The sequence below is a fragment of the Danio aesculapii genome, chromosome 6 (assembly GCF_903798145.1).
Source record: "Danio aesculapii chromosome 6, fDanAes4.1, whole genome shotgun sequence".
In the NCBI taxonomy this organism is placed as follows: domain Eukaryota; kingdom Metazoa; phylum Chordata; class Actinopteri; order Cypriniformes; family Danionidae; genus Danio; species Danio aesculapii.
In genome coordinates this window covers 24,700,205-24,833,867 of record NC_079440.1, presented here as the reverse complement: position 1 = coordinate 24,833,867, position 133,663 = coordinate 24,700,205, and the positions used below count along the sequence as shown (strand labels likewise).

The 133,663-nt window shown below is 36.0% G+C and overlaps 4 protein-coding genes across 6 annotated transcripts; 1 reads left to right on the top strand and 3 right to left on the bottom strand.

The window, feature by feature from the left end:
* Positions 1-22,341: 22,341 nt before the first annotated feature.
* si:ch73-389b16.1 (uncharacterized) lies at positions 22,342-26,845 on the bottom strand. Its single transcript, XM_056459036.1, has 2 exons — positions 26,442-26,845; positions 22,342-24,020 (listed from the first exon to the last, which is right to left on the bottom strand). Exons 1-2 carry the CDS (start codon positions 26,626-26,628, stop codon positions 23,803-23,805), a joined length of 405 nt encoding a protein of 134 aa, XP_056315011.1. The 5' UTR covers positions 26,629-26,845; the 3' UTR covers positions 22,342-23,802.
* Positions 26,846-35,011: 8,166 nt separating this feature from the next.
* btbd8 (BTB domain containing 8) lies at positions 35,012-84,931 on the bottom strand. Its single transcript, XM_056459813.1, has 19 exons — positions 84,790-84,931; positions 83,077-83,235; positions 80,197-80,376; positions 77,555-77,688; positions 72,804-72,921; positions 61,644-61,733; positions 55,763-55,843; positions 55,541-55,637; positions 53,278-53,366; positions 47,898-48,000; positions 47,234-47,416; positions 46,983-47,156; positions 43,848-43,977; positions 42,820-42,881; positions 40,763-41,330; positions 39,874-39,964; positions 39,658-39,779; positions 37,697-39,562; positions 35,012-35,899 (listed from the first exon to the last, which is right to left on the bottom strand). The coding sequence occupies exons 2-19, from the start codon at positions 83,178-83,180 to the stop codon at positions 35,376-35,378; spliced, it is 4,716 nt and encodes a 1,571-aa protein (XP_056315788.1). The 5' UTR covers positions 83,181-83,235; positions 84,790-84,931; the 3' UTR covers positions 35,012-35,375.
* Positions 84,932-94,853: 9,922 nt separating this feature from the next.
* Positions 94,854-99,772, top strand: LOC130230677 (uncharacterized). 3 transcript variants are annotated; one of them, XM_056459810.1, is made up of 2 exons: positions 94,854-96,041; positions 99,234-99,772. In XM_056459810.1, exon 1 carries the CDS (start codon positions 95,142-95,144, stop codon positions 96,036-96,038), a length of 897 nt encoding a protein of 298 aa, XP_056315785.1. In that variant the 5' UTR covers positions 94,854-95,141; the 3' UTR covers positions 96,039-96,041; positions 99,234-99,772. The 3 variants fall into 3 exon arrangements, with proteins under 3 accessions (XP_056315785.1, XP_056315784.1, XP_056315786.1); XM_056459809.1 differs by having other exon boundaries at positions 99,226-99,772; XM_056459811.1 differs by lacking the exon at positions 99,234-99,772 and having other exon boundaries at positions 94,854-95,848; positions 95,951-96,611.
* Positions 99,773-103,847: 4,075 nt separating this feature from the next.
* ephx4 (epoxide hydrolase 4) lies at positions 103,848-133,402 on the bottom strand. The gene is made up of 7 exons (XM_056459035.1): positions 132,758-133,402; positions 128,936-129,021; positions 122,107-122,264; positions 118,976-119,104; positions 115,140-115,243; positions 112,573-112,721; positions 103,848-104,741 (listed from the first exon to the last, which is right to left on the bottom strand). The coding sequence occupies exons 1-7, from the start codon at positions 132,998-133,000 to the stop codon at positions 104,498-104,500; spliced, it is 1,113 nt and encodes a 370-aa protein (XP_056315010.1). The 5' UTR covers positions 133,001-133,402; the 3' UTR covers positions 103,848-104,497.
* Between the last annotated feature and the right edge of the window lie 261 nt (positions 133,403-133,663).

Sequence of the window (133,663 nt, the reverse complement as noted above, 5' to 3'; positions counted from 1 at the left end):
CTGAGCATTTAGCATTCTCCAGAAATTTATATAGGGGTACGTTGAATCTGCAACTTGGTCAACTAGTCATTCTTATTCCATAACTAAACTGCATGTCAATTGTTGGCTTCTTTAGACTATATTATAACAGCCACATTGTCTGAATAATAAAGTTAAAGTTATAGTTATAGTGTTGTGTTGAGAAACATATCAGACTGACAATACATGCTTCATAATCAATCATTGCGTGCTGCCTTTAATGTGAGTAACAAAGAGTTTAAACCAACAGTGAATCAAGCATAATACAGGATTATTGTCACTGTTGCTCCACTTTTGTTGAATGGCATAATTCAACCTATGGCAGCAACAATTCTTTTCTTACAGCATGTTTGGAAGCTGTGTACGGAAAGTGACAAAACCAGTCATGGATGACTGGAAAAACTGGTCATTCTGTTTGAATGTCATAAAGCACCCCTGATGTATTATTGGTTGTACTTCAGCTTAATTCTTTCTTTATCTGAGCTCACAACAGTGGATTGATCCACCAATTACCGGCTTGATGCCCTTCCTGCTGCAACTGAGTGCACTAACTTGTGAACCTGCAGTGCTACACACTCTCCTACTCACACAATTTATATCCACGAATGAATACACAATTTAATATATTCAATTCACATATATTGCATGACTTTGAGGGAAGCCAGAGCACATGGTGGAACCCTTCATGGGGAGAACATTATTTATATGCTAATTATATTTCATAGGATTTGTTTCTGTAATTGCACTGTACCAATTTCACCAGCAAATACACTGGTTTGTCTTTTATTTCTTAATATATATTTATAATGAATAATGTCCCTGACAAGTTAGATTATGCAGAAGCAAAAACTTTGAAGTAATCAATGTGTATCAAAACCGTTTTTTTTTAGTCTCTTTGCAACTTATCGTTGCAACTTCCTGTTTAAGGAAGCTGTTAAAAGTGTCTCTTGTTTCTGGCACTGCAATGAAGCAAACCATTTACTCAGCCACAGACACCACAGGCACAAATGTTTCCAGTGACTACAATAGAGGGTGTAAACACAGAGCTGATGCTGCTAAAATAAAAGCACACCTACAGGTATAACTGACCTCCTTAGTGTTTGTGTGTGTGTGTGTATGTATGTATGTGTGTGTGTGTGTGTGTGTGTGTGTGCGTGTGCGTGTGTGTGTGTGTGTGTGTGTGTGTGTGTGTACACTGAACATCTGCACAAACAAATCATCATTCATTATTTATTATTATGCTGTTTTTTTATATACCTTTAAAGCAGTAAAATATCTCTTAATAGGATCATTTTTTAATGTGTTAGTGTTTTCAAAAAGATCTCGTCTCGTCTTCAACAGCAAGTTGATAAGACACAGTATACAAATAACTATATACTTTCTTTTTTTACTTTATCTTTTTTTCTATGTAGCGTTTTTACAATGTAGATTGTCAAAGCAGCTTAAAATAGAAGTTCTAGTAAATTTTCCGAAAATTTTCTGAAAAAGTTCAATTCAATTCACCTTTATTTGTATTGCGCTTTTACAATGTAGATTGTGTCAAAGCAGCTTCACATAAAAGTCTGAACACTGAAGAGCAAATCCATCGATGTGCAGCTCCACAAGTACCAAACCAAGCAAGCCAGTGGCGACAGTGGCAAGGAACAACTATTTAAGTATATATTATATATAACTATATTAAAGTCCATTAAGCTGGATATTTTAGAATGATGAGTCACTGTTTTCTGTTTACACACAACCAACTGAAGCAAATCTGCCAAAATGCAATCTTGCCTCCTATTATGCCTATACCAATAAAAAAGTAGGTAACACACCTTGATGACATCTTGATCAGATTGTACTACCAACATAAATTTTGATGTGGAGTGGTGTGAAACCCCAACCTAACCCCAACCTTAGAACCGCAGAGGCATTTTGAGCGGTAGGGTGGATTTTTACTCTTTTTTTTATTAAAATCTTTTTTTATAAATAAGATATTTAAAGTGATAGTTCACCCAAAAATGTAAACTTACTCAACATATCACTCTTACTCTTACCATATAATCACCAATATAAATATAGCCTATATAGAAAGTTACAATGGAAATCAATTCTAATCTTTTCAGGCTGTTTTGTGTAGATTCAGTAATTGTACTTGTATGGCAAAAATCGATTCTTTAAAGTGAAAATAATTTAAATTTAACGTGAAATAACTAAACATAATCATAAAGGAGGCTGATAAAAATGCTAATTTTAGACGAAATTTTCAGACAGGGGCTGCACGGTGGCGCAGTGGGTAGCACTTTCCCCTCACAGCAAGAAGGCCGCTGGTTCGAGCCTCAGCTGGGTCACTTGGCGTTTCTGTGTGGAGTTTGCATGTTCTCCCCATGTTCGTGTGGGTTTCCTCTGGGGGCTCTGGTTTCCCCCACAAGTCCAAAGACAAAGTCCGTAGTCTATGTGCGTGAATTAGTGTGTATGAATGTTTCCAAGTGATGGGTTGCAGCTGGAGGGGCATCCGCTGCGTAAAACATATGCTGGATAAGTTGGCAGTTTATTCCGCTGTGGTGACCCCGGATTAATAAAGGGACTAAGCCGAAAAGAAAATGAATGAATAAACTTTCAGGCAGTACTTTGCATCTATATATTCCCTCACACTCACCCAATTGTTATATTTTATTTCATTTTTCAACAGATGTCTATAAAATAATCTGTCGACAAAACTATATAGAGACTACTTGATCTTCTTCAGAATTCACAATGTTTATCACAAGAACAGACTAAGACATGTGCATTGTTTGTGCATTTTTCTTACTACTATTTTCTAGAATCGTTAAGAATAAATGACAGCACAAAAGAGAGGGACATATATTTTCACCTGATGTTTCTCCATCAAGTAAGCCTGTATGCCTTTGATATATTGCCTTGGCTAAACTTAAGCTAATGTGTGGTTGCTTATGAGTCACTAAAATTAGCAAGCCAAATTGACAAATATTTGCCTTCAGTTTTTTGTATAATTAGCTGTAGAACTGATCACTACTCACCTCCACACTATACACACACATGATGAAGGAATTTAATACAGTGCAATCTTTTTTAATTTATTTGGAAAGCTGTCCGCAAACACACACATATATGCATAAACAATGAAATGTGAGCCACTTATGTTTTTTCCTTATTTGCTTGATTTTCCTGATTTTTAGAACATTTGTAAACGTAAAGCTCATCCTGCAGTGTTTGTTAGCAATTTACATTTCTCAATAAGTGTATTTTCTTGTTTTAAAATGTAGTTATTTCAATCAAATATAAAACATGGAAAACATAACCAAAAGTGTTAAAGTGCACCAATTGTACCCCTTTTTCAAGATTTCAGATAAGTTTTTTGAGTCTCCAGAATGTGTCTGTGAAATTTCAGCTCAAAATACCCATCAGATTTTTTATTATATCTTTCTGAATCTGGAAGATTTGAGCTGTAAGGTCATTGCATCTGTTTTTGTTGCCTGTGTCTTTAATGCAAGTGAGCTGGTTCTCCCTGCCCACCATTCCCACATGCGTGTCAGAGCCAAGCAGAGGCTTCCAGAGCCTTCATCTGGTGCATCCCACATAGATAAACAGCACAGTGACAGACAAGAACATTCATCGCTGTCAGCTAAAGGTGCATATAGCTTTTACGCTTTTGCGTAGATAATGTTTGCATCTAGCATATTGTTCTTTTTCTCTGCATTCACTGATCCACAAAGCTAAAGCAGACTCAATCATTATGGATGCATCGAGCACATGACAGTTGGAAATAACACACACCAAATGGTCACATTCGCATGATTTTTAAAATTAAATTATTTAGATAGCGCTCTGTGGCAAATTGCACTAAAAACATCAGTGAAACTGCGAGACCATGAAAGGTGAACTGCATTATAGCGAGGGACCACTGTCACTATGCGACTGTGGTGTTGAATTACATAGCGATATTACTGACTTTATTACAAACATAATATTAACAAACATAATGTTAACTCATGCACTGTCATTCTTGAGGTACAGATGATTACAGAGAGCTGAACAGATCTTTTAATCCCAGTTGCTTTGTGCATGTCCTGTCTTGTGGATATGATTATACACGTTACTGCAAAGACATGTTAATACATGTTTGTCAATCAATTTGCTGGGCGGAAAAACAGTACTCTTACGTCACATTGTGGTGAGCCTCAGAATTGCAGGAATTTGAATCCTATTTTTACGTCAGGAAATTAAAAAAAATAGACTTATTGTGTTTATATCACTCCAATATGACTGTGGACACACTAAACCTACACACAGTTGTCCAAACAACTTACAAAAGTTGATTTTCATCATAGGTGCCCTTTAGGATTAATTTAACTAATTGTTTCGATTTTTAAGGTGTATTTGTTAAAAGTGTAAATACTGAGTAAATGTTAATTAAGTTATTGTTAGAATGGGAGTTAGGTTTAAGGTAAGAAACATGTAATTATGCATAATTATTCATTCATTTTCTTTTCGGCTGAGTCCATTTATTAATCTGTGGTCGCCACAGCGAAATGAACCGCCAACTTATCCAGCACGTTTTACGCAGCGGATGCCCTTACAGCTGCAACCCATCACTGGGAAACACCCACACACTCTCATTCACACACATACACTATGGACAATTTTAGCTTACCCAATTCACCTGTCAAGCATGTCTTTGGACCTATGGGGGAAACCGGAGCACCCTGTGGAAACCCACGTGAACGCGGGCAGAACATGCAAACTCCACACAGAAATGCCAACTGACCCAGCCAAGGCTCAAAACAGCGACCTTCTTGCTGTGAGGTGACAGCACTACCTACTGCGCCACCGTGTTGCCGAAATTATGCATAATTAATTGTAATTACTAATTACATTTAACATGTGTTACAAGGACATCTTAAAATAAACTGTTACAAAAAAATTAAAAACAACAGTTGGGATTGTCCATATTATAGTTTACACAATTACTTACACCATATTTCACTGTTATCACTGCATTGACCTTATTCTTCAATGCAGAAGTGCACTAATTATTGCAAATGTTTTAGAACTTCGATTCAACTGCCTATGAGAGAAATGACTAGGAATAATAAACAGAAAATGTCAAACTACTTGCTCTACAAACAAGTGTTTGCATGATTATACAGACCAAGCAGAACCATATAATAAGAAAATATCAGTTTGCAACGTCAAGCAGCATAACGAGCTGTTTTTAACATCTAAAAATGAATAGAAGTGAATGAGAAGGGAAATCTCAAGCCAAAAAGATTCAAATGGCTGTGCCCGCTCATACGAGATCATCAAAGAATAAGGTGAATACTGTATGGTAATAAATAATATGATGGTTCTGATTTGTCTGTATATCCTCTTTTTTCTCTCTCTCATTGTACTTGTCACATGGGTGTTTGGCAGAGGAACGAGTGCACCTGCTTGGACCCTTTCATGACTATACATTGGGGAGGGCAGCAGAATCCCTAAACCCCACACCGCAAAGTCAGCACTTTCTACTATTGTCCATCTTTTAAACACACACACTTCATACATAATCTCACACGCACACAGCAATACATACCTGTACACATGCTTGCACATGTGTATGCATATACTCTCTCACACAGACAAACACACGCACACACACCTGCTGAAGTGATCAGTAGCACACTCCAGTTTTTAAAACTTATACAAACCCCTTTCACGGGCATATTCACAAATACAAAACGGTGCTCTGGTGTTCATACGCAACAAAAGACTGGGATATAAAGCTATTGTCTTCAGGCCGGAGGAGTGTGAGTAGAGTGTGCCGTCAGGAATGTGGATAAATCTGCCACTATAGACTTTATACCATTATTCCAAACGAAGTCTGATGAATGCAGTTTTAAAATAATTGTAAAACCACTCGTTTGGAATCATTATATATCATAAACTGACCTGTGAAGTGATTTCAGTTTCTTCAAAGCTTTCAGAAGAATTAGATGTGAATCTCTGAAGAGAAGGTTTATTCTTTCTGCAGCTCCAGATTTGTTCCTGGGCCAATGGAAATTTACCCTGGCTTCCTTTCTCAAACCTTGCTTCTCAAACCAAAAGAAAAACAAGAAGAAGAAAGCAGAAGGAGAAGAAACATTCTCTCACACATACAAAATTACAGGTTTGATAGTCACATTGTTTGGCTTTTATAGGAAAAAAAAGACTTTTAAAGAAAAGGACCAAAAAAAAAAAAAAAAAAAAAAAAACAGTGAGAGTGATATACATCGGTCCAATTAAATAACAGTTAACCTATACAATTCTGAAGGTCCCCATGTTCTTGTGAAAATGGATCACGGAGAGATTTGGAAATAACACATGTGTGGAATAAGCAACAGATGCTCCAGCACTTTCATTTCCTGTTGCTGACTTCTCGGATCTTACAGCACAGCCATACTAATGCCACCAGACTTCACAGCAGGACAGTAGTGCTGCGCCACGTTTCACTCATGACTGCCAATCAAACATGTGCAAACTGATAATGTGCTTCAGTTGGCTCTGATTAGAAAAGAACAACTTGTGAGATTTCTGTGACTGTGAGATTGATTTTTCATAGATATTGTTATAATGCTGGTTATTTATTCATTCATTCAATTTCCTTCCGCTTTAATCATCAACACAGCAAAAAATGAACCGCCAACTTTTCTAGCATTTGTTGTACAAAGCGAATGTGCAGCTGCAGCCCAACACTGGGAAACATCCATACACACTCATTCACACACATACACTATGCCAATTTATTTTATTCAATTTACCTTTACCACATGTCTTTGGACTGTGGGGGAAACCAGAGCACCCGGAGGAAACCCCCACAAACATGGGGAGAACATGCACACTCCACAAAGAAATGCCAACTAACCCAACCAAGACTCAACCCAGCAACCTTCTTGTTGTGAAGCAACAGTGCTAACCACCGTTTTCAAAAGGAAAACAGAATATTTCATTAATCACACATTAGACAGTTTTAAAATATTTTAATGGAGTGGCTATTTGCACTTAATATAAATAGCCTGCCTTGTTGGCAGAAGCTATTTACATTAACTCTGCCCAAGTTCCTTCTAACCAAGCTCAAAAAAGTGAAGTGCCCTCAGTCGGGGTCAAATGCTGGTCAAATTAAGGCGCAAATATTTGAATTTTGCGAGCGGAATCCGGAAAGCAGGTAAGACAAAAACAACAAGCCAAAAAATAACATAAACAAGTAAAATACAGGATGAGAATTTGATAAAACTGACTTTTTTTTTTTGCTGGATTGCTTTTCAAAACAATGGGTGGGTCAGAATATGCTTTTTAAAATACTATTGGTTGGGTTTATGGAAGTGGGAGGGTGGGGAGATTGGTCGGTTGGTCAGTCAGTCAACAACGGCCTCTGGTGGATTTACGTAAGAACAGCAGGCGTGAATGGCATTCGCGAGAGAAATTTGAGATCTGAACAACTCTACACAGCAGCCTCTGGCGGGTTTGCATAAACAAAAACTGTAAAAAAGCTCCTGGGATGTATTTTGCTGTCTCCCGAAATGTATGTAGCGGTAAGTAATCAGAATAAACCTGGGTTGGTTATATCACACACCATATTTGGTGTCGGGTGTCACTATGGTTCAGTGGTTAGTGGTCACAGAAAGAAAGTTACTGGTTCGAACCTCAGCGGGGTCAGCTGGCATTTCTGTGTGGAGTTTGCATGTTCACTTGGGTTTCCTTCAGGTGCTTCGGTTTCCCCCACAGTCCAAATACATGCAGTACAGGTGAATTGAATTAACTAAATTGGCCGTAGTGTATTTCTGAGAATGTGAGAGTGTATGGGTGTTTCCTAGTAATGGGTTGCATCTGGAGGGCATCTGCTGCATAAAACATATGCTGGATAAGCTGGTGGTTCATTTCGCTGTGACAACCCTTGATAAATAAAGGGAATAAGCCAAAGAAGGAGAATGAATGAATGAAATTTAGAGTCTAAACATTAAAACTTTTTGGGGATATAGACTCATGTTTATTTTCCATCTGACCCTTATGGTTTAAAAATAATTAGCTTAACAAAAGTGATATATTAGACAGTTGGTGGCACTAGAGTGATTGAGTTAAAGTCTCTCGATGTGCTTAATTATACAACTTTCAAACCAGAATGGAAGAAGAACGACTATTCATGTGAGTGCATGTAATTAATTAATATTATTCAGTAGTTAAATAAACATTTAACTACTGTTTCTGTCAGCTAAAACAAAAAAAATAAATAAAGTGTAGACTTTTTATTTCATGGCATAAAAAAGCAACTACTAGCATACTCGCTTTTTGAATAAGATGCTATTTTAAAAGTGTGCTATTATAATATGTTGCCATTTGTTTACAGTGAAGCAAACCATCCTAACTTAACATAAACAGTTATCAAAAGGGGTGGGAAAAGGCTGCTCATATAACAAATTGTGTGGTTGTTTTGATGCTAATGTGAGGAAAGCACTGCATGTCTTTTCTTGGAGTGTTATAGAACTTAATTTGAAGAAAACATATAACAATAACCTAATTGTGATCATATGAAGTCACAAAACCAAAATCCCTTGGGTCTAAAATTTAGAGTTGTCTTGGGCATTTGAAAATGACCACATAATAGTCATTCTGTGTCCTGACTATAAGTAGACATTATGAAGTCAAACAACAAACATGCTCGTACACTGGCATCAAAAACATTTAAATGCTTGAGCATTTACTTTAATTCACAAAAGTCATAGCAATCAATCCATCCATCCATCCATCCATCCATCCATCTATCCATCCATCCATCTATGTATCAAATTTTTAATTTGATAACTTTTTTAATTGCATGCATGGGATTCTGGACTAAAGTCATTTTATGTGGTATAGTTCCCTAGCAAATACTCCAGGAGGTTGTTATTGCAGACAGTCAAGATAATTCAAAGTTCCCAGATGAGCCTGTGTTATTTAGTAGTTGTTATCTTGGGAAAACATACCTTAGAATATTGAAGCTGACCAATCAGAATTGTGTATTCCAGCCTTGTAATAATCCCAGATAACAACTGCTGAACCTAATAACATAGGCTTATCTGGGAACTTAGAATCTTCTTGACCATCACATACATATTTTTACATAGAAAAATATGCTTGTCTGTCGAGCAGCTATTTTAGACTGTTTGACACCATCTTGCGACTGAATAATAAGTAGGTTAGTAGGTAGGTATGCTTGATTCAGCTGGTTTTGTTTCTGTCAGCAGCTCGAAGTGGAGCAGAGATCTATAAAGACTGGTTCATCCGCGTTTGCTAGTTTGCTTAAATATGCGCGATAAATGTGACATCAAGGATGTTTGTGGAGGCTCGCTTTGGGTGCGCGTGATTAAAAATTTTTGAGACTCGAGCGAACAGTTCACGTGGCGCCACATTTCATTTGAGAAAAAGGTCTAACAGTGTATATACTGCTGAAAGTCCAAACACTAAAAAAAGCAAACCATTCGATGCGCTGCTCTACAGGTCCCGAACCATGCAAGCCAGTGGCGACAGTGGCGATGAAAACACTTCACCAATTGGAGAAGGTGAAGAAATAAAAAACCTAGAGAGAAACCAGGCTCAGTTGGGCACGACCATTTCTCCTATGGCCAAACGTCTTGTGCAGAGCTGCAGTCTAGGCACCGGAGGCTGGATAAGCTGGACGTCAGCGAGGCTCATCTGCCTCCTCTATGACCACCACAGCAGCTGCTCGGGATACGACCTGGTCCAGGATTATGGAAACCTTGGGATCATCTCGTTGCGGGTCTTGGATCGAATCAGTGGTGCTGCATAAACTCTGGGGGCCTCAGGATGAGTATCCCTAGGTGGAAATAGAGAATAAAGAGAATAATTAGTGTAGCTGCTGTTCATAGTGTATATAAACAAGATGCAGAAACCTGCGTGGAGTACATTCATGCATCATACTGTTATGTAATGCATTGAGTGTTTGCTTTGCTAAAAAGATAGGTCTTTAATCTAGTTTTAAACTGCGAGAGTGTGTCTGAGCCTCGGACAGTACCAGGAAGGCTATTCCAGAGTTTAGGAGCCATAAATGAGCCATGCAAACTCCACACAGAAACACCAACTGACCCAGCCGAGGCTCAAACCAGCAACCTTCGTGCTGTGAGGCGACAGCACTACCTACTGCGCCACTGCGTTTCCCTTGATCTGACCAATAATAGTTTATTAATGTATTATGCCAAACAGTCAAAAACAGTGGCATAACAAACAAGCATATATATGAATGTAAACATGGTTGTTCACATCCATTGTTGTTATCTGGGAATAACATACCTTGGAATGTAATGACTGACCAATCAGAATCAAGTATTCCAGAGAGGCATGAAATATTAATAATTATAAAGTAGTAGGTTCTCCTAATAATAAGCAGGTAATAAGATAATAATGAGAACTGGTTCTTAAACTTAAGTGTTAAATTTTTTTGGTTTGAGTTCTGATTTGCTTGAATCAGGGTCCTGCTAATGTACTCCTTGCCTGTATATTGCAGTGTCAATAAGCATTCTACTGAAGTTTTTGAGGTTTATTATGGACAAAATGTATCCGTGATCATTCCCATCAGTCTGAAGATTTCAGATGGTGCATATACTAGAAATTGTTGATTTGATTTGTGTTACCTTTTTTTCCAATATGCTGTTAGTCCCCCACATGCTGTCAAAATGAACCACTGAGACATGGAGTCTACAAGATCCCTGAAGGCGTTCTGTGGTATCTGCCATCGAGAGTTTAGCAGCAGATCCTTCAAATGCTATAGATGTTGCTCCAGCACATCCCACAGAAGCTCAGTTGGATTGAGATCTGGGAAATTTAAAGCCAAAGCAAAGCCTTGACCTCTTCAGCATGCTCTTCCAGCCATTTCTGAACAATGCTGCACTGTGGCTAAAGTGCATTATCTGTATTATTATCTGTAATGAAGAGGTGTATCTCATCTGCAACATTGTTATGATTGGTAGCATGTGTCTAATCGATGTCCACATGAATAACTGGACTCAAGGTTTCCCAGCAGGACAGTGTGCCATTGAACATGTGATGTCAAGATTTAAGACTCATCAGACCTGGTAGTCCACCAAGTGATTTTGTGTTTAAAAGATCTCATCAAATAGACAAATTGTATACAGATTTTACATTTGTAGACATCAATTCTTGTCTTTTTGATGATAGGTCTAGTTTTGGACTATTGTTAGACATCTATTAGACATCTTTTAAACATTAACAATGCTTGGGTAATCTTCTTCCACTTCTTTCAGGGTCCAGTTCTGACATTTACGTGGACATTGTAGGCTCTTTTGACAGTAGACAAGGTCCTTTCGGGACATACTGAATGGTCTACAAACTGAATAATCCTATATCCAGCAGAATTTGATGTACTGTGACACATTTCTCCCTTAACCATCCATCATTAACATTTTTGTATGACTTCTGCACGGTCACTGTGGATTTTAATAATCATGCTTAGGTGTTTCTAGTAAACTTTCATGTTATTCCATACTTGCTTTGTTCTTACTCACTCACTCACTCACTCACTCACTCACTCACTCACTCACTATCGTTCGGCTTAGTCCCTAATTTAACAGTGGTCCCCACAGCAGAATAAACTGCATATTATTCTGGCATATGTTTTATAGAATGGATGCCCTTCCAGTCGCAAACCAAAACTGAGAGTACACTAATTCATGAACCCCAAGTGCTGGGAAACAATCATACATTTTCATTACAACACACACACACACACACACACACACACACACTTTGGCCAATTAATTTTTTTCCAGTTCACCTATACCGCATGTCTTTGAACTGTGGGGGAAACCGGAATGCCCAGAAGAAAGCCACACAAACAAGGGGAGAACTTTCCACAGAAGTGCAACCTTGCCCAGCTGGGACTTGAATCATTGACCTTCTTGCTGTGAGGCGGCAGTACTAACCACTAAGCCACCACAATCAAACATTTTATTTGACAAAATTATTTAATAAATTAAAAACATCAACAACAACAATAATAATAATAATGGATTTGCATACAACAGCATTTCAGTTGCCATCATGACATAAAATATGCAGAACTTATTATTCATACTAGATGTTTCATCTTTAAAAGATTTATAGATATTCTACTCAACTGACACTAATATACACACAAAACCAATGTCTAAAATGAACTAATTTGTGAAAAATAAAATAACTTTATTGTAGTGTGCTCATTCATTTATTTATAATGTAGTCTGCCACAATGGCAAAAATTCCTGCAGGATTCCTGTTTGGAATTCAACATGTATCAGCATGAACAGTGGGATCTTTTGCTGCTGACATTGTGTGGAGGTTTTGGGTGAGTGAAACTGGGATTCTAAATAGTCTAAATAGTTTTATCTCTCATTCTTACAATGTTTGCAATTCCTATTCCAAATGTTTCATCTCACTTTAAATCTACACTATTATACAAGGAGTTGTGTGTTTTTTTCTCTCTCTGTGTTATCATTAGTACATCAAACTCCTGGGCACTTTTTCACAAAACACCTTAAGGATAAATATATAGCTCCTAGCTTGCAGATTTATAAAAAAAATCTAAAAATACTGGGCGGGATTTGTAAGTGCCTGGTTGCCGGGCTCAGCCTGAAAGAGCAACATGGGACCATCCAAAAGTCATAAGGGGCTGGTGATTTGTGGAATGGGTAATGGTTAAGGTCAGGACCACAACGATTGGACAACAGGCCCTACCCTTAGACACAGAAACTGGATCTTGGAACATGGAAGGTTACTTCAATGGGATGGAAGGAGCCTGAGCTTGTGTGAGAGGTTGAATGGTACCAACTAAAAATAGTTGGACTCTGGAACTCTTGAGAAGTGCTGCACTTTCTTTTACTCTGAAGTTACTATGCTGGTCTGGGCTTGCTTATAGCTCCTCCACTTGCTGCCATGTGTTGGAGTTTCCCCCGGTGAACAAGAGGGTCACTTCATTGCGCTTTTGGGTCAAGATAGGTCTCTCACTGTTGTGCTTACGAGGAAACACCAGTGCAGAGTACCCAGCCTTTTTGGAGTCCTTGGGAGGAGGGTTGTTGTTGAACATCTCTGCTAGTCACAGTTTGTCAATAACAAACACGATGTTCCAGCGTAAGGGTGTCCATCAGTGCACATGACACCAGGACACTCTAGGCCAGAAGCTGATGATTGACTTTGTAGACATTTCATCTGATCTCTAACCATATGCCATGAACACTTAGGTGAAGAGAAGGGCAGAGCTGGCAACTTATCACACCTGGTGGTGATTGGATCCACTGGCAGAGGAGGAGTTTGGACAGACATGGCTGGCCCAAATGTATTTTAAGTTTTTTCTCTGAACATCTGGCTGAACCACATGTCAGAGGTATTTTCAACTCTCATCTCAGGAAGAACTTTGGCCAGATCCCAAGGGAGGTTGTAGCCATTGAAACCAAGTGGTCTATACTCTCTAACTTCATTATTGACATGGCTGTGAGGAGCTGTGGCTACAAGGCCTGTAGTGCCTGTCATGGTGGCAATTCATGAACCCAGTGGTGGACACCAAAAGTAGGCTTGGTTGGCTTGTGGGGCTTCTGATGGAGCTGATGAGTACCGACAGGTCAAGTGTGCTTCAACATGGGCAGTTGTCAAAGCAAAAACTCTGGAAGAGTCCAGGGAGACCATGGGAGAGGACTGCTGGTCAGGCTCGAAGAGATTCTGCCAAAAATTAAGCACCTAAGGAACATTTTAAGGTCTAGAGGTGGAGGGGGGTTGGTTTGGGGACCACGAGACTTCATCTTATTTGCACATGATGTTGTCCTGTTGTCCTTCAATGGACATGGACCTTCAGCTTGCACTGGAATGTTTTTTTTTTCCATGTGTGATATGGCAGGGAAGAGAATCAGCAGCTCCAAGTTCAAGGCCATGGTGCTCAGCTGGAAAAAGGTGGCTTCCCATCTCCAGGTTAGAGGAGAGTCCTTGCCCCAATAGGAGGAGATCAAGTAAGGCCTCAGAAAAGAACCAGGACTTGCTGGAGGGACTATGCTTCTTGGATTGCCTGGGAATGGGAATCCCACCAAAGGAGCTGGAGAAATGTTTTATAAATACAAATTAGGAAATCTAAGCAAATACATTAACATAAAAAACAAGCAACATACTTTTTAGAATGCAGTTGTTCACTTAGCCTTCACCTTAAAATCTTCTTTGAATGTTGCAGCATTTTAATTTTGTAACCATTATTTGCATGTGTTAACTTAATTTCGTGCTCTACATTTTTCTATGAATAAATCTCTGACAATAACCCCCTCCCCCCTTAACCACCAGCCAATTGTTGTGCGCATAGTTAGTAATAATTCTGACATTATCCAAAGCAACAAGGTCAAACTTGCTCTCTGTCACAGTCTAGAGTCTTTGTTGTGTTTTTGTCATGTGATTCCCAGGGCTTAATTTGTGCCTGAACAAGCAGGATCTGGATCCGGCACCTCTGAAATGTGATCTGGCACCCCATTTTACTGATCCCCCTCCTCACATGCACCCCCGCTCTTCACTTTCTTCCATGACACGCCACCTATATTTTTTATAATATAGTCTTTTAGCCCCTCAGTGTTTTGTTTCCTTCCCTTTATGTTTTTCTTCTGGAGCAAAGTCAACCCTTCCCCACTGTTCTTAGTCAGCAAAATCATCTTCCGAGTCGACTGTTCCCAGATAGTCTCCCAGCCCCGTTGATCCCTGATGACCTTAGCTCCAGAGTCATGAGTATCATCCCACCCAACCTGCCCTCTCCACCAGAGCCAGTGTCTGCAGCCAGTTCAAGTGTCACTGCAGTCAGCAAGCCTCCCAGCTCACCCTCAAGCTCCAGGAGGGGAGGTCTTTCTGTAGGTCTGCCAGGCTGAATCGCCATCTAGACGGTGTCGCCCGTCGTGATCACCTCTGGCCTACGAGCTGCAGATTCCGTCTCGGCCCTCCAACCCTAAGGTTCCATGTTGGCTCACTCTTCACTTGTCTACTCCATGGCCCGTCAGCCCACCAACTCTGCCAGGCTCCCTCATCCCTCCAGCTTCACCTTGGTCAGTCATTGCTCTGCGTTCATCTCTGGACTCCACTTCTCTGGCGGATCATCCCTACTACGTTGAACTCCTCCCTCCCTCCAGCTACATCATGGTCCTCTGTCGCTCTGGCTCTGCCGCAGGCTTCCAGACCCACATCAGTGCCTCGTTCAGGTGTCACCCTTGCCCTGCAGCTCTCGTCTCTTCCTTGGGCTCCACCTCCATCAGCGGCGTCACCCTTGGTCGGCCCCCTGGGATTGGTGGCTACTCCTCCTCCATGGTTTCCCCCTTCCTTGACTCCGCCCTGGGCCGTCCTCCTGGCTGTGTCCTGGGTCATATGGCTCCTGCTTCAGTCCCCTTCCTGGCTCCTCCTTCCGGTGTCTCTTCCCTGGCCATCCCCTTCCACCCTCGTGTGTCTTGTTTTTAGTTGTGGATTTAAAAGGGAGGGGGTAATGTCACAGTCTGGTGTCTTAGTTGTGTTATGTCATGTAATTCTCCATGTGCTGTGGTCCATGTGCCTTCTGTTTTTGTCATTTGATTCCCCATGTGCCATGCTACATGTGCTTTTGGTTTGTCATGTGTGTCCTTTGTTCTTTTTTCCCGCCGTGTGTTAGTGTTCAGCATTTCCACCTGTGTCTCACCACTGTATTTATTCAGTTTATTCAAGTCTTGTCTATTTATACCCTAGTGTGTTTGTTGTCTCTCTTCAGGTATTGTATTGCCACACTATATACATTTTATGTTCCAGTTCCTGTTTGTCAGTGATTTTTGTTAATAAAATATGTGTTTTTAATAATTTCCAAGTCTCGAGCGTCTGTGAGTGAGCAAGCTTGTGATACTCTTATTGTTTGCTTCACAATTCTCTCTATTCCTTGATAAAATTTTGTCTCAGCAGCTTTGTGAACAGATACTGTTTATAATATAATATAATATTATAGTATATATTAATAGAAATTTTTAACTAGATAACTTTAATAAAACTTTAATGAGTCTATAACTGCTATTTAGGAGAAATCTTAATGGTTCAATAAAATGCTTTATGAATATGGGCTCTGATATTTATCCACATGTGTTATACTCATTACATCATGAAGGCCGCATTTACACTGCACTATTCAAGTGACTCAATTCCGATTTTTTTCTCCCATGTGGCACAGATCGGATATGGCCTATGTACGTGTAAGCAGGAACAAATCACATTCCGATTCCGATTTACTCAAATCAGATTCAGGCCTTGTTCATATGTGGAAATTTATCCGATATGAATCGGATCTGTGCCCTCGTGTCTGCAGTGTAAGCAGGTAGATCATATTTTCACCGGTCAATGCTAGTCACGCATCATTAAAAACCATAGCGAATGATGTCAAGTCTGACGCTTTCATTTCAGAATAGACTTCAGCCGAGTCCCAAACGTTAAATCTCACACACGAGGACTTATACAGCTTTTATATTGTCATATAGCACAGGTATTTAAGCATGTTAACAAGAGCGAGAGAGCGCAATGTCCGCCACATAAACAATATAAACTAATATAAAACTAGCGCATACATCACGTGCATAAATCACGCCATGGACATCCCTACTGAAAAAAACAGCTTAAACCAGCCTAGCCTGGTTGGCTGGTTTTAGCTGGTCGACCAGCCTGGTTTTAGAGGGGTTTTGGCCATTTCCAGGCTGGTGTCCAGCCATTTCCAGCCTGGTCTTAGCTGGTCAGGCTGAAAAATGACCAGCTAAAACTAGCTTGACCAGCCTTGCTGGCTGGGAGCCCAGCCAAAACCAGCTATGCCCAGCTTAAACCAGGCTGGTCAGGCTGGTTTTAGCTGGATTTAGCTGGTCATTTTCCAGCCTGACCAGCTAAGACAAGAAATGGCTGGAAACCAGCCTGGAAATGGCCAAAACCCCTCTAAAGCTAGACTGGTTGACCAGCTAAAACCAGCCAACCAGCCTAGGCTGGTTTAAGCTGGATTTTTCAGCAGGGATGCCATTAAGATGCCTACTGGTTAAAAAAAGCCTATATATCAAAAAAAGATGGACAAATGAGAACCTTTCTGTCATAAGCTATAGTAAAAGAGCTTGACAAAAGCTGGAACAGATTACATACAGGAATAGAGAAAAGAGCAGTCTCTAATTCAGAGTTTCCCAACCCTCTTCCTGAAGGCACACTAACAGTACACATTTTCATTCTCTCCCTAATCAAACACACCTGAAACAACTCATCAGAACATCAGAAGAGACTCCAAAACCTGAAGTTAATGGGTCAGACGAGGGAAACATCCAAAACATGAACTGTTGGTGTGCCTCCAGGAACAGGGTTGGGAAACACTGCTCTAATTAACAGCTGTTAGTCAGCGCCCACTCTTTTTTTCCTGCTCCTTGCACCTTTGTTGTGTGCTGTGTAAATGCAGACGATCGGATACGAGTCACTTTTAAAAGATGATGTAAGCAGGTCATAAAAAAAATCGGATACAGTCACAAAATCGGAATTGACCATCAAGATCTGCAGTGTAAATGCAGACAAAGATTCTTTAAACATTTTATGGAGACCATAGTATGTGCAGAACATTTAAAAAAAGAAAAGTGTCTTTGTTTCTTTGTTTGTTTTAAAGTTGGTCAATTTGCAATTGAAACAAACATCTTTAATCATGAGCAGATTTCTAAAATGATAACCAAATGTTTTATTTATATTTAGTTCTTATCACTATAATAGTCTGAGACAATATGCCAGATTGCAAGTCCGACAGAGGCGTTGTTTCAGAAGAAAATCCTCAGTGCGAGTTAAACTATTACAGGAAGGGTTCAAATTAAAGTAATTCCTAGGAAACTAGGATGAGAGTGATAATGGAGGATAAATCTCTGTCACTGCATTCCAAATGGGATGGAAATCCACCTCTAAAGGACACTTCAGAGAGAGAACAATTATGGCTGCTGTATACTGAAGCTTTGTTACAGCAGAACATCTCAAAACAGGCCACTTTACAAGGCTTTTTGGAAACAAGGATTTCAAAGAACACACATGATGGACTCACTGTAAATCTAAATATTTAACTTAAATAGAAAATTGTGAGAAAACCATTGAATTAAACTAACTAAAGTTTGTGAATGAGGTGAAACTAAACATCCATATAAGAATTAACATAGAATTTAAGATGCTGTCCATTGCTTTAAACCATTTCAAGTTTTACACCAGGTGAAACTAAACAGCCCTAGCTTTTTTAAATATTTTCGGATAAAAAAAGATCTATTATAGTCTAATTTGGACAAATTGGCTGAAATAAAATACACAGAAAATCTCAGAAGCTTGTCATGAAACAACTTCACAAACAGCATCAGTAGCATCACATATTAATAACCTGATTGACTTCATTTCTGTCAGATATCTACAAAAGTCCTCAGTCACAGTTATTGAGAAATATACGTTTTAATTTTAAGTTTTGTTGAAAATACAAGTGCCGGCACGGTGGCTAGGTGGTTAGCACTGTTGCCTCACAGCAAGAATGTTGCTGGTTCAACTTCTGGCTGGGTCAGTTGGCATTTCTGTGCGGAGTTTGCATGTTCTCCCCGTGTTGGAGTGGGTTTACTCCATCTGCTCCGGTTTCCCCCACAGTATAAAGACATGCAAACTGATTAAACTAAATTGTCCATCGTGTATGAGTTTGTGTGTGTGTGTGTGTGTGTGTGAATGAGTTTGTATGGGTGTTTCCCAGTACTGTGTTGCAGCTGGAAGGGTATGCGCTGCATAAAACATATGCCGGAATAATTGGGGGTTCATTCCACTGTGGCGACCCCAGATTAAAAAAGGGACTAAGCTGAAAAGAAAATGAATGAATGTACACGTGTACAATGTACATTATAAACATGTGCTATGTGATTAAGTATGTCACTATTCAGTGCAAACATGTAAATATATTCTTTTGATACAAATCACACTAAACAACACGTTACTGTAAAAAATAACTAGACGAAAAACAGTAGTGCAAAACAGAGGATGAGATGGGGGTATATGGTAAGGTGGAGTAAACAGTTCTAAGGCTGAACGAGAGATACATACAAGATGTATATAATTAGATGTGTCATGCACTGTGACAAAAAAAGTGTCACTGTTGAGATTCATACGCTGATTCGTTACTCCTGCCTCTCATTCTGTGAGAGCAGCACCACAGCATAATTATTATACAGCATTAAAAATCACTGACTAAAACAAATTGCTTCTTGTTTTTCTTGCCATAACACATAATCTAACATGAATTATTCTAACAGCTACTACTAAAGTACAGGGGCCCCAAGTAAAGCAATCCCTTTTCACAGCAGGGGTGGCTTCTGAAAACTAGTATTTTCAATAAAACAATGAAAATGTCAATTCCTAATACCGATGTTACCGATGACTTTTCTTGATCCATGTCAGAAATCAAGTAAATCAAATAAGTGAAGCTGCTGATGCTCTCTGTAGAGTTGTTTAATGATCCTCTGCTGAGATTTTGACAGATTTAATGTTGGCATTTCAGTTGATTTCTTCTAAGGCTGTGACTGAACTCAGGTGTAGTTTTGAACCAATAGTAAAGCTTGTTTTCAAAAAATCTCTTTATGCCATCTGAAATTTTTCTCTAAAATGTATGTTTTTCTCAGCCTCTTATGTTTATTTTCAGTTATTTCACTTTAAAGCCGATGAAAATAAACTTTTTTTGCACTAAGAGTAAAATTACTAAAACTACATACAACAGCCTGAGAAAAATGCTAATTTTGAATGAAAATTTCACATGTGACCTAGAGGTTTTTGCATCTAAACTCTTCATATTTATACAGTTTAAAGCTCAGATTCAATCATGGGGGCAGCAGTCTTAGGAGAGAACCCCAGACTTCCATCTCCCCAGACACTTCCTCCAGCTCTTCCGGGGGGATCCCGAGGCGTTCCCAGGCCAGCAGAGAGACATAGTCCCTCCAGCGTGTCCTGGGTCCTCCCAGAGGCCTCCTCCTGGTGGGAAATGCCTGGAACACCTCCCTCCAGGAGGCATCCGAAACAGATGCCCGAGCCACCTCAGCTGACTTCTCTCGATGTGAAGCAGCAGCTGCTCTACTCCGAGCTCCTCTCGGGTGACAGAGCTCCTCACCCTATCTATAAGGGTGCACCCTGCAACCCTGCAAAAGAAACTCATTGTATTCGAGATCTTGTCCTTTCGGTCATGACCTCATGACAATAGGTGAGAGTAGGAACGTAGATTAACCAGTAAATCGAGAGCTTTGTCTTTCGGCTTAGCTCCTTCTTCACCACAACCCACCGGTTCATCGACTGCATTACTGCTGCCCTGCACTGATCCACCTGTCAATCTCACGCTCCATCCTCCCCTCACTCGTAAACTCCTCCACCTGGGGTAAGGACTTTCCTCCAACCTGGAGATGGCAAACCACCTTTTTCCAATGAAGCACAATGGCCTCTGACTTCAAAAACAAATGAATGTTTAATAAAATAATTCCACTTAAAGAAATTAAATATATGCAATTAATTGACATAATGGACAGTAACTCCAGGTAAATTAACCTGTTGTGTTTTTCGAGTTTCTTTCTTTCCAAATGTAGTGAAGCTATTGGTTTCAAAAGCACTCTTTTGGACATGGCCAAAAAGACCACAGCTTTCCAACATGAATATATGCAAGGAACATAACAATGCCTTGCTTTCCAAAATGAGGATTGTGTACTAATATTAATAACTGTTTTGTTTTGCTTGTTTGATTCTCTTTTTAATATTTGCTTTCATCACACTTATAAAAAAGTTCACTGTTACCTGCGAATGACCTATGTACTAAACCTACTTGGGTCTTAGTATTGTAATTTTCCATTCTCTGAGCAATGACCTGAGAGGTTTTATAATGTATTTAGAAAGCATGGTTTGGGTAAAGCACCTGAGATTTTAGTCCATATTAAGAATATATTGATGAGAGTCACTCACAGGCCATCCTGTGTTCTGCATCAGAGTTCTTTAATGTCGATGCTTATCAGCTAACAGATAAGTTGAGATTCATAATAACCTGCCAGAGGGAAGAAACCTTAAATAAGCATAATGCAATGTTGCAGTTTTGTTTACTGAAGATTCAATGTACAGTATGTAATTCAGGAGATTATAGTTGTTTGGATTTACCAGTTCACCAGTTCAAAGTTCTTAATGCCCTGCAGATAACCTAGAAAGATGGACCACATCAGAGCACAACTGATAAGCAAATGTTCAGCAATATTACAGCAAAATAAAGAAGTACTGTGGACCTTATACATGTTCAATGCTGAAGCGCATACTTTGAATTCACTTTTTTTTCTTACCTATTTGCAGTTTCAATCTTTTACCCATTTACAGTTTGATGTTTCTTTTCAACTACACTAATGTGTGCAGGCCAGTATGCATTACAATCTTTTGTTGTTGTTTTGACTGTCCAGTTCTCACAATATGAATTGTTTCATTTTCAAAACAGAACTTCAAAACCAGTTTTCAAAACTTGGCATTTTAAAGCCCCAAAAAGGTCATGTGCTGTAAATGAATCGGGAAGATACTGTAGATTATCATGGCCACAAACTCATAGGGGAAAATACTTTTTATACTTTAAGTTTATTTTATGATACTCAAATGATGTTGAAGTACGTACATATTTAAGTATACTTCATGTAATAAAACGCTGTGTTCCACACAATCAGACAACATTAAGAAATTAAGTTAACTTGTAGGTTTTTGCAAATTTAAGTGGATTGAACGTAAAACAATTAAGTTGTTCCCCCCAAAAAATTCCATCATTTTAAACAAGTAGTTTGCACAAACAGCTAAAGTCATTTTTTAATGCCTCAATATGCTAGTAGTATACTTGGACAGTAAGTGTACTACTTGACTATGCTGAATAACACTTCTTCGTTGAGTGATTAACATAACCCACAATGCATGCCTTGCACATAGTTGTACATTTATACTTCTGCGTTCTGCTTGTGTTGCTCTGGCAAAAACACTTCCCAAAATGCTAGCTGGCAGTGGGGTTTCTACGTTTCTGTGTTCCTCTAAGTATACTTTTAAGTGTACCATACGTGTAACAGTAGTAAACACAAAGTCCACAAGTATAAAGTTTTCATTTCTACCAAAAGTGAACTTATAAATACAATACAGGTTTACAGTGGGTATGGAGAGTATTCAGACCCCCTTAAATCTTTCACTTTTTGTTATATTGCGCCATTTGCTAAAATCATTTATGTTCTTTGTTTTCCTCATGAATGTACACACAGCACCCCACATTGACAGAAAAAAACTGAATTGTTGACATTTCTGCAGATTTATTAAAAAAGAAAAACAGAAACATCACATGGTCCTACACATTCAGACCCTTTGCTGTATCACTCATATATTTACCTGCTAGCTTATTTCATATATTTAAGGCTAGCTTTCTAGTTTGGTGAAGTATTTGTTTTTCCCTCCATGGGGTTGTTTGAGTTGCCTTTGTTAATGTAATAAAGGTCGCCTTGGTTCCTCCATTTGGTTCCTTAAATATCTAAAACACTGACAGTGAATATCCATGTATTAATTTATTACCAATTGTTAAAATATTAGTGTCTTAGGTGCAGAATGTAGTTCTGATAAAAAACAAATGCTTTAATGTGTGACATGACTAAACATTGCTATAAACATCTCAGTTCAAACAAGTAGAGGCTTGGACCTGAAAAGTGTTTTGTTTTTTGACTCCAATTCATGAAAGCAACAAAACCTGACAGATACTGCACTCTACTTTAATGTATACTGACACCTACTGGTGTGGATGTATCATCCAAAACAACAGTTTTCAGTTACAAGCGCTGTCTTTCATCTCAAGGTGAAGTAAGGTCACTGCTATTAAAGGGTTGAATGAGGACGCAAAGTATGAAAGAACTTTCAGACAAAGCAGAGGATCTGAATAGTAGATTTAGATCCTATGCAAGAGCTCCTGAAAGCATCATGAAAAAGTGAGCTTTGAGATATGGGAAGGAAATCCACAACTGAAATGGATAAGATTGATGTTTTCTTTTCATAAAGTCTATAACCTGAAAGACATATCAATATTTTAATGAAGAAATTTATACACAGTATGACACACACAACCTGTAAAGTTCAAATACATTACTGAAGTGCTAATTAATATTCACAATGAAACTACATGTGATAGTTCAAAAAGTCACAGGAGAAAACAACACAACTGGAACTATGAATATGGCTGACTAAAACATCTATATTAAGAAATACTGGACTCAGTTCCCACTTAGCATGTAGATACAACTTATAAAACTATTTGTACACAGTCTAACAAAAAAAAAACAACAACTTGCCTTAAGCAATCAAACATAAATTAGCACAATAAAATGTCAAATATGACAGGCTGTTAAATTTATTTCACAAGTTAACAGGGCATTCAGTAGATGCCTATATACTTAAACTGTAAATTAAGGTTTAAAGGCGGCATTTTGGTGACAACAGAACATAAAAATAGAATGCTAGCATAGGCCAACAGTAACATCAGAACACCAAAATGGATCTTTGTAGAGTAATCCGATCATGCCATCTGTTTGAGTAACTGTGGCATGTTTAAAGAAGAGATAATTGGTTCATTGCTTTACGACAGCTTGTGGAATGTGTGGGCCAGAGTCATTAGATGTGCGGTCAAGCAGATATGTGAGATGAACAGCATATAGTAAAGTCTTCATCCGATGAGAGGACTGGATGTGGTGAAGGAAAGCTGGTGGAGTCTCACCTCAGACCCGCTGCCAGTCTCTGCATGGCGGCCTCGCGCTCCTCTGATCTCTGCTGTGAGCGCCTCAGGATGTTGCGCAGCTCCTGCAGGTGGTCGAGCGTCCCTACCAGCTCCCCGCGCACCGTCTTCATCTGACTCTCCAGCAGCTGTGTGCGGTGCAGAGAGTTACGACGGTCTCGCTTGCTGCGCTGGACCTTCTGCTCTAGATCTGACACTGAAGAAAACACACTAAACAGTCAGACTGAATTGATTTGTTAGCATGAAAATCATGAAATACAAAATACTATACAGTTGTAGTCAAAATGATTAGCCCTCCTGTGAATCTTATTCTTTTTCAAATATTTTACAAATGATGTTTAACAAAGCAAGGATTTTTTTTTTCACAGTATTTCCTATAATATTTATTTTCGCCTGCAGAAAGTCTTATTTGTTTTATTTTAGCTAGAATAAAAGCTTTTTTTATTTTTTCAAAACTATTTTAAGGTCAAAATTATTAGCCCCCTTAAGCAATATTTTTTTGATTGTCTAGAGAACAAACCATCATTAAATTATTTGCTCAATTACCCTAACTTGCCAAATTAATCTAATTAAGCCTTCAAATTATACTTTAAATTTTAATACTAGTATCTTTATAAGATATTTGTTAAAATATTATGTACTATCATCATGGCAAAGATAAAATAAATCAGTTATTAGAGATGAGTTATTAAAAATATTATGTTTAGAAATGTGTTGAAAAAAATCTTCTCATCGTTAAACAAAAATTGGGGAAATAAATATACAGGGGGGCTAATAATTCAACAATTTTATGTTTTTTGAATAAAAAGGGCATGGAGGGATATGCAATATTCAATAAAGTCCCATATATTTTTCAACAAAAAAAAGTGAATTATTATGCATATTAGATGTATTAATGATGTAGATATATACACTGAAAATAAAATATCTTAAATAAGTTTTAATAAATCTTTGGTTGCATTTGTACAAATTTGGCTATAACCAAAATTACATTGGGTGGGTCAAAATGGGTTTCTTTTTTATTAAATGAATCAATCATTAAAATATTAAGTAAAGATTTTATTGTATTTTATTTCCTACAGTAATTATAACATAACTATTTTTAATTAGTAATATGCTACAGTAAGTACTTCATTTATACAATTTTTCAGGTCATTTTCTCAGTTTATTTTATTTATTTATTGTTTTGTTTTTAACCCTCATGTTTTAGATTTTTTATTTTTTGGCTAAATACTGCCATCTTCTAACAAAGTATACATCCATCGGTAGCTTATTGTTTACTAGTTTATATCTTTCAGGAAATGTATAAATCTCAATTTTAAAGAAATTACAAGTATGACATATCGCTGTGTGGTCCTGGATCACATGCACAGTGCTCAGCATATATAAGTGTACCACTAATCAAATCTATATATTAAATTAATATTTTTTGTAGGAAGCTATACAATATTATTCATTCATTCATTTTCTTTTTCGGCTTAGTCCCTTTATTAATCAGGGGTCACCAAAGTGCAATGAACTGCCAGTTTATCCAGCGGATGTTTTAAGCATTGGATGCCCTTCCAGCTGCAACCCAACACTGGGAAATATACAAGATTATATTTGTGCACATCCATTAGATTAGTTAGTTCTGAAGCCAAATCTTATCGAACAAATTGACTTACGATAATGGTCCAAAAACTAGTACAGCCAAATTTATATGTGATAGAAAAATATTAAATACAAATTTTAAAAAGAGGAAAAATCAAGAGAAGCAAAAAAAATGAAAAATTTGTTGAAATTTTGTAGAGTGCAATTTATTTTTGCAATATGTTGCTTGAATTTATTTGTTTTATCTTTTAATTTCTAAATATGTTTGGTGACTAAAATATTATTTTAATAATTATATCTGTTTAATAAATCTGTTTTGTTTAAATGCACCAAAATACATTGCCTATATTCACTATATTCAGGGATGGATCAAAATATTCATTTTCAAAATGGGGTGTACTCAATTATGCTGAGCACTGTATAAATATAATACATTTACAAATCATTTACAATAAAGTTAAGGAAAAAAGAAAAGAAAAACATTGAATAAGAACTTAGATATGTCTGTCTATTTAATGAACACACACAATAAAACCAATAGGAAAGGTTTTACATTTCTTTCCTTTTAGGTTAATAAATTGTATATAGTTTTTCAGATGCCTATACAGCCAAGCCCAAAATCTTTCATACCCTGCAATGTTAAGCAATTTAACTTAACTTTGTTAGTTGAATTAAATGAACTTTTTTTAGTCATCTCAACTTAGTCAAACTGGCAAAACTTTGTATAACTTAAAGAAATTTAGTTGAAACCTGATTAACTAAAACAAGTTAAAGAAACATAAAAAAATATATATTTGTTGTCTTGACTTTTTGTCATTACATTTTTTACAATGGCTTATAAGTAAACTTGTATATTTCCACAGTATATTTCCAGAGTTTTTACAGTGCAAATTATTTTATCTTATTTAAAGCAAAGTGGATTTTCCACTGTAATATAAGATTAAAATCTGAGAATTAAATCTAAACAATTTTTTTCATTGCAGATAGATTTTAGGAACATTTACACATTCACGGTTGAGATACAGACCCATAGTGTCCCCACAGCTTTGACTTTCCGTCTCCGCTTCTGTCTCCGTCTTCTTTTCCAGCAGGCCTTTGGTTTCTTGCAGCATCTTCTCCATATGAGCCAGCTGAGAGGCTTTGGCTCCACTGGCCCTGCGGATCAGAAGCCGCTCTTTCTCTTTCTCACTCAGATCATTCTTACACTTACTCATCTTCTCTGCTTTGTGGTCCAGATACAAAACCTAAGCACTTCACGAAGCTGGCAGCAAGGAAAAAGAAGACTTCCGATGCCTAATATTGACCTTCAAACCTGATTTTTAAAGAAAGACACCATCAAGTCTCCCATTGCATTTTTTTTTTCACCTAACGCTAAATGATTTCCCCATCTTTCAGTTCATCGTATCATCCGCAGCAGTCTGTAACTGTTTGCTAAATGTCAGAAGATGGTCATCTTTTATACTTGTTGTTGAGAGCAAATTCAGCCTGCAGGCCAACAAACAAAGAGGGAGCTGTGGCAGTCATGAGATCAGCCTGATTCACAGCCTTCAGCAACACGGCCTTTTACACTTCACCACATACTAACTGATAATACATCCAGGGATTCTGGGTAACCAAATGTTATAAACACTTTAAGTCAATGCTAAAATGCGCCTGTTTAAATCAGATTTTTACACAGCTACAGGAGGCATTGGCTGACGTAAGGGAAAGTTCAGGTCTCCATCTGCTTCACATTCTCATTTCTTCCATTTATTGATTATCATGCTGTGTTTGACCTGTTCAGAAGCAACATCAGGCCATTTAACTAAATCTGTCTCTGCTCAGCATATATACACCCCTTACAAATCTATCTTTTAAATGTATATTTTTAATAGGAAGCTATACAATGTTATTTTGTGCAATATACATTAGATTAGTCAGTACTTGAAGCCAAATCTGGAGCTCATCTAACAAAATAATTTATGATAACGGTTCAACAACTAGCACACGCAAATTTATATGTTAAAGAAAAGCCTTAATTGTGTTAATGCATAATTGTGTTTAATTTCCAGCAATATTATCTTGATCGAACAAAAAAGTATGCCAAGAGCCAACGTTTATTCAATCGTGTTTTCAACAATAAAATTGATGACTTTTTTCCAGAAAACGTAAGTATTTTACGTTTTGACAGTTTAGTGGCTAATTCGTACGAATTCGTACGAGTTCAATCGTACGAAATGGTACGATTTTAAAAAGGAGGCGTGGCACCTAACCCCGCCCCTAAACCCAACCATTGGAGTCATTGGAGGATGAGCAAATCGTACTAAATTGTACGAATTAGATCGTACGAATTCGTACGAATTAGCCACTAAAAAAAGTTACGAATTGCCGTGAGATTGTGTTGCTTTTTTCTATTGTGGCCTAAAAATGCATACTTTGACAAATGAAAACATTACATGCAAACTACAAAAATTATACCAAGAGACAATTTTGTGAAAACTGTGACATCATGCACATAACATGTCCAGTCTATGGCCGTGACAACAGTGTAAACGTGGAATATTTATTTATTTAAATAATGACGTGGCCAGACACACACAAAACCTTTTCAGCGTTTTTGGTGGTTTTCTTGGATCCATTTTATGGGTCTCTGTGTCTTGTAAACACACCCTTCAAATTTCCAAACTTTACATGTATGTTCATGTCTCTAAATAGGAAAATTTCACAAGATTTTAACTAGGTTAACTAGTATTACTTTAAAGGTTAAAACAGATGTGTGTGTGTGTCTCACATAGTTTATGAATTGAAACAAAGTATCTCTCATCTGCCAGAAGGCACAGTAGCTCTTCATGGCAATAAGACTCAAAAAAACACTCTTAACCATAGGCTATTTATCCCTCCCCAAAGAAAGAAATGAAAAAATGGCACTGGTTCTGTCAGCAGTGTTTTCTTCCCCGTTCAATCTCATGCTGAAGACAGTTTAGTCAGTTATAATGGCACAGTCTTGTGATGAGTCACGATCACTTTGTTAAAGCATGTTTGGTTAGTAGGGGACACAGGATGGGTGTCTTCCCACATGCTGGGAAAAGAGTTTTATTGTCTAGGACAACATGGTGACTTAAAGCCAGTGTTGTCTAGAGAATTAATACTGTATATTACAATTTTAAGCCTATTTTACTCTTTAAAAAATCCATAAATAACATAACATATACTTTTGCATTACTTTCCTTAAAAAGTAACACAATTGGTTACCATTTTAAGTGACTTAACTTGTAATACTGTATATTACTTTTTTCCAACACTGCTTATAGGATTATCTTAGTATCTGCAGAGTAATTAAATCTGATAGAATTTAGATTATAAATCTATAATTTTGTCTATGCCTTTGGTTCTCGGAATGTTAAGGCGTGTTTACGTTGCTCTTACTGTGGGTTCAAGTAGGTGGTGTTCCCACATTGTAGTTTCCAACATATTTGAAAATGAAATATTTTTATAATAATAATAATTCCTTACATTTATAGAGCACTTTTCTCAAATCGTTTTAAACATTTTTGGGAGAATCTCTTCATCCACCACGAGTGTGCAGCATCCACCTGGAAGACACAATGGCAGCCATACTGCGCACCACACACCAGCTGATTGGTGGAGAGGAGAGAGAGCGACGGAAGAGACTGGGGACGGTTAGGAGGCCAAGATGGACAGAGGCCAGTGGGCAAATTTGGCCAGGATGCCAGGGTTAAACCTCAACTCTTTTTCAATGGACATCCTGGGATTTTTATTGACCAAAGAGAGCCAAGACCTCAGTTTACATCTACATACATCTCATCCGAAAGACGGCACTTATTGAGTATAGTATAGAGTATACAATATACTGGGGCATTAGGACCCACACAGACCACAAGTTGAGCACCCCCTGCTGGTCTCACTAACATCACCTCCAGCAGCAACCTAGCTTTCCAATTTGGTCTCCCATCCAGGCACTGACCAGACGCAGCTCTGCTTAGCTTCTAGTGGTCGATTATGTGAGATTTGCAGAAAGCTATAGCTGCCAGCTGTTATCTGTTTCTTAATGCATTTTTTAAAAGCTTTTATTGAAAAGTTAAGCTCATAACAGAGTGTGGTCATCAAACATTTTTAGGATAAGAAAAATATTTTTAATAATGCAAATTAATATGAGGCTTTCCCAGAGATGGGTGGAAGGGCATCCTCTGCCTAAAACATGTGATGGATAAGTTGGCAGTTCATTATGCTGTGGCGACGCCTGATTAATAACCGCCGGTAAATTACAGACATTTATTGTAAAATAACAGACGGTAAGTTTAAATTTAAAGAAATTTCTGCAATTTAATGTCTGTTATTTGAAGGTAAATGTCTGTAATTTAATGTCCATTATTTTACAGTAAATGTCTGTAATTTAATGCTGATTATTTTACGGTAAATGTCTAATTTAACAACCATTATCTTACAGTAAATGTCTGTAATTTAACGTCCATTATTTTACAATAAATATCTATTTTAACGCCCATTATTTTACTGTAAATGTCTGTAATTTAACGCCCCTTATTTTACGGTAAATGTCTGTAATTTAACGCCCATTATTTTACAGTAAATGACTGTAATTTAACATCCATTATTTTACAGTAAATGTCTGTAATTTAATGCTTATTATTTTATGGTATGTTTGTAATTTAACGCTCATTATTTTACAGTAAACGTCAGTAATTTAATGCTTATTATTTTATGGTATGTTTGTAATTTAACGCTCATTATTTTACAGTAAACGTCAGTAATTTAACGTCTGTAATTTTACTGTAAAAATGGGCGTTAAAGCAACCCAGCTGCTGGGAAAAAAAGTTAAATAAAGATTTTTTTACAGTGCAGATTAACTTTACAAGTTAAAATTTATGAGTCCATTGCAACCTTTAATGATAATACTTTTAAAAAGTACACAATATATTATATTTGAATATTAAAATGTAATTATTTTAGTTTAATTAATTAGTTCATATGAACACTGCCATTACTTTACTGTTTAGTTGTCGGTTTTACACAAACAAAGAAGCTAATTTAAATTAATGTAAAACAAATACATTTAGCTTAAATTCACTCATATACGTCCTTTACTGGATTTCAAATTGCAGCAATCTTTCCAGCTGCATTCCAGTGATAACTATAGGTTATTTGAGAGAGAATGAACAAAACATTTTTTCTGGTTTCTTTACACCCACTGCACTCTTCATCTCAACACTGAAACCATTGTAGCATCCCAAAACAGATTTACCGATTAAAGGCAAATAGACCAATTTAGACTCAGGACCTCAGGCGTGTGCCTTCTTTTAAAAGCTCCCTTTATTGACTTTGATCATCTAGAAATATCAAGTTCTAACCAGACCTAGACAAACAAGGCTAAATGTTTTGTGATGTGTGATGTGATGTAACAATAGTTTACATTTCTAATAACTGTCGACCGTACACTGAGATGTGATTCTATGAAAATAAATGTCATGGGCTTGTTTGTTTTATCATTTTGGCATTTTTTCAAGTTTGTGAGCAACGTTGTGTGCATCTTCCACTCACAGGAAATGAGGAATAAATAAGGATGTTTGCTTTATAGTTTTGGGCTCTGGACAGCAGCTGCTCCAGACTCAAACTTCACCACATGTTCTTTCCATCTGCAGAAAACCCCATTCCTCCTGACAGAAACACAACGTGGACTCCAGAAACTTCACTTGCCACTAAAAAGACAAATGAATTTAGGCAAGTGGGTTTCACAGTCTTAAAGAGGATTACCAAGTCTACAAGAGAACAGATGAGCTGGAGATTATGTAACTTGTACTACCACACTCCACAGATGCCCATGGTACCCATTGTAAATAAATAGATAAATAAATAAATAAATAAATAAATAAATAAATAAATAAATAAATAAATAAATAATCTGCTGTGTAAAACATTCCAGAGTAGTTGGCAATCCCTTCCACTGTGGGGACCCCTGATAAATCAGGGACTAAGCCGAAAGAAAATCATTGAATGAATGAATGAATGAATGAATGAATAATAAAATAAATAAATTGTAAATAAAAAATACAACTTATAGACTTGTCATAGCATAAATTTATATACTGCAACTCTAAAGATTTGAAGTGCTTTATTCTAACAATGAAAGTGTCTGAGTATGCCTAGGCTTAAATGCAAAATATATTTTAGTTAATGGACTCTGTTTGACTGCATTATATAACAGAAAGCTGTCATTGTATTATAACTAAGTATTTTTAAAAGAAAAGTGAATATAAAGTATAAGAATGACACATCATTGTATAAAGTATGATATTAACATCGTTTTCTTCTTCGAATTCACTCAAATTGAAGGTTTTGAGTAATATTCTCTGCTTTCTCATCAAGAGTATTTTTAAGTTTCTAGATTAAGATCTTCCGAGATAAAAGGAAGGAAGAAAGAAAGGAAAAAAGAAAGAAATAAAGTTTTCAAGTTTTTGATCCATTAATCTATATTTTAGCTATATTTTACCTTAACATATCAGTTTTCTCTCAAACTGTTCTTTTGGCCTTCCTTTTTCATTGTCAATAGCAAAATATGTCCACTAGATGGAGACAAAGATAATAAAAAAACCGCCACAATCAAGTCACAAGGTGATTTTAATGTTAATAGCAATTTATTTTTTTAATCATTTTGTAATATAATATAATATAATATAATATAATATAATATAATATAATATAATATAATATAATATAATATAATATAATATAATATAATACCTTCTTGAAGAGCAGTGCACTTTTACAAAGGACATGAATAAGAATGCTAACGAATCAATTTTAAACTGAAATCATGATATGGCAAGCGATTTTACCATTAAATTCTGAAATAAATAAATATGGGTTTTCATAGGGGCGTTTTAGTAGGATATTTGAGAGCAGCAGATTTTTTTTAAACGTTATGTAATAAAAAAAAATTCTAATTTGTCTTTAAAATTAATTTAAGTCAGACTCAAAGGACTCTAAAATAATTTAATTTTAGTATAGATTGGGAAGCATAATAGATATTTCTCTAAAAAAAAGTCAAATTCCTACACAAAGTTCATACAGTTAAACACAAAAATTACCACTAAATTAAACCACGTTTTCAAAAATATATATATAAATCAATATAAAATAACACAGATTAATATGTCAGAGTATCACATAAATAAGTACTAATATCTTATAACAGGCATTAGTATAGAAATATAAGTGTACCTTATGAGTAGCTACTGCTATATATATTCAGATTCAAAAACCTCTAATGCCGTCTGAAATTTGTATAGAAAATTAACATTTTCTCAGCCTCCTTTGTTTGGGTTGAGTTATTTCACTTTAAAGACCATGAAAAGGACCTATACTTTGCCGAAATTTCTGAACCTACCCAAAGGAGCCTGATAAAAACGCTCATTACAGAAGAAAATTTCAGGTGGCATTTGCAGGTTTCTGCATCTAAACTCTAGTAAATTTTTATAAGGTCTTGGCACCTATACATTAAGATTAGGTAGTCCACTTACATAATAAACATTGTAGTTCCTAAAGTATGCCTATGGCCTATGCTCCAGATAGATTCACGTTAATATAATTTCGAAAGCAGACATTCCAACAAGTCTCACCACCTTGTCAGACTGACCTGATAGTGTTGTGAGCAATTAATGTATCCGTGTAATGGCACATCTGTTATAGGTTTTTAGCTGACTTGGTTTGGCACAGTGACTCATTTCAACGATGTGACAAAAATAAGGCCATAGATTTAAAAAAGGTTTGGAGCTGAGGTCATGGAAAAAGGTCATGGGGAAAAAAACCTACAATACAGTTTTCTTGCTGAATTAGGGGCGTTTTGAGGACAGTCTCCTTGCCCTATATTTTATTTTTCTCGAGACACTTAAATTTCTTTTTCAAGGACATGGATGAATGATTTTCTCTTCAGTCCTTTCTACCACACTCAGCTCTGAACGCTAGAGAACAGACTCGTTTGGCATGGGCTACTTTCCTTGTCCAAAAGATAAACACAGGCCTCTGTATGAGCTACATCTCTGAGTAAAGTGAATGTAATTCTAAATCCAGTCATTAAGGTCACATATTCTCCATAAAATAAGGTTGTACAATATATAGTTGAAGTCAGAATTATTAGCCCCCTTGTTTTTTTTCCTCCAATTTCTGTTTAACAGAGATTTTTTTTTCAACACATTTCTAAACATTTGAGTTTTAATAACTCATTTCTGATAACTTTTCCATTTGATCTTTTCCATGGTGACAATAAATAATATTTGACTAGATATTTTTCAAGACACTTCTCTACAGCTTAAAGTGACATTTAAAGGCTTAACTAGGTTAATTAGGTTAACTAGGCAGGTTAGGGTAATTAGGCAAGTTCGAAAAAAAAAATACATATATAGCTTAAAGGGGCTAATAATTTTGACCTTAAAATGTTTTTTAAAAAATTAAAAACTTTTTTTCTATCCAAAATAAAACAAGTAAGATTTTCTTGAGAAGAAAAAATATTATCAGACACACTGTGAAAATTTCCTTGCTCTGTTAAACATTATTTGGGAAATATTTAAAAAAAGAAAAAAAAAATCAAAAGGAGGCTAATAATTCTGACTTCAACTGTATGCATTTAAAAAAAAAGGTAAATTCATACACTGTAAAACCCAAAAAGGCAACTCAAACCGTTTGAGGAAACCGATTGCAACAAACCATTTAAGTTCAAAAACGAATCCTAATGAGTACTGTGAACTTAATCCATTTGAATAAATGAAGCAATTTGAGCACAGTAAAACCCAATAAATGAAGAGAACCCAAACCAACTGAGTACTGTAAAACCCAATACAGTAAGTTAAGGCAACTCAAACTGTTTGAGGAAACCGATTGCAACAAACTATTTGAGTTAAAAAAACAACTATATGAGTAATCTATGAGTACTGTGAACTTACTCAATTTAAGCTGAAGTAATGAGGTATTTAATTAACTCATTACCTTCAACACTAAGTTCAAAACGTTTTTCAGTAAATTTTGAGTTAACTACACCCATTTCATTTGATAAAGTTGACTGTTGGGTTTTACAGTGTAAAGAATAGATCCAGATCTACTAATCTCATCTATTAATCACATAGAAATCACATTGACCTTCAGATGATCAGAATTGTTTGGTTTTTCAGTATTGATGAGAAATTTTAATTGGATATATCACGGAATTATTCTAACCTAACCTCAATTGATTAGAACATTGCAATACACTGAATTTAATAGAATTATTTGTATCCTATACCTCATTATTGCTATAAATGATTACACTTTTATGAAAGCTACATTTATTATGCCAGGACAATTTTAGCATACCCTAAATATTAAACAAAGTTTATAAAAAAAAAGAAAGATTTTACTTTTCATTTCACAAAAAAAAAAAAAGCTTTTCAACCAAGTTTTCAACGTGTAGAAGCGTGTTTGTCAAAAATGACTCATTTTTTAAATAGTTAATTTATTTTATATCTTGAAAAGAGATGGCCTATATCATTATATAAAATGAGTAGAATAATGTTAATAATTGTAAAAAAAAAATCTGAAAACAAAAAAAGATAAACAATTAAAACACTCAGTTTTTATTTATTCTTTATTAAATACAACAATGAATGTAAACCAGATCCACTTATATACTTTCTATACTTTTTTTCTGAAAACATTTGAGAAGCATCGTCATTCAAAGACAAAAAAGAGCAACAAGAAAAATGCCTTTTTGGTTTTATACAAAGATTCAAGCGATACCCATCAAGTAAACAATAGAAAACTGCCCACATGCAAAAAGACTGAGGTCATTACCCCAGTCCCTCATATATCCAATGACACATAAAATGACATGTAATCCAGATAACTTAAGCTGCTACTGATCTGAATTTCTCCCCAAAACAAAGGAAGAAAGTGATAACCCTGTCCAGTTCTACCATCAGTGATGCGTCTCCAGCTCCACAATGGTCCACTCGCCCTGCGGAGAAGCAGCGTCTTCAGGAGAGAAGCTGGTCACAGTGATGCTGGTGGTGGAGTCCTCCAGTGGAGAAATAAGCTCAGCCCAGCGCTTAAATGTCTCTTTTTCATGATACAAGTAGTCCTGTTCATTCAAGCAGTCTCGAGACAAGGACAGCGTCTGCTTGATCAGATACTGTGCCAGGTTTAAATCTTCTGGGACTGAGTTTATGATGCCCAGATTGGACTCCTGGTCCGACATTAGCTGTCTAAGCAGACTCCAGTCTCTCTCTGCAAACTTACTGCCTTTATTGTCCATGTCTTCCGTCTCTACTCCTCTATCATCCCGATGAGAAAGGTCCTGTTGGTGATCAGTGCTCTTGTCTGCATCCAAACTTTGTTCGAGGGCTTCTCCAACGTCCATCTCATAAATGGGGGACAGGGCTTTAGACGACCGCCGCTCATGTGTGCAGGTTTGATCCAATGTGTCACAAGCATCAAAATCCCCTAAAAATAATTGACAATACTGCACAATGACCAAGTGTTTATCCTTATGTGGGCTTAAAACAAAAAACACACAGGAATTTTCTTGAAGACATGCGTTGTTTTGAACTCCACACAATGTACAGAATCACCCCTAGTGCAACTGTGCCCTCCACAAGCTTGAGTTAGAGACTGAGGAGATGAAATAAATTACATAATTTGCCTCTATAACTTTATTGTCGTTCATTAATATTTGATTCGATGATGCATGCATTACTATTAAGCAGATGTGCAGATCCAAAGTTATCCATCACTTAAGTTTCCATGTTATCCATGGATCAACTTGGGAATTTAGGATAAGGATGGACAGCTGCCATAAAGGTGATGCACAGAGGAAAGCCTACACTGAATGTGTCTCTTTTGTTCACAAGTGCTAACAGTAAAAAAGGCATGTTTTAGCCAGCTGCTCTACCTCCAGATTAACTTGTTTTGTTTACACACAAATGATATGAATTCTCTGGTTTAGATTAAACCAAGTGCTTTTTTTCCCCTTAAACATACACACTGAAATATTATCAAGCACTAGAGCTGTTTTTGAGTTCATCTTTTACTTAAAGCTACACTAAAAATATGAGGAACATGCTGGCAAAAGAGTGCTTATTGCTTTACTTGGCAAACTCGAGATATGCTTCTTGTAGGTAGATAAAAAAAAACTGAAGCAAAACCATTAACAGTGATTGGAATCATGATACAACTGTGAAAAAAGAGAGACATAATGACCTTTGAGATTTTATTTTCTAGATAACATATCGAAATAAAAGTACTAACTCTACAAAAATACACTGAATATAAAAAAACTACAACAAAATCTAGAACTCACAAAATGGTTTCCTACTACAGAACTACAAATGATGTGATATACTGTGAATGATAAATAAATAATAATAAAAAAGTGACACAAGAATGGTACAAACATAGATGTGATTGCATAAATGTGGAGAAAAAATAATTCAATAAATGGATAATGAAGCCTAACAACAGCATGCAAGGTTCCCTGGTTTGATGACTAAACAGACAGTCTTGAAAAATAAGACAGCAACAAACTCAACATTGATATTGAGTATTAAAAAAACATTCAAAGCATAATGGCCTCTGTGAAAGATGTGGTCTGTTATGTGCAGAATAAAAATGATGTTTAGCTCATTGTATAGTTGTGCATATACATATATATAAATTGATTTTTCATGGCCAAGTCACACTGTGTTTGTCTTTTGCATAAAGATCTCTTATGGCAAAGTCAACACTACTTGACTTGGCCTATGAGGAAGAAGCTTACCATTCAGAACGGATAATAACAAACAAACAAAAATGACTGAGGATTTGGTTCCTATATATTAAGTGCTCTAATACAACTGTGACTGCCCAACCATGCCACATAACAGATGGTCTGACTCAGCATACTACACCACACACGGATAGATATCTGACTGTAAAAATTGAGCTTGTAAACTTGTTTGTTGAGTTATTGATGGCATAGCGCCTTATCGAAGGCAGTTTAGTTGTGTGTATAGCTTATATAAGTATAAGATAGCAAACAACAGACATTTAAGGAAGAGAATTAAAAGAAGCGGGGAAAGAAGCAGTAGTGTGCTACTAGCTAAATCAATGAGCTATCAAGATTTATCCAAGTGAAGATGAGTGGAGGTCAAAGGAGTTATCTGAATATTGGATTTGAATGGGTCAGGATGGGAGACTGTGAGTGGATGTTTCTGAGGCTGCAGTCGGAGGGGTGGTGGGGTGGGCTCTAATGTTATACATTACCTGCTGGAGAATGTGCAGGCGAGCTCACAGTCAGCTGTGGCTCAGATAAGTCTAGTCGTAATTCAGCTTTTCTGCTGTCTTTATGTTTGGCCTGGAGATTGCCATATTGTTCTGCCAGTCGGAGGTCCAGGTGACTAGGCCGCTCCTGTGCTGGAGCGTCACTTGTATCTTTGTCAGATATGTTAGACTGATTAAACACACAATCCTCTTGTGGAGACCCTTGGACCTCTGTCAGGAATACCACAGGTTTAGGTTCCTGTTGGACTTCCTGGTGGTTAGAGATATGGTTTCCCTTTACTGTGCTTGTGGATTGCTGGGAAAAGTTGTCTGTCTTTGAATTGTGAGGTTCGTTGTCGAAAACATCACCATTTGTGATAGAATCACCTGACTCTTGTGTTGGAGTCTGGGCACCTCCTTCCTCGCATCCAAGCTCCTCACACTCATCCACAGAAAGTAAAACAGAGCGCCGAAAGTTGGAAGCTGACTGGTACTCTGGTTGCTCATTCTCTTGGTCTGCTGGATCTTCAAATGCAAGGTTGACAATACCCTGGAACTGTTGAGGTGGCTCTGCAATTGGAGGAGCTATTCCTCTTGGTAGCACCTCAACTTCCGATCTTTCATCTTCAGTCTCCTCTTCTTCTTCCTCCTCTTCGTCTTCTTCCTCAGAGGAGAAAAGTTGGTGGTCAGGTACACCCTTTAAGTTTTTTAATGTGGCATCCATTTCACAAGGTTCATCCTCCATTGGCACTTCATCTTTTCTGATCCACGATCGTGGTCTTTGACGCCCTACCTCTTCTTCACTTGTAGTCTCTGCCTCCCGTCCTCTGAGCCGTACCTCAACACGTAGTCCAGCACCACTCTCATAAATCTTGAGCTCCTCAGGTGTGCTGGTGTCACTGCTGCTCCGGCCCAGGAAGTCAGGGCAGCGCATAGTCCCGCATTTTGAAGCACCTCGCTCATTGGAGCAACAGTCATCATCCTGTGAGCCACCAGCATCATAATCCTCTGATCGTGGCTTTATATCATCAGAAGATGTTGTGGCACTGCCAGTCTCTGACTCCGGGCTAACTTGAGGATGAAGTCCATTCCATGAGTCTTCTAATGGTGTTTCAATGCTTCCTAGACTGCAAGGTGTATCAGGAGGGAGGTCTGAGTCCTTTGACTTCATAGAGTTGAGGCCCTGAAATGGCCCAGAAGAACTGGATGGAATTGCATGGCCTTTGGCCAATTTACTGCTTACCTCACTCTGTCCAGCAGCACATGATGGCATGTGCGGAATAACTGATTGAGTTTTCATCTCTGTGCTACTACGTTTACTCACAGGATCACTATTTTGGTCCATATTATTAACCTGTGTGGAAGTTGCTGGTATACTCTTGGAGACCACTTCTGGCTGGTCTGGTACTGCCGGGTTGACTAGTGAATGTTGCTCTAGGGCTGAAGGAACTACAGAACCACCCATACAAGATGCATTATCTTTGCTTTCTGTCTTACCTTCAGTAGAAGTTGTATGTAACTGCTGTGTGGCCTTTTTTAAGTCTGAGTGTTTGAGGTTAGATACTGAATCTTTCACAGCAGTGCCTGTTTTTTTAGAGCCAGCAGGTGTTGGGTTTTTGACTACCCCTGAGGGTTTTACAGATGACTTTGCCGGAAGGATTTCTGGAGCCTTGTGTTTAGGTCCTGTTTTGATTGGAGCAGCAGGTGTCTGCTTGGAGGAAGACGTGGAAGCTTTGACGCTTGACCTTGACTCAGAGATAGCTTTTGTTGTCTTCTTAATAGTTGAAGGTTTAGATATATCTTTCTCTACCTCTTTTCTTGTCAAGGCAGGCTTGCTAGAAATAAGAGTTGAGCCAAGTCTGGATGAGGCTGTTTAAAAGACGAACAAAGAGGACAATGTTAAAGACATTTCTATTAATATCAAATTACTATTAAATAAATTCTGAAACCTACACGTTTCTTACCTTGGTTGTCTGAAAGGCCTGATAAAGCGCCTTTGCTCTTTGGATCTGAACGAGATGCAAGAGTTCCAGATACTGCACGGCTGGTTGTGGTAGGCTTAGCCTTGCTTGATTTATTCGTGGGGCTGAAGCAACACAATGAAGGGGCAAAGGTTAGCAAACTTGGAAAAAACGTAGATAGTAGTCCAATTGGCTGATTGTATTCACATCACAACTCACCTGCTAGTCTTTTCTGTATCGGGTTTTTGAGCAGGTTTAGACAGAGGAGATTTTGTTGTTGCTACCTTAGTTTGAAGTTTTGACCTGAGACCTACAACATAAAACATTGAGTCTTCATTACAATGCATTTTGAAAATACAAAATATTTACTTTTTAAAGCAAAATTATGAATGTATATTTTTAATGTATACTGCTTTAATCTAGTTAAATCAAGCATTATTCATCAAAATCATGCTCCCAGCACATTCAATACAAGAGGTATTAAAGCAAGTTGTGATATTTGTTGTACCTCGTAGTAACCTCTGTGCTATCTAAACCTAGACTCCTTAAGAACTGTGAGCAAGGTAACAAGCAAGTACATTTTTAGTACGGCTAAGCAGCTTAATGATGAGCTAACTCTGTCACACCCTGCTAAAACCCACTCTGCTGAGTGCAGACTCTGACTCACAGAGGAGTCAGTACCAGATAAACACTAAAAGGAAAATGGAAGCAATATCTTTATTTTACATACTATATTCAGAATCGTATTACATTCCCTATTTTTCTATTCATCTTTCCCATATAAATTTTCTAACTTTTATATACACATTCTTTTTGATTGACTTTCACATTCAGGGAGAGAAAATGAAACTTGAGGGCTTGATATCTAATCTTGAGGATTTGAGGATTTTTAGGTTGAGGATAGCAACCTGACTTTAGATAAACCTAAAGCTAAATCTTGCATTCACCAATTTTAAAGCCTTTTTACAGATCTGGTTGTCTGCTCATATGGTTATACTTGCCCTGAATTTGTGGAAAACCTTCCCAGTAAACAAGTACTTGCTCAATATGTAGTTTCATTAAGTGTTGTTTGAAATCTGAAGATAACGTTGAAGCAAAATAAACTCACCTGTTGGTGTACAGTGGCCATTGTTGCGTGGGCTACCAGTGCTGTTGTCTGGTGATGTGCTTCCAGAGTTAGAAAGAGCATTGCTGGCTGTTTCCTGAGTCAGATCTTTCCCTGACATTGTGTTTTTCTGCACCTTTCCTCCTTTAGCATGGGCAGCTGAGAGATCAGATCCAGCAGCAGAAGACTTTGGCCTTGCTCCTGGATTTGGCTTCCTGTCCAGTGCTGTCTTCCCTGTTGGTGAGCCACGAGCACCTGAAGCAGTGGAATTCTCTCGTGCAGTGACACCAGTAGCGCCATTCAGTACCGGTTTAACAGTAGACGTAGTCTTGGCTTTAGCTGGCGTGTGAGTTGGTTTAACCTTATCATTCTTGCTTTTAAGCGAGGTGTTGTTACTAGCTTTTGTTTTCCCAGAGTGAGCTGTTGGCCCAAGAGCATCAGACTTCATGGTGCCTGATGCTGCTGCTACAGATCTTGTAGGGGAAGCACGTGGACCTTGTGATACCTTAACAGGACGACGAGTAGGACTATCACATGGGGATGAAGTGCCCGAGAGGCATTTTGTAGGCTTCTGTTATGACAGAGGAAGAGAGAATGTAAGGCTATGATGGCTTTGCGCAATATTAATCAGATCAGCAACCCATTTGACACACTAATCTCAGACATATAAGAACATAAAGCACAATACCATGATCTTTGGATTAAAGGATAAAAAGCACATTCCTGCAAGTCACAAAATCATAACCAAAGCACAGCTGTTTTTTAACCCAAGGTCTTTGTATCCACCACTTATGTCATGGTTTCCGCTAAATTTATGCTTCCATGGCAGGGCACCACACCAAAATTCATCCCGCTATGGCTACATTACAGCTTCTCATTTAAAACATTCAGTCATTTTTTTTTTAAATAGCGGGTTACAATCAAAACATATTAAAAGGTAAGTTAATTATAATAGAGCAAACTTTTCTGTAATCTTATTATTGATGTGCGTTATTTGTTTAACCCTTTAAGGTGACTGACTGACTACGTGCGTGTCAGGTGCGTCATGCGTGAGGCTAGCAAACATGACGTTGCTTTCAGTTAAGATCAACAAAGTTTCCATAATTATACTTTATAGATAAATGTCTATGGCTCTGCATACAATGAATTTATCTTGCTGGAGTTTATGGCCATTTCACTTTACTTCAGGATGTATTAATGCCGCTCTGTAGGTCTATTAGAGACATTCATAAATAGGAAGACATACTTGTTACATAAACGCACTAAATCGCACTCCAGCAGCGTTTATTTGAGAGCGCACAAGAAAATCTGCACTTGAGCAGCGTATATTTGAGGACGTGCAAGAAGTTTTGTGCACAAACAGAGGAAATCAGCAAAGAGATTCGCATGCTCGTATTACATAAATGCGATTTCGACTTGCAAATACTGTGCTCACGCCATTTGTCATTGAAATAACGCCATAGGATGGTAGATCTGTGTAAAAGACCTGCCACCACAGCTGGAAAAAATCCTAGAGGAAACACTGTAGGTCATATATACATACTGTTTTATTATTATTATTATTATTATTATTATTATTATTATTATTATTATTATTATTATTAAACCTGGCCTAGTCAGACTAGTATTTTCTGTATTGTTTTTTAAAACCTTTTTAAAGTTGTATATTGTTGACTGCAACAGCTGCGAGGCCTACAGTGACAACTGCTACAGTATACAGCTGACAATAACTCTCATTGAGAATCCAACCTGTTTTCAGTATGAGTAATTCTGCACCACACATCCCTGAATCAACCTTAGACTGCTGTAATGAGACAGCACCCATACAATAGCAGCTTTTCACATCAGTTCCATCAGCTTCTCTTTCAGTAAAAGAAAACGTTAAAAATCAAAACTCTGCAAATGTTTCTGCAAATGACATTATTTCTAGTTGTCAGCCAGTATTGTTTATTTTTAATGGCTGATGTACAGTATAAGAACACTTATGTTCTACAATATGTACCCCTGCCACTCCCCCACAAAAAATATTTATCTATTAATACAAATCTTAAAATGATTACCTGAGAGCTGGTGAGCACAGGTTTTTTTCCAAGCCGTCTGCAGTCTCCTTTATCAAGAGCAGCTAGGTTGGTGGAGGGAGGAAGAAAATAAAGACTAATTTTAGACTACAGAGAGCTTTGAACAGCAATTAGAACATCCACTCCAGCATAATCAACGTTTGCCAAATATTTCCTCAATCATACACGGACACTTGCAATCAGTCACAACGCCAATCAGTAAAAGTGGCAGTTCAGCTCTGATTCCAATCTCAGATAGACATCTAGCCTTTGATCATCTCACAGCTTATCCAGTCCATCCTTAACATCATCACAACAAAACGAAAGATCTAGGCTTCCTTCCCAGTAATGCAACTGAGCTGATTTCACTGCTGTCACCCCAGAAAACAATCCAAATCATGGATCAAATAGCTCCTGTGAAGGAATGCAGCAAAAATGTTTGTGTTGGCTTACAGATGCTTTGCATATGAGGCTTCAGATTTGCCTTTACATATATGGGAAGATTTTCAGAAAGAAGAAAGTAACCACAATAATGACAATGATAGCAGTGCATAATTAATGCAAGTATGTTTCTACCTGCAGAACAGAACAACACAAAACCTATTGTATTTAACTGTGGACCCCATTCCAAAACCCCCTATGGAAATGATCAATGTTTTGATATAACTACAGTATTCTAAACCTCGATGTTTAAAGCAGCATAGAGTCATATTAAAGAGATCCATTTTTACAGACAAAACCTGCAGGCCATTTACTAGCCATCTTGTATAAATGCAAAGAAGGACTCTCCATCACTGCACTGGGCAACTGGAGAAATAATAATAATAATAAAGCACCCCCTCCTCTCACCCATGAACACAAGCACATTCTGACTGCTGCCTGTTTATGAAACCTGAGCATGGACAGAAAGCATTCTGTATTCTATTCTTCTGATATATATTTTACCCTCTTAACAGATTATTTACATTAAATTTCCATTTTGGTTTCTATGATTCAGCTAAATTCTTACCTCATGTCTTTCCTTTCCTTACCTGCAAGTATTTTTTCTCGATATCTTGGTTGCAGAGACTCCCATCCTTGTGTGTGTTTAACCGCAAAGAAGGACTGAAGCAGGAAGGTCCAGAGCCTCGTGCGCAGCAAACACAGCTCACGGCTGAATGGCTACCGAAGGGACAGAATGAGTGAGAGAGGGTGAGCGAGTCAGAGAAGAAAAAAACGAGGGAAGGAGGGAGGGTGGAAACAACAGCAGGAGAACAAGAGCCAATCAGCAGCTGCTTGAAGACTGGTTGTCTTGGCAACCGATCGCCGTTGCCTCCCTCTAACCCTTAACAGGATCCTCTCTAGCTAAATGGATGATGTCAGAAGCAGAGGCTTGTGTTCCCGCCTTCTGCACCGAATGATCATTAAAAAAAAACCCAGATTTTTCCTCAGCTTTTCCATCCGGAATTCATTTCTCACCCTGTCCTGCCCAGTTTCCTCTGTAATGGACATAGAACCAGATTAGACATGGCCACACCCATGACTCTTGCTTATTCTCGGCTTAATCCATTCTGCCATTTCCCCTGGGATATCTGAATTAACTCACAAATAGATAGGAAGTGACAGAGAAATAAATAAAAGCATTAAATGACAGAGAGAGAGAGAGAGAGAGAGAGAGGCTATGAGCAGGAGAGGTGAGGTCCTTTAGAATGACCTCTTGTATTCGCAGTGTCACTTTACTGTAATCTGGCCCGGGCCTGGTCATATACATTAAGTCTAAATCCTGGGATCAAATGAAGTTCCTTGTATACGTGTAAACAAACACACTGTACTCAGCCATTGCACTAGGCACATAGAATGCATTCAAATGTACTGTAAAAACTACAGCATTTAAAATGAGCATGAATTAAAAATGTCGTTTTTATATTTGTGTATTTAAACTGTTGGTGCTATTAATTTAAATAAAAATCTTAAGAAATTTATTTATGGGAGCTGTGTAAAGTGCTAAACGTGTGTATGGGATTTCTAGAACAAAATTTGGGAGTCCTGAAATATTTTAATATAAAAAATACTTGGCTATATTATACATTTAAAATTCCATCAGTGAGTGAAGCGAAATGTTCTGTATGTGTTAAGCATGGGCCGGTATAAGATTCTGACGGCATGATAACCTTGGATAAAAATATCACGGTATTTCGATATTGTGATTACTTCTCTAAAATATATTCTCTTTAAACATCTGGGTAATAAACAAAGAACTTTTTTCCCCTTTGAACACAATATATTGTATTTTGAGAAACATTTAAAATATTTTGTAAAAGTGAAAATGTCAGGGTAAATAATTCAAACTAATCAGTGACTTCTTCAGTCTTCGTTTGTTTCAAAAACAGATATACTGTTGTGCTAAAAAAAATAAATAAATAAATAAAAAATTCTTACACATACCTTAGGATCGGTATAGCAGAAAATTTGGCGATTTTAAAACATTGACTTTTCCAAACTACGATATACCTTGAAAACGATTATCGTCCCATGTCTAGTATGTATAACCAACATGATCTCATTGCAATTTGGAACTTTTTGATTTAGGGGCTAATTCGGATGAATTTGTACAATCCCATTCGTACAATTTAGTGCGATTTGTTTATCACCCAATGTTAGGATTAGGGGCGTGGTTGGGTGCTTCTTAAAATCGTACATTTTCGTAAGACTGAACTCGTACAAATTTGTAAGAAATAGCCACTAAACTGACAAAACATAAAATAGTTACGTTTCCTCGTGAGATCAGGTTGGTATAACTGTATGTAAAAACATACAGCGCTCAGCATTATTGAGTACACCCCATTTTGAAAATGAATATTTTTATCCATTTCTCAGTGAATATAGGCAATGTTTTTGGTGCATTTAAACAAGATATAATTTAAACAGATATAATTAGTCACTAAACATATTTAGAAATTAAATAATAATACAATTAAATTCAAGCAAAATATTGCAAAACTAAGTTACAACCTACAAAATTTCAACAAAATTTTCAATTTGTTTTGCTTCTCTTGATATTTCCTCTTTTTTCTATTAAATAAAATTTGGATGTACTAGTTTTTGGACTATTATCGTAAGTTATTTTGTTAGATAAGCTCCAGATTTGGCTTCAGTACTGACTAATCTAATGTACAGTATATGCACAAATATAATACTGTAAAGCTTCCTATTAAAAATATGAATTAAAAAATAGATTTGTGAGGGGTGTACTTATATATGCTGAGCACTGTATATTATGTTTTGTTTTACTCTAGAGCAGGGGTGTCCAAACTCGATCCTGGAGGGCTGGTGTCCTGAAGAGTTTATCTGCAACTTGTTTCAACACACCTGCCAGGAAGTTTGTAGTACATCTAGTAAGAGCTTGATTAGCTGGTTCAGGTGTGTTTGATTAGGGTTGGAGCGAACTCTCAAGGACATCAGCCCTACAGGACTAAGTTTGGACACCCTGCTGTAGAGACTGTAGTTTCCTATTTTCCTGTTGTTACCAATATTTTCTGGTGTAACTAAACTATTGTAACTATAGACACAGATGAACTCAATCAATAACCTGTACTGATAGAGTTCACCTGTGTCTTGTTTAGCTCCTTGAATGTACTTGTCTTGTTTAAAGCAAAGGTCACACTAGAGTTTGGGCATGTAAAATTTGGTCGGACAGTGCCGCAAACTGGTGCAGGAAAAAACAAGGTGATGTAACTGATAAAACAAGTGATTTTTGGACCGAGAGGTCATGTTCAAATGCAAATTCATAGGGCAGTTTACCAAGATTGAACATGCAAAAATTGTTGCACAAGCTGTTGATTCCACCAGTCTCTCAAGTTGTCAATCACTGTCTTTCCATAATGTGTGTGTAAAGCTGTTTTTGTTTCTCCCGCTGAATTATCTTCTTTTGTTTTTTAATAAAACAACAAAGTTACATTTAGACCCCATTTACATCTCTTCATGCCTATGACATCATGAAAAAATATATGAATACTTTACCATTAAATACATTAAATCACTCTTATAAATTAATAAATTATTGTGTCTGACCAACTGACCTGACGGTTTATGGCATGGACTGATTAAAAGGCTCTGTTCAGATCAGTTTGAATAAATAATTCATTTACTAAATGAGTCGTAATGAAATGCGAGCATGTTCTATTTACCTTCAGCTCCTCCTGACTTGCTTGGTCATTTGTGATAACGTCCACCTCAGTAGGGTCACCGCTCAGCCGATTCACAGCAGTAAAGAGGTCACAGCAGTTCTCCACAGTAACGCCCTCTCGAACAGCTATGCACACCTTCCTCATTAGCGTAGGGTCACGTGTGAACTCTTCTCTCTGAAACAGTACAGATCTAACTGTCACAGCGGAACAGACATCTTATATCTTGTCTAAACCTCATCGATTGGTCGTACCCTCCGGAGATCGTGAAAGGCAGCGGTGTGCGTGACCCGGGGCAGGTGTTTGACAACCATCCGTAGACACTCTTCCTGCAGTTCGCTGGCCAAACTCAGCACCTGCTTGGCCCATTTTACCTCCGGCAGGCTGCCAATCAGCTGCTCGCTGCCACACAGTACAGACACTACACTCTGGATTGTCTGGAAAACACCATAAACACACAGTCTCATTGATGGGTCTATCTTCCCTCCTTCCTCTGACACACACTGGCTGCACTGTTAATTTGCTAGTGTAATCCAATATGCTTCATTACTGGTTTACATTAAGCCTGGAAATCAAGAGGGGGAAAACCAAGTGTTATACAACTACACTTAACTGACTGCAGCTGCTGAGGGTCTAGTCTTTGTGTTTGTATGCGTAAGAGAAATTTAGAGAACTGCCAGACTGTGGTTAAAGTAAAATAGCTGTTTGTGGCTTAAACACAGACACACACACAAACAAAGCCAGTCAATCAAGACCTCGAATTACTCTGTAGAAAATAACCACCCTTAAAACAGAGGCCACAACTCATCCCATTAATGCATTGTTGTTTGTGTTATGACCAATGAAGGAAACATTCAAGGAAGCATATATAAATGTCTTAATTTGGAAAAAATAAATAAAATACTATAAATTACATACCATGTTTTTGGTGACAGTATCAAGGCAATCTCTCTGCAGTTCGGGAGGAAGAAGGGCAAAATTTCTTTCAGACCAGCACTTCACAAAGTGCTCAGCTACCCATCTGTGATTTTAAACACACATCCATGAGAGTATGCTTTAGTCCTTTTTATTATTAAGTACAAATGCTGTAAGTGAAATTCAAAAATAATAGCCTCTGCAATTTAATTCCTGCTAGCCTACATGATCTCTGCAAATTAAAGTCATGCAAATGCTAAAAAAAAGAAGCAATTTCTGTCACAATTGACCTATTTGTGTGTCATTCCAAAACATTATTTTTCCTTTGTGAAACAGGGAAAGAATGTTTTGAAGTATGTACAGTAAGAATGTCCGCTCATTTCCATACAATTAAAATACAGTAATGATATAATGTCCAGTTCAGATAAATGATGTTAATAAATGCTGCTGATGATGATAATACACATATGATGATACTGAAAAAAGTCATTTGAATATTTTAATATCTTGTTAAAATCTGTGAGAAAAGGCTTTAAATAAATAAATAAATAAACATTATAAAAAAAAAATAATAAAAAAATAAATAAATAAATAAAAAAAATCACACTGTTCTAAAAGGGTTGACCAGTACATTTACATTTAGTCATTTAGCAGACGCTTTTATCCAAAGTGACTTACAAATGAGGACAAGGAAGCAATTTACACAACTATAAGAGCAGCAGTGAACAAGTGCTATAGACAAGTTTCAGGTGTCAGGTTTCAGTAGTGTACTAATACACTTGCTAAGTTAGCAGATAGGTTGCTATTAAGTTAGCAGATTAAGCAGACAGTCTAATCTACACCCACGGTACTAGTAAGGTACACCTTACTAGTACCGAGTTGGACCCCCTTTTGCCTTCAAAACTGCCTTAATCCTTCGTGGCATAGATTCAACAAGGTACTGGAAATATTCCCTACAGATTTTGGTCCATATCAACATGATAGCATCCCACAGTTGCAGCAGATTTGTCGGCTGCACATCCATGATGCCAATCTCCCGCTCCACCACATCCCAAAGGTGCCCTATTGGATTGAGTTCTGGTGACTGTGGAGGCCATTTGAGTACAGTGAACTCATTGTCATGTTCAAGAAACCAATCTGAGATGATTTGCGCTTTATGACATGGTGCGCTATCCTGCTGGAAGCAGCCATCAGAAGATGGGTACACTGTGGTCATAAAGGGATGGACAGCAACAATACTCAGGTAGGCTGTGGCATTGACACGATGCTCAATTGGTACTAATGGGCCCAAAGTGTGCCAAGAAAATATCTCTATTCCACCACCATCAGCCTGAACCATTGATACAAGGCAGGATGGATCCATGCTTTCATGTTGTTGATGCCAAATTCTGACCATACTATCTGAATGCTGCAGCAAAAATTGAGACTCATCAGACCAGGCAACATTTTTCCAGTCTTCTATTGTTGAATTTTGGTGAGCCTGTGCTAATTGTAGTCTCAGTTTCTTGTTCTTAGCTTACAGGAGCGGCACCTGGTGTGGTCTTCTGCTGCTGTAACCCATCTGCTTCAAGTTTCGATGTGTTGCGCATTCAGAGATGCTCTTCTGCATACCTTGATTGTAACAAGTGGTTATTTGAGTTATTGTTGCCTTTCGATTAGCTCAAGCCAGTCTGGCCATTCTCCTCTGACCTCTGGCATCAACAAGGCATTTGTGCCCACAGAACTGCCACTCACTGGATATGTTCTTATTTTTTTGACCATTCTCTGTAAACCCTAGAGATGGTTGTGTGTGAAAATACCAGTAGATTATCAGTTTCTGAAATACTCAGACCAGCCCATCTGGCACCAACAACCATACAACGCTCAAATTTACTTAAATCATCTTTCTTCCCAATTCTGATGCTCAGTTTGAACTGCAGCAGATCATATTGACCATGTCTATATGCCTAAATGCATTGAGTTGTTGCCATGTGATTGGATGATTAGAAAATTTGCGTTAATGAGCAGTTGACTTGAGCAGTTGAGCAGTTAATGAAAAGTACTTATTTGTCAACAGAATGTCTAAAAGAGACCATTAAAAGTCCAGTAAAACTGCTCTAAACTTTTACAATGCGGCAACAGAAACATTGTTATGAGTTACAGTAAAGCACAACTGAAACAATGTGCATTGTGAAACGCACTATACAAATGATTTTAAAAAACGTATATATTTTTGGTTGAGCTATCATAATAATCCAGGTAAGTAACACAAGGGCAGTATATTCAGGATTGGGACTGATGTGAAAGCAGCATCCCTGCACTGATCTCATGACATCAGATCACTGATGCTGTACTGCGAGCCTCTCCTTCTGATGCGTGACTCCTCAACCTCCTACCCGCAGCGGAGGAAGCAGCAGAACATCTGAGAAACAACACACATGCACCGTCTCACTCTCTCTCTCTTTCTGAGGCACTGGAAAAATCCCGACCTACATTCACATGCCTCTCTGAGCTGGTTTACCGCACTGCGCTGAGTATAGAGCACAGAGAATTAAATGACAGAGTTAAGTAATTAAGTAATGGTGACGGTATGAAATGATTAAAGGTCACAGACTTCATTTTTCTGATGCTCATGGTGTTAATCAAAGATTGATGGAAGCTACATGTTATTTTTTTCCCATCTATTTATGTTACCAGCACAGAATTATAGTTTTAGAATTAAAGATAGAATTAAATAAGTAAATTCTTCTTTAAATTAATGTTTTGCACATCCAAGCGGACTTTTCACACTCATTGTTAAAAAGGTTAACAAACAGTCTAATCATATCAAGAGTAAAGACAATATTTGTCCTCATCATCGAATGACAAAAAAGCAGCAGAACTTTTATTACGCCTCTTTTAACAACATCCTATAATCATATTAAACACATTTTAAGGTTTTGTTACAATGCTTCTCTCTGCAATCTAATAGAATGCGCAACATATTAAAGCACCCTTGGTGTTTTATTGTTTTCTATCAAACTAAACCAGAAACTGTGGGTGTATGACGTAAATAGCATGGCGATCTTAATTGCGATCTTAATTGTGAAGATTTTTCATAACATTTGGTATGATACAAGTATACAGCAAAATAAATAATGTTAGCGATTTTTGGATATTTTAATGTAAAATCTTACATATTGTTCTTTTAAAGAGATTGTTCACCAAAAACACCCTTCACATCACAAAACTGTTTGAGTTTCCTTTTTCTGTTGAACACAAAAGAAGTTATTTTAAAAAATGTTGAAAACCTGTAACCATTTAATGCGGTACAATGCAAGTCAATAGTTATAGGTTTCTAACATTTTTCTAATTTTCTTTATTTTCCTGTTCAGCAGAAAAACTAAACTCATATAAGTATAAAACCACTTGTGGGTGAGTAAACGGTGAGTAAATTTTCATTTTTGGATGAACTATGCATTTTAGATGAACAATTACTTTGTGCAAATTAATCATTCATTCGTTTTCCTTTGGCTTTGTCCCTTATTTATCAGGGGTCACTAGAGTGGAATGAACCACCAACTATTCATATGTTTTACGCAGTGTATGCCCTTCCAGCAAGTTCCTAAAAGTCTGTAGGAACTTTAGATTCACATGGAACTTATATTGCATTAAAAATATTCTGCATGATCAAAGAAGGACTTCTAGAAATGAAGTACATTTTAGGAACTTGATTACAGATTAGCAAGGCAATTGTGACTATTTTACTACACGTGTATTTCAAATGCTTAACAGTTCTACGTTTAAACTCACTCACTTTCCTTCAGGGTCACCATAGCGGAATGAACCTACTCTGGCACAGTTTTTATGGGGCAGATGCCCTTCCAATGGCAAGCCAGCAGAGTACACCAACTCGTGAACGCCCAGAGCTGGGAAACACCCATACACTCTCTCATTCACACACACACACAGTCATTAACTACGTATGTACTTCAGTTTATCCAATAGACCAATATTGCACTGAGAAAACACAGACATACAGTATAGGGGAAAATATGCAAAATCCACAAAGAATTGCCACCTGGCCCAGCCACGACTTGAACCAGCCCCCAACTTTTTCCACCCCCTAACATCATGTGCTAATTATACACGATACTGACAAAATAATATAAAATAATACAAAATAACATTAGATGTGGAAAAATCTGGAAAATTTTGACCCAGACATAGACCACAAAATGGGTTAATTAGGGCCCAATTTTTGGAAATTGATATAAATGGATAAATCGCCTGGATAAATAAGCTTTCCACTGAAGCATTTCCTATTTGAATTTGACAATATTTGTCCGACATCTTGAATATATGGACCCGGAACGGACGCGATGGTGGTGGGAAAAAAATTGAAAAAATGGATAGTGATAGAAAATATGATATAGTTTTTCGCCTTGCAAAACTGTTGCTGATCTGATCTGTTGCAGAAGCTGATCTGGGATCAGTTTATCATATGGAGCGCGTCCGTCAGTCAGTGCTTATACATGCATTCACTGATTCAGAGGCTGCATATGAAGGGCTATGATCAACACAGCTTCAATGAAAAGAAAGTGAATGCAGACATTTTTATATTAATTTCAACGTGCTTTCAAGAATAAAAATATGGGAGAAATATGGGAAAATACTTAATGATAGGATGATAGCAGGATAGAATGGTAAAATACGGGAGAATCCCTAAAAAACGGGAGGGTTGACATGTATGAAGTGAACAGGAAGTGTTTGTGGAACAACAGTTTTGTGAGGGAACGCAAAACCTCTTTGCGATTTTCCTATCACTCAGTTTTTTTCTTCCACCCATTTTTTTACCCCACCATCATGTCCCTTCCAGGTCTCCGTATGAATATGATGGTTAAAAAATAAATAAATTTTAAATCACAATACTGAGAAAATTGCCTTTAAAAGTTGTCCAAATGAATGTATATCACTAATCAAAAATAAGTTTACAAAATAAGAAAAAAAGAAATGTACTAAGTATCTTCATAGATTATGATCTTCACTTAATTTTCAAATAAATGTGGTATAAAATAAAAACAGTATTTCAGACTCAATACAAATTATTTTTGACAAAAATACCCCTGGTTTAGTGGTCCAAGGTAAAACTAGTTTACAATGTTTGACAAATAGGTGTTAACTGATTGCATCCATGGCAGAAGCATAACCTCAATATCTGTAAAGCATTTTGGAACATGTATTATTTATTGCTTCATTTCATCATTTATTATTTAGTGATTCGTTGGCACTGTACAGTATTCGCATATGGCAGTAAATTGTGGCAGTAAACTCTGAAAGCAGTACAATCAGAAAAGAAGGATGAGTCATTTTAAAAGCCATTAACAAAAGCTGTATCATCTGGAGAAGAGCAGAAGTGTCTCACCTAACACAGGAGCTGTAGAGATCGTGCAGGCCTATCGAGTGTGTAATGGCGAGGCACTCCAGAATGGATTTCTGAACTCCATCAACAGGCTGCAGAAAAAAACATATGAATATGACTATATAAAATCACTCTAGATATCCACACATCATCTCACACACTTCAGCAAATCATAACCTGGATTTTGGTTGTCTGAGCTTTTAAATTCCATTTTATATGATAACACTAAGAAAAACTCTCTGAAAGCTATAACAAATCTAATATTTGTTCAAATGTTACTATTGCAAAACGATCTTATTAAGTGTAAATGATTGAGAAATCATTAGGATTTTTTTATCAATCGATCTTATTGAATATCTCATACATCATAAGAGGAATTTAAAGCCACTGGTAATATTTGTACAGTAAAACTGTAAGGCCATAAAAGCTCACAAAATAAACAATTATTAATTTCAAGAAAATCTGCTTCTTGAAATGCATGCAGAAGTATACAAACAGGATCAAAAGCATTAAAGCTTAAATTATTATTGATTTATTTAAATTATTAATATTATTAAATATTATTGGGTGCTCCAGTTTCCCCCACAGTCCAAAGACATGAGCTATAGGTGAATTGGGTGAACTAAACTGGCTATAGTTTATGATTGCATGTGTAAAAGCGAGAGTGTATGGGTGTTTCCCAGTATAGGGTTGCAGTTGGAAGGGCATATGCTGTGTAAAACATATGCCGGAATTGTTGGTGGTTCTTCCGCCAAGGAAAATGATATAATGTAATACAATGTAATATAATATAATATAATATAATATAATATAATATAATATAATATAATATAATATAATATAATATAATATAATATAATATAATATAATATAATATAATATAATATAATATAATATTATGGTGGCGCAGTGGGTAGCACGATCGCCTCACAGCAAGAAGATCATTGTCTTGAGCCTCGGCTGAGTCAGTTGGCATTTCTGTTTGGAGTTTGCATGTTCTTCCAGTGTTCGCGTGGGTTTCCTCCAGGTGCTCCGGTTTCCCCCACAAGTCCAAAGACATGTGGTATAGGTGAACTGGGTATGCTAAAATTGACCGTAGTGTATGAATGAATGAGTGTGTATAATGTTTCCCAGGGACGGGTTGCAGCTGGAAGGGTATCTGCTGCGTAAAACATAATATTAATAGATTAATAAAGAAACTGAATAATATAATATAATATAATATAATATAATATAATATAATATGTATGTATGTATATGTATGTATATGTATATATATATATATATATATATATTTAATCACAAAATTGTCCACCTATTTCTGGGAATTACCACCACAAAATCAGTAATTTGTATCGTACAAAATCATTTAAAAAATTGTGAAAGACTAGGGGGTCTAATTAATGGTGTCATCACAGAAGTGCAAGTTACTTTTGGAACTGGGGCAATGACACAAACCAATACCATCACAGACCCTGGCTTTTGGACTTGTTGCTGATAACGGCAAAAGTAGTCAAAGTATATATGGAAATCCTTTTTTAATTTGCTTTTTCTATATTGTCCAAACTTTTTCTGAATTGGAGTTGTATTTTGTTTTGAGGGAAATGTAATTCTAAAGTCTTTCCTACACTAAAAGTTTTTTTGAAATAAGTGAGGGAGTAAATGCTTTCCTTTTTCATCTCTGCGTAGGATGAAATTACAAGTTAAAAGGACACACAGTGGACTGGTCTCAAAGCAGTCTAAGATGGTGGGAGTAAGAATGAGGGACTTGAAGCACAAACAAAACAGCTCTTCATGAATTATGAGATGGCTGTCAAATGCAACGCTTGCTGACTTATTCCACCTCCCACTACTTCTATTGTGTCCGAGAGCACATGTTCATGATAATGCGCATTCGCTTAGTAAACATGGACAGAGTCTGCTGAGAAGGAAAAAACATGTCACAATTACAGCTGAAAAAAAGAGGTGTTACACTCACATCTGAGAAACTTAAATTGGATGAATAGTACTCTGGAGGCACACCAGAAGGATAGGGCCAGGGACTTTTGGCTGACAAATTAAATGCTCTACAAAAGCTGAACCAATGCCCAGACTACTTGATCACAAATACAAATCACTTAATGTGTCCCTAAAGGGTAATAAACGACAGGATGATAGTACTATTGGCACTATGTGATAACAGATTAACTGCTTAACAAGACTATTTACACTCCTCACTTCTTATAAACTGAATGTGTGTGTGCCATGACCCCATCTTCTGTCTTACCTTTGGAAAAAAACGACAGTAGTCCCGAGTCAGGACCATCTCAGCCACGTCTTTCAGACCCTCCAGGCCCAACATGTCTGCTGCTAACACAACCTGACTGAGATCAAATACAAGCATACACACATATCTTGACATTTGTCAGAAACATCTGACTGAAGCCATTGCATTCTTGTTTTTTTATCACATTAGAAGAACGGAAATGTCACCACGGAGCGTGTTTACCTGACATTTGTTCCTGGTGGGAAATCTAGGATGGCGCCGTACATGAAATGAAGCAGAATCTCCATATCTTCTGGACCCAGGCTGAGTGATGGACAAAAGAAAAACCCAATTGTATACACCATTTTACTACACAGCTAAGACTCTTTTGTTAAAATTACTTAAAGGGATGGTTCACCCAAAACTAAAAATATGCTCTCTGTTTATTTAAGTGTCATCAGATTTTGTTATTTTGGGTGAACTACTCCTTTAATGCAGGGGTGTCCAAACTCAATCCTGGAGGGCCGGTGTCGTAGAGAACTTGGAGTAGAGAGAACTCCAACCCTAATCAAACACATCTAAACCAGCTAATCAAGCTTACTAGACATACTAGAAACTTCCTGGCAGGTGTGTTGAAGCAACTTGGAGCTAAACTCAGCAGAAAACTGGCCCTCCAGGACCGAGTTTGGACACCCCTGCTTTAATGCATTGATTAGACACTATGGATGAAATATTGTATTTAAATGTCCCCAAGTTGAACTAAATATAAAAGTAACATTAAATATACTGGAAAGAGAAAAATTTTATATTAAGGATGTAAGTAATTCCATGCAAATGTCAACCTTGCAATGAAAAAAAATTAAGTTTTCACCAAAATAAGGAAACTGTTTCGAAGATTTTTGTCTAAGCAAGTATTTTAAAGTACTTTAGAAATACTCTAAAATGTCTCTGTCAATGTTTTCAAACAATTATCTTTGATTTACCAAAGTCACTCAAGTGGCAATTTCACATCGGTCACATCCATAACGGAGAGATGTCATATCCATAACGACACTTTTTTTCTCATAAATGCAAAAATATTAAATAAAATAAAATCAATCATTTTTGTTATATAGAGATCCATCTTTAAGCCTTTTGATTGCCATTATTTCTTATGGGTTGTGTTTATTTTACATAATTTCTACAAAGTTGCATACTTTTTTGCTCACGTCCATAACACATCTTTATTTTCCGCATTTAAATACAGAGCATGTTTACAGATTAATGTTTTCCTGGTCCCCTAACTCTGTGTCCAGTTGTTCGGGAAAAAATAAACAGATATTTCAATATAATGTTAACATATACTTTCTATGTGAAAATATGTTTTGAGTTTTATCTGCAAATGTCACATCCATAACGCTGGAATTGCTCATGTATAAAAACCAAGTATTGTGTTCTTCTGATTGCTGGCCATATAAAATCTACATGTGGTTTCAGAGTAAATTGGAAAAGCCTGGCATGTAACATTACACACAATATCCTGGTTTTCCCAGACACAGAGCTATGAATAATTGATTGTTGGGGGACTGGAATATCCTCCTCTTAGAAGGTCTGCCTGAGACCTCACGCTGAACTCTGGGACATGAAAGATCAAATACAAATGACCTCTCCACTACACACATAGTGTCTGGATTTTACAAGGACAACTGCAGGCACAAGATTGAAGCACAAAAGCACAAAAATGATAATGTAGCAAGCTGGAGATCTTCTGATCAAGCACTCTCCAGCACATCTCAGCAATATCAATGAGGTTCAGGTCAATTGGTGGTCAATTTATGTGTGCAAAACCCACTAGTTCAGATGTGATGTGTGGAAAAAACCTTCCAGGTCCAAGTCTCCACTCATTTGAATTGAGATCTCAGTTCACGGTTTGCTCATATCACACATTCAAGTAACTATTTTACAAAATCATGGTTTTCACTATACAGTCTCTAACTTGCTGCTTCCCAAAAACCATTATGTTGATGATTTATAATTATGAATCACTCTTGCTATTTCAGTTAATTTTGCCAAACAACAACCGAGCTCGTTAACCAAATATTAATGGTTAACTGGTCAGATTAATATTAAATTATTATTTAATAAATAATATTGACTTGTTTATTTTGTGTCTGACACATTAAATATTGCATTTTAAAATACTGATTTATTTTAACATGTGAACAACAGCATACAGAATATCAGAACAACAGCACATCTTCAAGCACCTGCAGCGTTTTCAAACAGCATAGAAAAACAGAATAAACTAAATAAAAAGAATAAAATAAATAGTCCTGCCCTAGATATTTTTCACTTAAATGACAAGTTTAGATTACAAAATGAAAACACTGACTGAATCCTTTTTAAATACCAGCATATGCTGTTTGTCCAATCATATGTTTTTTTTTTCTTCTACAAATAAAAATGCATTTAATCAACGGAAAGCTCGCCTTTGCTTTTATTTGATTAAAGAATGAAAAAGATGCGACTGACGTAATGCGATTTTTCCACTTATAGTTTACTTTTTTCAACTGAAAGCACACAGCGTGCAACGGCAAAAATGCAAGGTGCGCAGGGCGCTGCAAAATGCTCACGGCCGTTAGTAAACCAATCAAAAGATGCCCCTTTCAACGCAAAAAGTACATTAGCTGTGATTGGACGCTTATGCAGCCAAACTAAAATATATATAATATATATAATATTTTTTAATCATTTAACTGATACCACTAATCTGTTAAAAATGTACCCTTAACAGTTTATCAGTTATTATGAGCATCCCTAACTCTTTCCATTTGTTATTTAGCATGAATTCATCACAATCATGATTTGGAATATTATTGCAGCACACTGTGAGTACACATTTTTTATGCGTTTTTGTCATCAAATGGAGGATTTGGATGGGAAACTCCGACATCAAACTTAACATGATTAAGCGTTCTCGTACAGTATGAGTCTTCTGAATCTTTGCACTGTAATCATGAAATGTGTAGGAAATATAAAGCTAAACATCCCAGATCTTGATCTTGCAATCTTGCTACACACTCACACAATTACAATCCTGGCTCTTCCATGTTGTATAATGGTGTTAATTTATGGCTCTTTTTTAAAGCTTCCAGAAGTGCATAAATCTGTTGTAAAATAAACCCATACACTGCTAAGTGGTTGACACATGTCTTATGAAGCAGGTCGATGTGTTTTTGTAACAAAAATATTTTTAATTTTTAAAATTCATTCATTTATTCATTTTCTTTTCGGCTTAGTCCCTATTATTAATTAAATAAATATTATTAATCTGGGGTCGCCACAGCGGAATGAACTGTCAACTTATCCAGCATGTTTTACGCAGCGCATGCCCTTCCAGCTGCAACCCAACACAGGGAAACATTCATACACACTCATTCACACACATACACTATGGCCAATTTAACTTGCAATTGACCTATACCACATGTCTTTGGACTTGTGGGGGAAACTCACGCGAACACGTAGAGAACATGCAAACTCCACACAAGACAGCCAACTGACCCAGCCGAGGCTCAAACCAGCGACCTTCTTGCTGTGAGGTGATCGTGCTACCCACTGCGTCACCGTGACGCCCCATTTTTATAATATAAACTTAAATCTTAAGACTTTTGGTGACTGCTCAATTCGCAATCTCGACAACTTCATGGCTGTTCTCTGACTTGACATATGGCACATGACAATGATGAACAAATGTAGCTGTGCAAAAAAACTCAAGCTCTTTATCTCTTACAGTGAAATCTTCTGATATTATAACATCTCATTTTCCACTTTCAATAAATTAGCAGTGTTTAAATTATCACATACACGTGTCTTATGCCATGTACAATATGTCTATTCAGAGGTCAGCCAAGAATTAATCGAAAATGTGCATTTAGCAGTCAGCAGTAGTGATTTGAGTTTATTATATATATATATATATATATATATATATATATATATATATATATATATATATACATTTTTGTACAATCATATAATCATGCAATACAATTTTGTACTATTATATACAATCCAATGCATAAGACATGCATTAACCCCCCTGGCAGCATATGGGTCAGCTTTATGACAGATTTATGCACATTTAGAAATTTTAAAAATGGGCCACTATGAGCCCTGATAAAATTGAAAGCTGTAGACTGAATTCAGAAAATCATAAAAAATGGTAAATTCATTCATTCATTCATTCATTCATTTTCTTTTCAGCGTAGTCTCTTTACTATTCAGGGGTCACCACAGCGGAACGAACCACCAACCTATCGAGCATATGTTTTACGCATCGAATGCCCTTCCAGCCACAACCAATCACTGGGAAACACCCATACACTCTCATTCACACACATTCATTATGGACAATTTAGCCTACCTAATGTCTTTGGACTGTGGGGGAAACCGGAGCACCCGGAGGAAACCCACGCCAACATGGGGAGAACATGCATACTACACACAAAAATGCCAACTGACTCAGCCGAGGCTCAAACCAGCAACCTTCTTGCTGTGAGGCAGCAACACTACCCACTGCGCCACCACGCCATCCAAAATGGTAAATTATGGGGCCATTTTTATTTTTGGGCGAACTATTCCTTCAAATAAAATTCCATAATCAAAAAATAAATATATAAACTGAAGCAAATAGGGATGTAACAATTCACCGTGAGCCGGTTGTAAATCAATTAAATATGTGACGATTCAAACCGGTTGAAATTAATCACGGTACTTGTTTTACACTACTTACACTAACAGAACAACAAATATGATGCACCGTAAGCACAGAGAAAAACTACTGTCACAGACGTCTATATGCCAAAAAAATTGTTAATAAGCCAAACCACGCGGACCGAATGATTTTCAGCACTGCTTGTTCGAAGAGAGCTATAGTTACGGAGATCACACTGTGCATCAGTGTTTTCAGAGCAAAAGTGTGAAGATGTTTTTCAGACTGAAAGAGCAAGTTGTTCTCTTACAGAACCAGATATTATTTTTACCCTCTCCTTTTCAAATTAGTTTATGCATATTTTAATTATTTGCTTATTATTATTGAATATTTAAAAATGTTCAAGATTATCTCTTCTTAGGTGCATCAAACTGATACTAATTAAGTATACAAGTAATATTAATTATTCACCTTCATAATCATGTTTAACTCCTGTCTCTATCCTACTACATAATTAGTAATTTTATAATCAGTATTTTATGCCAGTGGCCAGTCCCCTGAAGCAGAGAGCCTGTTGACCACCTCTGTACACACTGCTCTCTGGTTTAGGAAAGGCTTACCTCTCCACACCAGCCATCTCGGTCCCTAGTGAAAAAGTTTTTTCATCAGCAGGGGACATTGTAAATGTGCAAAAATCTCAGCTTATGCCAAAAATATAGATATGCTGATATTTCTTTTAAAAAACATAAAATCCCAGCACAGTCACAGTTTTAGTTTGTTTATATTAATTAGTAGCAATTTAGCTACGGCAGAAAATTATATTTTGCAAAAAAATTTGTAGCATTTAAGAAAAAAATGAAAGGGCTCGTAAATCGTGAGATTAGTATCGTGAATCGTATCGAATCGTGAGTCAGGTGAATTGTTACATCCCTAGCAGCAAATAAAATGTATATTCTGTATATTTTATTTAGAATAAGTATACTCTGAATTGTGTGAGAATCATATTGTCTATTTTAAACAAAACAGTTGCATTTTCATTTATCCAAAATTGTGCAGTTCTAACACACTGGATCAGTTAGGGTTAAAAAAAACTTACATTAATCATGCTAGAATCATATTAATCACTGCAACAGATGTAACAGCAATACAAGATTTAACCACAGACATATGCATTTGCTTAAATTCAAACTACATCCAAAAATACATAAAGACAGAGAACACCCCCTTTATACATACTTAAAGCTAAAATTAAGCTGAAAGTCATATTCAAGGGCGTGAGGGTGAGTAAATGAACTGTAAATGTTCATTTGTGGATGAACTATCCCTTTAACCTTCAACAAAATTATGACAAAACCTAACCATGACAGAGCACTTGATATTTGTCATAGGTTAGAAGATGAGTTTCAGTGATGGTTGTCCTTCATAACCTACCCCTGCAGAGTGATACACTGACGCAAACTCTCCATCCAACTGCCACATAACATCGCTCGGAAATACTGTGAGCGCGCACATAGAATGGCCCTGTGGGAAAGGAGAAACACACACACATACAGACGTTAGCTTCCCTTATCATTCACACACGCTTCACACCACATTACCCAGGCTCGATATTTGCAAAGCAGCCCTGGGAGATGTCTATGTGTGTGTGCTTGTTTGTGTGTGTTATTCACTGACTGATATGTTTGAGCATGCAGTAAAAAAAAAAAAATAGAAGACCTCATGAAATAAGGGAAATGTAATGGTTTATTGTAGCAATCATTCAGAACATAATTACCTAAACAGTACTTTTGGGCATAACACACACATCACTGACTAGGTTCTTGCAAAGAAAAAAAAAACTAATTTGAAATCAGTTACTCTACATCATTTTCACACATTAATAAACAGTTATGTTAAAACATAACTCTAGTGTGAGAACATTTGGGATATTTTAGCATGGTATGACCACCGTAATGTTTTCTGTCTTGTTGGAAAGATCTGCAACACGTGCTGCTGCTGCAGAGGAATACCAACAGTACATCGACAGACACTCTGCTGTGAACATATGAGACATATTGAGAGCATACATGAAATTGCTCAAAGCAGTGGGGGATTCTGATTCACTCTTGCTTATAGCAAACACTAACCAAACTATTTAAATGCCGTTTTGGAAGCTCACTGGCAGCAAATAATAAAAGATTATGTACATATTTATACATTTATTTAATATATTAAACAATAGTGTGCAAATGAATCTAAACTGAAAATGAAATTGTCAAAATTAAATGTCAAAATACAGGAGAAATTAAGCTCTATCATCAAGCATAACAGATTACAATTTAAACTGAAGAAACCCACTTATTCCTGTACATATTTAAATACAGTAGTATGAGATCATACAATACATCAACACACACACAGTCAAGTTTACCACACAAATTTGATAACCATTTATTTAAACTTCCAGGGTAATATAGATATTTGCTATTCAACTGTAATCCTGTAAATATATACAAAATTGAAAAATATGCCATATGTTTAGGAGGTCTATTAATATTAGTTTAGTATAAATTATGTTTTTTTAGATATCATTATTAAATAGAAAGGTTTCAGCTCTACACAAATAAAGTTAATGGGCTCTATTTTAATGATCTAAGCACAAAGTCTAAAGCACATGGCGCAAAAGCATTAAGGGCATGTCCGAATGCAGTTTTGCTATTTTAAGGACGTAAAAATACAGTTTGTGTCGCGGTGCATATTACTCTGATTTTTTTCATTAGGGTTGTGCTTATTATCTTAATGAGTTCTGGGTGTGTTTTGAGAATAAACCAATCAGAGTGTCTTCTCCAAATCCCCTTAAGAGTCAGTTGCATTGCGCCATGGCACATTTGCTATTTACATGGTGGACTATGTAAGTGGAACAACTGACCGCTTCACTAGTGAGTTAAACAGACCATCTGCAGCGCAAGGATAAAGAATGAGCCTTCTCTAATCAGCCTTTACTTTCACTTTCTTTCTTTCCTGGATAACGAAACAGTGTTGTACGCACTCCATTAAAGACATCCATTAGCCTACATAATTACCTTTGTTTGTTAAGCACAAAGATTTGTTTCAAAACTATTTCTAAATTCAGTTCTAATTTTCAGTAAACGAATAAATGAGCAATGATAACGAAGTGTGGTCAAAAATCTGAGTTATATCCAAACACATGTCCTATTCTTAATAATTTTTGTCACATTTTTATCCTTTATTTCTTTTTCATTTGTAAAGATATACCTGTATGCATATTGCTATACATACTGGGCGGATTAAGCAATGTGTTTGCATTGAGCGCGCACAACTAACGTGCTCTGCGCTGGTCTATTGCACAGAGTATTTTAGTTCCTCAAAATAGCTTAACACACCTCTTTTCTACACTGGAACACCCATAAGTCCACAAAGTGGTGCAAATGGATTTGCCATTTAAACAACGTGGCGCAAAATGGGAAAAATAATGTGCCGCTGGTCTGAAAATAGCAACACATCGCGGCAAACACGTCTTGCGCCTTATTGCATCGGGTGTATGATAGGGCCCAATGTCTTTGAACTAATTACTTACTGTATAATATTTTATTTTAGGCTAAATTTAGCTTCTTTTTAAATAGAAAACTGTTCTAATCATACCAGTTGGTATGACAACAAGTTTGTACAATCAAGCTATATTTCCTATTACTCTCAAAGACAGCCAAATAATGATTAAAGAAATAGTTAACATAAATTACACACTTAATGCACATCCTTTGCTCTTCATTTGTTGCACCAAATCATAATTACTATTTCTGAAGCCATAAGTGCAAACTTCCCTGAAGGCAGCATTAGACACAGCTGGTGACACTTCATATGCTCTCTTATGTCCTTCATCTTCTTCCTTCCAGTCCTCCTTTATCTCTCTCTCTCTTTCTCAACCAACAACCCGCTTATTCTCTATGTGCATTAAACACTGCTATAAATAGACAAGTTTTTTATGTGTCACTTTCTCCTGGTCTCCTCTCAGAATAAACTACAGTGTTGAGTGAGGTTGACCAAGAATATCTCTGAACAGAACAAAAATATCTGACATTTTGGATTCTTCTTTTGTTTTCCAGCTCTAAATGCAGCTATTCATAGCCATCTTATTCAATAAATACACTTTATATTATTATTATTATTATTACAGCCAGTTTTGTCCTCACTTTATGAAAGAGCTTATTGAAGTTATGGATATATTTCAGAGAAAGTACAATCTCCAAATGTCAAGTATTTCTGTTCATGAGCTATATAGCACACACTCCATTCCTATTGTTTTCTGTTTGTTTGTTTGTTTGTTATTTTCTCCCTGCAGCTCAACATCCATCCCAGTGAAATTACGAAACTGAATCCCCCTTTTGACAGACATTTGCACTGTATATTTGTATCTGCTATATTGGAATCTATTTATAAGACATATTTAGATGGATTAGAAGCTTGAGCGACACTAATTCAAGCAGAATAAGTCCAATTGGTTAAAAGCATTTGCTAAATGAAAAAGGAGATTTTTTTAGTACCAACTGTTAAATGTTACCATGGCACCACCAAATTGCAATTGATACAGTATTCAATTGATGATCCCTGCATTTATCCACTGACCTGCAAAATTCAGAGATGATCTGCATCGGTGGTTGATGATATTAAATTAATTATGTCAAGTTTAATTATGCACTTAAAGGCACAGTTCACACAAAGCTAACATTTCTGTCATTTTACTCACACTCCATTTGTTCCAAATATAAAGGAGTGGATTTTCTTCTGCTGAACACTGTTTCTTGTGTATGCCCAGATTTTGTGTGAATGTGATTTAATAAAAATACCAATATTTATTATTAGTTTGTGTCAGGGATGGGCAGTATTTATGATACAAGTATTACAAATGCATATCTTAAATACAAAATCGTATTTTGTAATTTGTATTTGATGGGGTTTATGAAAAAAGGCTAAATATTTTGTATTAAAATACTTAAGGGTCTTGTATTTTTGTATTTTTAAAATACTGTAAAATACTTTGTAAGAAGTCTACAAGATGATATCATAAAAATGTGGCCTCAGATTGATGCTTTCTTTGTTATTTGGCTAAGTTTGAGGTCAGAACAACGCTTGTAGTATGGATGGAAGTTATGCACCTTTGCTTTAGAAATGAGATGGAATAAAACATCAGTCCATAATCATTGTCAGTCTCAGTACTGCAGGTGGAAATTCAGACAAAACTTGAGAATAATAAAACACCTAAAGGTGTTCACTAAGGGGTAAACTGAGACATTTGTTTACTTTACTAAGTCAGTTTAATGGTGAAGGGATTGATTGAATAGTCCTATTAATGGAAGGTTTGTGAAGAAATGTTATACTCCAATGTAAAAGTACTTTGTAGTATTTTCAAAATACAAAATACAGTATTTTATTTTGATACTCGTTAATACTCGCTGCTGTATTTTGTAGTTTATTTTGATACATGTAAAATTGAGGTATTTGGTATTTTATTTTAAAATACATTTCAATGTATTTTTGCTCATCCCTGGTTTGTGTAGGCTCATGTTTCATTAAATTAAATAACACTACTTTCGATATTTATAACATATAGGTAAATATCAAAAATAACATTCATTTTCATTGTTAGATTATGCTAACTAATGTGATCAACTACAGTGTGTACATACTGTTATTATTCTGATATTGGTATTATGATCATGTTTTTGCCAAGCACATTTTACATAAAATTACATTTTGTATAGACTTCTTAATAAATGGCGTATAATTGTAATTAAGACCTGGAAGAATTTGGATGTCTGGAGTCTATAACAGATTTCCTCTTAAGGGTAAAATGATCTAAAAATGAGTCGTAACTCACATTGTGAAATAAAAAAAATATTTATTACTCACAAGAAAGATGCAACAAAAACCAAATTTTCAGACGTGCAAAATGCACAGGTACATTCTCAGAGATTTTGCAAAGATAAAGAACCCTGAAACACCACCCACTGTTTAACAAGATTTATCATTTAAATTTTTTTTTTTTTTTTTACCTCCTCTTAAATATGACACATCTATTATTATTTTTTTTATATACAAAACTAATAGAAGTCATTAAGAATGATGGTTTGAAATGAATTAAATCTACATGGGAAAAACACATATACTGACTCGCTTAATAATTATGTACAGTTGAAGTCAGAATTATTAGCCCCCCTTATTATATTTCCCAAATTATGTTTAACAGAGCAAGGAAATTTTCACAGTATGTCTGATAATATTTTTTTCTTCTGGAGAAAGTCCTATTTGTTGTATTTCAGCTAGAACAAAAGCAGTTTTTAAAAATTTTAAAAACTATTTTAAGGTCAAAATTACTTGCCCCTTTAAGCTATATATTTTTTTCGATAGTCTACAGAACAAACCATTGATATACAATAACTTGTCTAATTACCCTAACCTGTCTAGTTAACCTAATTAACCTAGTTAACCCTTTAAATGTCACTTTAAGCTGTATAGTCTTGAAAAATATCTAGTAAAATATTATTTACCATCATCATGGCAAAGATAAAATAAAACAGTTATTAGAAATGACTTATTAAAACCATTATGTTTAGAAATGTGTTGAAGAAATCTCTTCTCCGTTAAACAGAAGGTGGGGAAAAAATAAACATGGGGCTAAAAATTCTGACTTCAAATGTATATAATGAAAACATATTAAACATTTTTAAATGAGATTATGTATAATATATATATATATATATATATATATATATATATATATATATATATATATATATATATATATATATTGATGATAATACTTACTGCACTGCACAGACCATGAGGTAAAGTAGCACCAAACTCGCACTAAATACTAGGCTTATGCTATTTTGTTGAATAAATTAAGCAACCAAATGTAAATGAAATATGACAACAAGACGCTGAGGTGCCAGAAACGGCTAAGTGAACCAGTCGTTCATAACAGAGATTCATTCACAAACAAATCCGTCCCTCTGTTAGAATTAGAAGTGAAAGCAGGAGAGGGGGTGTGTTTCAGGACACAGATTAGATCAAATGTAACAGGGAGAGTGGATAATACATTTTCATGCACACAAACACATGCTCTTTGTCGGCAATGCCCGTGCAATCACTTATCCATCAATGTAGAAAAGTGACGTACTGTAAAATTATAATTTTCGTAATTGAAATAAAAATTGCATAGTGATCACTGACCATCATAGATATATGCATATATCTGTATATATCTCTGGCTCTGGATGGCCAGTCCTACACTGCACCTTGGCCGATATTAGATTCTGACGGTATGATAACCTTGAATAAAAAGGTATCACAGTATTGTGATTCCTGTTCTAAAATATATTCTCTTTAAATGTCTGGGTAAAAAACTACAACTTTTTTCCCCTTTGAACACAATATATTTTATTTTTTGAAAGACTTATAATATTTTTGAGCGGTGAACATGTCAGGCTGAATAATTCAAATGAATCATTGACTTCTGCTGTCTTCATTTGTTTCAAAAACAGATTTCTTTACAATTTAAAATGGCATCTTTGGATATTTTTTTTGCTGGAGATACTGTTGTCCTAAAAAACTAAAAAAAAAAAAAAAATGTAAATAAAAAAAAATCCTACACATACCTTAGGAACGGTATTGCAGAAAATGTTGGCAGTTTTAAAACCTTGACTTTTCCAAACGGCGGTATACCTTGAAATCGGTTATCATCCCATGCCTACTCTACTAAAATGGCAGCTCTATTGACGCATTCCTTCCAATAGACAACAATAGGGTAGGCGACATCTAATGTGAATATCTATGTTATTATAAAGTTGATGATGACAACATTGCCATAGCAAACTGTGAGATATGTAAATTTGGGGTTGCTTGCCAGGTATTTTAAGTTGAGGTGCTATTTGTTTTTTATATTAGTTTTTTTTTTTATATTTAATGTTGCACTAATGTCTAAAAGTGAATAATTTATGTTATTCATTACTTCAAGAATATTCAAGTTACCTCACAGAAGTGCTCTGTTTGTTAACAGAGTTGATGAATGTTAAAATAAAGTGAATTAAATAAAAAATAAGGAACTTCCTCGATCTGTTTCTCCGCTCTACTTTATTCTTTTTTTATGTTCTGTAGATGTATCGGATCAGGTTTCGGTATCAGCAGATACTCATGAATCAAATGACTCTGACTCAAAGGCAAAAAAACCTGATGGGGACATCCCTACTTGTTACCACTAGTTGCTTACAATTTACTTACAATCCATACGAATCAATTATCTACTTTTTATTATTTGCACATACTGCTTACTTATAGTACATTAATGTTATAACCTTACCCAACTCAACTCAACAATTTTTTTTTTTACAATTGTGACATTTCAAACCCGCTGTTATGCTGATGCACCTGCTTCACAGTACGTAACAGCTGATAATGCAAATTTTATTCTGCATACATGTGCAATGAAAGATTGTTGGCGTCTCTTGGGAAATGTACGGCCAGATGAGAGGGAAGGATGATGAAAGTGAATGGGAGATTAGCTGTGTGTATTTCCTGCAGTGAGACTGACGGCTCTGCAGCAGTCACCTCAAGCCTGACATACTGATCAGGACTGCAGACGTCTTTCCATACAAGCCAAACCCACAGAGATGCTGCGCCCGGCTGATGATGAGGCAGAGCCTGTTGCTATAGTAACAGGTCATGGTAACTGCTCTAACCTCTGCAGAACCAAAGGTGCTAACGAGACACTCAGTCAGAGAAAACTATAATCAAATCGAACAGCGCTGTAATTCCTGATTATATCCATGTGACATATATTCAGCAAAAACTGCAGATTAATGTGTGCGTGTGCAAAATACTAGGTTGCGTATTTTGGTTTTATTGCAAGATTATGATTAGAGAGTAAACAGCTGCTTTCTGATTAGCTTCACTATTGCTGTTTTATGTAAGAGTAAACTGTAATTCTGCCACCTCCTGGACATTTATGATTCAGCAGCATTTACTGAATCTGCAAAAGTCAGATTCCAGCAATGACTGAAAATGAAGGATATCAGCTGGCACTAGTAGAGTACTTGCAGAAATCCTAAAGGTAATTTTAATACCTTTTTAAGACTTTTTAAAGATCTTTTCAGAAAATTTTAATACCTCAACACCACTTCAAATTCTAATCAGTATCAAACCTTTATCTTAATAAAGAGTTGTTAATAAACAGTTGTAGTTAAATAAATTAATGGAGCACAGCCATGCAATAGAACTCAGATAAGTTACTAACAAGAAACAAACCTTGAAAGAATAAATTAAACCAAAGGCAAGATTTATTACAATATCTGACCAAGTGGCAACCTCCCGTTCTCCCTCATGAAGCAAATACGGAAGTAACAGAAACTGCAATTCATCGAAATTCCGCTAGTCCTGGCTCCATATGGAGCAAATTTCTATTGACCCCACTGTTAAAATGGCCAATTTTACAGCAGAAAAAAAGGTGTTTACAGCCTGATACAAAGAATGATTTTGGATCATATAGCTAATATTACCCTTCATGACAACTTTGAGGGGGTACATTTTTTTTATAACTCATCCGTTTCCATTATTTAAGGTTTTATTAAGTCTGCATAATTAAGGGCGTGGCCACTTGAGTGACAGCTAGGTCTAGTTGGTCGCCGTCACTTCACCTCAGCTGATTCAGGCTGATTAGCCGATGAACTCGGCATATACATCATATTTTTGTTTTGTTTTATCTGGCTTTACACAGTCAGTTGCCTTTTGGAATTATTTCTTACAATTATCAGATGATATGGCATGCTGTGTGCACTTAATTGTGCTCACAAACCATTCACGTGGCCTCCTTCTCCCAGGTGAGTAAAATACTTATATACCATCTCTATAAATGTATTTGTTTTATTTAAGATCATTTATCATTGATATTTTTCTTTAGACCTGTAATGCACTCCAGAATCTGACAGATTGATTAGCTGTAGGCTCTAGAACAGTCATATGAAGCGTTGTCATACAGTGTTATGCCTGGATTTAATCAATAGTCTTGCATTTACTAACACAGATTATATCTGAAGTGTTTGGAAGTAATTTGCGTTTTCCTCCTGTAGAAAAACATTATAAGAACAATGTTTAGTGGTTCAATGTATTCCAACAGTGTTTTTAAAAGTCTAACTACTTTATTGATATAGTGTACAACCAAGCACATGTGGTCAGAACACAAATGAGTCGCAGGTAAAGAGGTATTAAGCGTTTCTCCCATGGAAAACTAGTCTAAGCAAAATGCCAGCAGGCGTCTGTAGCTCCGCTCACGCGCCGCCTATTTGCTCTTGTTTGGTATCCCCCAGTTGGTGCGATGATTGGCCACGCCTACTGGTAACTTCTTTTGGGTTCTTCAGAAACTTATAAGTGACATCACGGATACTACGTCCACATCTTTTAGAGTGCATGTATTTGACACGTTTTAGTCAAGCTTCTTCTTCTTAATTGACTGATTGAGAGTACGCATCAAACATTAATACATTAAACATTAACATTGCCTCAGGTGAATGTAATAGCTATGTCAGAATCCAGAAACATTGACTTTAAAAAAATATCTGAAATGCCTTCGTTCAAATTCAGTGAGTGGTGATTTACTCCCAGAGTGCCCAGATAACCTCAGCACGCATTGTTGATGTGCCACCCTGATGTTGGCAGACGTTGGGGCAAAGGTTGCTGTCGTAGCTGTTTTGACAAGTTCAGCTGGTAGTGGTGTGGCTGGTGGTACATAATAACTGGCGATGGACGGCTACAGCTGTTCTCTGCGGTCAACAGCAACCTTGTGGCTAGCACCCTGCATGTGGAACTTTACAGCGTTTATGCCCATCGACGATATACTTATGTTCTTTTTACAATATGTACAATAGGCTTTGCGGTTGTTTTCAGCAACATGCTTCAGCCACTGTTTAAACTCGTCTTTCTCCAACCAGGAGTACGAACTCTTTTTTCATCTTGCCGTCTGTTTTGCAGTATGGTTTCGCTACATGTAGAAAGTGTCACATCACCTTCCTGCGTTTGTTGCAAATTACGAGACATCACCCGGACGTGACACGGCCCGAACCAATCACGTGGATCAAGTACATTGTTGTTAATATTAGGAGGAAAATAAATATATATATATATATGCTTCTTTGGACTCAAACATGTTGAACAACGCTTGAGAAAAATTTAAGACCTCGAAAAAAACATGATTAAGACGTTTTAATACCTTTTAAGGGTCTTAATTTTCTCATGATTGATTTATCAACTTTTAATACTTTTTAAGACCCCGCGGATACCCTGACTAGGCATGGGACGATAACCATTTTCAAGGTATACTGCGGTTTGGAAAAGTCAAGGTTTTAAAACCACCAAAATTTTCTGCTATACTATTCATAAGGTATGTGTAAGATTTTTTTATTTACATTTTTTTAGTTAAGAACAACAGTATCTCCAGCAGAAAAGAAATCCAAAGATTCTTTTTTAAATTGTAAAAGAAATCTGTGTTTTTAAAGCAAATGAAGACAGCAGAAGTCAATGATTTCTTTGATGCTTCAACTAGGGATGATAGTTTTTAGCTTGTGTAAATAATTAAAACGGTTTAAGGGTAATGGGTTTTCATACAATTTTTAATAAAGTCGGCAAATTGGGTTAAGAGCGTACAGTGTGATGGTTGCAATGTGATTTTTTTAATCAGTTACATGAACCTAGATTGCAAATTACTCAAATTAGTCCCTTAAAAAATAGTCACCCCAAACTGCAAACTCTGTTGTCATATACACACCCTTCACTTAGTCCAAATCTGTTTTTCTATATTCTGTTGAAGACAAAGAAAGATAAACAGAAGAATGTAGGACAAACACAGCCATTGACTTCAATTTATTTATTTTTCATATACTATGTATGTTAATGGCTAATATTTTTCAACATTCTTTAGAATAGCTTGTTCTAAACAAAGGTTTAGAGCCTCTTGAGTGTGAGTAATTGCTGAGGAAATGTAAATTTTTGGGTGAACGATCCCTTTAATTTTAAGAACTGATTTTTTTGTTTAACATCTTATCTACCCAGACTTTAATATATGGCCTTATTAGGTGATGATATTTAACAACCTTCACAATCAAGTATGAGATGTATTTATTAATTCCTTTATAATTATTTAATATGTCCCTTTTTGCTTCATTAAAATGCAACTCCACACATTTGTGTAAAAATAGGTTCTTGTTATCCAATATACTATGAGATCTGAGATTGTTTCAAAAATGTTATGCTTAAAAAAGAGAAAAAAGGAAAAGAATAAGAAATATTCACTGTTAAACAAAGGAGTTTATGGTGTCATTGTCACAAATTTGCTTACTAGCGAACAAAGTCATTTTTTTTACGAAAATATGTTTAAATATAAATAATACATTTCCTAATCAAAAACATAACTTTAATTAAATTCTTTAGAATTTTTAAATAGAAAAAAAAAAAAAAAACCTCAGGACATTACAATAATAGCAAAATACTGCATGTACCCGTTTATATATATATTTTTTTAGCAAACTGTAAAAATGATTATTTTACCTGTGTGCTGAAAAGACTCTATCTGCCACCTGGATGCTGATGTCAGACATTTCACCCCTCTGATAAAAAGCCAAAAGATCTGACCCAAGCCCTGACGCTGGCTCAAACTGTGCTGAATCTGACAACAAAAAAAGAAAGAGTAATGACAATAAAAGAATGAGCAACACTGCCAAAACATGTAGTGGAGCTACTGATTATGGACATACCCATTAATCCCACTGTAATAATTGTATATTTAAAAAAATAAAATAAAATAAAATAAAAAATAAAAAAATAAAGTGTTGTTCTTGGCTTTGGTGAGGATTTTTTTTTTTATCACTTTAAAATATATATATATTTTTTTTTTTTATGTAAGTGTATAAATGTATCATGACCAAATCAGTTTACATACTTCCTGCTTGCACATCTAGAGCAGTAGTTTCCAAAGTGGGGACTGAGGGACAATGGGGAGGTGTTTCTTAGTGATTTCCAAAATTCAAATACATTTTATTCTATTACAATTACCATATTTTATCCATAACCTATATAATTAAAAAAAAACATTTAAATAAAAAGTCATTTGCCTTTTGTTTTTTTAAATTTCTATTGGATTGCGACCCTTGGGGTGTTTACGTTAGATTAATGGCACAACAATCGGAGTTTCTTTTTTCTGTTGAACACAAAGGAAGATATACAGCAGGGACAATAAGTATTGAACATGTCACTATTTAACTCAGAAACGTATTTCTAAAGTTGCCGTTGACTTGAAATTTTCCCTGGATGTTAGTAACAATCAAAGAAATCCATATATGCAAAGAAAACAAATCGAATTACTTTACAAATTAAGTTACAGTGCATCCGGAAAGTATTTATAGCGCTTCACTTTTTCCACATTTTTTTGTTACAGCCTTATTTCAAAATGGATTAAATTCATTTATTTCCTCAAAATTCTACACATAATACCACATGACAATGTGAACAAAAAGGTTTTGAAATTGTTGTACATAAGTATTCAGCCATTGCTCAATACTTTGTTGATGCACCTTTGGCAGCAATTACAGCCTCAAGTCTTTTTGAATATGATGCCACAAGCTTGGCACACCTGTCTTTGGGAATTTTTGCCCATTCCTCTTCGCAGTACCTCTCAAGCTCTATCAGATTAGATGGGAAGCGATGGTGTACAGATTTTTTCAGATCTCACCAGAGATGTTTAATAGGATTTAGTTCTGGGCTCTGGCTGGGCCACTCAAGGATATTCACCGAGTTGCTGTGAAGCCACTCCATTGAGATTTTGGTGGTGTGCTTTGGGTCATTGTCCTGCTGGAAGATGATGCGTCGCCCCAGTCTGAGCACTTTGATGCAGGTTTTCATTCAGGATGTCTCGGTACATTGCTGCATTCATCTTTCCCTCTATCCTGACTAGTCTTCCAGTTCCTGCTGCTGAAAAACATCCCCATAGCATAATGCTGCCACCACCATGCATCACTGTAGTAATGGTATTAGCCTGGTGATGAGCAGTGCCTGGTTTTCTCCAAACATAGTTTAATTTTAATCTCATCAGACCAGAGAATTTTGTTTCACATGCCTTTTGGCAAATTCCAGGCGGGCTGCTATGTGCCCTTTACTAAGGAGTGGCTTCCGTCTGACCAGTCTACCATACAGGTCTGATTGCTCAGACAGAGTGACCATCAGGTTATTGATCACCTCCCTGACTAAGGCCCTTCTCCAACCATCACTCAGCTTAGATGGCCGGCCAGCTCTAGGAAGAGTCCTGGAAATTTTTCTGTAAGCTTTTTACCAAAATCTGGTTCAATTCCATGTTCAATACTTATTTTCTCAGCTGTAGGGACGAATGTAGAAAAATAAATAAAATATTTTGTATATTTACATAATTTTTTCTACTCAGGATGTCACTGGGTTCTTTTTCCCAACATTATTCAGAACATCTTGTTATAAACAAAAGTTTAGAGTCACTTGAGTGTGAGTAATTTGGGTGTAATTGGACTAAAACCCTTGGGGTTGGATTAATGTCACAGCAATAGTGTTAGTTGGAGCAGAATTTTAAAGCACCAGGTTAAACTTTCAGACACCTTTACAGCACTAAACTACATTAAAAATAAATACAGCCCATGCCTGAACATGGAGAATTCTCTCATAGTGGTGGTCACCAAAATGAAAGCAAGAAGTTGGGCTGTAAACAAATCAATAAAAGACTACAAAAAAGTTACATGGTAGTTAGACCATCGCACTCATCAATATGCTCATGTTTATGTAGAATTTGTGTACCAATTGTGTATTTATGACCACCTCTAAGTCACTGGCATTGTTTATTTGGGGGTTGTGAGTTTAAAAGTTTGGGAACACCTGATCTAGAGCAGTAGTTCCTAAAGTGGGTGTCATTACAACGGATTAGGGGTGCCGTGGAATTTTAGCTTTTTCCAATTAACATAGCATAAAATAACTATTGTATCATAATAATCAGCATACATATGAAATATTTTTATATATAAACACCATCATTTGAGCATATCCAAACAATAAAAAAAAAACATATTTCAAATAATAAAGTTAATACATTAATTTACTGCCAATTGACCATTTGAGAATTGCCCCACCAACCCGTCTCTGCTCCCCACAGCTCCTTTCAATGGAGCAGGATCTTCCTGCTGCACTATTCTAAATCCAGCAAAGTATGACTGCTCTGCTGCTCCTGATAGGCTAATGATGATGTGGACGTGATGTGATGTGAAATTCAACTAAATGCTTTTCTTTCATTCAAGATGTTTTCTGTCATTCCTTTTATAAAAGCTTCCAGTGTCTGGCCTACAGCTGCACAAATAACTGTTAAAAGATCAGGCTCTCCTTTCTAACATCCACGCTCATCTTAATTATGCTAAATGATTAAGATTAGCAATTTTATCCATCCTTCGATGATCTTAGCATTGCATTCAAATAGCTTCATTGTTTAGTCCTTTCCACAAGTATTGTAATTTCTGAAATATCAAAAATCAAATAGTCACACAAGTACTGGGAAAACAGTTTGGTTCTGATTAAAAAGATAAAAACCACAGTATAAAAGCAATTTCACACTCCAAATGAAGTTTATAGCAATTACATTGTTAAACCAATTGGTGGCAATAACGAAACAATAACGTTTGTTTATAATAATGAAACACAACGTTTTGAGTGAGTTAGGCCCAATCCCAATTCTACCCCTTAGTCCTTCACCTTACCCCCCATTTTACGCATTCACATGAAGGGGTAGGGGTGTGCCAATTCTCTTTAGCTTGAAGGCGTAGGGCTAAGGGGAAGGGCTAGATAGTTCTTGAAACTGAGATTTTTCAGGACCACACTAAAAAACCAAATGGTACAAAAATTTCCCAGAATACACCATCTACAGCGGCAGGATAGAAGGAGACACAGAGGTTGAGTTTTTTTTGTCATTATTATGAATTTTTACAACAAATAAGCATATGTTTTGATAAATTCATAATGGCGTCGATGTTTTACCATAATGCTTTTTTAAAGAAACGCTAATATAAAAACCACTAAATTTTGCTGTCTATAATCCATAATATTAACTCCTGTATAGTAGTCCCACAACATACTTTCATATCTGAAACTCGATGACACTCAAATACTCTTCCAGAAAAGTTTTGTGGCTGGGAATGAGCTTTTTACAGTGTCTGCTATAACGTTAATGTTGTTTTCGTGTGTTTACATAGATGAATGGCCATAGTGTACATGCACAGTACAGTTACGAGCTTATTTCCACATTATATCATTATGATAACATGGAATATATGCCTTTAGTGATTTCCTGAAGATAAATACCAAAAAATAACGCAATTGGAGTAAGTACAGTAGTCAAGATCGTCAATCTCATTTGAAGCAAGAGATCGCGATGACATATGATGACATGTGCAGGTGTTGTAGTGGTGACCCATTCCTTAGGGGTAAATTTTAAAGCCTCTCCCCTTCACACTCTGTTTTAAAGGCCAAGGGGAAAGGGTAGGGGTCTAAAAATAGAAATGGGATTGGGCCTTATTGAACCATTGAATGAAAATGAGATAAAATAAATAAATTTTATAAATAATTTGATGTTGTTTTAAAGAATATAATGTTAAGTGTATGCATGTTGCGTTATCACCAGCAACAGTAGCAAAAACTGAAGGCTGAAATCCTACAGCTGGCCCTGGAGAGATGATTCATTTGCATGGGTTGTTTCACCTCATATTGTCTGTTGTGATGCATTCATAATAAATCATTGTTACTGCTTATCCATAATTTGTTGTTTGCTCATCTGAATATAAATACATAAATATACACATGTACCTTTAAATGGGTCAGGGTGGGGAAAAACACACTACAGAGGTCTTTTAAAAAGTTTTGGAACCACTGATCTAGAGGATGTAGGAGGTGTAAATTTGTAAACAGTAACAATTGTGAGCGAGAGTGTAACACATTGGTTCAGTCATAAACACTCAAAACTAACTAGTTTAAAATATATATATATATATATATATATATATATATATATATATATATATATATATATATATATATATATATAACCAACATAACATCAATGACAGCATGAAGTTTTTGTGTTATATTCTCAAATTGCAAAACAAAAAAAAAATTATGATCAAATGAGTTAACACAGCTCCACTTTAGAACTGGTTCAAATAAAGACCATATCTGGAGCCAATCAGTAAAGATTTTTAGAGAAAACGTAGAAATATATAACGTATCTGAAAATGTTGTCTTACCTGAGTCAGAGCTGACCTGAGACTCAACATCATGGCCTTTTGCTACATTGCCGTTCACTAGCAGCGAATGGCCATTGTGGATATTTAAGGCGCTATTCTCCTTCGCCAGGCACTTGTCTTCTGTGTACACTTTTCTGTCACATAAAAAAAGTTACATGAGCTATATGTGTTGTTTCTATGTGCTGCTTTTATGTAACATAACATTCTGCACTGTTATACAGACCTCTGCGAATTATAAAATCATATTATTATTTTTTTTTTTTACAATTAACCCTTCGCTAAGTCACACACGAAAACCGCCACACACACCAATCGTGGCTTAGCAACCATAGCTATGCGCAGGAGGTCTGTCAAGCTTTCGAGCAAGGGAAACAAGCCAAAGCGTTGTGCATATAGATTGTTCAAATCTGATACCCGGTATCATTAAAGTTTGGACGGGGTGGTGGAATTTTTTTCCCTTTCCAAAACCTAAAACCAAAGGGGAGAAATGCCTGCGTGGATCAAGCTGTGTGAGGGTTCGAAAAAGCAGCACAAGCCAGTCATATTTCCATCTGTTTCAAGCTACGAATATTTGGAATTACATATCAACAGAACAAAACAGAGATAAGATCACAAACTGAGCACTTGTGATCAATATACTTCACCCGCAGCTGTTTTTCAGTAATTTATAACCCTCATGCCCATGACAGAGCTACAAATCACTGATGTTTTCGTCGGTCTTTTGGAGATTTAGTCATTGGTGATGACGCTATAGCGGGTTAGTGTCTGCTTTTATATTTGGTGTTGGATTAATATTTGCTGGTAGGGAAAATCTACTTGTTCACTTCTACTATTTACACTTTGATTTGCATTTCAATTAATTTATTTTTTCCACTTAACTGCAAATTAGAACAGAAACTGTATAAAAAGCAGCATACAAACATACTGACCATTATAGGTACTGTACATTGTTATGGGTCAATGATGCTAATATTGGGCACAAATCAATCAATTTCCCCTTTCTGGCTGTTCTTTCTATTAATGAATTATGAAGAAGCACTGTCCATGCATGTTTCCTCGTCAGATATTAAAGGGCCCATAGTTTACCTCTTTTTTATGATTTAATATTAATATTATGGTTCTTCTGAGTGTGCCAGTTTAGGTTCAGTTTAAAACATAATTCAGATTTTTTTATTATAATGTGTTAAAAAGTGTCATGTTGGGGGCGTGTCCACAGTTCGCTGATTTATGGGTGTGTTGCTTCACATGTAGATTAGTTTCGGCTTCCTGCCAACGTAACAAGGGGGTGGGGCCATGAGCTCACCCGCTCTGCGTTTGCAACAGAGTCTGACAGGGAGACTGCGAGAACGAGCTGGAGTGAGAGGTACAGCATTCAGTCGTGCATGTACGACTCGGACACAGACCAAGCAGAGAGTACAAAATCATTTGTGTCTTTGTACCGTTTTAAAGCCAACTGTGTGCTAGTTTCAAGTGCCGAGCTTGTACACAGAAACTAATAACCACGCACACTGAATTAACTTTGACTGAGGCACCGGATGCGCCGCTCAAAGCCGCGACACGGCACACCAGACACTCTCTGTAGCGCGGCAGAAACATGTGTCCCGAATCGTCGCGCCACGCATTTTTGAATTCTAAACATAGGTTTCTATCAGGGAACACACAACAGCAATTCAAGTCTGCAGCGGTCCGCGGCACTCAGCCGACGACTTGAGTGTACCCTGAAAGAAATCTATGTTTAGAATTCTAAAACGCATGCTAGTTAAGATCACAGGGAGCTTCTGGGACCGCGAGAAATGCAAAGGGCTGAAGTATAAGGTAGACTCAATGAGAAGTACACATGTTTGCAAACCTACCTAAAGATACAACCAATAATTCCGATTAGAGTGATAATGTGGAGAATATTGCTCTTGTGCTGAGCCCAATGAGCCTTGCATCTAAAAATAGAGCTAGGGTGTTCCTTTAGTGATATTGCTTCGACTCACGCTGAAAATGGCGGACGTGAATCAACAAACTGAGGATATGATGATGTGCCTGTCAATCAATATTGGTGGACGGGGGGACCGCACTCCTACGTAAAGTTGCGGTCGGTTTGAAAACCGCTCCAATTGGTCCACCGTTTTTTATGTTGTTAAATTGAAAAAAAAGCACTGGGTGTGCTTATATCACCCCAATATGACAGTCTATACACCATACATGCACATATGGCTGTCCAAACAGCTTGAAAAGTAGATTTTTTACCATAGGTGCCCTTTAACGCTATACTTCATTGCACAACAATTAGTCAGGCTTTTTGGCTAAAAAAGAGAGATATCATGGTTTAATTTGTTATTATTATATTATTTCAAAATTTCTTTTATGTCTGGCTTTCTCAGATATCTCACCTGTTTGCCAGGCAGTGCCAGGCACAAAAGCTTGGTAGACGTAACAACAGTAACTGAGGAGGGTCACTTAGCAAAGAGTCAATTGTTTAAAAATAATAATAATAATAAAATAATAGATCATTTTTTTATTTTAATAATAAAAAGAAAATGTTGTTACTGTATAAAGTCATATTATTGTTATTAATATTATTATTTTTGGTCTTTTTTAAAGAAGAAGAATATGATTAAGCTTATCATAAAGGAAACAGAAAATGCCATTACTGTATAAAGTCGGTGAGGGCCGCAGGTTCAGTCTCCTGCAGGTTGATGACAGGTGTAGTTGGTTCGGTTCCCTGCAGGAGGTGAGGAGCTCTGGCCAGCAGCACAGCCCTGTGGGCCTTCAGCCGAACAGCAGAACCAACACACAGAGTGACGTCGCTCTCCTGCTCCTCCTGCAGTAGCCTGATAAACACAGAGATCTCCATCAAAACAACTGAAAACCCACATGCAGCAGTTCTTTTACAAGAACATCATTCTCAATCAACCACTCCTCATTGCTCCTTGATTTTCTATTCTATTTTGTATTTTTATATTTGCCTATAAACTGCTGAGATAATATTAAGGGTTTTATTCTACAAAAAACAGATGGTTGTATAACTTAGTGGATGAAGATCTGAGATGGAAAGTAAAAGTTAAAAAATAAAGAAAACAGGCCACAAACAGAACAATCATTCAGCTAACATCTATATATTTATTGATTTGGTACTCTGAAATGAAAATAGACTTCTATAGTATTAAAGTGTAATATTTATTTAAAAAGTATTAATAACAAACTGGATATACTGTACACAATGCACTCAATAAATAAATGTAACAGATTTAATAATATTTAAAATTCAAATAAACTAATTGAAAATAATTTTTGACAGGGGTTTGCTAACTGACACTAATTATCTTAGAGAAGTTATTTTATACTTTATTAACCTATCATTTTTCACCTTTATTTTTTCAGGGTCATTTGAAATGTGTTTTATTTGTTCCAAAATTCATTTCCTTTTATTTTATCATAAATTGTGCTTTTTTTCTGCACTCTATTTTTACATTTGATTTTATTTTCAGGACTCCATTTTAATGTTATTATACATTTATAGCTATAGTTTTGCAATAAAGATGTTTTACAACTTTTAACATAAATATGTCTCACGTGTACACTTGATTTGATAGTTAATCCCTCCAGGATTTTGTGAGTCCAATAGTTCTTGAGATAAAAAAAAGTTTATGCATATTTTCACATCAAAACACAAAAATCGAAGCAAATAATGGCCTATGAATTTTTTTATCTACTCAGGGAAGTGTTTTATTTATAATTTACCATCATAACTGTTTCTTAATCATAAAATAATCACAAAAAACATAAAAATAACAACAACACTGATTTTTAGATTTTTTATTATAATTGTTTTACTTTGTCTTTGCATGTATCCTTCTACAGTGTGCATTTTTTTGACTTCTGCATATGTTTGTAAAGCGCTTTGAGATGCCTCTTTTAAAGGCACTTTATTAAAAGGCACTTCAGACTGCAGACCATACAATTATTACTGAAGTCCAACATGTACTGATGCACAAATTCTACAATGTGAATCTTTACTGATTGAGGCTCTTTCAACCAAACTTCACATCCACATCAGCATCACAATCAGCATCATTTTAGCATGTTGTGCTGCAATGTGACGAATCTGGGTGACCCAGAATCCTGTGGTGCCCTAGGCCTTTGTGTGACTGTGGTCCTCTCTCCTCTGATGAAGTTCACATGGATGAAGATGGAGAGAACAGGAATGCATTTTGCACTCTGGCTAAAACGGTTTTGTGGAGCATCAGTAATCACTACAGCTCTGAGTGGGTTCTCAATGTATAAAGAATTGTACATTGCACTTGAGCTTGGAATGAAAACGGAGGTCAAATTTGGAATTAGGTGAAAATAGGTTTGCTTTCTTCTTTTAAAAGTAGCAATACATGAATACATAGTCTTTATTTATACAACTCTGTACAATTCTGTTGTATATAATATGAAGTTAATAAGTAATCCATCGTTTTCATGTTATGTGGTATTAATTAACAAATTAGGGCCAAATTCTTAATTTGGAAATATAAAGATTTTTTCTTTTCCAATTTGTGATCAAATTGATCTGTTTTACTGTTTTTATTTTCATTTCTATATAATTCCTAACAAAATTTAATAACATGGAATAAAAAATACTTCATTATTTTATTAAAAACAATTTATTTGTTTATTTTCTTATTTTTATTATTAATAATGTATTTTATTATGAAAGGCATATTCTACAGTACAATAGTATTTTTGTCACAATTTCTTCAAGTAAAAACCCAGCACTTTTATTCGGACAGACTGCTAAACATGTATCTTTCTCACATAAATAAATAAAATGCATATAACTTTAAAATCCAAATACTATTTTGTCACAATGTTTAACAATATTAAAAATAAATCATTGAAAAACTAAATATTCTTTAAATGCTAAGTGTATATAATGAAAAACCATAAGAAAAAAATCATAATAATTTTGAAGATTTAAGCAAAAAAATGTATTTACGAATAATTACATACAATTATTTGAGGGATTAAATAAGTGAGTGCCAGATGACAGCAAAGTTAATAACAGTAAATGAAATTATGCATAATTAGATATACAGCACTGATGAATGAAAAAAAATAATCCTATCAGATGTGGGGTCCAAAATTCTATCCTGTGCATCTATATACAAATTATTTTATTTTTATTTTTTTACAATTAGTTGCATTTGTAAACAGAATAGGTGAATGATATATTCTCTATTATTTATAGATGATTTATTTATCAATCTAAATGTCTAAATAAATATTATTAAAAAAACATTAAATGTTAACCACAAGAACATTTGAATGGTAGATCTATGGTTTGAACTGTTTAGACTTTACATATTCAGATTGTCTCCAAAGGGAGTGGCAGGAGCTGTGCAAACACTGAAGCAGGTCTCTGACCTGACTACACTGGTTGCTAAGGGTACATCATATAACGACACTGATATTTCAGGCACTAAACAATGCAGACACCATTTTAAATAAGAATAACAAAGGTCTCTTATGTTGAAGTTGAAAATTACCGGTTCAGATCTCCTGACAGAGCATTTGCCAATCGCTTCTTCAGCTGGTTTCTGCATTTACGCTCTTTAGCTTGAAACTCTCTGGCAGCCTCGGTGGACAACATGTTATTGGCAAACTGCTGAGCTCATTCGTCAGCACATTTCTGTGATGATCAACATCTGAGGAGGGGAATAAGAAACAACATCTTTACTACACTTATTCCACAACAATAAATGATGGTGTTTACTATTTTATTATTAAGAGACTCTATTTTTTATTTTAATTTTTTGCAAAGTGTCTTACAGTGCATGTACAATAATATTTGAGTTTTATTAATATAAATTATAAAGTAATATAATTTAGTATTTTAGTAATATAAAGTATAAAAAAATATTATTATGTCATTTAATTTTAATGTTTTAAAAGGATCTTGTAATTCGATCTATAACCAATAAACAATAAACTCATCATATGAAATGGAAAAAAGTTTTGTGAAGAAAAGAAAAACAAAACAAAGTTAATACAGACAACAAATGTGCTCGGGTTGCCAATAAATGTAACCAAATTAACTAATTTCTAGCTGATTTATTTTAAAAATATACTGATACTGTACTATCATTTATAAAAAAGAATATTAATGTTTATAAATAATAACATTACTAATATTATATTTTATATATATATATATATAATGGCAGCAATGTTTGGTATATGTTATATTGTATTGTACATGTAATTAAAGTAAAATGTTATTATTTATAAACATTATTCTTTATATATATATATATATATATATATATATATATATATATATATATATATAGTAACAATAATAATAATTATATATATATAAATCGGTTAAAAGAGAATTGTTTTAATTATTATTTCTACCATATGTACGTTAAACTAAACTGAATCAACATTGTTATTGTAACTGAATTACAACATTGTGATTATTATCTTATTGTTATATATTCCTATTTATTGTTTTTACTGTTGTACTGTTTTTGCCTTGTATACGCTTTGAGCTTGAGAAAAGCGCATTACAAATAAAATGTATTATTATTATTTATGATACCATATTTCTGAAACCCCGTAATAAGCATCAACATGGCTTGTAGAACTGACACACTTCTGTTAAATGGGGCTTGAACGCCCAGTCAGATAAGGACAACTAGACCACCAAGTCAAACACAGGTCAGTATCCAAGTAGGCTATGCACTTTAAAATATTTCTTATTAAAGCTTAGTCTTACTTGATTTACAGTATTTACCCTCCAGAATCTTTCCAATTTGATAAAGCTTGGGTGTAACGTTAGTAGAAATCTAATCTCCTTTTTAATGTCTCACTGTTAGCATGATTAGCATTCACACACTAGAGTTATCACAAAAGCGAGCTATCAAAATAAGCCTGCTTTAATAAACCTATTATAAAATCACAATGGTTAAAGAAAAAATCACTTATGCTAGTATACACAGTGTAATAAATTATTAAATTAAGGGTGTGTTGTGTATTCATTCAATCAGGTCTGTTAGCCATTAGCCTCTAAACTGTCATAAACCACAAAGAGATACGCTTAATGATAAAATAAATATTATTTAAATGTTACCGTCAAGAAGAATATTCGTATTTCTCTAGAAGCGACAGAACAAACAGCACTGAGGCACAATGACATTTCAAAAGCATCAGTGAGAGTGTCGTGTTGTCAATGACAACTGGATGAGGAGACTTACCTCACGCACCATTACACTGAAGAGCGCGTCATCCTCACAGTTAAACATCCACATCTGCTCTTCACACTCCACAAATGAGACTGACGGTGAAAATATTCTTTTCCAGCGCTCGCCAAACCGACAGCTATCACAACCTTCACAGTTCACGTGGGGATAGAGCGAGAGCGGCCGGGAGTTTACAGTATTTCTGTTGTTGTTTTGCTGCCCTCATGCGTCGCAAGCGTGAAATGCGTGCAGGAAGTAGGTGAAGGTTGTGAGGTTTGTTTTATTATATTACGTTTTGTATTTAATAGTATTTTGTTTGTATTTTATTATAATTATTATTTTTACATTTAGTTAGGTTTCTTGCTTTAATTGTTTCAATATGAACCCCATTTAGAAAACTGCCACATCAAAATATATTACGTATATGATATACAGGTGCATTTTTGTATGTTTTATACATATATAAAAAACCATTGACGTATCAGAGCAACCATATAAAACGTCTATGGTTGTGGCCCCCAGCCGGGGTGTGCACTGTGCAGGAGAGTCAGGTTGTGGAGAGAATCAACGGCTAACGGGAAATGATTCCCAGGTAAGCGCTGCGAACGGAGCCAGATCAGTCTAAAAAAATATGCATTTGCATTCATAAATCCACAACTCCAATTCTTAAGTTTGAAACATAATTCATCAATTCAAAAGTAAAAAAAAACAAACTTAGATGTTTAGGATTTTTTCTCCGACTCAATGAATGATATCGATAAAGCTAAATTCATCAGAATAATTTAATAATCAGAATAATATAGGCTGGTAACAATTTAATAGCGATTCCTATTGCATTATTGTGCTGCAGTAGTGGCAAAGTATCTGCATCTGAAAGTGAATTAGAAGAATTTAAATCAATTAAAGCGGCAGGGATTTAATTCAAACTTAACATTCTTATCAGGTGATCAGAAAAATTATATTCTAAAAATGCCAGCAGGTGGCAGCAAGTAAATGCATTGAATCAGCCATTCGCCAATGACATACAGATCATCGTACTTTATATTATATATATATATATATATATATATATATATATATATATATATATATATATATATATATATATATATATATATATATATATATAATTATTACTCAGCTTATTTAATTTTTGACAAATGTCTAATAATACTGCTAAATAATTTTTATCTTATATAAAATAATAATAGGGGCAACGCAGTGGCGCAGTATGTAGAACAAAAAGGTCATTGGTGCAAGCCTCGGCGGGTCAGTTGGCGTTTCTGTGTGGAGTTTGCATGTTCTCCCTGCGTTTGCGTGGGTATGGGTTTCTCAGTGATCTGCTGTGTAAAACATATGCTGGATAATTCGGTTCATTCCGCTGTGGTGACCCCAGATTAATAAAGGGACTAAGCCGAAAAGAAAATGAATGAATGAATGAATAAAATAATAATAAATAAATAAATGGAGGAGCTTCTTGAGTTTGTTCTGTAAAGTGTGTTTTGATTGGTTGAAAAAAGATGTGTACAAATTATGTCCTGCCAAGAAGGTCTCAAAAATACTGAACACAGGTGCGCCCCAAATCGCATATGCCATTTTGTAGTATAAATAGTGTAGGTGGTGCGTTCACACTGAAAACTCTAAAAAGAATATAAGAGCTTTCGGGCACTGATGTTTATCAAATGATTTTCTTTTCGTCTTAGTCCCTTTATTAATCTGGGGTCACCACAGCAGAATGAACCGCCAACTTATCCAGCATATGTTTTACGTAGCTGATGCTTTTCCAGCCGCAACCCAACACTGGGAAACAACCGTACACACTCATACACTACAGACAATTTAGCTAGCCCAATTCACCTATAGCTCATGTCTTTGGACTGTGGGGGAAACTGGAGCACCCGGAGGAAACCCACGCGAACATGCCAACTGACACAGCCGAGACTCGAACCAGCGACCTTCTTGCTGTGAGGTGATTGTGCTACCCACTGCACCACCATGATGCCAGCACTGATGTTGGATTACTTTATTTATTTTGGCCTCCCGATGGTGAATGTGGTTATGCTCATGGCAGGTATTATTTGGTAGTTTGGTCATTTATTTCACTAATTTGGCAACAGTCAAACATCATCAGGGAAACGGTTTGAATTTCCGCTTAGTAAAAAAACATTAGTGTTCCATTTGAGACCGCACTACATATACAGTTGAACTCAGAATGATTAGCCCCCCTGAATTATTCGCCCCCCCCTGTTTATTTTTTTCCCCAATTTCTTTTTAATGGAGAGAAGAGTTTTTCAACACATTTCTGCACATAATAGTTTTAATAACTCATTTCTAATAACTGATTTATTTTATCTTTGCCATGACTAAATAATATTGAACTAGATATTTTTCAAGACACTTCTTTAGCAGCTTAAAGTGACATTTAAAGGCTTAACTAGGTTAATTAGGTTAACTAGGCAGGTTAGGGTAATTAGACTAGATATTGAATAACAATGGTTTGTTATGTAGACTATCGACAAAAAAAATAGCTTAAAGGGTCTAATAATTTTGTCCCCAAAATGTTTTTAAAAATGGTAAAAAATGCTTTCATTCTAGCTGAAATAAAACAATTAAGACTTTCTCCAGAAGAAAAAATATTATCAGACCTACTGTGAAAATTACTTTGCTCTGTTAAACATTATTTGGGAAATATTTAAAAAAGAAAAAAATTCAAAGGAGGGCTAATAATTCTGACTATAACTGTATATACTCAACTGGGATGCAATTTAAAGGACCACATGCTCATGTAAGCATTTTCAAGTGCACATTCAGTGGTTCATAAATGCATCTAACATAGTTCATAAATGCATGAGGAAAGTAATCCAACAACTTCATGTATACATAACTGTGTAAACATTTGTATCTATGTAAGATGCATATGTGTGAGCATTTGGCAAATATTTTTGCTTTTTACTTTTGAAGTGATGAATTGTGTTTTGAATATACGAATTGTGCTGTGCATTTATGAATTTTATGAATTCAAATGTATTATTTTTAAGGCTGATCTGACTCCATAGGAAACTACCTAAAGGCATTCAACAGACTTCTATGACAGTGTACTCAACTCTGACAACTGGACTGAGACATTTTCAATTTACTAGAACTTCTATGTGAAGCTGCTTTGACACAATCTACACAGTAAAAGCGCTATAGAAATAAAGATGAATTGAATTGAATTTAACTTGTCCAACTGCTCGGTAACAAATTTCTAATCAGCCAATCACATGGCAGCAACTCAATGCATTTAGGTATGTAGAAATGGTCAAGACAGTCTGCTGCAGTTCAAAGCGAGCATCAGAATTGGGAAGAAAGGTGATTTAAGTGACTTTGAACATGGCATGGTGGTTGGTGCTAGACGTGCTAGCCTGAGTATTTCAGAAACTGCTGATCTACTGGGTTTTTGCACAACCATCTCTAGGGTTTACAGAGAATGGTCCGAAAAAGAGAAAATATCCAGTGAGCAGCAGTTCTGTGGAGCAAATGCCTTGTTGATGTCAGAGGAGAATGGCCAGACTGGCTCGAGCTGATAGAAAAGCAACAGTAACTCAAATAACCACTTGTTTCAACTGAGATATGCAGAAGAGCATCTCTGAATGCACAACACGTCAAACCATGAGGCGGATGGGCTACAGCAGCAGACCACACAGGTTACTACTCCTGTCTGCTAAGAACAGGAAACTGAGGCTACAATTTGCAAAGGCTCACCAAAATTGGACAATAGAAGATTGAGAAAATGTTGCCTGGTCTGATGAGTCTCGATTTTATTAGTACCAACTGAGCATTTTGTCAACGCCACAGCCTACCTGAATATTGTTGCTGACCATGTCCATCCCTTTATGACCACAGTGTACCCATCTTCTGATGGCTACTTCCAGCAAGATAATGCGCCCTGTCATAAAGCACCAATAATCTCAGACTGGTTTCTTAAACAATAAGAGCATCTTTGGCATGTGCTGGAATGGGAGATTTGCATCATGGATGTGGTGCAGACAAATCTGCAGCAACTGCGTGATGCTATCATGTCAATATGGACCAAAATCTCAGAGGAATATTTCCAGTACCTTGTTGAATCTATGCCAAGAAGGATTCAGTTCTAAAAGCAAAAGGGGTCCAACCCGGTAGTGAGGTGTACCTAATAAAGTGGCCGGTGTGTGTGTGCGTGTGTGTGCGTGCGTGCGTGCGTGCGTGCGTGCGTGCGTGTGTGTGTGTGTGTGTGTGTGTGTGTGTGTGTGTGTGTACACGATATTTGTTCTAAGCAGATGCTCTGTCAAACAGAGATACGCCTATACCTGAACATCTGGATTTGGTGTGGGCCAAAAGCAGAGGATATCCGTCCTACCCTGCTCTGGTGAGAAAGGGTAGCGTATATTATTATCAAACCACACTGCAGTGCATTATTTGGAGCCATGCAAATGTTAGTATCTTAAAATATACGAGCCTTAAGAGATCAGTAATCTGTATAAATATTTTTTTTACATTATTTGTCTCTTTGTGAATGATATGAAAACATATTCTTCTTCTCATTATCTTTTATATTAACTGAACATAATCGACCAAATTTGTATTTGAACAATTTCATAGTTTAATCATTTTACAGTGCGTCCACATATTCAAATAAACGTAAAATTTATTTGATGTTAATTGTTGTTCTTTTTCACGCTTTTAATTTATTAAAATAGAATAATTTATAATAAAATGATTTATTATTGTTTGATTAATTCTAGTAAGTTCTACAGACAAAATAATTTTATATTGTTTTCTTAAAGGCGACACAGTGGCACAGTAGGTAGTGCTGTCGCCTCACAGCAAGAAGGTCGCTGGTTCGAGCCTCTGCAGGGTCAGTTGGCATTTCTGTGTGGAGTTTGCATGTTCTCCTTGCGTTCGCGTGGGTTTCCTCCGGGTGCTCCGGTTTCCCCCACAGTCCAAAGACAAGCGGTACAGGTGAATTGGGTAGACAATTTCTGTAGTGTTTGAGTGTGGATGGATGTTTCCCAGAGACGGGTTGCAGTTGGAAGGGCATCTGCTGGTAAAACATGTGCTGTATAAGTTGGCAGTTCATTCCAATGTGGCGACCCCAGATTAATAAAGGGACTAAGCCGAAAATAAATGAATAAATGTTTTCTTAAAGTGTTGTAATGTAATTGCTTTTATAATTATTTAAAAATTTTATTTAAAATAAATCATTTTAATTTGCCATTTAAAAAAAAAAGAATAGCATTTCGTTTAATTTCGTTAAATTTTAATTCATCTTTTTTAGTTGATTAGTAATTTTACTCACAATACCCATTTGCACCGCTGCATTTTTCCAAGTTATTTTTCATTTAAAAATACATTTATTTAAAACATTTTGGTTTTGTTCCAGACTATTTCGACAAACAGACATACCTAAAAAAAATTATTTAATATTATCTTATTTAAGATGATATACTATTATTGCTTTTAAGATCCAACTTCACTTGTGCTTTAGGATTCTGGTTTAGTTCATTTTCAAGGTGAATTTCTGCAGGGATAAGAACGTTGATTTTGGACACTTGCTGTTAGACAGGTAAAATCTCTTTTTACATCAAGCACAAGAACCTTGTATTAGAAATTTGTGGAGCTTTTTTTCACTGTTTAGAAGAAATTTTAAGCTTTAATATTTAGCTTTTAGCTTTTGCAATCATTGTTTATTTATTTATTATTTCATTTAAATGTTTCTATAAGTATAGTTGTTTAGACTATTTGATTTATTTTCTATTTTGTCCTCAGTATTTTTACTGTAGAATAAAGACACAATTTTTCTAATGAGGATCAGCTGCTGCTGGATGCTTGCAAGTATTTGTTGTAACTTACTGTTGTTAGATCAATTACTATTGTTTTATGTACTTACTGTACTTTTATGTTTTATGTTACACTGTACTTTTCTTCCCATAGACTTCCATTCATACGCACGCGAATGCGTAAAACAGGAAACGCAAGCTCATGCGACAAGTTTCGCAGTTCGCTGTGTTGGTTTCATAAACAAGTATGCTTACTATGGATGCTTATTTAAAAGAATATTTTTTTCCACATAAATCAGTAATATGGAACAACAAATCTATAACCTTTAAAAAATAAATCCTTATTTAATAGAAATTGGTACAATAATGATATTATATTGGTGAGACAGTTATTCAAAAGTAATGGACAACTTTTTAATTATTGTGAAATTCTCAATTATTACAAGATCCACCAAACTGCTAAAGAATTTGCAATAGTATTTGATACAATTCCTAATGGACTTGTTCAGCTCTTATCCGGTAGTTTATCCTCTGAATCAAATCTTTTATATACGAATCACTTAAGTATCAGTGGTGTGAAAATTATAGACAATAAATTTAGGAACTTTTACATTAAAAAGTTATGCAGAACCACATTGTTGCCTAAATGCAAATCCTTTTGGAATTCCCTAGCAACTTGAGTGGAACAACGTTTGGAACTTAGTAAATCCTGTCTCACCAATAAAGTTAAAGAAGTGACAAATAAACTAATTAATTTAATTTATCCAGTGAGACAAGTTGATAAAACGTTTTTTAAAGACATGAAATCTCTGTGCACTTTTTTTGTGAATTAGAGCTGGATAAATCACCTGTTTTTTGAATGCACATATACCCAAATGTTTTGGTTTGATGTTGAATATCTTATATTTAAACTTACAAAATTAAAAATTCAGTTTTCTTGTTAAAATATTTTTGATATACAATAATAATAATAATAAATATTTGGAGCAAAATTTGTTGATTAATTTAATGATTATATAAAGGAAGTAGGGGATAACGGGGCAATGTGAGACATCGGGTAATGTGAGACACCCCCTGTATCTAGGCAATGGATTTTATATATCACTCTATAACAATTTTGTTTTCGAGCCCCTTCCATTTCCCCTCTACCATGAAGGACAGAAATTCCTAATGCTCTGGAAAGCATGTTTTTTTTTTTTCACAAAAATATGTTTTTTGCATGTAAAAGTTATTTTTTGGGCATCAACTTAATCAACTGTTGTGCCAAAGCAAATTGATTCCAGGAGAAAAACTTACATCATACATGTTGATGAACCATGTGATGATGCTAGCTGAGGATTAGCCTGAATTGCTAAAAATGATATTTTTTTTCTAAAATATGTCAGCGGGGTAAAGTGAGACATAAAGCTTAAGTTAAATTTAGTCTACCAGACTGTAGGACTTGTGAATGAGGCCTTCATATTAACAGTGACACCATGCAACATCACTTCTGGATTTAGGTGCACTGGAATTTTTCCCATATAATCGAGAAATTTTCCTTGATAAAGCATTTGCACTATTCATGGTGTCAAAATGGCCAAATTCTGAGCACCAGCCTGCCACTACAGAAGATTTGGATGATCTATCCCCTGCAGATGATCCACCTGTAGATAGTTCATTCACTGATGCTAATCCTTTGATTGCATATAGTCTACATGGATGTGCCATGTGTTTCCAGCCAACCTGGATATGTGTCTCCTCATGAAATGCTACCATTCTCAAATGTCGTCCCAGAAAACAATCCAAACGAAACCGCATGACAATTGAAAAGGCCTATAAAGAAAGACAAAAAAACTAGCAGGGAAAAAGATAAAGAATAGCCAATAAAAGGAAAAATCGAAAAAAGAAAGCAACCCAAAAGGAAATCATAGTTAGCAGCTCTGAGAAAAGTGATGTGCCTGTCTCAGTCGATAATGTGTCTGACGAAGAGAGCTCTAAGAATGAGAGTAGGGGTCCAAGAAACACAGATCGGTCTGTGGGAGACTTTGTCATAGTTAACTTTGCAACAAAAAACACAAGCGTTTATTATACTGGCATGGTTAAGAAAGTTGAGGATGACGAGATACACACGTCATGATTTTGCCAAGTACAATCTGATCCTAAACATCCATGTTTATCCTGGAACATCATTTTGTTGGAAAATGTAATCCATACCTATTCCCTGCCCCTTAACCCAGCCATAACTGTAAATTACTGCCAAAATCAGAGGGGAATAATAGTTGGATAACAATCAAGTAGAAGCGCATAAACCTAACCATAAGCCTTAACTGAACATAAACGGTAAACGTATCCCTAATTCTGATTGGCTGATTGGAATGTTGTTCAAGGATCAACATAGATGCTAATCCAGGAACATGTGGGTGAAATTAGGTTGGCGACAAGGTACATGCACAATTTTTAAGAAGAATCCAGGGAAACACAAAAGAGTAGGAGTTGTAGAGTATGACAGTAGGCTGATGTTCTAATCCAGGTGGGTCTAGTCCTGTGTTTTGCGTCCCAAGCTAATTCTGATTGTCCTTTTCTCTGACCCCCATATACTATAGCTGGCTCTAAGGGTCTTGTGTTCTGACCCCCAGATTGTCTTCTAATCTAACTGCTTCTATCTGTCATTAGAATGTAAATTCAAATAGTTTGAAGTAGATTGTTGTATTTGCTTTTGTTCAGAGTTACTTTCAAGTGTTTAGAAAAACAAATGTGCTTAATTGACCAATCCCCAATCCATAATTGACTAGTCAGACATTAGTTCTGAAATGTGTGGTTGTCAAGCTAGCTGTCAGGATTCAGACTCTTACAACATGCGTTGTTATGGTAGTTTTAATGTGGGAAAAGTAAGTGGATCAGTTTACCCCCGGCTGGTTCACTTTACCCCTTTGATTTTTTTGGTCTGTCTCAGTTTACCCCGAAGATGGGGTAAAGTGAGACACAAGACAACTTTTTAAAAACAATCATATTTTCACTTTTTCCTTTATCCTAAATACAGTCAGATAAATTCTATTGCTAGAAAACATTCTGAATTAATGAGAAATGTGTAAATTTTACCGATATATAATTTTAGCTCGCTTACAGGGGAGCAAATGTAAAAAGTGTCTCACTTTACCCCACTCTCCCCCCATGTACACAAACAAAAATGGTCCAAAGATATATTGGAACATAAACATTTAAGTAAACATTTATTTGTTTAAAATTGATCTTAAGCGCTATATTGAAACCCTACAAGACATTAAAAATGAAATAGCTATACGAATGTATGCAATTTTGAAATCATTTTCTTATTTAAGTTTTTTAAATTTATATATCCCCTGTAATTTTATTTAATTAATTTATTTTTGATATTCTCTACTGATTTGTTCTTTTGATATGAAAAAAAATGTATACATTGTATTCCTCATTTTTTGTATGCTATTGTTCGTGTTATGCAATAAAACATTTTTTAAAGTTTGCTGCATTGGAAAGTTCAAGCTTGGTGAACTCTGACCTGCGAAATCAAACCATGACCTCTCTTGACAGGAATTTAAAACATGGACCAATCGCTCGCTTTTTTAAATGTCTAATCATCTTGTTTAGTCCCGCCCCCTTTTTGCAGTGCTGTACAACTGAGTTGTGTATGCTTAAACTCTAGTGTGACCCCAGCATTATTCATATGTTGCCATTTTGTTTAGCAAAAGTGGTTTAAAGTTGTGACTCAATTGTGAAATTGTGACTTATTTGCTCACCCTCCATTTGACGGTTGGGCTTAAGGTGGGATTTTGGAGCACACATGCTTTTAAAAAATCATACATTTCCATACAATTGACATTCTATCAGTTTGTAAAAACTAGGCAAATTAGGCACTTTTCTTACCATACATAATTAGGCACTTTTCTTACTATACATAAAATAATGATGTTTCCTTGTGAGATCGGGCTGAAATGGCACACACCAGCTTGAGGTTTTATGAAGCAAAATAATCTTGGAAAGAACTGAACATTATTTGCTTACAGTCCACAGCCCCTGTAAATGGCCTACATGCATGGCAGCCTGGAGCACATTTTATGAATCACAAAGAATGTGGATTCAGTTCAAAATTGTGCTTAATGTTCTGCTGAAAAAGGGGAATTTTTTTTTTTTTTTTGCATGGCTTGTCTTGAGCAATTAAAACAATTAGGGTCATACTGTATGCAGGCTAATCTGTATGCTACGTTCCTAGACAAAGTTAACAATGAGGCATAAATAAATTAGAAATATTTTCTAAGTAGGACTGCTTCGCTGCGTTTGTTTGGAGTTCGCTGCGTTTGTTTGGAGTTTAGATTCGCAATTTACATTTTTATCTTAAAATACTTCCTCATTCACTAAATATTTATCTCTCCTACTTGGGGTGAACAATCTCCTAACACACTCATACAAACAAATCTACTTTTAAACGTTCTGTTTCTCGAGCATCCGCTTGGTGTTTGTAGCTTTAGCCTGCTAGCACCGCTGGTCAGCTAAAGCTACCAACCCCTTTCACACATTTATTTTCTCACTTTCTGGCTTTGCTCTTCACCTTGTACAATGTCGCTTGCGTGTCTGTCCTTGAGTGCAGGAGAGGCATCGATGGAGGCGCTGGAGCTGGAGCTGGAAGCGGTGGAGTCCCAGATTCGCTCGCTGGAGACGAAGCGAGAGGGCATCAGGGCTCTGCTCTTAACCCGTACTCGCTCGTCTGAGGTAAGTGTCCGATACAACGACAATCTCCCAGTTTCTTCAACCCCGCGTGTTTCTCTGTCCAGGCCCAGCGCACCGAGGACGCGGTGCACCCAGGCGTCGTTCACGCCGACTCCCGGCTACCACGGCCCCTGGGTGCAACCGCGTAAGGTGCTTGCCAGGTCCCGGGGCAGAACGTCTCCTCCTCCGGTGTTCGAGATCCCCACGGAGAACCGCTTCGCCCCTCTCCGCGAGACGGGTCGCGATGTTGCCATCATTGGCGACTCAATCGTCCGCCACGTCCGCTCCACTTCCTCCAAAGGTAACAAAGTACGCACTTTCTGCTTCCCTGGTGCCCGAGTTAAGAATATTTCTGCACAGATACCTACTATCCTGAGCGCTGCCGAGAGCCTCGGTGCCGCCGTCCTCCACGTGGGGACGAACGACACCGGGCTCCGGCAGACGGAGATCCTGAAGAAGGACTTCAGGAGCCTGATCGAGACGGTTCGACGCACTTCGCCCGCCACGCAGATCATCGTTTCTGGACCGCTTCCTACCTACCGCCGAGGAAATGAAAGGTTCAGTAGACTTTTTGCTCTGAATGAATGGCTATTAACATGGTGTGAAGAACAGAAATTGCTCTTTGCCAATAACTGGAATCTTTTCTGGGAGCGTCCTAGGCTTTTCCGCGCTGACGGGCTGCACCCCAGTCGAGCTGGAGCTGAACTCCTGTCGGACAACATCACCAGAATACTTCGCTCTATCTGACTAGTAAGTAAAAATTCACAAAACTCACAATTTAGCCACACAGACTCCTATTCGTCCCACAAAAATAACAGTAATGCATACCTAACTAACCACATAGAGACTGTGTCTGTTCCTCGTATTATTAGATCAAGAAACAAACGTACTGTGTGCTCCAAAAATAATCTATTAAGAATTAAACCAGAAAAAACACGAAAAAGTGAAAATACAAATTTCATGAAGCTTGGTCTCCTAAACATCAGGTCACTAGCACCTAAAGCACTTATCATAAATGAAATAATAACAGATAACAATCTTAATGCACTCTGTCTCACTGAAACCTGGCTGAAACAAAATGACTATATTAGTTTAAATGAGGCAACTCCTCCAGGATTCTTATATAAACATGAGGCTCGTCAAACTGGTCGTGGTGGTGGAGTTGCGTCAATCTTTAGTGATATTCTTAATGTTAATCAGAGAAACGGACTTATGTTTAGCTCCTTTGAAGTACTAGCGCTTAATGTTGTCCTTCCAAACACTATGCAAAAACCTATGTTATCTCTCGCTCTAATCACCATATATAGACCTCCAGGACCCTATGTCAATTTTCTAAAAGAGTTTTCTGATTTTATCTCTGACTTACTAGTTAAAACTGATAAAATACTAATTGTAGGAGACTTTAACATCCACATAGATGACGCTAACGACACGTTAGGGCTCGCGTTTACGGACTTGCTGGTCTCACTAGGAATAAAGCAAAATGTTATTGGTCCAACTCATCGCCTAAAGCATACACTAGATCTAATTCTGTCTTATGGAATTGAGGTCACTGATGTAGACATTATACCACAAAGTGATGATATTACAGACCACTACCTCTTACTATATAAGCTGTGTTTACCTGAAATTAGCAGATCCGCTCCGATATATCGTCCTAGTAGAACTATTGTTCCATCCACTAAAGATGAATTTATAAATAACTTACCTGATCTTTCTCTACTTCGAAATGCACCCGCAAACGCAAATGACCTTGATGTAGTAACCAGCAGTATGGATGCCATCTTTACTAGCACTTTAAATACTGTGGCACCCATCAAACTAAAAAAGACTAGAGAGAATAAAACTACACCGTGGTATAATAGTCATACCCGCGCTCTCAAAACAGCAACCCGTGCCCTGGAACGTAAATGGAAAAAAACTAATTTAGAAGTCTTTAGAATTGCATACAAAGACAGTATGTCCAGCTATAGGAGGGCTTTAAAATCTGCCAGGGCTGAGCACCTCCGCAAACTGATAGAAAATAATCAAAACAATCCTAGATTCTTATTTAACACCATCGCTAAATTAACAAATAATCGGTCATCTTTGGAACAAAACGTTCCACCGCAAATTAGTAGTGATGACTTCATGAATTTTTTCAGTGATAAAATAGAAGGCTTTAGACAGAAAATAGGAGATATTAAACTTTCTGCACCGCCTTATACTTCAGATCCAGTAAACACGCCTCTGAATCTAAATAACCTACAGTGCTTTAAAATCATAGAACAGGAAGAGCTAGACAAAATCATAAATAGCTCTAAATCAGCTACGTGTATATTGGACCCAATTCCAACAAAGTTACTGAAAGAATTGCTACCTGTTATAGGAGAACCTCTTCTTAACATTATCAACTCTTCTTTATCTTTAGGCCATGTTCCAAATCCCTACAAGTTAGCTGTTATTAAACCTATTATTAAGAAACCACAACTGGAACCCAGCAACTTAGCTAATTATAGGCCTATTTCAAACCTTCCATTTATATCTAAAATACTAGAAAAAGTTGTTTCTGCTCAATTATGCTCCTTTCTGCAGACCAACAATGTTTTTGAAGTGTTTCAGTCAGGTTTCAGAGCTCATCACAGTACAGAAACTGCATTAGTGAAAATAACCAACGATTTACTCTTAGCTGCTGACCAAGGGTGCATCTCGCTATTAGTTCTACTCGATCTTAGTGCGGCATTTGACACCATTGACCATGGTATCCTTATTAATCGCTTAAAGTCTACAGGTGTCCAAGGACATGCCCTACAATGGTTTAAGTCATACTTATCTGACCGTTACCAGTTTGTAAATATAAATGGACAGCCTTCACAAATCAGCCCAGTAAAATACGGGGTGCCTCAAGGATCAGTTTTAGGCCCTTTACTGTTTACAATATACATGCTACCCCTGGGAGACATTATTAGAAGACATGGGATCAGCTTTCACTGCTATGCAGATGATACTCAATTATATATTTCAACTAAACCTGACGAGACGTCTAATCTGTCCAAGCTAACTGAGTGTATTAAAGATGTTAAAGACTGGATGACCAACAATTATCTTCTCTTAAACTCAGACAAAACAGAATTATTACTTATTGGGCCTAAATCCTGTACACAGCAGATCTCACAACTCGATCTACAATTAGAGGGATACAAAGTTAGCGTTAGTTCTACTATAAAAGATCTGGGTGTCATATTAGACAGCAATTTAACTTTTAAAAATCATATTTCCCATGTCACAAAAACTGCTTTCTTTCATCTGAGAAATATAGCTAAGTTACGAAGTATGCTATCCATCTCAGATGCAGAAAAGCTAGTCCATGCTTTTATGACTTCTAGGCTGGACTACTGTAATGCTCTGTTTGCTGGCTGCCCAGCATCCTCTATTAACAAACTTCAATTAGTACAAAATGCAGCTGCCAGAGTTCTAACCAGGTCTAGAAAATTTGATCACATCACCCCAATTTTATCCTCCTTACACTGGCTGCCTGTTAAGTTTCGTATTGAATTTAAAATATTGCTTCTTACATATAAAGCTCTAAATAATCTAGCTCCTGCTTATCTAACCAATCTTCTGTCTCGCTACAATCCAACTCGCTCTTTAAGATCTCAAAACTCAGGACTTCTGGTAGTACCTAGAATAGCAAAGTCGAGTAAAGGAGGTCGAGCCTTCTCATTTATAGCTCCTAAACTCTGGAATAGCCTTCCTGATAACGTCCGAGGCTCAGACACACTCTCCCAATTCAAAACTAGATTAAAGACCTATCTGTTCAGTAAAGCATACACTTAGTGCACCACTTACGGGGCTTCCACACAGGTTATGCATCTTGCTGATATACACTGTGAACATCAGCTACGCTAATTATTTTCTTTATTCTCCATTTCCACCTGGGGATACTCTTCCCGAGGCCCTCAGACTATGCAGAGTCACTGATTCGATCCAAGACCAACGACGAGATGATCCCAAGGTTTCCATATCCTGGACCTGGCCGAATCCTGAACAACTACTGCGATGGTCATGGAAGAGTGGAGAACATGAGACTGTTTCCTATGACGCTCCAGAGACAGACGAGTCTTCGCTGAGGCCAGCTTCCAGCCTCCGCCACTGAGACTGCAGCTCTGCACAAGACGTTTGGCCAGCGGAGAAATTAAAATGGTCGTGCCCAACTGAGCCTGGTTTCTCTCAAGGTTTTTTTTCTTCACTTCCGCCTTTAGTGAAGTTTTTTTTCCCTCTCCGCTGTCGCCACTGGCTTGCATGGTTCAGGATCTGTAGAGCCGCGCATCGTTGGATTTGCTCTTCAGTGTTTGGACTCTCAATAGTGATTATTAAACCACACTGAACTGAGCTAAACTGAACTGAACTTAAACACTACAAACTTAACTACACTGTTCCTATTTACTGTGACCTTTTATGTGAAGCTGCTTTGACACAATCTACATTGTATAAGCGCTATACAAATAAAGGTGAATTGAATTGAATTGAATAGGACTGCAATGTTTCAGCATGGCAGCATGGCGGTGATTGCCTAAGGTATCGACTTGCACCTTCAGCAGCTGACAGTTTAACAAATGAGCTCAAACTTCTGTTACTAATTGGAAATTATGACTTCAGAACTAGAAATGATGCAATGCTGAGTTGCTTCACTGGGTAATTTACATGTGTGTTCATGACCTAATTATGCCCTACAAGCCAGCAATGAATGTGCTAATGTAAATGCTATGTTTCAAGTCATAAACTAATCATCATTGTTACCTTATGCCAGTTTCACCTAGCATGTAAACAGTGTTGGGTTTATTGAGTAACAAATTAACCAGCTACTGTAGTTAAATTACAATACTTATCCATTGAAAAAAAGTAAAATAAGCAATTACCTGTTCGTGTTACATACAGATGCTTACAGTTAGGTCCATAAATATTGTAACATCGACACAATTCTAACATTTTTGGCTCTATACACCAACACAATGGATTTGTGAAATATATATTCAGAAAAATATTGGAAGGTGGTAACCACTGACACACAAAGTTAAAAAAACAAATACTATGGAAGTCAGTGTTTTTTTTTCAAATATCTACTTTTGTGTTCTTTAGTGAAGAAATACATTTTGTAACATGTGAAGGATTACAAATTTACAGATATTTCCATTTTTTTTTTGGTTGAAATGTTCCTTTAAACATGCAATTGCCTGACAAATGTAAACTTCTTTAGTTGAAAATTAGAATCATTATGCAAATGTGTATTTTTATAAAAATTGAAAAGTGCATCTGTGATATGATGCAGAAAAAACATTCTAACGCTGAATTTTAGTGCATCCAAACAAATCAAATATTTAGCAGAAAAGGACATAAACAGAAAACTAAGACGTGGCTGCTTCACAGGGAAAAGCAAAACTGTTTGACAATGAATGACAGAGTAGGCCTCAAGCTTATTTCCCACATGAAGCTCCAATTTATGGCTATTCCCCAAAGGGAGCACATAAGCACATCAGGTCCCCACACACAGTGGCCAGGTCTGCCTTGTTTTCACATGGCACACTTGTTTCTGCTCTTTTCCTCCAGGGAAAACCAGAGCCCACCTCTTTTCCACAGGCAACACCTGTGCCCTTGTTTCTTCACTGCTAGCATGCGTCTTGTTGGAGGAGCTTTTTTCCCCCTAATTAGTTTTATTTACAAAATATGAAAATATTTATTTGTAGAACTAATTTAGTGGGCAAAGTCAGTTTTCCCTCAGCCTATACTGACTTTGGCTAAAAGACACTTTGTGTAGCTGGATATTATTGTGGTTTCACATCCATGAATGTAATTTTTCACCACATTTAGTGTTATAACCATATCCTCATGAGACCCTGCCCATTGACTTGTGTCCTCTGTAGTGGACATTGTGTTTTCATGAATTTATCTGGAATTTTTTGCGCTACTCTGTCAAGTCAAGTTTTACTGTTCAGAGGATATCCGGGGCTTTCTAGTGATATGTCATTTGATTGGCTGGCATGCTAGGAACTACTTCTTACGCTGCATCCAAAATGGCCGGCATACAAACAAGCACATTTAATGGGAAGGAGAGACGTATGTAAAATTTTGCTTTTTAAATGTTTTTTTTACTATTATTATTACACACACACACACACACATATATATATATATATATATATATATATATATATATATATATATATATATATATATATATATTTGTTTATTAAAGTGTCAGGAACAATTTAGTTTTCAAAGCTGTTTTTTTTTTAGTTTGACTCTCTTTCAGACTAAACTGTTTCAGAAATTTCAATACAAAAGAAAAAATTTGCTTTTGTTTAGTTTTTGTTACATTAATATTGGATTGATATCCCTTTACAGCCATATCCTATACAGTTTTGTTGTCTGAGTTTGGCTGTCGTTTCGAATTGAAATGGTCCTGTGGTCCACTACAGAGGACATGCTGTAAAATTAAAAATAAAAACAAAATGTAAAAACTCTAAATTGTAGCCAAAGGATGTGTGTATAGGAAATCACAGAAAAAAGAAAAAAAAAATTATTTGGGTTTCAGGAGGATATATATATATATATATATATATATAAATGCAATGCATTTGAAATGAAAGAAATATGTGTGCTTTTAACTGCAGATTGTCAGCTTTAATTTGAGGGTATTTACATCCGAATCAGGTGAACGGTGTAGGAATTACAAGTTTGTATATGCGCCTCCCACTTGTTACGTGTCCAAAAGTAATTAGACAGAATAATAATCATAAATCAAACTTTCAATTTTTATTCTTGGTTGCAAATCTTTTGCAGGCAATTACAGCATGAAATCTGGAATGCAAAGACATCACCTGACTCTGGGTTTCATTCCTGGTGGTACTCTGCCAGGCCCCTATAGCAACTTTCTTCAGTGTTGTCTTCTGCAAGAGAAATGCAAGCTCAATCGGATTCAGATCAGGTGATTGACTTGGCCATTGTATAACATTCCACTTCTTTCCTCAAAAACTCTTTAGTTGCTTTTGCAGTAGGCTTTGGGTCATTCTCCATCTGCACTGTGAAGCACCGTCCAATGAGTTCTGAAGTATTTGGCTTAATATGAGCAGAAAATATTGCCTGAAACACTTAAGAATCCATACTGCTGCTTTTTTCAGCAGTCCCACCATCAATAAATACTAGAGAACCAGTTCCATTGACAGCCATACATGCCCACTCCATGTCACTACAACCACCATGCTTCACTGCTTAGGCTCATGAGCAGTTCCTTTCCTTCTCCATACTCTACTTTTCCCATTACTCTGGTACAAGTTGATATTGGTCTTATCTGTCTATAGGATATTGTTCCAGCACTGTAAAAACTTTTTTAGATCTCTAATCTGGCCTTTCTGTTTTTGAGGCTCACCAATGGTTTACATCTTATGGTGAACCCTCTGTATTCACTCTGGTGTAGTCTTCTCTTAATTGTTGACCCTGGCATACATACACCATGGAGATTGTTCTTGATCTGGCCAACTGTTGTGAAGGGTGTTTTCTTCACCAGGGAAATAATTCTTTGGTCATCCATTACAGTTGTTTCCGTGGTCTTCCGGGTCTTTTGGTATTGCTGAGCTCACTGGTGCTCTCTTTCTTTTTTTAGAATGTTCCAAACAGTAACTGATTCCAAATGCAAATAGCACACTTGAAATGAACTCTGGACCTTTTATCTGCTCATTGCAATTGGAATAATGAAGAAATAACACACACCTGGCCATGGAACAGCTTTGAAGCCAATTGTCCAATTACTTTTGGACCCTTAACAAGTGGGAGTCACATTTGCAAACTGTTGTAATTCCTACACGTTAACCTGATTTGGAGTCTGCAGTTAAAGCACATCTTGTTCGTGTCATTTCAAATCCATTGTGTTGGTGTATACTATTATATTATATGTATATACTATTATTATATTTACTCTATTAAACATTCAGTAAAATATGCACCTTCTCTTTGAATATACCAAGTGTGTTACAATAGAATATTACTATTGTTGTTATTTTAATGGCATTCATTGCCATCATTGCATATAATTCACTTACAAATTTATATAAATGATTAATAAATGTTACAAATGAAGATATCCAAAACACTAGATCAATATTATGCATTTATGTACTTATGTACTAACATTATCCCAAATGTTTCAAAGAATGTTTAAATCCAGAGAAACCTCATTTGTTGCTTCAAACTACCTTGATAAAATTCTTTGAAAACTTTAGCCATGAAGATTATTTCTGCAGGAGTGCCATGGGATGAAGTGAAGATGACAGCTCTCGCGCGTCTTTAAACTGCACTTTTGTTTTTTGTGAATATTTGCCCTCTAGTGGCGAAAATTACACATTGTGCATTTAAGTGTTTACAAATTCTGTATCAAGTTTTCTGAAAACATTATTGTCACATAAAACAGTTGATTTGGAATGGAGTGTAAGGGTTTTCTATTCCACAGAAAGACTATAAGATTGTAGATTCACATCAATATGCAAACATAAAAGAAAGTGCAAGTCAGTGAGTTTCTGCTATCATTTATTTGCTTATAAAATCAAAATGGCGCAGTGCTGGTTCTACTGTTAGATGCAGTTTTTAGGAAGAGATACAAAAAAAGTGTACAATATCGAAACATCACTTTGTTTTATCATACAGGAGGATCAAAATAATGACATTCTCAAATATATATATACAAAAAAGAAGAACAATACTTTCCACTATAAGACACCACTACCTGATAGAGAAGTAGAGGGGTTTAGGACCCCTGTGTTTTGTGTTATAGAGAGTAGGAAAACTCATGATACAAATGGCTGACAACCCAGAGCTCAGTCTCAGAAAAACATGGCACATCTTTTGTTGCAAAATGGTATGTCGAAAGGCACCACACAATACAATTTACAGATATTTTGCAACACACTTTTAAACACTGTCACCAAGAAACCTTAAGGCGAATATCATGTGCAAACTTGAGAAAAAAAAACTGATTAAACACACTACTCCCTATTCAACCCCTCCAATTAAAATGTGCTTTTGTTCTTTTCCTCTTCCCCGAAGGTTGAATCATCCCTATATCTTAGATGAATCAAATTCAAAATGATGATTGCATTAAACATTACATTGGTTTATGTTCACAGGCATTTCTCTGGTCCCCTCTGTAGACGATCTCTAGAGGGAGAAGGACCCCATTATAAGTTCCTGTAGTTTTTCCGGCCTTCTCCCTCCTTGATGAAAGTCCATATGAGTTTATTGACGATGTCGGGCTGGTCTTGCTGAAGCCAGTGACTAGCTCCAGAGATGATGTTCAGGCGGAAAAGGTTTCTGATGTACAGACGGCAGGCTTCAGCCATGTCCTGCTCCAGGAAGGCGTCTCTTTCTCCCCATAACAGCAGTACTGGAGACTTCACTTCACTGTGACTCAGGGGGAGGACACTGCAGAATATAAATAAACTAATTACATTGAGAATATGTGCATTAGCTGACATTTTTGTGAAACAGCAAGTACATACTTAAGCATACATATGACTGCAGTTCTCTACATGACAGTATGATGCCAACAACTTTTGTTCTTTTTCACACTAATGATATCAGAGTCAGACTCAACATTATTATCCCATTTAGGGAAACTAAAAATGCAGTAAGGTGCCATAACACAGGCGAAGTTCCACTTACACATTACCAAATTATTACAACAAAACATTAAATACATCATATTTAGATGAATCTCCCTCCCTGGACTTTAATGATCTAATGGCCACCATTATAAAAGAATTTCTAAATCTGTTTGTCCTGCAAATAGGAACTCTAAAATGACGACCTGATGGCAGCAGCTGAAACACAGAATACAATAGGAGATCCAGGGTGCATAAGATACCCAGAGCTCTCTTTAAGACAATAATTATGGTAAAATTACCATTGGACCAGTTCGGTTAAACTGCCACCTTCACAAGGCTACTCAACTTGTTCTTATTTGACAGACTCAGATTACCGTATACAGGCTACAATGCAGAGAGATAAAACAGATTCAATAGATTGTTTATAAAACAGTGTAATCATAAAGGTACAAACTTGAAAAGATCTAAGTTTCTTTTGTTGAACTTTTTTTATAGACAGCCTGGGTGTTAGGTTGGAATGTCAACATGTTGTCGATAACGACCCCTAAATATTTATGTGTGTCAACAATTTTAATGTCCAAACCTTGTTATGCTGGGGGTAAGAGAAGCCTTCCTGTAATCTATCACCATCAGTGGGGGAAATAGTACTGAAAAATCATACTCTAGTAAAAGTACCATTACTTGCCCAAAAGTGTAGTGAAAGTAGAGTAAAGGTATCAGTAAAGGTAAAAATTACTCAAAGTATGAGTAAAAAGTAGCCCTTTCAAAAGTACTTGAGTATTGAGTTTTGTACTGTGAAAAGCTGATGCGTTTACATGCAATATGTTTGTTAGTGTATGTGTAAACGTAACATTCTGTAGTGCATTTAGTGATTTCTTAAGGCCATTTGGCATTTTCAGTCATCATACAGTAGACATCTGTCATCTTCTCATCAGTAACATACAGTCTAAACAGTCTCTGGGTAATTGATTGTAAAGATTTTGGACATCTACTTGGACACTTTTAATGCTTCCTAATGGTTTGCTGCATTTGTGAAGTGCCCATGTTTTGAGGTTGTTCAGTATTATGCAATTTACTTTCTATGTTTGATTTGATTGAACAGGAATCCCAGGAATGATTTTTTTATGCAGCCAATCCACGTAGACAAGAAAAAAATAAAGCAGTAACTGCACGTTGAAGGAATGGAGTAAAAGTACACATACCACTAAAAATGTACTCAAGGGAAAGTAAAAGTACACATTTTAAGAACTATTTAGTAAATTACAATTCTTGAGGAAAACTACTCAATTGCAATAATTTGAGTATTTGTAATTTTATGTTATGACAGTTGACACAACCTTGAACAGATCAACCCAGTGGAACAATACTGAAAGTCAGAAAGAGCACCATTGACTCTGACACACTGTAAACGTCCTACTAAAAAAAAAACAGAATCCATCCACAAATATTAAGATCCAAGTTAAAAAGTTAAATTAGTTTCTCAAGCAGAAAATGTTGCTTCATAGGATTAAAATCAATAAACAATAATCCGGCATGGGTCTTAGGCTTTCCCAGGTGATTAAACAGGTAATTCAACAGTGTAAGATTCCCCTGCTCTGTCTAAATGCAAACTGCAATGGATCAAATGTATCCTTTGACTGCAATAAAATCTCATCTTTAATAATTTTCTCAAAGCACTTCATAACTAATGAAGTAAGGGCAATGGGCATGATATCATTTAGCTCCTGAGGAAACCTAGTTTTAGGCTATAGAAACGATAACAGATTTCTTCCAAATGTCAGGAACCCTTTGTAACATAAGAGACTGTAAAAAAAATGAAATTTTTCAGAACGCTGTTCCGCACAGGTAGCACCCTACCGCCAATATTTTCTGGGCCTTGGCATTTTTAAGTGTTACTTCTCTAAAAGAGGCCTTTGACCTGAGTCATACTAATGACTAAGGATAGTTACAGGGACAAATTATTTACAAATAGTGAATTTTTTTGGTGCAGTTCTTAGCACAACTCTAAATAAATACCACAAAGCAACTTAACAGTGTCTATTATTACTTATCTATCTCCAACTTTTTCCGCTCTATATATAGCTAACAATATGATACATTAAAGATACATATAAAGCAGCTACCGATACACTATGACAGAGCTACCTTTCTGCAGAATTCAGCTCCAACCCTGATCAAACACACCTGAACCAATTAATTAGGACCTGAATTAGCACTTGATAATTACAGACAGGTGTGTTTGGTCATGGTTGCAACTGAAATCTACAGAAGGTAGGTCGCAGGAACAGTGTTTGTGACCCCTGCACTACGATATGATTGACCTGTTACGGTGCAGTATAATCTGATTTCAATTCCATTTCACACAAGATTAGATGCAACATGATACAATGGGGAAAATAATACTTTTTTTGTTTGTTTTACGGTCAGGATAAGCTCAGTACCTTAAACACTGACTAATAAGCTTCAATAATACCTGCTGATTCTCTCTCATTGCCTACTATTTTTGCCATGCAGATCTGGTTTTATGACAGACTTAGCTAAACAATTAGCAGAAGATTACAATCTAAAACCACTCTTTAAAGCAGTTGGATTTACTAAATAAAAGATCAATAAAAATAAAGACAATGCTGTTTACCACATTTGCTATAAGAAACACTCACCAGTTGAGCTTAGAAATGTAAAAGCTTACATTTTGTTTGCCTATTATAATACTAAATTAACTCCCTTCACAGTCACACATCTAAATTAGATGACTGAAAATAACAATTTATTATAAAATATGCTGGAAAGGCTGGGGGGAAAGTGGTGTAAACCTTTAAGCTCCCACTAAGCCAAATAATGAGAAAAAACAAATCTCCTACCATAGCTATGATGATGACACTCAGATCTACTTAGCCTTACTGCCTAATCACCTCAGCCCCATTGACACCCCCTGCCAATGCATTGATGAAATTAACAGTTGGATGTACCAAAACCTTCTTCAGTTAAACAAAGATAAAACTGAAGTTATTGCATTTGGGAACAGAGATGAGGTTCTCAAGGTGAATGCGCACCTTGGCTCTAAGGGACAAACTGCAAAAAATAAGGTCAAGAATCTTGGTGCGATTCTGGAGTCAGATATGAGTAGTCATGTCAAAGCAGTCACCAAATCAACACAATATCATCTCAAAAACATTGCAAAAATTAGATGCTTTGTTTTCAGTGAAGACTTAGAGACACTTGTTCAAGCTTTTATCACCAGCAGGGTGGATTACTGTAATGGGCTTCTCACTGGCCTTCCCAAAAAGACAGACAGACAGACAGACAGACAGACAGACAGACAGACAGACAGACAGACAGTTGCAGCTCATCCAGAACGCTGTGGCCAGGATTCTGACCAGAACCAGAAAATCAGAGCACATCAAACCTGTCCTCAGGTCTTAACACTGGCTCCCAGTTACATTCAGAATAAATTTTAAAGTATTATTACTTGTCTACAAATCACTAAATTGCCTAGGACCTCAATACATTACAGATATGCTCACTGAATACAAACCTACCAGATCACTCAGATCTTTAGGATCATATAAACTAGAAAGTCCAAGAGTTCAGTCAAAGCAGGGTGAATCGGTCTTCAGCTATTGCGCCCACCACTGCTGGAATCAGTTTCCAGAAATTATCAGATGTGCTCCAACATTAGGCACATCCAAATCAAGACTGAAAACACATCTGTTTAGCTGTGCCTTTACTGTATGAGCACTGTGCTACGTCCAACAGATCACACTATTATGTCAATTTATACAAATCATTAATATAATTTATATTTAAAAATTTTAATTACAAATTGAATGTATTTAATGTAATAGACAACTCCTGAGATCATATCTCTTCAGAAGACTTCTAATAAACAAATAGAACTAACTTGTCTTTATGATCGTCTTGAAGCATAAGTCTTTGGTACATAGTCTTTTAGTGGATGGAGAGAAATCTTTTAAGGTTTTAAAATGTTAAAATGTTTTATAAATACGCATAAAAAAAAGCTCAAAAGCTTGAAATTACAAATTACATTTTTTAATGTAAAAATATATTTCTTCAGTCGCATTATACATTATTTAAAAATGATTGCGTTATACTTTATGCTGCCATAAAAAAGAATTTGCAGTTTTCTGACAGCCCAATAAACCCACCACAAACAAAATACACTTGTTAAATAGAGGTTAGAACATGTATAAGACACACTACTCTCTGATATGGACTTCTGTATTAACAGTTTTTGTAGAAAATGTTATGTCAGCGCCCTCCTACACACACCCACCTGCCCACCTACTCCATCTCTCTCTCTCTCTGTCACACACACACACACACACACACACGCACACGCACACACACACACGCACACACACACGCACACACACACACAGTGAGCTTAGCTCTGTCCTGAGATATAATCAAAGTGTGCTTGAGGAGCAGATGGAGGACTCAGTCATGCATGCACGTCTCACATGCTGCAACCACATGCACCCCGCAAGCAAATTAAAGCCTACATTACAGACTATTAGGATCAACAATTGTTTGGGGTGTATTAAAAATAGACTAAAACACCCATTTGTTTATTAACCACAGAAATATACCCAGAAGACCCTCTGATGCTGATCTGAGCTCAATGAATATCATTACTGCATGATAGTGAGTTAAAGGCTGTTCATGCACAGGGATCCTGACAGGGACATATGCGCTTACAAAATTACTTGCCATTCTATCTATATAAGTCATGATGATATAGATTTATTGATGTTAATTCAGTATGTCTATGAATATTTTTATATATAATATTTTTTCATTTTTTTTATATTATTTATTTTTCATCCATCCATCCATTTATTCATCCCTTCATCCATCCATTCATTCAAATTAAATTATGTTATTAGCATCAGGGTTCTCACACCTTGGTTAACTTCAAGTTCAAGGATCTTTCAAAGACTTTCCAGGTCTAACCCTCAAATTCAAGGACTTCAAGAGTGGACATATAAACAGATATGTATCAGCCTGCCACAAATTAAAACTGTCAGCCAGTGGACAAAACTAAAGCAAGATCATTTCTTAAACGTTATACTTTTGTACAAGGTTATTTGTTTATTTATGTATTTATTTAAAAACAATGTTTTAAATATTTATTAATTTTATTTACTTATTTACTTTGCATGAAAAATACATGTCTCTGTTTACTTAATTAAATTGGCAATTTTTGTTTTCTTGTTTGATGTATCGTATAATTGTTTGTTCATTATTCATCTAATGGACATTGCTCTGGCAATACTATGCAAATCATGCCAATGAAGCTCAATTGAATTTGAATTTGAGTGGAACCTTGAATTGAACCTATTAATTAAGAGCAAGGTTACATTAAACGCATTGAGTTATGAAGTGCATCAGAAGCAAAAGTGAAACTTGGAGAGTTTTGGCTTTGGATTGAAATTCACCTTAAAATGGAGCTTTTGTGTGTTTAACTGGGATGTTTCAGCTCAAGTAAAATGACATATGTCAGTTGTATGACAAATAAACATAACTACGCTTGAGAATGCATCCATTAACTTACTGGAGCTATTATTTTAATATGGACAAATGAGCTTTGGAGCTTATAAAACTCAGAAATCATTCAATACCATTACAATAATGGGAAGAACTTGAATATATCAGTATATATACACTGTGAAAACAATTCTTGCTGATTTAAGTTTTTAGTTGAATCAAATGAACTTTTCTAGTCATCTCAACTTACATCAATCAACCTGACTAAAAATATTAAACTTTGAGTTAAACTTTGCATAACTTAAACTTTGCATAACTTAAAACGTTTTGCTGAAATCTGATTAACTTTTTAAAATAAGTTAAAGCAACATAAAAATATTTGTTGTCCTGAATTTTTGTCAATAAGTTTTACAGTGCACCTTGGATGGCTATCGAACTATTGCCTTACAGTACCAATATTGTGATTTTTTTTTTTCACAATAAAAAGTCATTGTCTCCAAATATAAAGAAATGATTGCATGATGAGATATGCATAGTACCTATGGTTATCACTAGTTGCATGCAAACTTCGTCTTCTCAGACATAACAGTAATAGATGAGGGCTGGAAGAGTTTGGGTCATGTTGTCGATGTTTTCTAGACCTCAAAACATAATCCACTTTGGTTGCTGAACTAAAGGATGAGGACTCAAATTAATGAGGTAAAATGAACACAACAGTTAACTGTGATGCTGATAAAGCCTCTGAAACTAATTTTCAGAAATCGTAAAAATGCAGATGAATGTGTTTTCCAGGTTACATCAGACTGAACAGTTTGACAAATCAGAATAGACTGTCAAAGAGGATTAGGAGGCCCTTTTTCACATCAGGTATTAAGATGTGTCTCAACAATCCAGCTGCAAGTGGACAAAGGAGTCACATTACCGTTCATATCTGGTGTTTAATTGTGTCTGTTTTGTCCACTTTTAACCACTTCTCTGATAAGGAGATTAAACAGATTAAACATATTAGGAGTGCTAAGTGAACATTATACTTTTTTTTTTTACCTCTAATGCAAAACAAATCAAAAATTAGCATTTTAAATCTGTCTTTCGAGCACGGTTCTACATTGTGTCCCACAGTTAATAGGCAGCAAGAAGCCACTCTTTAGTGGGGGTTCAGATGCATTTGACCACATGTGCATTCACACTACAAGGGCAATCCAATCAAATGCATTTTTTCACCACCTCTATATGTGCTAATATAAGCTCAAAACATTTCCCACCATATTTACACCTGCATTTAGCATTGTCCACTTGTGATCTAATTGACAAAAACACATCTTAATTCCAGGTGTGAACAGGGCCAAAAAGAGCAAAATTCCTGAACGAACAATTCCAGATACTGTACAAAAATATGTATATGTACAGTTTGTCAGAATTATTGGCCCCCCCCTTTGAATTCTTTCTTTTTTTAAGTATTTCCCAAATGATGTTTAACAGAGCAAGGACATAACATTTTAAGGTCAAAATTTATTAGCCCCTTTAAGCTATATATATTTTGATATTGTATAATGAGGGTTTGTTCTGTAGACCAACTTGCTTAATTACCTTAACCTGCCTAGTTAACCTAATTAACTTAGTTAAGCCTTTAAATGTCACTTTAAGCTGAAGTGTCTTGAAAAATATCTAGTAAAATATTATTTACTGTCATCATGGCAAAGATTAAAAAAAAATCAGTTATTAGAAATGAGTTTTTAAAAGTATTATGTTTAGAAACGTGTTGAAAAAAATCTGCTCTCCATTAAAAAGAAATTGGGGAAAAAATAGACAGGGGGGTTAATAATTCAGGGGGGCTAATAATTCTGACCTCAACTGTATATAACACAAATATAAACTATACAAATAAATATTTAAAAAATAATGATTTATTTATTGTATATTTATATAATGTTTATGTGTGTTTATATTGGATCCCACAACACATTATAGATCTAAATGTATTGTAGGAGACTCCCAAAACAAAATAAGGAACATTAACACACTGGAGGCCACCATTTTCTGACACAGCAGCTGAGCAGTATTTTTCCCTTGTCAACACACTAACAAATCAATGAAAAAACACACAGTGGTAATAATATCTTTTAAGTAAAACACACAAATACCTGAAGACATTTCTAAAGTAATTAAGGGCCCCAGTGAGGGCCCCTGGCTGTGAGAGGGCATACAGATATGCTTCAAGGTCTTCTGTGGTGAGCCAGCGGCCCTTACAACTGATGCCTGTGCTGCGGCTGGTGAACAGACTCTTCAGTGCCTGTAAAAACACATTAGTGAGCAATGAGAAAGCTGTATGAGCTGAGTCAGAGTTTACAAATACATTTATTCATTTAACAGATGCTTTTATCCTAAGCAACTTACAAATGAGGTTAAAAGAATCACTGGAGAACATCGACATATGGATGTCATGAAAAGTTTAAGTTAGTTCAGCAGGTTTTATTTATTTATTAATTTAATAAATTGAGTCTTTGTAACCGAGTGTGCGCACACACACAAAACACACACAGTGAACTCCTGGAAACACATACACCTGTCGTCGTCATTATCATCATCACAGAACACACGTTTATGCTGTCCAGAAAAATCTGTTGCTAAATGAAAGGGAAACTGTTGACATATTAAATATGAAATATTATTTTGTTAAGTCAAAAAAAAAAATTCTCAACATTTAATTTAGCTTTGGATAAATTAATTAAAAATTAATTTAATCTAAAAAAAAAATTGTGGTCAAGAAAAAAAATACATTTACACAAAGTAAAAACATATTTACAGAGATCATTTATTTTTGGTACAATAAATAAATAAATAAATAAATAAATAAATAAATAAATAAATAAATAAATAAATATTTATTAAACACACAGTTGAGGTCAGAATTATAAGCCCACCTGAATTATTAGCCCCCTGTTTATTTTTTCCCCAATTTCTGTTTAATGGAGAGAAGATTTTTTTCAGCACATTTCTAAACATAATAGTTTTAATAACTCATCCTAATCTTTAAGATTTATTTTATCTTTGCCATGATGACAGTAGATAATATTTTACTAGATATTTTCAAGACACTTCTATACAGCTTAAAGTGACATTTAAAGGCTTAACTAGGTTAAATAGGTTAACTAGGCAGGTTAGGGGAATTAGGCAAGTTACTGTATAATGATGGTTTGTTATGTAGACTATCGGAAAAAAAATTTGCTTAATTTTAACCTTAAAATGTTTTTGTTTTTTTTAAATACTGCTTTTATTCTAGCTGAAAAGAACAAATAAGACTTTCTCCAGAAGGAAAAATATTATCAGACATACTGTGAAAATTTTCTTGCTCTGTTAAACATCATGGGAAATGTGGGAAATATTTTTTTAAAAACTTCAAAGGGGGGGCTAATATATATATATATATATATATATATATATATATATATATATATATATATATATATATATATATATATATATATATATATATATATATATATATATAAAGAATGCTAGTTTAAACAGTATAGTTCACAAATTGGAAACATCTTATGCTATCCAAGATCCACCATTAGATGAACTAAAGGGTTCCACGAAAAACTCTCTTTGTCAAACTTTTATGGAAGAAGTGAAGGAAAGTTTCTAATTAGAATGCATGATATCAATGATATAATCAACACACTAACACTAGTGACTGAGAGTCCCGAGCTGATTCCTAATGACTCGGTTGTGTGTGTTGAAGACAGATGGATAAACTTGGCCTTATGATTCACTCTGTATTTGTAATTCAGACAAAAAAAAAATTCACATGCTGGGCCAAAAAGCTGATCAACATATGTAGAATAAACCAAATACAAAGTTGAAATATTATCTATAAAGTGTATATGTTTGCAAGCTGTCATGTCCACCTTATTCACAGCACCATCACTTTTATTTTCTGATTCTGATCACTTGACCTTTTGTAAAGCTGCTTTGGAACTATAATTATTGTGGAAAATATTTGAATAAAATAAACCAAAGGATAATCATTAGATTAAATTTCGTGACTATTTCACGAACTGCCATGATACTGGGTTGCACGCTGATGTGCCTGCATGCAGACGTGACGTGCGTGCTCTCTTTCACGTCCGTGTTTTCCAACCCAGCACTGCTTTTTTTTCAAGACCGATTTTTAACCCAAATTGGGTTAAATCAACCCAATTTTGTTACCTAGCAGTCTCAACCCAGCATTTGGGTTAAAAAACCAACCCAGCATTTTTTAGAGTGTGGGTCATTACAATACTTGATGTTGATTTTATCAGTCAGCTCTTTATTATCAGTACTCTGTATTACGAAGAAGTCTTCACACTAGTTTTGCTCAGTTTATTTAGTGTATATACAATTACTGCTCATAGTAACAATATCTTTGAGAGTAGTTTCATGCTATTTATACAAACATACATACATACGCAGTATAAATTATACTGTAAATGATAACTTTTACTTTTCAAATAAACCTTGTTAAACTTTCTTATTAAAGAGTTGATTGGGCAGTTCATAAATACATTTATTAATATAAAGGTGTTGTTTTTGTTTTGTTTTGTTTGGACTACAGCAACAAAGTTGCTGTCACTTTTCAGCAGTTGTATGCATCTGTATATACTGAATAAAAGAAAACATATTAACAAAAAAACAACAACTTTGTAACAAATTTAATCAATCTCACCTTAAAATCATTGATGGAAAGCATAAGCTCTGGGAAATATGGCAACTGGAAGAAAAAGTAGTAACTTGACTTGAGCATCTGACTTGGGTGACGAAGGGCATAATCTAGGCAAAGAGGAGAAAAAAGAGAGAGTAGTAAAAAATTACAAATAATATATCTAGGTTCCAATTAATTGGAAGTAAAATGCAACTGAAGTAATTTGTTTAAAAACATTTTTAATATGTTTTTGCTTTGTATTACACAGATTTGGAAGTGTTTTTTGGAAAACTATCCCTTTAACTATTGTAAAATGCCTTTGAATAACATTTCTAAGCACATGGGTCATATATAAAATGCCAATAAATGCTTAAAAATTAAAGCATGCTTTTGAATTACTGACTGAAATCATTGCTTCTTGGCAGTCTTCTTAAAATCATTTTAATTTTGGCGTGGTGCACTGCGTGGCTGACACACATTTTTGCTCCTGAGGACTACACTCAGAAAAGCTCATTTTTAATTTTCATCAACAATTATGCTCTTCTGTTAGTATATTAACCTAAACAGGTGATACACTTTTTCAAGATAAAGCAAAAACAGACATTTTGTATTTGTCGATTATGCAAATAAAAAGAATCAAATTCAAACTATAACCTCACATAGCCAGATCTACATATTATATAGATTCACATATATACTCCATAACAATGTTACTTTAATGATTCTGTGGAATTGAAAATTTCATGCAAATATGTAACCATGAACCATAACCTAAACCTTGAGATTATAAATATCTGAAATCTTAGCGTTCAAAAACAAAATACTAAGAAAATCACCTTTAAAATTGTCTAAATGACAGATTTCTTAAAAATATTTACAGTATTACGCCTGTTTCACACCGCAAGCGAAAGCAGTGCGTGAGCAGAGCGTGCGCAGCGCGTACGCATTTGCCTTTCACACCTCTGCTCTTCGGCAGCTGCTGCAGAGATCAATCTATCTCTATCTAGTTACATATCTCTCTCTATATACGAATACACTTTTTTAAAAACTTTTCATCTGCACCAAGGCTCATGACAACCTCCTCCAATGCTGTTTCTTTAACCTGCAAGTCTTTATTTTACAAATGATATAGATCATACAGTACTGTATGATTCTCAAGCTCTATGAGGAGTGTCATTCATGTCTGGTGCACTCTGTGATATCATGTCATTTGGTTTTTGATTGTCAGGTTGTTGAAGAAATAGTTATAATAATATTTATACAATATAGTTATATTGATATTTATACATGATCAAACTAGTGTTACTTTCTCCGCTTTAGTAATGTCCAGCGGCAGAGTAACAGCTCGTGCAAAGGATGAGACGGACAAAAGTAATCAATGCACAATAAAGGTTCACAGTGTGAACAGCTCCCGAGTGAACATAAAACAAAGCCGAATAAAGCTTTCTTCCTCTGCTTCAGCTGCACAGCACACGCCGAGCTCACATCATCCAGAAAGCGTGTCGAACAAAACTACCCATAATACACTTAACTATGGACTACAACTCCCGTAAATGGCAGTCTTAAAGCAGCCACTTTCTATTTCCCCTCTCCTGCAACAATAGTGTGCAACTTAAGCAAAACAGATACTAAAATTGTTTTACATTTGGTTTTGTAGTTCGGGCCTAAATGCATGTTTGTTGCAGTTTTTAATCGTTTAAGTTCATTTGATTGACTATATACAAGTCACTGAATATTTTATAAACGCATTTATTGGGTAAAATTGCAACTTTTTACTGTCATTCAATGTGTTTTGGTCATTATCAATGCACTGTCACTTTAATTGAGCGTGAGCAGCGCAGCAAAAATAGACCCAGCGCCGAAACTATCGGCACTGCTGCTTCAGCGACGCTCACGCCTCGCACTGACGCGTTGCTGCTGTGTGCAGTATGAAAGCTCTAATCTGTTTACATGGACGCTGAAAAACACGCGCTGCTCATGCTCTGCTGACGCTTGCGGTGTGAATCAGGCTTTAAATTTGCAAATATCTTAAATGATTTTTGGCAAAATAGAAAAATCTATTCTTTTATTCCGAACAATATATTTTTGTAAATAAATTTAGCCATTTATCTAAACATTTAGACTAAAGAATGTTTTTGCTCAGCAGCATTGACAGCTTCTGGATGTTTGTTTTCAGAATATATCGCTATAAAAGTATTTCAATACCTTTTTTGACTTCTCCGTTAAAAACCACCAGTCTCAATAATAACAAGGATATGTGAATTCTACATTTAGGCCTATACTTAGACGGTTAGTACACCCAAAAATGAAAATTGTGTTGCTAATTACTCACCCTCATATTGTTCTAATGCCCGACAGCTTTGTTCATCTTCAGAACACATATTAACACATTTTACATGAAACTGGAGAACTCCCTCACTCTCCATAGACAGTAATGGTCCAAAGACATTAAAATTTCATAGAAGAAACCAAAAACATCATCAAATAGGCTGCAGACGGTCAGCCATTGGGTAACGATAGGCCATCGGTGAGCATCTGGCAGGCTGGTTTGTTTTGTGTGTTCCATTTGTTGATTCTAATCAGGTTAACATCAGAGAAAGTCAGTCCAATTCAGAATGTAGAATCTGCGGCTCACTATTTGTGAAAGAGAGTGCTCTAGTTGGTAATTCAGTAATGAATCAGAGAACAAGAAAAAAAACTGGAGTGACTAAACCAAGCAAATGGTTTAAATTAAGAGAGAACACATGGATTATTAGGTTATCAGACATATTTGACATAAGCGAATCCCTCTTTGGTGAGTGACAATTACTGGGAAAATGTTACTAAACGCTGCTTTGTTTATGATTTGTATGTGCACATAACAGGTTTCTCTTTGTGAAATGATGCATATCACTAGCACGCTCTTTAAAAAAACCAACTGCACCATTGACTTTAGACCAGCTTTTAGTTGGTCAATGGCACATTATATTTCAGTTGCCTCAAAAAGGAATGCCAACAATCCACCTTAACACACAATTTTCATCAGCATGTGCACGGGCACATAAATAGGCACACATTAATTTGCTATTTAAACAACCTGGAAGGAAAAATGATAACTGTGCCTGCTGAAACTAGCGAAAAAAAAAAAAAAACGTGTGTCAGGCGTATGATAGGGTATGATATGTTTTAACAATGTTTTTATTTCTGTACTTTTCTATACTTTGAACATCTCAGGAGCGTTATAGTCTATTGAGGATGATGGAATGCTCCAATCAATTTAAAATATCTTAATTTGTCTTCTGAAGATGAACAAAAGATCTAAAGGGATTAATATGACTTGAGGGTGAGTAATTAATACCAGAAGTTTCATTTTCTTTGGGTGATAAAACTGATATGAGCCAGTTGTGTTTAACTGTTATTTTGCAGTTCACTGATTTCATTATCAGTTTTTGACAGTATTTTTCTTGCAGTATTGTCTCTAGGCAATGAATGTTTCAGTAATGAGATCTATTTTCTAAAAGAACATTGAATCAAATGGTTCATAAAACATGCAATGCATTGTTAAAACTGAAGAAACCCCATTTAGTGGAGATAAATTCCAAAAGAACATGAAAGTCATGTACGTGTCACTCTTAGCGGGTACTAAGTGTTATTATAAGAGGGCGCCGTGTCTCTGCCAGAAGCCCACATGTAATTACCTGCTCCTCCAGGCTGGTGCACACCAGACAGATGGAGGGCAAAGCCCCATTATTCTCTGGGCCTAACAACAATATTTCACTGTGAATGATGCAGGTCATACTAATGAGCCCTAAAACCAAACCAGAGCCTCCGGGGCGGATATGATAGAACAGGTCTGATTGTCAGATGCATAGGGCACTTACCAGTGAATACACAGGGGTGAGGGCTGTTCAGCACTATGAGTTTTGTCACCATTTCAGGATAGTGAATTGCACAGAGCCATGCGATGATGCCACCCCAGTCATGGCCCACAAGAAAACATCTGTTGTATCCTGAGGAAAGGATCAGATGGAGGAAGCTGAAATGTTTGTGTCTGTTGAGTTATGTACGTATGCCTCAAAATGAATGGAGTAAGTGAGAAACAAGACAGCAAGAGATAGCGAAAACAGTATTAAGTTTGATTTTTACAAGTAAGCACCAGCCAATATGTTCTTACCTAACAATTGTAATCACAACATACATTAGATAAAATCAGATGTGGCCAAACAGGCATGTTCTTTTTAATTAGTATTTCCAGCTTTCCTGTTTCCTTTGTTTTAGTCATTAAAAAGTTTCCATAGTAACTGATTATGTTGTTCACCTGTGCCTCATTTAGTTCACTACAAATGCATCCTCAAGGGATTTTTCTGTAGAATACAGCTTTCATGCACATTTTGACTTATTTAATACATCAACTGGAGTTACAGGCCACTGCCACAGTAAACCACTGCTCAGTCTTGTATTTCTGTGGATTATTGATTGTTTGCCACCTGCCCCGACCTCTGCCGCATTATTAGATTACTCGACTTAGATTTCCTTTAATATACTGTTTGCTCCTGTTGACTTTGCCTGTCTGACCATCTTGCTTCATAATGAAGCTCCTTGTGCACACTCAACTTAACAACCCTCAGTTTCCTTAGTATTTGACAGATATTGTCTTTTTAATGTGTTTGTAGAGCTGTGGTGTAACCTACTCCAGTCACCATCTGTCACTCAGAATTTACTTTATTTACATCATTTTGTCCTCTGCATACCAACCTTAATGCATCACCATTACTTTATCAAATTTGGCTAAGGAATATGGCTATCATTAATGTGATTTATTTCATTCATAACTGAATGTGGAGAGACCAGAAACAATAACAAATGTTTAGTAGACAGACAGTTAAGTGTGGATGTGTGCATGTTAATGAATGAAATAGAAGATAAAAATAATATCTTATTTGCAAGTAGTTTAAATGGTTTAAAACCTAGTTAAAAATTCCTAGTTAATTAGTCGTACTTTCTGTTATTTGTTCCGTAATATCCTATTAAATAATTGATGTAAAAAAAGAACCATTACTAGCACATTTACTGGCGTTCTTTTTTATTTTAAATTCTTTATTCAATTCCCAGAAAGTCTTTGTTATAACCACTAACACGTCAGTTTCTTAAATAACATTTAATTACACATTACAGTGATGTAACTAAAAACATTTAGTTTTCCTTTGTTTTAAAAAAAAATGTATTGTGTATTAGTGTTAATGCTAGCAAAACAATTCTCGTTCACACAGATCTGTGAAAATGATTAAAAACTTATAGTTGCCATTGTCACTTTTGTTTACAAATAAATATGTATTGAAATCAAATGTATTTATTTATTTATTTATTATTTGCATCTTGTGTTCCAAATTGAAGGTCAAAATGTTTATTCAAATTGGAACTGTGGCATGTTATTTTAAAAATACAAGTTTGAATACAGCTTGCATCTTTTTCTAATCTTAGAGGGCCAATTATGATCTCCTTTTTTTAGTTAATGCTTTTTCTTTTTTCATTACCCCATGGTAACCAGCAAATTCCTCATTGTGCTACATTTCTAGCACATCTGACCAGTGAATCCAGCTCATGTAATCTATGTAACCAAACGGGGAATTTAGCAAATGCAGTCAGTGTAGTGACATAAAAACAACAAAGAAAATATACTGGATGTCTGACATGCTTTTATTTGTATCCTCCAATACAGCTTCAAACCTGGCTTGTATATGTAACCTCCATGTGTGTTTTTTCTCATTCCCATGGTAAAACCATTTTTTTTCAAGATTTTTAAAACAATGTCTTTATCAGTAACTTTATAGTTATCATGGGTGGTGTGAACAAGCCCTTAAGTCGTGGACCATTTCTTAATTCATGGCCACAATATTTAGTTTGTTACCTTATATTTCTATTTAATCTCAAATCCCATTTTTAACAGTATAAAACAGACAACAATGATATTATGTTGGTTAATTTACAAACTGTGTTTATATATATATATATATCACACCGCAGTTCATTTAATGTCATATCAAGAATGGACTAAGGATGAATGACACCATTGCTGTGAGGCAGGGTGAATGTTTCCATTGTCTGCAATAGACTGATTCCACTGTCAAGGAGCTGAGGCCCTGGAGCAAGACATCATCATGAATCCTAATAACATGTCATTGACGGCCTGTCATAATACAGCGCCAGTCACTTACGAAGCGAGCAGACAGATGGCTTTACTTTTAACATGATATAATGTATATGTTATGGAATCACACGATAACCCAGCTTAACTAATGATAGTGTATTGGAAATCTAGAATGTTAATCAGACTTCATTTTTAAGCAGCCTAAGCTGACAATATGTATCTAAAAAGCCAAGGACAAATATGCAATATATCCTTTCAATTACTGTTTGTTTACATGCCACTGTTGTTTGTTTTATTGATTAAAAAATGTATAAATCATTTACCATAAGTCAATGATCAGAAACAACATGCACCATTCACACACATGCAGATTTCTCAGGCTAAACAAGTTCTGATACTCCTAATATCAACATATGCACATAATTACCCAACATTATTAAATTCAATTTATTGACCTTCATTGTCAGAAAACTGGGAAAAACCAATTAAACTGAATATCACAGGAGGGCTAATCATTTTGCCTTCAACTGTATATATATTTAATATATACAGTATATTGTATTTCTATATAGTGTTAATCTACAGTTATACTTGAATTACACTGTAAAGCAGCTCGTCTAGCAACTGTGTGTTTTGAAATCTACAGACAGTTCATTAGACTTCATTTTAAGCAGCCCACACTGATGTCAACACGTGTCTAAAAAAGCCAAGGGCATCTATGAATGGGTCACCTTCACATTACAGACTATTGGGAGGAGCGCTACATTAGCATTCACCACTACAACAGCCTTATCAAAAGCTCCAGACAGGCTGGGATGTGAAAATGGAAATAGGGCTGAGATAATGGAGCCAGTCTGTTCTTACCCAGATACTCCACAATGTCCTTGATGTCGGTGACAAGGTAGTCCAGTCTGTAGCTCTCAGTGGACGAGGGCAGGTCAGACTCACCGTAGCCTCGCATATCCACTGCTACCACGCGAAACTCACTCTTAAACTCCCTGAGCTGGTGACGCCAAGAAAACCTAACAAAAAATAAAGAAATTAAAGAAATAAGGGATAAAGATTTAAGATCGTTACTACAGGTTAAAGGTATGCATAACTGAATATGTTTGTTACTGAATTTAGATCATCAGCCATTCTTTCAGTTTGTTTTTTACATTTACATTTTTTATAAAATATTAAAAAACAAAAATATGGTGCTGGGAGTTTGTCAAAGTATATAAAAGTAACAAATGAATGAATGAATGAATGAATGAATTATTCAATCAATCATTCAATCAATCAATCAATCCTTACATTTATATAGCACTTTTCTAAACACTCAAAGCGCTTTACACATTTTTTGGGGGGAATCTCCTCATCCACTACAGGTGTTCAGCATTCACCTGGATGACGCGACGGCAGCCATATTGAACTGGTCGGCACACCACACACCAGCTTATTGGTGGAGAGGAGACAGCGTGATGAAGCCAATTATGATATGGGAATGGTTGGCAGTGGCGGATTTAGGCATGGGCAATATGGGCGATCGCCCAGGGTGGCATCATGCAGGGGGTGGCATAGGGAGACGGTGCAAAAAAGTGCCCCAGTAACAGTTTTGTTGCTTTGACTAAGCAGGGTTATGAAGCAGAAAGGAGGAATAATGAGTCAGGGAAAAAAAAAATGAGTCAGGGCGGTAACTAAGACTTCATAACATTAATTCTCAGCCATAAGTCAGGTCTAAGACAACAGATAATTCTATAAAACATATATATATTTTTTGTGTTCTATAGAACTGTCATAATTAATATTCATGCAAAAGTCTTGGAATATTACTCTGTACATTTTTTTTCAGTTACATTTAGGATCGATTTCTGTTTAACCTGTTTAACAATAGGAATGTTGTAAAAATAGCAAAGTGAAGTGTTTCAATAAAATGGACAGCTTTTTTTTTTTAAATATATTGTTTCTTTAAAAATGGAAAATATTTAGATAATGTGGACACTAGTGGTTATATTGACCAATTGCTAGCACTTTAACAGCATTAAAACAGCTAAATGAATATGATTTTAATAAATGTAAGCATCATGTAACCATGTTAACACATAATCGGTTCAGTTGAATCATATTAGAACAATGGTAAAACTATTTGCCAATTGAGCCTTTAAAGTTAGCTAAAAAAAAAAAAGAGAGAAAGCTGAAAAAGCAGAAGTCAGCCTAAGCATGATTCTGTTGAGTCAGTTGCAGCAGAGGCTCCCATGACCCAAACCCAATACATTAGAATATAAATGAGCTTGAAATAAGGCCAAATCCCAATTCTACCCCTTAGCCCTTCCGCTTACCTCTACCCCTTGTTTTGCGCATGCACGCCAAGGGGTAGGGGTATCCAAATTCTCTTTAGCTTGAAGGCGTAGGGTTAAGAGGAAGGGGTGAATAGCCCTTCGAACTAAGATTTTTTAGGGACCACACTTCAAAACCAAGGGGTAAGAAAATTTTCCCGAATACTCCAGCCACAACGGCAGTATTGCTGAACCCGGAAGTAAGGAGATCCACAAATTAGTATGTTTTGTCATTATTAAAAATTTTTACGACAAACAAACATATGTTTCATGTTTTACCATCATGCTTTTTTAAAAAAATGCTAAATAAAAAAACTGCAAAATTTCGCGATCTATAATCACTATTAATAACTCCTGTACTGCAGCCCCACAACATTTTCTCACTCAATGACACTGGAATACCCTGTCAGTAATGCCTAGTGGCTGAGAATGAGCTTTTCACAGTGTCTGCTATAATGTTAATGTTGTGTTTGTGTGTTTACATACTGTAGATGAATATGGCCACTGTGTAAATACAGTACATTACGATCTTATTTCCACATTAGATCGTTATGATAACATAATATATGCCTTCAGTGATTCCCTGAAGATAAATACCAAAAAATAGCACAACTGTAATAACTACAGCAGTCGTGATCGTCTGATCTCACATGAAGCAAGAGATCGTGATGACATATGATGACGTGTGCAGGTGCTGTAGTGCTGTCCCAATTCTTAGGGGTAAATTTTGAAGCCCTAAGGGGTAGGGGTACAAAAATAGAATTGGGATTGGGCCTTAATGTGCATACACACATATCCCTTACTCGAACCTTCATGTTTCCCTATTTCTCAGCAGTGAGCGAAACCATCGACTTGCACTTTTTGAATGCACCAAACTAAAGTGGAGCAAAAGTCAGAGGAAAGGGGCGTCCTCCAGGTCTCCTCTATACTCGTTCAAGAGTTCATCACTGATTCTGGAGCAGTAGATTGGCCAGTGAAGCAGAAAGAAGCCATGCCACATTAATTAGGCACAGCTCTGTCCTGACCGCAGCTCTGCAGTCTGGCAGCTCACTGAAACGACAGCTTCACTGGTCCCAGGACAGTCTGAATGTCACCACAGTCCATATCACATTTCGGAACAGTAATACAATATACAGGCCATTTTAATTATCTTAACAATTAGAATATACTGCACCTCTTAGAAGGATATTAATAGTGCTGTTAGAAGGGCCTGGAATTGACACTTGCCAGGTAATAAATGCTAGTAAAAAATAGTTTTTTTAAAATCAATGCTTAAGTATGCAATTAAGTTGAACATGAACATAAACGTGCTAAGACATCACCTGATGAAGAGAATAAGCTGAAGGAAAGTGAGTGAGTGAGTGAGTGATGTGTTGTGTAGCTACTGATATATTCACATGGGCAGCTAAGAACTGCAGAACATACGTTTTCCTGTGGTTTTCTATCAGAATATATACTCATTTAAAATTTGAAGTGCACACCTATGATGAAAATCAACTTTTGTAAGCTGTTTAGACAGAACTGTGTGTAGGTAAAACAAAGTAAGTGTCTTTTTAAAAATTTCCTGACATTAAAATAGGATCAAAATCCCTCCCATTTTGAGGCCCAAAAATTAACATAATGCAGGGTTTGGGAACCTTTTTTCAGCAAAGAGCCATTTCTGATATTTTTGGCAAATGCATTTTTGTAAAGAGCCATTGGGGTATAACTCATATATGCACCCCAATCTATACCACTACTATGAATAATACAGGTTTAAACAAAACCTTTATTTATGCTCATGCACAACTAAAATAAACAAATATGAAGCATCACATGTTGAGCGAGTCCATGAATGAAGAAAGGACAATTTCTGGTAAATAAACTCTTTTTTTTCATGAAATGCAACATTATTTAAAATAAACAAACAATTTAGTACTAAAAAAAATTACACTTCAAATAGTTCATAATAAAGTTTGCGACAATCATTTTGGCTACTTTTAAAAAAACATATATTATTTTCTTATTATATTCATTTTTGCTAGTTTTGAAGAACAAAAATAATATTTTACTGTTTTTGAGTAATAAAGGGCAAAACGACTTTTATTTTTATGGTAACCATGCACACGCATTTGCCTTTCATTGGTGTCGCTATTCAGTTTTATCCACAGCACCGCACACATGCATTAGTCGAAATGTAAAAATTGTGATTGTATTTCCAATAGAAAACATTTCTAGTGATGGTTATAATTTTTTAAACTGTAAAATATTATTGAAGGGAGACAGCTGGAGAGCCACATATTTTTGATTGAAGGGCCACATGTGGCTCGCGAGCCATAGGTTTATAACCAACTTTATAACGACATTGTGTGTGACTCATCGTTGCAAAAAGGCTTGAATTAACTCCACAACAAATAAATCAAATAACTGTTGGGAAAGTTCTTGCTGTAATTAGGGAGATTCGCTTTATTCTTGTCTGTCACTGGGCTGTTTATCTACGTGAAGGCTACATGTTCAGAGTGTGGCTCTGACAAGAAAGTGGAACAGGTGGGCGGGGAGAAAAAGCTCATTTGCATTAAAGCCACAGGCAACAAAAACAGCTTCAATGACTTAACAGCTCAAATTTCACAGATTTAAAAAGGTATAATAAATAATTTGATGGGTAGTTTGAGCTAAAACTTCACAGACACATTCTAGAGACACAAAAGACTCTTGAAAAAAAGAAATCTTGAAAAATGGCTAAAGTAGGTGCCCTTTAATAGTTTTTGAAAGAGAAAAATATACACATTAGTTTTGTAATTTGTAACTTGTTTCTTTTTTATAAACTTGATTAATATTAGTAAATTAATATTTTTATAAATTTCAATTATTACTATTTTATTATTATTAATAGTAATAGTGTCAGTATCAGTAGTAGTAGTAGTAGTAAAAAAAATTATGGTTATTTATGATGAATTATTATATCTTTTTAACACCTAATGAAAAAATGTCAGTCTAATTTACATAGTCCATATTGCCATAATCTTTGGAAATATATTCTAAGTTCTTTCCACGAAGGCTTTTTTTTAAACAGGTTTACATCACTCTGAATGTTTTGTAAATTTTGAAAAAAATAAAATAAAATTTGTGAAAATGTTTGTCCACTGATTTTCCACACAAATGCTTGCAGAGATGAATGTGTTCAAAAAAGTTTGAAAAAAATGTTTGAAGTTTTACAAATATAAATATTACTTTTGTAATAGTTCTGTTTAAATAATAACAATAATAATTTGTTTAATTTATTTTGATCAATTTAATTAAATAATAGCAAATTATTATTTTATGCATGTCAGTTATTATTTATTAATATTATTAAACCATTTAAATTTATGAAATTATAGTAAACAAACAGACAAACATTTTAATGATACAACAAATTAACTGCTGTCATGAAAATATTTATGACTGAAAATGAAGTTCAGATGCATAAACCTCTAAGTGCCATCTTAAATGTTCTTCTAAAATCAACATTTTTTCTCAGTCTCCTATGTTTATTTTCAAACATTTTACATTAAAGACAATGGAAATAACATATTAATTGCCAAAAAAGTGAAATTACTGAACCTGCATGTAGGAGTCTAAAATGTTCATTTTAGAGGGTTTTTGCATCTGAACTCCTCAAATGTTCTCAGGTCACCACCACCCATTATATTGGTATCATTCAATGAGAATTATATTTCCTAAATACTGAAAAATATTTCCTAAATGATGTTTAACAGAGCTAGGAAATTTTCACAGTATATCTGATAATATTTTTTCTTCTGGAGAAAGTCTTATTTGTTTTAATTTTGACTAGAATAAAAGCAGTTTTTAATTTTTTAAAAACCATTTAAGGTGAAAATTACTAGACCCTTTAAGCCAGGGGTCACCAAACTTGTTCCTGGAGGGCCGGTGTCCTGCAGATTTTAGCTCCAACTCTAATCAAACACACCTGAACAAGCTAATCAAGGTCTTACCAGGTATTCTTGAAACAATCAAGCAGGTGTGTTGAGGCAAGTTGGAGCTAAACCCTGCAGGGACACCGGCCCTCCAGGACCGTGATTGGTGACCCCTGCTTTAAGCTATATATTTTTTCGAAAACAAATCATCGTTATACAGTGACTTGCCTAATTACCCTAACGTGCCTAGTTAACCTAATTAACCTAGTTCAGCCTTTAAATGTCACTTTAAGCTGTATAGAAGAGAAAAAATATCTATTAAATATTATTTACTGTCATCATGGCAAAGATAAAAGTTATTAAAAATATTATGTGCAGAAATGTGTTGAAAAAAATCTTCTCTCCGTTAAAGAGAAATTAGGGAAAAAATAAAAAGCGGGGGCTGATAATTCAGGGGGGATAATAAATTTGACTTCAACTGTATATACACACACACACACACACACACATATATACACACATTATATATATATATATATATATATATATATATATATATATATATATATATATATATATATATATATATATATATATATATATATATATATATATATATACACACACACATGGTGTAATGGAGTGTAATGGAGGCCAGATAGCGAAGTGCTATGCAGGTAAACCTCACTCCTCTGACCGCTAAAGGTGCTCTAGCAACAGACGCTAGAGGCCATGGTCTCTCGAGCAACCGACTCCCATACAAAGAATTGCCCGTTTGATCCCAGCTCAGACCGGATTGGGTACAGTAGGACAGGTCGGTTACATGTGGGGGCTCATCCGGGATGGGAGTGAGGTTTAGGGGGGTGAGTGTAACGGAGGCCAGCTAGCGAAGTGCTATGCAGGTAAACCTCATTCCTCTGACCCCTGAAGGTGCTCTAGCAACAGACGCTAGAGGCCATGGTCTTTAGCCTCCTTGTTAGAGCAACTGACTCCCATACAAAGAATTGCCGGTTCGATCCCAGCTCAGACCGGGTTGGGTGCAGTAGGACCGGTGGATTACATATGAAAAAAAGAACCCACAATCCCTGGCTTAGGATATACACACACACACACACACACACACACAACACAACACATAAACATAAATGTATTGATCACAAAAAATCTAAAATCTTTGAAACTTAATGTAAGGTACAAACTTTCATTTACAGCCTTGCATCACTCAGAAAATTTTGTAAATTTGGGGGAAAAAAGATGGTAAGGAAATCATTAGCCATATGTCATGATTTCTTTGCAAAAATGTTTGCCAGTGGATTTGCCCACAATAGTCTACATACTTGAATGTGTTGAAAAAAGAAAGATTACATGAATAGTTTGTCAGACATTATCTTTGATACCATGTGTATAATGTGGACTGATTCGACAACAACATAATTGCAGCATCCCAAGTGTGTGTGTATGCGAGTGTTTAAGTCTCACCAAAACTCTGGGAATCCATGCAGAAACAGCATAAGTGGTTTTCCTCGTTCCCCAGCAGCAACATAGTGAAATCTGAGTCCAGACTCCTAAAACCATACAAAAACCCGAGGCAGTTATTCTTCACTGTAAACTGAGAACATGATACATGCAGCCCAGTCTCTTTAATCACACAGGCCTGTCCATCCTGATGTAAAATCCATTCTCACATCACTCTCTGTTTGATAGAGCTATAAAATAAGACTTCTGTCCGCAGGCTTCAGCTGATATTAAAGCAATATCTTCCACTGACACTTATGGGGAAATTCATACGCAGTTAAACGACAGCCTGCATCAAATCGCATGCGATAGTATCCTCGGGTTATATAGCAACGTTTTTTGCAAATGCTAAATTTCTAAATGTTTGAGTCCAAATACAATAAAAAAGACATCTCACAAAATACGTAAGCACATATTATAAACAAGCTCTTAATTATTATTTAACTTGATTAAATATACATGAAATCATTTATTGATATATCTAGTATGTTAGGATTCTGGTTATATTATGAATTTTTGTTCATCCCTTAAAGGGCACCAAGGTTACCCCTTTTTTCAGATTTATTATGAATATTTTGTGTCTCCACAATGTGTCTGTAAAGTTTCAGCTCAAAACACCCATCAGATCTTTTATTATACCTTTTATAAGATTCTATTTTATAAATTTTTGCACTGGGTGGCGGTTTTGCTGTACTGTGCCTTTAAGGCTAGTCCTCCCTGCCCACCGTTTCTACGTGCCTTTCTGCGTCAGACAACAAACAGATATAAAGGAAGCAGATCTCACATAACGTTTAGGAGAAATACTATAGTAAGAACTTTACCAATGAGTATTTGATGCATTTGCTGTGTTAAGTTACAACGATGAGTCACACAAAATGACGTTACAAAGTTTACGCGCACGCACACACACACGCACACGCACGCACGCACACACACACACACACACACACACACACACACACACACACACACACACACACACACACACACACACACACACACACACGATACGCACATACATACAGATAGCACGCGTTTAGCTTTGCACTCTTTTTGCACGGAAATGTGACAGGATACTGGTTAATCTCCACTGCTGTATGGATATCTGTTATGTTAATGTACAAAATAAAACTGATTTAACGTCCACAAACCAGGATTGAAGCGTTTCTTTTATAACTGTTCTGACACGCGGCTGTGCTGATAAAGTAAAGCTACACACGTGCACTGTTTCCTCGAACTGAACAGACCTTTTATTCCCGGTTGCTTTGCGCTCGTCCTCTCTTGTTGATATGATTATACACGTGACTACCGGGAAATGTCATGCAGCTGTCAATCAATTTAGTGGGCGGGGGGACCGCACTCCTACGTCAAGTTGCGGTCGGTCTGAAAACCGCTCCAATTGGTCCACCGTTTTTATGTTGTTAAATTTTAAAAAAAGGACTCGGTGTGTTTATATCACCCCAATATGACTGTCTATACACTATTCCTACACATATTTCTGTTTAAACAGCTTGAAAAGTAGATTTCTCAATACCTAGAGGACCACAGCTCTGTAGATTTGAGCACCAACTACCTCCAACTCACACCTGCTTAATAGTCTCTAGTAGTCTCAACACCTTGATTAGTTGTATTAGGTGTGTTTGTTTAGAGTTGGAGCAGAACTGTGCAGAGCTGCAGCCCTCCAGGAATCCAGTTTGAGACCTATGCCTGCAAGGGATAATTCACCCAGTAATGAAATGTTACACAGGTACTACGTACTCACCCACAAGTAGTTCAAATGTTTCAAAAGCATATATTCTGAAGAAATCCAGTAATCATTGACATTCATAGTAGGAAAAATATGGATGTCGATGGTTACAGATTTCTAGCTTTTGTCAAAGTATATTCTTTTGTGTTCAACAGAAGAAAGACAGGGACAAGCTGAATAAATGATGACAGAATTTTCAAACTCAATTCTTGGAGGGTAAAGTCTAGATCGGATACGCGACCGGCCGGCTGTGCGATATGGACATCTATATAGCAGCATTTTTTATGACACTTTGTAACAATAATGATTTTTTTTACAGTACTGTGACGGTTGGGTTTAGGCTTGGGGTGGGGGTAGGCATTAAAAAATACAATTTATTGGGTAATTTAAAAGATAACATAAATAATAACTGGTACAACAACTGTTTTTACGTTACTGTGATGGTTGGGTTTGGGGTGGGGGTATAAATAATTCTCATTAACTCTTGGCCGCAACCGTATCTGATCTAGCAACAACCTTCATGGAGGGCCGCAGCTCTGAACAGTTTTGCTCCAACCCTATTCTAACACAGCTGATCCAACTAATCAAGGTGTTCAAGGGTAGTCTTGAACACCTTGATTATTTGAAACAGGTGTGTCTGATTAGGGTTTGAGCAAAACTGTGCAGAGCTGCAGTTTGGGACCTATGACTTAAAACAACAAGGTCAGTTGCCATTTTACCATTAAATAAAGGCCATGGGTTGATATCAGAAATTTTATATCAAGTCAGTTGATGCCAGTGCCTACAGGCCCATTTTGAATTTATTTCCTCGAAAAATGTCTTTATATCTTCAGTTACTGAAGAGATATGAACTTTGAAACAAAACTTAAAGTAGCTGTTTTCAAGTCTAAGACTTTTTAAAATAAGCTGCAGAATCAGAAAGCCTATCTGAACACTTTGTTCAAAGCTCTGCATGTTATGTTTATATACACATCACAGCTATCTTGAGACTGCCAAATGATTTCAGCACCTCCTGCATGGACAGTGAAGTCCAGGCTACAAATATTGTTTTGTGGGAAGCTGATCACAATCACTGTCTACCCAAATAGTGCTGAAATGATGTTCAGTAATGGACACTAGACATTTTCTAAAAAAAAAAAAAAAAAATGGAAAACTTCTTTAAAGGGATCGTTCCTGTAAAAAATATCTAACAAAAATACATAAAGATAGTTTTCTTTTCTATTATTGGACCAATATATATATGTATATATGTGTGTATATATATATATATATATATATATATATATATATATATATATATATATATATATATATATATATATATATATATATATATATACTTTTTTTGGACATTTTGACATTCACTGTATGATAATAAAATACAAATAAATAAATAGGTATAAATTAATTCTAAAAATGTCATCTTTTACATTCAACAGAAAAAAGTGATACGGTTTGGAATGGCATGATGAGTGCTAAAATTAAATGTTAATAATATTAAAAACATAGATGTGAATACTGTGGTTTTTGCAGTAATGCTCTAGTGAAATGTTTTACAAAGGATCTTTCCCCCCATAACTGTCTTGTCAAAAAGTTATGGACATCTTGGAACTATGACAGTAAAGAACCTGCATTTTAAAGATTAAAAAGTGAGTAAATCAAATTGTTGACTTCACTTTGACATCAATGGCATTGGTTCAGCCTGAGATTTTAGTGTTTTTCTTTTGTTCTTCATTGAAATAAAATTAAACTGTTTGATCTTAAATTATATTTATTTAGTCAAACCGTTCATAATTTACCAATCTATTTCTTTTTATGCACACTTGTCAATTTTGTAAAAAAAAATAAATAAATAAATAAAATTGTTGATTTCAGTCAGAAAAAAAAAAACTCAAACATTTGAGACTGTAAACTTCCTATTTCAAAGAAATAAAACTGAGAACTCCTGAGCTACGATATACCATCTGAGCAAATAAAACCTTTGGGAAGCATCGAAGGGCAAATTCTTGTTTTCAAAACACTGTCAAGCAATTTCTTACCTTGATTCTAACATAACAGTGGGTTCCCAAGGACGTGTCATTCAGGCACGCGGGGGGAGTCTCACGAACTGTCCACTGAAAGGTTGTTGACGGTCGCAGGATGATATTCCAGCCAAGTTTGATCAGCGCTACGCCCGTGCATAACGCGCAGTATCCGTAGATGAGAGACCAGTATCCCATCACTCTGATCTTCAGCGTCAGCCCGACTGTCAACAACAGCAAGTTATGGAGCAGTCTCGCCATCTTTACATTACTGCGGGGATACGCTTGTTGATCACGGCTTCTATTGATCTGTTTACTCAACTGCCTGCGTCTTAAGAACGCCGCGCATCATAATAGCCCCGTCGCACCGTCACGAGCGCATCCCGACCGGGGAGGATCCCTGTGTAGACGGTACGGAGTCGCGCTTACGTATGAAGGAAGATATGCTTAGTCGCAAAGGTGTTCACACTTTGGACTGAACCATTACACCACGTAAACACTGACAGAACTAAAAGGCTCGTTTTGTACAACGCTGTCTAGCTGGGCCCACCGCACACCGACGCGCGAGCTCACAGACTGTCAGCGCGCTGTGTTCTGGACTCTCGTGAACGCTCCCGGTAATATTATGATGAGCCACAGGAGCATTGTTTGGAAATGGAGAGGTCGCGTTTTTGTTGCGCTCGCGGTGTACATCATATTTTACAATAGATACAATAAAAACATTGCTGGCTTATAGTGCAATATAGCTGAATTAATGTCTAGACGACAATCTTGTTAGTCCCGCCTAATATTATAAATTGATCACATTATAAAAATGTTCTTGTGGCTGTGATAAGACACAGGTACAGTTTGCAAAATTATGTTAAGAGCAGTTAAAATAACTTTTGGACTTGGAATTAAAGTAATTGCAAATTCATTATTACC

Bases quoted from the DNA above. Each gene is read 5' to 3' on its own strand.
- si:ch73-389b16.1 (XM_056459036.1), bottom strand. From the start codon at position 26,628: ATGAGTAAGTGTAAGAATGATCTGAGTGAGAAAGAGAAAGAGCGGCTT. The intron at 24,021-26,441 runs GTCTGTATCTCA...TGTTTTCTTCAG, and splicing joins AAGCTGTGGGGACACTATGG to TGTCAGATCTAGAGCAGAAG.
- btbd8 (XM_056459813.1), bottom strand. From the start codon at position 83,180: ATGTTGTCCACCGAGGCTGCCAGAGAGTTTCAAGCTAAAGAGCGTAAA. The intron at 47,417-47,897 runs GTATGTAATTTA...GGTGTTTTCCAG, and splicing joins ATACTGTCACCAAAAACATG to ACAATCCAGAGTGTAGTGTC. The intron at 39,965-40,762 runs GTGAGTTTATTT...TTTATGTTGTAG, and splicing joins TGGCCACTGTACACCAACAG to GTCTCAGGTCAAAACTTCAA.
- LOC130230677 (XM_056459810.1), top strand. From the start codon at position 95,142: ATGTCGCTTGCGTGTCTGTCCTTGAGTGCAGGAGAGGCATCGATGGAG.
- ephx4 (XM_056459035.1), bottom strand. From the start codon at position 133,000: ATGGCGAGACTGCTCCATAACTTGCTGTTGTTGACAGTCGGGCTGACG. The intron at 119,105-122,106 runs GTAAGAACAGAC...TCCTTTCCTCAG, and splicing joins GGACATTGTGGAGTATCTGG to GATACAACAGATGTTTTCTT. The intron at 104,742-112,572 runs GTATTTGTGTGT...TATATTCTGCAG, and splicing joins TACTTTAGAAATGTCTTCAG to TGTCCTCCCCCTGAGTCACA.